The sequence below is a fragment of the Haliotis asinina genome, chromosome 14 (assembly GCF_037392515.1).
Source record: "Haliotis asinina isolate JCU_RB_2024 chromosome 14, JCU_Hal_asi_v2, whole genome shotgun sequence".
NCBI classification, from domain to species: Eukaryota; Metazoa; Mollusca; class Gastropoda; order Lepetellida; family Haliotidae; genus Haliotis; species Haliotis asinina.
Genome location: NC_090293.1, coordinates 42,659,097 through 42,803,275, shown reverse-complemented (window position 1 = coordinate 42,803,275; position 144,179 = coordinate 42,659,097). Strand labels below are relative to the sequence as shown.

The 144,179-nt window shown below is 39.7% G+C and overlaps 7 protein-coding genes and 1 pseudogene across 12 annotated transcripts; 4 read left to right on the top strand and 4 right to left on the bottom strand.

Moving 5' to 3' along the window:
* Positions 1-10,032: 10,032 nt before the first annotated feature.
* Positions 10,033-14,034, top strand: LOC137261389 (innexin unc-9-like). 2 transcript variants are annotated; one of them, XM_067799134.1, is made up of 2 exons: positions 10,033-10,160; positions 12,096-14,034. In XM_067799134.1, the coding sequence occupies exon 2, from the start codon at positions 12,102-12,104 to the stop codon at positions 13,275-13,277; it is 1,176 nt and encodes a 391-aa protein (XP_067655235.1). In that variant the 5' UTR covers positions 10,033-10,160; positions 12,096-12,101; the 3' UTR covers positions 13,278-14,034. The 2 variants fall into 2 exon arrangements, with proteins under 2 accessions (XP_067655235.1, XP_067655236.1); XM_067799135.1 differs by having other exon boundaries at positions 10,033-10,175.
* An 8,047-nt stretch (positions 14,035-22,081) lies between these two features.
* On the top strand, positions 22,082-25,793 carry LOC137261479 (innexin unc-9-like). 3 transcript variants are annotated; one of them, XM_067799233.1, is made up of 3 exons: positions 22,082-22,204; positions 23,073-23,118; positions 23,988-25,793. In XM_067799233.1, exon 3 carries the CDS (start codon positions 23,994-23,996, stop codon positions 25,173-25,175), a length of 1,182 nt encoding a protein of 393 aa, XP_067655334.1. In that variant the 5' UTR covers positions 22,082-22,204; positions 23,073-23,118; positions 23,988-23,993; the 3' UTR covers positions 25,176-25,793. The 3 variants fall into 3 exon arrangements, with proteins under 3 accessions (XP_067655334.1, XP_067655332.1, XP_067655333.1); XM_067799232.1 differs by having other exon boundaries at positions 22,085-22,204; positions 23,073-23,145; XM_067799231.1 differs by lacking the exon at positions 23,073-23,118.
* A 4,661-nt stretch (positions 25,794-30,454) lies between these two features.
* LOC137261496 (innexin unc-9-like) lies at positions 30,455-33,273 on the top strand. The gene is made up of 2 exons (XM_067799252.1): positions 30,455-30,564; positions 31,045-33,273. The coding sequence occupies exon 2, from the start codon at positions 31,051-31,053 to the stop codon at positions 32,221-32,223; it is 1,173 nt and encodes a 390-aa protein (XP_067655353.1). The 5' UTR covers positions 30,455-30,564; positions 31,045-31,050; the 3' UTR covers positions 32,224-33,273.
* Positions 33,274-38,456: 5,183 nt separating this feature from the next.
* LOC137262259 (U1 small nuclear ribonucleoprotein C-like) lies at positions 38,457-45,766 on the bottom strand. Its single transcript, XM_067800066.1, has 6 exons — positions 45,500-45,766; positions 42,266-42,308; positions 41,397-41,505; positions 40,813-40,914; positions 40,279-40,383; positions 38,457-39,594 (listed from the first exon to the last, which is right to left on the bottom strand). Exons 1-6 carry the CDS (start codon positions 45,505-45,507, stop codon positions 39,479-39,481), a joined length of 483 nt encoding a protein of 160 aa, XP_067656167.1. The 5' UTR covers positions 45,508-45,766; the 3' UTR covers positions 38,457-39,478.
* A 215-nt stretch (positions 45,767-45,981) lies between these two features.
* On the top strand, positions 45,982-82,769 carry LOC137262258 (nuclear pore complex protein Nup160-like). Of its 2 annotated transcripts, none has more exons than XM_067800065.1 (36): positions 45,982-46,095; positions 51,310-51,430; positions 52,074-52,281; positions 52,832-53,060; positions 54,498-54,576; positions 54,894-55,008; positions 55,858-55,936; positions 56,908-56,996; positions 58,153-58,227; positions 58,802-58,899; positions 59,016-59,178; positions 59,907-60,002; positions 60,103-60,207; positions 60,792-60,857; positions 61,103-61,211; positions 62,650-62,815; positions 63,214-63,347; positions 63,893-64,047; positions 64,633-64,766; positions 65,803-65,873; positions 67,013-67,169; positions 67,503-67,658; positions 68,775-68,907; positions 69,757-69,852; positions 70,747-70,841; positions 71,269-71,365; positions 71,497-71,602; positions 75,386-75,555; positions 76,722-76,797; positions 78,128-78,238; positions 79,172-79,298; positions 79,841-79,963; positions 80,525-80,666; positions 81,278-81,415; positions 82,179-82,280; positions 82,446-82,769. In XM_067800065.1, the coding sequence occupies exons 1-36, from the start codon at positions 46,005-46,007 to the stop codon at positions 82,524-82,526; spliced, it is 4,293 nt and encodes a 1,430-aa protein (XP_067656166.1). In that variant the 5' UTR covers positions 45,982-46,004; the 3' UTR covers positions 82,527-82,769. The 2 variants fall into 2 exon arrangements, with proteins under 2 accessions (XP_067656166.1, XP_067656165.1); XM_067800064.1 differs by having other exon boundaries at positions 46,002-46,095; positions 63,887-64,047.
* A 4,927-nt stretch (positions 82,770-87,696) lies between these two features.
* Positions 87,697-102,196, bottom strand: LOC137261357 (uncharacterized). Its single transcript, XM_067799099.1, has 6 exons — positions 101,841-102,196; positions 101,215-101,361; positions 100,001-100,346; positions 89,475-89,677; positions 88,578-88,719; positions 87,697-87,726 (listed from the first exon to the last, which is right to left on the bottom strand). The coding sequence occupies exons 1-6, from the start codon at positions 102,194-102,196 to the stop codon at positions 87,697-87,699; spliced, it is 1,224 nt and encodes a 407-aa protein (XP_067655200.1).
* On the bottom strand, positions 93,845-96,206 carry LOC137261960 (uncharacterized; annotated as a pseudogene).
* A 10,498-nt stretch (positions 102,197-112,694) lies between the features above and the next one.
* LOC137261836 (proline-rich transmembrane protein 1-like) lies at positions 112,695-121,694 on the bottom strand. Of its 2 annotated transcripts, none has more exons than XM_067799638.1 (4): positions 121,590-121,694; positions 115,510-115,700; positions 114,957-115,085; positions 112,695-113,711 (listed from the first exon to the last, which is right to left on the bottom strand). In XM_067799638.1, the coding sequence occupies exons 1-4, from the start codon at positions 121,603-121,605 to the stop codon at positions 113,559-113,561; spliced, it is 489 nt and encodes a 162-aa protein (XP_067655739.1). In that variant the 5' UTR covers positions 121,606-121,694; the 3' UTR covers positions 112,695-113,558. The 2 variants fall into 2 exon arrangements, with proteins under 2 accessions (XP_067655739.1, XP_067655738.1); XM_067799637.1 differs by having other exon boundaries at positions 114,957-115,088; positions 121,590-121,680.
* Between the last annotated feature and the right edge of the window lie 22,485 nt (positions 121,695-144,179).

Below are 144,179 nucleotides of genomic sequence, written 5' to 3'. Positions count from 1 at the left end.
AAAAATACCAGAGGCAACAGGAGAAGAAGAGATTAAATTTTACCTCGGACAATGGTGGAGATTATAACGAATTATTTTCGTTACATGAGCTCCAAACTGCCCTTGAGCAAGCTCATGATACAGCAACAGGAGCTGATGATATCCACTATCAGCTCCTGAAGCATTTGCCCGAATCGTGTTTGGAAACACTGCTAAATATATTTGATATGATATGGACTACAGGGAGTTTCCCACCTTCGTGGCGTAATGCCATTGTAGTCCCTATATCAAAACCTGGCCGGGGTCATACTGATCCGTCTAACTACAGACCAATCTCTTTAACGAGTTGTGTCTGTAAAACCATGGAACGTATGGTGAATAATAGATTAGTTTGGTATCTTGAAACCAATAACCTAATAACAAATATTCAATGTGGTTTCAGGAAAAATCGCAGTACCATTGATCATTTGGTACGTTTGGAATCCTTCGTTAAAAATGCTATAGTCAATAAACAACATGCTGTATCAATTTTCTTTGATCTTGAGAAAGCTTATGATACGACCTGGAAGCATGGCATTTTAAAGGATTTACATGAGTTTGGTTTGAGAGGCCGTTTGCCTCTTTTTTTATCAGAGTTTTTAAAAGACAGGCAATTTCAAGTCCGTGTGGGATCAACCCTGTCTGACCATTATAATCAGGATCAGGGTGTTCCACAAGGCAGTATTTTGTCTGTAACACTCTTTAGTATCAAGATAAACAGTTTATCCAAGGTTTTAAATGATTCAATCGATGGATCACTTTTCGTGGATGATTTTAATATTTCTTGTCGTGGAAAAAATATGCATACTATTGAACGGCAACTGAAGTTGTGTTTAAACAAAATTAACAAATGGTGTCTAGAAAACGGCTTTAAATTTTCTAAAACGAAAACCAATTGTATACATTTCTGTAGGAAATACAAACCGCATAAAGATCCAGAATTGTTTCTAAATAGTACTCCCATCAAAGTTGTTAAGGAGGCAAAGTTCTTGGGTCTGATTTTCGACTCACATTTAACGTTTCTCCCCCATATCAAGTCCCTAAAAAATAAATGCCTGAAGGCGCTGGATTTATTAAAGGTCGTTTCTAATTCAAAGTGGGGAGGTGATCAAGCTACCCTCCTTCACTTATATAGATCATTGATACGGTCTAAACTTGATTATGGCTCCATCGTTTATGGTGGAGCCTGTAAAAGCAACCTAAAACTTTTAGATTCTGTCCACCACCAAGGTCTAAGACTTTGTCTTGGATCTTTCAGAACTTCACCTGTTGACAGCCTTTATGTCGAGGCTGATGAGCCATCTCTTGAGCAGCGACGTATAAAATTATCTTTACAGTATATCACAAAACTATGTTCCCATGAGTCAAACCCTGCGTATGACTGTGTCTTCAATCCTCTCTGTGAGGATTTATACAATAAGAAACCTTCCCTTGTTCCGCCTCTTGGTTTAAGAATAAAATCACTTATTTCTGCTGCCGGCATTGAGCTGGATCATATAGCTCCTTCCCGTCTTCTTTCTTCTCCTCCTTGGCAATTGGTTAGGCCACAGGTCGACCTAACATTAACTACATTAAAAAAATCAGAAACTAATGAATTACAGTATAAACAAGAATATAATAAATTGAAACATAGATATAGCAATTATAAATCCTTATTTACAGATGGGTCCAAGGATGGTGGCGCAGTGGCCTGTGCCACTGTCATTGGATCCAGAGCAATATCTTCTAGATTACCAGATAATAGTTCTATTTTTACAGCTGAAGCTAACGCCATATTGACAGCTCTTAAATATATTCAAAGACACCCTAAACATAAACAGTATACAATCTATTCCGACTCTCTTTCTTGTCTTCAGGCTATTAAAAATATTTCTTGTCAACATCCACTTTTAATTGATATTATTGAATTGTATAATAAGCTTGCTACTGGCCAATACGACATCGTCTTTTGTTGGTTACCCAGCCACGTAGGCATTTCTGGTAACACAATGGCAGACCTAGCTGCTAAAGCAGCACTCAACAAATCTGTGACACCACTTCTTATTCCATACACTGACTATAAAGCAATCATTAGGTCTTACATCCGTGATCTGATGCAGAAGAGGTGGGACACTCAAGTAGGTATCAACAAATTACGTGAAATAAAACCCTACATTGGTTACACCTACTTGGGTTGTCAGTCCAGATTTGAGGAGGTCATCATGCGACGATGTCGTATTGGCCACACACGATATACTCATGAATATTTGCTTAAAGGTGAAGATCCTCCGTTTTGTATCCCTTGTGATGAAAGAATCACTGTCAAGCATGTCTTGCTTGACTGTGTTGAATATTCCATCACAAGGGATACCTTTTTTAAATCAAGAACTATGAAGGATCTTTTTAGTAATGTTAGTTATCGTTTAATCATTGCGTTTTTAAAGGAATTAGACCTGTTACATGACTTGTAAATAGATAAATGTTTTATGATTGGAAGTTAAATTAGCAACTAAGATTGTTAGTGGCTGTATCCTCGAAGGGGGTTGAAGTACCGTAAAATTATTGTCCTCCTGAGAGGGTACGTAAGTCCAGAAAAACAGTTGAAGTCAGATTTAATCTTCCACTTTTTTAGTCGTAGAATATGTGTAATTTTAAATTGTGGCTAATCTTGCATACAGTCGCCAGCAGCTGATGGGATGGTGTAAATCCAGCTAGGGACCATGCAGGTAGCTGAGGTATTGTAAGTCCCCATGGTCCCTAGTATGGTGATTTACCTTCGTTTGTTGGCGATCTATGGCCTGTTTTTATAATGTACTGTCCAAATAGTGATAATATTAGCTTTTAAGTTTCTACGCTAGTTTTAAATACTAACTGTGATAGTATAGTGGTTTTACTGTCCTTCGTCGACAGGTTCTTCATAATATGCCTATATATTCCTTTTGATGTCACGTATATTCTCGTCACAATATGGCTGCAATATTGCCGACGTGACGTTAAATGATAACTCACTCACTCACTCATAAATTGAGATTTATGCATAGAAATTCGGAGTAGCAAGAACGTTCTATAAAATCTGTATAACAAAGGGTATGATGCCAACTTTCCAATAGGCAACTTCCTCTTCATGCAAGTAAAATCCCAACAGCTAGTTTACTGTTAACATTTCACAAACTTAGAGGAACCATCAAGAATGTCTTTTCACCAAGATTACAAGATTATAAAGAGCGTCACGCGACTCTTGTTCCAATATTATGTCAAATGACAATGACAGGATTCTCCACTGAGCAAGTCTATTTCTTACTTCAATTGTTTTATCAAAAATTAATTCCAAGGCAGGACTCTAAAAAAGCTGGTTATTGTGCAGTCGAACAATTTGTAAGCACAGTAACCTTTGTTGTTGCTAATGAAAATAGACCTCGCATTGTTCGTGTTAAGAAATCGGAGTTCCCGGAGTAGTTTAAATGGGATTGCTGACAAATCAACATTTCAACATGATGAATGAGCAAGAATTAGCCCTGAAAGGTCACATAAAGAATGAACAAGAAGTTATCCATAAAACGTGTCAAGTATTGATGGTCGTCCAACTTCTAAATGCCTTTTCAAACACTTCAAGGAAACATTGTTGTCGCGGCATGTTGTGTATCTACTTAACGAGAATTGATTAATGTGTTTATGCCCTTAGATGTTTTGTCCTTAGGTATTGTCCATCAATAAACGTGATCAATGCTGATCAATAAACAAGGACCTCTTGTAATAATTCCACGCGGTTATTTTGGTTTAGCATGTGAAGTAAAACAGGTCGTGGATCTTTCCTCATTGGTGAAGTCAGCATTTCCCTAATGATTCTGGTTTAACGGATGAAGTGAAGCAGATCGAATCCCTTTCTTAGTGAAGCCAGCATTTCACCTGAATGAGATTGGTTTCAAGCCTGAAGAGGAGCAGATAGTGGACCTTTCACGTTTGAAGAAGCCAACATTTTATTGAATAATCCCTTTTCACGCCACCTGAAGTTAGGCAAATCGAATACGTTTCCACTTTAGTGAAGCCACCATTTACCTTTTTTTATTTTGGTGAAGAGTACACGTTGCTTTAAGTGGCAAGAAATATCCATTTTTACACAAAAATGGGTTTCTATTTAACCATTTGGCTATCCATCGTTCTCCTTTAATGAAACAAAATACCTACACCTTCATACCTTCAGACAGAATGCCGGAAAACCTTGTCACATAATCACACAACAATGTACAGTTTGTACCCATTACACCTGGTGGGAAAGACCTTGCATTCCAGTGCCATACGCACAAGATTACGAGACAGGGGGATACCGATATCCTGTAGCGATGTAGTGCTTCTACGTGACCTTCCGCACCAATACTACCTCTGGTCTCGTTAGCAGTAACCTCTTTACAACATTAGATGCATACACAACAATCCTTCCTGAATCTAGTAAAATCATTAAAGCCAGTGGAGGGCAACAAAAGATGAAAATCATAACAAAACGTAATGGACATCCATCACCAGGGCAAAGTAAAGGATGTTAGAGACAGAACAGGGGTCGTTGTAGCAGCGAGTCTGGCAACTGTTTTCGACGACAACCTAGGCACACGACAGTAGTCGTTGTTTGTTTCACGGCCGTTGCCGACAACAGCTGTGACCAGTTTCTAACTAAATAATTTTTAGCTTTTGCTAGCCAGTCGGGCTACCTATGCCTGAAAGTTACTTGCCCACAAAATAATGTACTTGCCCCATTTATGAATGGAAAACCTAAGCAAAACCCTGGCTCCATTCCCCACGTGGGCCCAGTGTTGGAAGACCATTTCTGGTGTCCCTCGCCATGACGTTGCTGGAATGCTTAAAGCAATCGCTAGTATTTTATATGTCACTTGAAACGAATTTTGATTTAATGAAATACATGCAATGATCTGCCCGTCAGGGCTGTTAGATACCACATTCTCTGTGAATAATAATGACGTGACATGAAGAGTGTACAATAGAGGAATTCATACAAGTTGATGTCCAAGTTGAAAAGTGTATCTCAGAAATCCATATAGGCAATAAACTGTGTTGCAAAATAAAAATGACGACACACGATCTATGAATAATTAACACATTTTATTGACATATACATGATTGCATTCACAACATAATTGAGCATTAATGGATCAAATATGTGATAGCAGCGATCCGTGATGGGACGAATGACACAAATGTTGTTGAATCTAGGAAACTATTTGAAGCAGAAACGTCGGTGGCTTCATAGCGATACCCCGTCCAGATTGGACAAGTAAATAAATAACAGGTCTGATCATAGAATGCCTCTCTTTGTCCCCACTTGTCATCTCGCTTTTAGTACAACAAGTGAGGACAGAGAAGATCTGGGAGTTGTCAAGCGCCAAGACGGAGCCAGCGTGAATAAAGCCCAAGTGAGGTCACTGTGGGTAGACTAGCTGCCGTAGACCACTAAGAAAGCAATCAACTTTACGAGCTTCGCAAATTTGCATCAACTTACATACATCTGGAATATCTGCCTTGTAAAACATAACGCACAGTGTCAGTGCGACATTTTACTCACCGTTCTGACAAAATACAACGTGCATGAATCATACATCTGCTATGATTGATTGACTTTATATGATGGTGAGGCCACATGCCCTTTACACAATACGAGATTATAGTGTTGTGAATGCGCAGGAAGCGCCAGTACAATCAGACATACAGATAATATTTAGCAATAGAGGCAACGACTGTCAATGGCACATTCCAACATGCGAAGTAATCCTGGTTATAAAGAGTAATTCGCAGTGCAAGTGCAAGGCCCATTACATCGAGTACAACATGTCTAAGTATTTATATACAAAGAGTCACGGAAGGCCAGTAAAATCGGAAGTACAGATGTAAATCACAATAGAGGCAATGGCTGACAATGGCAGACTTCAATGTGCGAAGTGGTTGTGATGATGAGAACAGTATTTCGCAATGTAAACGCGAGGCCCTTTACAGAATACAACATATCGAACACAGGCATCGCCTGTAAAATCAAACAGAGATGACAGTTAACAATAGATTGTCAAAAGCAAACTTTAACATGCAAACTAACCATGGTGATAGAAACTTATTTCGTAATTGTGCTATGTGCAAGGCCCTTTTTATACAAATGAACATGTTTAAAACAATATTGCTGTCCTGATAGAAAAGTCTTACCCAATACTTGATAGTGTTTATGCAATGATTTACCTTTATGGAGTATCCCCCACCCCCCCCACCCCCAAACTAAATTTGGAGTTGACTTTTTCAAATACAACATGGTTTTATAAAATCTAAGTTTTCAATATCATGGGATAAGTGGAAGTCCAAGACTTTGCTCCCGTAAGTCATTATTGGCATAACTTTCACATCAAAACTCTGGAGTTATGAAAGTATGCAGTATTACATTACATTCAGTAATACATTGCAGGGCCTTATTAGCTTGGTAAGCAAGTGTTTATTAGGTCTTGTACCATGATCCAGGACTTGATAAGGGGGCATCAGGGTATTTGTAGGAAGATACTATTTCAAGGGTTTCAGGTTTGAAATAAAATTGTTCATACTTTCTTTCACGCCCACCATTCCTAAAAACAATGATTTTACTTATTTTCACTGTTAACTAACAGTTGCAACTTTTCACGATATGTGCCTAGTTTGTCTAACCGTTTTGGGAGACATTTTACTGTGCTATCGAGAATAGAGATATCGTCTGGGAATAGTAGGATACGCAATTTCACCAAACCAATACAATTTGCCCACTGATTGTCTTCCCCATGTCTTTTATCAAAAATGAACACAAGAACGGGAAAAGCTGGCAGCCCTGACGGTCTCCGAAAGTGCAGTCGCAGAATTCAGTATAGCCCTCTTGGAGAGATACAGATGCTTTCATGTTTCTCTACATAATTCTGATAACGTTATAGACACGGCTGTACATTAACAGTCCAGAGTTTATACAAAAAACGGTGCGGGGATCAGAGTCAAAATCAGCTTTGGAATCAATAAAGGCACAATACACCTGTCCTTATCTATTGCTAGATACTTTTTATAACAGCAGATATAATAAAGATATTATCTGTGGTCAGAAAACCCTTTCTGAGACCGGCCTGCCCCATGGAGATGATATTTTCATGGATTGCCCACTCTGTCAGTCAAGAATTTTCGAGAATATCTCACCACATACATCCAAAAGTGTAATTGCCCTATATTTGCGAGGCGGGTCAACACTGCCCAATACCAATTCCTTAGGACAGCTACCTGATGATAACATCACATTAAAGGGTAGTTGCAACATTTCTTAACCCCTCCACGGAGCGTACTTGAAGAATTCTATAGGCATACCACTGTAACCACGTGCTTTGCCACAATGAATTTCTCTTACTGCTTTACATATCTCCACATAGGAAATATCTCGATCTAAGAACTGGTTGTCAACAGTGCTGACTATCAGATTTACACATATAGAATCAACATAATGACTTACAGAATCATTAAAATCAGCTTCGTGCTTCATGATTATGACATTTTTTGATAAATATTCGAGAGGAATTGATGAGTCGGTGTTTATTAAGACCTTCTATATTCCATACAAGGAACGTAGATTGATGATTGTCTTGATGATCGAAGCGATGATGATCATCACCTGGGCCCTGGCCATATCCCTAGCTGTCACTGTCAGGCGCCTCCTCAGTCCCTGGGCCACGCGTGTGACTGTCTAAACAAGGATGAGTGTTTACTCTATGAGTCAGTGTGAGCCAAACAGTCACTGTTTGGTAGAGGCTATTGGTGATAACTCACTTAATTTGTGCTGATCCGATGAAAGAATCTCTCGCCAGCTTCTGTCTCAGCCCACTTGTGTCTCTGTCTATACATGATTGTCGTCACAGAGTTGAAAGATGGAATCTCTGGCAGCAATCCGTCTGGAGATCTGTCATGGTTGCGCCGGAGAAGTGAAACCTCATCGTCGTAGATCGTTGGTATGGGGGTACACTCTTCCTTGGACCTATCAATGAGTCTCGATTTGAACTGGGCAACCTCCATTTCGAACGGTACAGCAGGATGTGTGTGTTCTCCTTCTTCCACGGCATGAAGTCTGCTGTCTCCGTATGCAAAAGGAATATTCATGAGTTGATATGCAAAAGTACATCCTCGCTTACGCGAGGGAGTACATTTAACATAGTAACCTCTCTCTCTCTATATATATATATACTTAGGTCTATCTATCTAACATCGTTTAATATTTCAATTTTTTTTAGTTTACCCCGTACTTTGCTTAGCAATAACATATCAATGTAAAACAAAATGTACTACCTTGTAGTCAAACGAGCAGGACATCCAACAACAGTGCATATCCAGTATTTCTTTACTGCCTGACTTCTGCGACACCTGATCTTGTATCCATCAAAAACTGAAAACTCCGCGCACTGTGTCAACGAACGTTACTATTACTTGTGCATTTGCCATGATGACTGAAGGTATAGCCCCATCAGATAAATATATATAATGAGAGATAGGAAAGTGACAAACATGAGTAGATATGAGTTGGAGGTGGATGTAGTTCTCATCAAAATTGTAAACATCACACACTTGGATGCTGTACTCTGTGATCCTAATAGGAAACAAATCGCATTAAAAAAAGAGAAAATCACAGGGGTCATTTTTTCCATTAATCGGTAATTGTCAGGGTTAACTGATCACAGTGTTTATTCAGTTAAGTAGCTTTGGCGGTACAATCTTGCGTTGGAGAAAGTAGCTTTCACGGAACTACGCTAATTTAAAAAGTAGCTCTCCCGGGCCGACACCGATGATTCACCCTCGGACATATAAAAGTACTGACTTCAACTGTTTTCTGTTTCTACAGATATAGGATGTTCAGTGCTTTTCCTTCACAAATAGTAGTACTATCACTACTTGCATATGCATAACTATCACAACTACTTGCATATTCATCTATATATTACATTAACATTCACTGTTTAAAAAGGTAATAAACAAATAATGAAATTTATGATGTTGTCTTGGTGCCTATGCTTCATAATTGTCAAAATCTGAAAACAGTGGGTCAACATGGCATGTTCTAATTACCTTGGCTGTGTTTATGTAACACATATTCCCTAGCACAAAGCTGGTGCAAATTGTTTTATTTCATTGTTTGATGTTACACCATTCAATATTCCAGCTGCATATGATATCTAAAAAAACCTGAGTTTGGACCAGACAATCCATTGTGTGTAGTCAGAAGAAATATTTACTGTATAGATATTGTTTACAGTGATAATACATAAAACACTGAGCAAACGTGTCCAGGGCTGCCCATATTTAGACACAATTGCCTATATTTATTCATGTGTTAGCATAATTAAACAGAATTAAACAAAAAATGCAATGCCACTTATGAATTTTATTCCGTTTCAGTTTCACGTTTCTACTTTTTGCGCTACTACAGTTACCGAGTGTGGCGAACAGGCGGGTTTTCTCTTCTATTCAGGGCTGTAGCACGGCTGCTGGGTGTTGCTCTGGTACGCGGTTTCCTGCTCCGTGCCGCCACTGGCATGATTTGAACAAATGACGGGAAGACTTAAACACGGTCAAGCACCGAAGTCAACGTTCATGTGATCCTCCAGTATAATGGGTGGTTAAATCTAGATAAGTTCTCGATAATTGAAATATCTGAGGAAAATATTCACCTGTGTAACTGGTGAAGAGTTAGAACTCTTCACCAACCCATATCATTGTCGTAATAGGCGACTAACGTAATCGGGTGATCAGGCACGCTGACTGGGTTTCCTCATGTCAACGTATCCCAGTTTCGTAGATCGATCCTTATGCTATTGATCGCTGGATTGTCGGGTTGAGACTTGATTATTTACATACCGTCGCCATACAGCTGTTATTCTAATAGACTAACGACAGCCGTAGCACCCCGATAGCTTTGTGAAACAGGGCTCCTTCGTCGCCTACACGCATCTCAGGCAGTACGTTCGTTGGTCCGTGTCCTGTTCGATGTGTGTCCGTAGATAAGCCCTCTGTTAGGCTCGGCCATCTTGTAGCTTGTTGCTCGCCACTTACATACGGAAGCGAAAGTGGAGATTCCTGTTAGGGCTGCACGCTTTTATTCAAGATTACACAGTACTACATACACGGTAAATGACATTTAGGTTAGTTTATTGTTAAAGGATGCCTACTCCATGCTGTTTTTATTCAGATGAGCTTGTTTCAAACGTGTATGCAACGAAACCCCGACATTATTATTCTGAAACTACGGAGAAGTTCCTTATGTTATACACTCTGTGGTGAAATTCACATATCTATTCATTCACATGATTCATGCTCTTAATTCTTGCTATATTTCATTCATTCATTCATTCATTCATTCATTCATTCATTCATGCATTCATTCATTGTAAAATTATGACTGATACAATGAACTGGCTGAAGTACGTACTGTTAAACACAACTGAAGTTGCGCTGTGAGCGAGCCAAGTCGCTGTTTGCGTTGGAGCATGGCGAGGCACACGTTAATCAGTACAAATGGTAAAGAAAGAAAGCGAGTGACCTATCCCTGTTGTAAAGTATCCCTAATACCATGTACTTTTAGAATGTTCTCAATATTCGTGTTTAAGATTTAAATATCAGCCTTTATATCTCTGTAGACAACTATCAAACAGAATTTTATTGCTAGTAAAACAGATGACTGCAACTACAAGGTAGCCTTATTGCTATATCAAATGGACTCTAATTGTAGATTACCCACAACATTACCCATCCATGGTATGTTATTTACATCGTATTGCATGGTGGTGCAGTCGCTGCGAGACATATCGGTCAAATCGAGATCAAACTACTCAATAATGAATCCACCCTCACCTTGAGACTAGGGAATTGTATTTTGTAAGCTACCATTTCCTCCATTAAGCGTCGTGATTAAAGCAACTGTTCAAGAAATAAGCGCCGGGTCTCAAATAAGCGCGGGATATGCCACATGTTTACGGTGGATTTTTTAAATAAAATACCAATGGAGAATCTATGTTTATTTCCGTTCAAACGTTGAGCGACGGAGTCCAATACGCGTCGGCCCCTATTATTCGCCCGGTTTGAGAGTTTTCTGAGTTAATAAGCAACCTGACGTCTGTCAGAGGAAATACGGTATGTCACTATATCACTTTGTGTAGACTTCCGAGGTTTTGGGGTCGCCTTTCTGGACCAAAATAAGCGGCCGGCTTTTGAGAATTACAATAAAAAAAAATCTTCTTTGTGGGTCGTGGGAATTCGCGGAAATAATACCCGCTGACTCGTCTTTCACTAGACCCTTCTCTTGTGGCTGGGTGTAATGCGTGAGTTGATTCACAGTTTCAGGTGTCAAACGAGTGTGCATGCGTTGTTGAGGAGCACGTAGTGCTTCACAGCGAAGAGCGCATATGTTTATTGAAAATACTTCGTATTTCAACTAAAAGCAAGAATAGTAATGAGTAAGGTTTCTGTAATACTTTATTCACACGTGACGAAGCATGGCGTGTATGGGCATGGGTTAACACCAGTTATAGCCAAATAGCCACAGGCCCGCTAGCCCATGGCTAGTAGATGTTCAGTCGGTAAATCTCCCGACTGACCCGTGAATTTTCATGGGGTCGTTTTGTAAATCTCTCTCTCTCTCTCTCTCTCTCTCTCTCTCTCTCTCTCTCTGAATTGTATCTAGGGGCGGTGGGATAATCTAGTGTTTGAAGTGTTCACTCATCACTCTGAAGCCCGGGTTCAGTTAACCACATGGGTAGAATGTGTGAGCGGTGATATTGCTGGAATATTTCTTAGAGCGGTGTAAATCATATTCACTCACTGATTGTATCTAATCGGTTTCATTGTCACGATATGGCTGAATATTGGCGATATGCCGACGAATAATCTCTCTCATTTAATCATCGCAATATGAATGCAATATTGTTGATGCGATGTAAAATATAACTCACTCACTTAAATACATAGCATACATAGAATATTGTTTCTACGCACGTCTTAAATGTATCGCACAAATGTGATGGTCCTTACTCGACTAAGCAGAGTTGTTGTGTTTTTTGTTTCAGACAACAATGGCAGGATTGAGAGCGTGGTTTGGACGTGGATTAGATCAGGATTATGTCGACTCCATCAACAGTTTCTGGACAGTCCTTCTATTGGCCCTGTGTTCTGTGGGATCATTCACCATGCGTTATATCACTACACCTATCCGTTGCTGGTGTCCTGCTCAGTTCGAAGCGTCTCAGACCTCGTACACTCATGAAGCTTGTTTTTTGAAGGAGCTGTATCATAACAGGTCAGTATTTGATGATTACACCAAAACACCTGCCTCTGTATCCTCCTACCACCTCTGGATACCACTCATACTTTTCTTCCAAGCCCTGGCTTTCAAACTACCAAACGTCATCTGGAACAGCACCAAGCACTTGCTCACTTTCAATATGGAAGAAACTGTGGAATCATTGAAAAGTGCACAAATGACCAATGTTGAGAATCGCCAGGCCACGTACAGTGAAGCAGCCCGAGTATTTGGGAGTCTGTTGAGAAGAAATCGAATCCTTCTGGCTCTTCTGTACCTGATTGTGAAGTTTCTTTACTGTGTCAATCTGATAGTCCAGCTTGTATTCCTAACAATACACTTTAGACAAAACCTGGCAATCAGGGTTGGATCTCATGCTGGTTTTGATATGGACTCCGTCATAAATCCGTTGCTTGTTAAAGATGTTCATTGTACTTTTGAAATTCACTGGATGCAGACTCACTCACATGCAGTTCAGTGCACCCTGCCGATCACTGAAATCTATGAGAAGATGTTCACATTCCTGTGGTACTGGGTCCTCCTCCTGGCTGTCATCACAACACTTAACCTTGTCCTGTGGGTAGGTTTTCTCTTCCTTCCATTTATAAGAAATGGTAGGATAGCTGCCCATGTCAACGCGGCCAAAGGATCTCGTCCTGACGAACACACTGTAACTCGATTCATCAGCAGTTTCCTGGGAATGGATGGAGTACTTGTCTTGTCCATGATCTCATGGAATTCCAGTGAGCTGGTTTCAGCGAAGCTCACTCAACATTTGTACCAAGTGTTTCGGGAAAAGGAAGAGGAACTGAATGCTCAGCGAAATCTCTACACAAGGGAAATAGGAAGAGGTGTTATCGTACCTGCAGCATCAGGGACAAATGCAGCTTTACCAATGAGTGATCTCGCCGCTGGTGACCCAAACTTGGAGAAAGTGCCTATGCTGTAAAGACAGAACTGTCACCAAGCATTGGATTAGATTAATCTAGGTGTGACTTACTGTAAATAACTGCTAACGTGTTTGATGACATTTCCACTCATATTTCACATATACTACCTTTCAAAAGTTAAGACTCACTCTTGCAAGTGTAGCGACTTACTTCACTAAACTGTTCTAAACTTGATTTTGCAAAATAATCCGCACTGTTTAACGGTACCGTTTACAGATGAATTGATGTGTTTTAAAACAACTTCGTAACGTTGTAAAGATTGTTGAATGGAGAAAAAGAAAACTTTATGAAAAATTCTTATCAGTCAAAACTTTACACCAAACCGTAGCTGCTACATACACGATATTTCACATGCTTTTCGCAAATTTGATTCCTGATCCCCGAGCAATTAATCTGCATACGGTTTCCAGTTGTTTCCTCCAAAGTAGTGTAGAAATTCATATTTGTTGTTACAATATATATATATGTGTGTGTGTGTGTGTGTGTGTGTGTGTGTGTGTGTGTGTGTGTGTGTGTGTGTGTGTGTGTGTGTGTGTGTGTGTGTGTGTGTGTGTGAAAGCATGAATATTATTGTTGCGAGAGTTTATAATCATTTTGTCATGTTTGATGTGTCTATATCATTTCGGAAACATTGTCAATAAAGACATTAGTTATACTGTCAAATTACTGTATTTTCCTGTTTCAGCATTTTTGGTTGTCTCGTGTAATTCGGGAGTCCGAACTAGAATGCGTGGTATTAAATGTGAATGGTCGACACTTCGTGGTGTTGTTATTTATTGTCCTTATTTCTACAGTATAAACGTTTTATTGACTGGGTCAGACATCAACACATTACGAAGTTGAGGTGTCGGTATCGAACCCACCTGTGACCGGGTGTAAAAACCTTGGAGTCAGCTTTGCGTGCAGACTCTTTCCGTGTTGTCGCACCCCCTAGTGTGCAGTACACAACCCTGTGCTCTTAAAAGAACCCACGAATCTGTTGGTATATGACCTGATGGTGGCCACATGAATATGTGTATACACCTAGTTGCGGGTACAGCAACGTACAGTAAACTTAGACAAGGTACTGTGACTGTGTGTCCCAGTCCACCCAGCTGTGAATTGGGTATCTCGTTGGGATGAGAGAGTCACAAAAATCTCGGTGTGCCTAGAGGCAGCAAGAGATGTATGCTCCCCAGGGATTTGAGATTGATAATACGATGTGACGCTGAGACGGACATCCAATGATCAAGGGAAATAAATACCAGTGCCTTGAGCAAGCATTAGTTGCATGGATATGTGCGCTATATAGATATCCAATAATGAATAATAAATAATAAATAGATCACCCGTATGCTCTCTGCTGCATATCTATCGTAATCTGTAAAACCTAATAAATAAAATAATAACACAAGCTCACGTATGGGCTCCTTCATGTAAATATATATATATATATATATATATATATATATATATATATATATATATATATATATATATATGAAGATGGCGGTACTTATACCTAAGTTTGTAGGTTTCCGAGGGAAGTGAGTCTACATTTACCGTAGTCAATTCAAGCCTTCTCTTCTTTGCACAAACATGAGAGAATTATATCACGTTCCCATAATTCTGTCAGTGAACATTTCACAGGAGCATCTGGTTTCTGATAACATGGTTCAATATGCGACGACTGCAATCAACTGTCGCATTTGCTCTAGAAATATTCTTGAATAAACAAAGACAACATCTGTAATGAAGTTCAAAGTTTTTAGTCCTCAATCCAAGGTGCACGTATTGTACTGAGAAAGGAGTAGATAACGGGAGTCATCAAGACATCTGATAGAATAACATTAATTTATCATTTGCATGTCTGAGTTTCCATACAGACATTGTTCTGGACATGTTGTAGATATGCTTGTTCTTTATTTGTTACATTTAAAGGTCGTTTGGCTCAAAAGCAGACCGATGAATTGCAACCTACTTAACTAATAAACACAACATAATCAATGAAACGCTGATTTGAGTCAAAATGTGCCAAAAAAAGTTATTGATTCATTAACCTGTGGGCACCCGTGGCGAGCCACCTCCTCGTGGTGGGTGCTGGGTAACGCCAAGAGCTCGCCGACACCCCCGTAGTGGACCCGGGGGGATATTTGGTCCACCAACCCGTTTGCCGTGGGATGCGGCCCTGTGTCGGTGGAGGAGGGGATCCTGGTGGTTCAGGGCAATAGGAGCAGGACCAGTGTTCCTATTGCTCAACACACCACTTTGGCCCTTACTTCACCTAGACGGGTGGTAGAACTGGCCCAGTTCTATCAATCGGCTGTTCACGCCAAGCCCTGAGCTACAACTATTTCATGCTCAAAATTTATGAAACTGGTAATTTGATTTTTCATGCTTGGCTCTTTGGAGATTGTAATTTGAAATTCATCATTTTATATATGTTTTTGCCTAGAGTCGTATGCCCAGAAGGCGGTGGCTCATGGGCCAATCCGGTGGAAATATTAATCCTTTGATTTTTCTACTGGAGTATATCATCCGGGTATCCTTGGTGCTGCAAGCTGGAGGCCCGCTTGTTTTTAGCATTGTCCTTGTGATACTCCGTGGTGGGTGGGGAGCTCGGATTATGAACCGTTTAAAACCAGCTATGGCTTACGAAACCCCCATTAAAAAGCAAAACGTCCACTAGACCCTGATGGAGATGATAATGAACACAGACCGACCCAATCAATTGACTACTGGCCACGCTTTATAGTGATCGAGACTCATGATAAGACACCACTAAAATTGAACCCGTTTGCAGTATCGAAGGCTATTCAAGGCATTGCGGGTGATGTCAAAAATGTTAGACGCTTGCGTTCAGGAGCTCTTCTCATTGAATGTAGTAAACGACAGCAAGCTACAAACCTGATGACAACTGAAATGTTGGTAGGAATTCCCGTATCAGTCTCAGCTCACAGGATGCTCAACACTAGCAAAGGCATAATTCGAGATCGTGATCAGTTGTTTGCGGACATGACGGAATTAGATATTGGGACAGAGATGAAAGATCAAGGTGTCATGCATGTCAAAAGGTTTACAACCCGGAAAAATAAAGAAACTGTTCCAACAAACACATATTTGTTTTCTTTTTCCTCGCCAACTGCTCCAAAATCTGTGAAAGCTGGATACTGTAACATCGCTGTTGATACCTATGTTCCTAACCCATTAAGGTGTTTTAAGTGCCAAAAATTTGGACATGGAGTGAATAGTTGTACATTGTCTGTCACGTGTGCTCACTGTGGTGAGCAGACACATACAACAGAAGATTGTACCAACAACTTTAAGAAATGCGTTAACTGCGCCGGAAGTCACTCGTCTTTCTCAAAAGACTGTCCAGTTTGGAAGCGGAACATGGAAATCAACAAAATCAAATATACTCAAAACATTAGCTTTGCAGATGCAAAAAAACTTGTCCAAAGATCAGACTTATCAGAAACTTATGCTTCTGTTACCAGAACATCGCCTTCGCCAACCGTGAATGTAATCAAGTCTTCTGTTTGCTGTCAAACCAACTTAACATGGATTAATGCTCACACTCCTCAGACGCTGCTACCTGAATCATCCACTCAAACGGCAGACGTACTTCCTGAGCCCATGGGTGTTCAGGATGTACCTTGTACACAGGAGAAATTATCTCAGACAAATGCAAAACGGACGTCTCAATCCAATGTGAAAGAAACTGAAAAAAAACAAGCTTAAATCTAGATGTGAATCTTCACAAAAGGGTAAAAGTGGAAGAGCCTCAAAAGGGTCTAGTAACAAAATCCAACTTTTTAATAAGTTCGGATCCTTAGAAGATATGGATGTTTCCGAAAACGTCCATTCTAGGGCACATAGCTTGTCGCCCTCCAAAAGAGTGCGGGGTAGATCCCCAATAAATCCCCCAAAAAGATAGTTTATTCCAATAATATTGTACAGTGGAACTGCAGAGGAGTGAGGACTAACTTACATGAATTACAGCTATTAGTCCAAGAGTTTACACCTTCAGCGATATGTCTCCAGGAGACATATTTAAAACAAACAGATACATTTGACCTTCGTCATTATAATGCATATCATTCTTTTTCACCTCCGGGTGATAGGGCCACTGGCCACAACATCAAACAAAACGTTATTCAAAGCCCTGTTTCACTTAATACTAACATGCAGGCTGTTGCTGTGAGAATTACTTTACATGTAGCGTTTACGCTATGCTCTCTTTACATTTCACCGTCTTCGACGTTTGCCAAAACTGATCTTCAAGCTCTATATGATCAGCTCCCGAAGCCCTGTATTATAATGGGAGACTTAAATGGGCACAACCCACTCTGGGGTAGTGTAACTACAAACACTAAAGGTAACTTGTTGGAGGACTTTTGTTCTGACAATGATTTATGTATTTATAATGATGGTTCCAACACATATTTACACCCTGGTACAGGGACTTATTCTGCTCTCGACTTGTCACTTACAAATTCAGAACTATTAAATGAATTTGAATGGTCAGTCCACGATGACCTCTGTGGAAGTGACCATTTTCCTACTGTACTAAAATCTGTAACTCCAACTGATGTTCCTCCATCATCAAGGCGGAATTTTAAAAAGGCTAACTGGGCTTTATATGAAACACTGTGTGCTGAAAAACTTAAACCTGAACGTTGTATTGACGTTCCTGATGCTATTAAATCCTTTTCTGATTAATTGAACTCTATAGCTGATGAGTGTATACCACATTCCTCTGCAGTTCCCCATATTCGAAAACCATGGTTCAACGATGAGTGCAAACAAGCTAGGAAGGCAAGGAAAAAAGCAGAACATTTCCGTCGCCATCCTATGGTGCATAATTTAAATAAATTTAAAATTTTAAATGCTAAAGCACGGCGTACTTTTAAACAGAACAAACGCCAATCTTGGCAAAATTATGTATCTAAAATAAATTCTCGGACACCTATGTCCAAGGTGTGGAACATGGTCCAGAAAATCAAAGGTAAAGGTACTAAATCTACAGTCCATCATCTTAAACATGGAGATCAATTGCTTACTGATAAATCAGATATTGCTGATAAACTGGGTGAAACCCTTGCTAAACATTCTTCCTCTTCAAATTATGTACCAAAATTCCAGCAATATCAAAAACAAGAAGAAAAGAAAACTATTAATTTCAATTCCGATAATGGGGAAGACTATAATGAAACGTTTTCTATTCATGAACTCCATACTGCACTTGATCAAGCTCATGATACTGCTACAGGAGCTGATAACATACATTTTCAACTCCTGAAACATTTACCAGAATCCTGTCAGGAAACTCTCCTAAATATTTTTGATGGTATTTGGACATCGGGTAACTTTCCTCCTTCATGGCGTGACGCCATAGTAGTACCAATACCTAAACCTGGACGTGATCATACCGATCCATCCAATTATCGTCCGATTTCATTAACAAGCTGTGTTTGCAAGACCATGGAACGCCTGATAAATAATCGACTAGTTTGGTACTTGGAAACTAATAACCTTATAACTGATATACAGCGTGGTTTCCGCAAAACCAGAAGTATTGTTGATCACTTAGTGCGTTTAGAATCATTTGTTAAAAATCCACTAATTAATAAACAACATGCTGTGTCTATCTTTTTTGATCTAGAAAAAGCATATGACACAACCTGGAAATATGGCATTTTAAGAGATTTACATGACTTTGGCTTGCGAGGTCGTTTACCTCAATTTATAGCCAACTTTTTAAATGATAGACAGTTTCAAGTTCGAGTGGGTTCTACCCTGCCTGATCATTACAATCAGGATCAGGGTGTTCCACAAGGCAGTATTCTGTCTGTCACACTTTTTAGCATAAAGATAAATAGTTTATCAAAAGTTTTAAACGATTCAATAGATGGATCGTTATTTGTGGATGATTTTAATATTTCTTGTCGTGGGAAAAACATGCATACTATTGAACGGCAACTGCAGTTGTGTTTAAACAAAATAAATAAATGGTGTCTTGAAAACGGCTTTAAATTTTCTAAATCCAAAACTAATTGTATACATTTTTGAAGAAAACATAAGCCACATAAAGACCCTGAACTATCTCTAGATAGCACTCCCATCAAAGTTGTAAAGGAGGCCAAGTTCTTGGGCCTAATCTTTGACTCCCACTTAACATTTCTGCCTCATATTAAGTCCCTTAAAACTAAATGCCTGAAGGCTCTTGACTTGTTGAAAGTTGTTTCCAGCTCAAAGTGGGGAGGGGATCAAGTAACCCTCTTACATCTATATCGATCACTCGTGCGTTCGAAACTTGATTATGGCTCCATCGTATATGGTGGAGCCTGCAAAAGCAATCTTAAACTTCTCGACTCCGTCCACCATCAAGGCTTAAGACTTTGTCTTGGGTCTTTCAGAACGTCGCCTATTGATAGTCTCTACGTTGAGGCCGATGAACCATCTCTTACTCAACGTCGTATAAAACTGTCTTTACAATATATTACTAAATTATATTCTAATGAATCTAACCCTGCCTTTAACTGTGTGTTCAATCCCCTTTATGAGGATTTGTATAACAAAAAATCTTCTCTTGTTCCACCTCTTGGACACAGAATTAAACCATTTATTTCTTCTGCCGGTATTGAGCTGGAAGGTATATCACCTTCCCGTCTTCTTTCTTCTCCTCCTTGGCAATTGGTTAGGCCACAAGTTGACCTAACATTAACTACATTTAAAAAATCAGAAACTAATGACTTACAATATAAACAAGAATATCATCAATTAAAACATAAATATAGCAATTACAAACCCTTATTTACAGATGGATCCAAGGACGGTGGCGCAGTGGCTTGTGCCACTGTCATTGGATCCAGAACAATATCTTTTAGATTACCCGATAATAGTTCTATTTTTACAGCTGAAGCTAACGCCATATTAACAGCTCTTAAATATATTCAAAGACACCCTAAACGTAAACAATATATAATCTATTCCGATTCTCTTTCTTGCCTTCAGGCTATTAAAAATATTTCTTGTAAACATCCACTTTTAATTGAAATTATTGAATTGTATAATACTCTTGCTACTGGCCAATACGACATCGTCTTCTGTTGGTTACCCAGCCACGAGGGCATTTCTGGTAACGCAATGGCCGATCTTGCTGCCAAGGCGGCACTCAACAAATCTGTGACACCACTTCCTATTCCATGCACTGATTATAAAGCTAACATTAGATCTTATATCCGTGATCTGATACAGAAGAAGTGGGACACCCAAGTGGGTATAAATAAATTACATGAGATAAAACCTTACATTGGTTATACCCACTTGGGTTGTCAGTCCAGATTTGAAGAGGTTATTTTACGACGATGTCGTATTGGCCACACTAGATATACTCATTCATACCTATTGAAAGGTGAGAATCCTCCGTTTTGCATCCCTTGTGATGAGAGAACCACGGTCAAGCATATCCTGCTTGACTGTGTTGAATTCTCCATCATAAGGGACAAATATTTCAATGTAAAAACAATTAAGGACCCTTTTAACACCGTAAGTTCTCATTTAATTCTTGGCTTTTTAAAAGAAATTGATTTCATCGCTGAATTTTGATTATTATATTCTGTACATAGCTGCATTTTAATTCATGGTAGTTTAGATTAGTAACTTGAATTGTTAGTGGCTGTACCCTCAAAGGGGGTTGAAGTACCGTAAAATTATTGTCCTCCTGAGAGGGTACGTAAGTCCCTACACATTTCCTGTAAGTTTAAATTTCCAGTGTTTTTAATCGTAGCATATGTGTATTTTTAATATTTGGCTAGATGGGACTAAATTGCTAACAGCTGAGGGGATGATGTAAATCCAGCTAGGGTCCATGCAGGTAGCAAAGGTACTGTAAGTCCCCATGGCCCCTAGTATGTTGATCTACCTTCAGTTGTTGGCAATCTATAGCCGGATTTTATGTTGTATTGTCCGAATAGTGATATTAGTTTTATCTTTCCACGCTAGTTTTAATTTAAATTGTGATATTCTAGTTGTTTTACCGTCCTTCGCCGACAGATGTTATAATATACATATAATCCTTTTCTTTGTTAAATGTTCTCGTCACAATATGGCTGAAATATTGCCGATGTGACGTTAAATATTAACTCACTCACTCATTAACCTGTGCTGTGCCGTTTCCTTCCTTTCCCGCACACCTGGCTGTCCCTTTCTCTGCACTTTTCCCTCATATGAAATAAGTGACAATCTCTATGCCCAAAGGTATCGGAAAACCAATTTATCTCACAGACATGCATTCATACATATTTATTTGAATATATTTCTACAATTTCATCAAGTTCGCATTTTGATACACACTGGCCAAGATACCTGACATTGACGGTGCACATTTCGAGATTCGTACTAGAGATCAGCAGATTACCCTAAATGTATAAACTGAATTCATTTCACATTTACTTCGACTGAAATGGGCAGCATGAAACATAACTGACCCCTTCTTACGCACCAGACAAAAGTAAGACTTATTACGTTTTAAAAGCTAAACAAAAACAAAAAGACAGCAAGCACATTTTGAGTCAGCAACAATTAGTCAACATTGTGTTGATAAAGATCACTCGATTTCATTTTCCCAACGAAAACAGTCCCGGAGAGGTCGAAGTTCTCCTGTTCTGAAATGTCAGGACTTACAATCTGCAACAGTTACCGCTCAAACGAAGAGATTAATTGGACCTGATAACGTATGCATGCCGAGGCCAAACCCCTTGACTCACATTCTACAGCCATAACTAACAACTATAACACGACAGCTAGAGCGTTTACTATCGTCACTACTGTCGGTGTCTGTACCGTGGTTGGATGTGAAGTAAGCAGTCTGTTCTGTTACCCTGGGCGAGGACTCCGATAGGCTGATTTCACAAAGTCCATTCAGGAACAGGACTTCCTCATTGTAAGTATAGGTGTACGCAGCATTATGCCGGCTTAATAATGTAGACTTGCTTCCAAAGGGGATGACACAGTAGGACGTATATTCCTCATGACAACAATTCTTGGGTGAACACAGCCTGAGGTATATATGTTCACATTTAATCCGATATGTCCTTTTCTATTTGACTATGTGTATCCAAATAATGTGACCAAAACACCACAATAACGAATTCCTTTGGTAATAGAAAATTGAAAACAACGCATTTTGTTTTTTGATGACCCAGCTTTGAAACGTGGCACTTTTAACGAGTGCAGCACTTGGTCGCTTTATATTGTGTACAAAGAAATGCCAGTTCTGTAAACTTTACCTGAAACCATTACACTTAAAAAATGCAGTGGCGCATGAGTCCATCTAAATCAGAGTATATAGCATTAACTAGTGTCTATACTCCCATATGTATGTCTTGAAGTTCCCCAGCTAACACAGAAACGTGTTGACAACGTTGCCATGTGGTTTCAAAAAATGTTCCAAAAAGCGTTTCTAAGACGTAAATGTACGTCTTTTACGTTTTTAAAATCTTTTGGCTAAACGTTGGCGAGAAACCTTAGAAACCTCCTAAAACGTATTTTCTTGTTGTTTCAGAAACGTTTCAGAAACGTTAGGGTTAAAACTTCGTGAAAAAGTCTGATATTGTAAGTTTCGATCCACTATTGCAAGGATCACTGATTCGTTTATCAACACTAAGTGTTTTGAATCCTGTCCAATAAATACATACTTGAACATGTAAATACATTCTCTAATCATGATATCTACAAAACAATGATGTATTTTAAAGAATACTTCATTTCATAAATGTATATGGAAAATAATTAGTCATCTTTCTCATCAGGCTCTTCATGCTTCTGGAAGGTGGAGTGTCCGGCATGGGTTGATCGGTAACCATCTCTGAAGTTTACTCTGAAGTAAATAGAATACACAAAACATAAGTGATAATTAAGAAACTCTCTACATTCTATACAACTTGGCAAACTGTTCAGTTTCCAAGAGCTTATAATTTCTCTCACTATTTATGTAAAAGGCAATTGCATAACCACTCTTGTCAAGTCAATATATTTACTACAATGAACTAAGACATGTTTATGAGAAAAACTGACATTACAGTGTTTCAATAACGATTACGAAAAGCTGTGATTTTGTTTCAATCAAACTTTTGGGAAACCTTTGCCAATGTTTCAGTAAGGTTCCTAAAAGGGTAATGGATTGAAGTTCGAGTTTTGCTTCTGCATTCAGTTTTAAAGAAACATTACATGATACAGGAAATGTTTTCACAACGTTTCAAAAAGCGAACAAAACAGCCGTTTAGGAACGTTACAGGTACTTTTTATGGAAGATGTCTAACAGAAATGCAGAGAAAAGGTGTAAATGCTACTTGAAATCATTCACTAATAAGACGTCCCCATAATTCCCTTTGAGGTAGTTTAACATTGATAGTGTTTTTTAGTCTAGTTCTCATTCATCCAATATATTTCTGATCAAAATGTTATTTTGAACTTGATGTATTTTCGTTTATATCTAAACTATCATAGCCATCTTGATTACAGCATGAATTTCTTTTTTGTTGACAATAACTAACTTCTTCTCATCGTGATATGGATCCAGTACTGCCTATGCAATGTAAATTGTGACTCACTCACTCATTTAGATACACAGGAGATATTTCATGGGGACAACTTTGAAACTAATTCCGCAGAAGGTGTAAACATTCCTCACCCGATTGAGCAGCGTTGCTTTGTATCTGTTGTAGACAACAATGCCAGGATTAAGAGCATGGTTTGGACGTGGATTAGATCAGGATTATGTCGACTCCATCAACAGTTTCTGGACAGTCCTTCTATTGGCCCTGTGTTCCGTTGGATCATTTGCCTTGCGTTTCATCACTACACCTATCAGTTGCTGGTGTCCTGCTCAGTTCGAAGCGTCTCAGACCTCGTACACTAAGGAATCCTGTTTCATGAAGGGTTTGTATCATGAGGCCTCAATTCGTGATGATTCTGACAACGGAAATCGGGAACCTGTTGCCTCCTACCACCTCTGGATACCACTCATACTATTCTTTCAAGCCCTGGCTTTCAAACTACCCAACATCATCTGGAACAGCACCAAGCACTTGTTCACTTTCAATATGGAAGAAACTGTGGAATCATTGAAAAGTGCACAAATGACCAATGCTGAGAACCGACAGGTTATGTTCAGTGATGCAGCCCGAGTATTTGGGAGTCTGTTGAGAAGAAATAGAATCCTTCTGGCTCTTCTGTACCTGATTGTGAAGCTTCTCTCCTGTGTCAATCTGATAGCACAGTTTATTTTCCTAACGACATACTTCAGACAAAATCTGGCAATCAGGGTTGGATCCTATGCTGGTTTCGATATGGACTCCATCATAAATCCGTTGCTTGTAAAAGATGGTCATTGCTATTTTAAAATTTATCAGTTTCAGAGAGTTCACAGCTACACAGTACAGTGCACCCTGCCAATCACCGAAATCTATGAGAAGATGTTCACATTCCTTTGGTACTGGGTCTTCTTCCTGGCTGTCATCACCATCCTTAACCTTGTCCTGTGGGCAGGCTATCTTTTCCTGCCGTTCCTTAGAGATGGTAGGATAGCTGCCCACGTCAACGCTGCCAAAGGATCTCGCCCAGACGAACTCTCCATAACTCGATTCATCAGCGGTTTCTTGGGAATGGATGGAGTACTTGTCTTGTCCATGATCTCTTGGAATTCCAGTGAGCTGGTTTCAGCGAAGCTCACCCAACATTTGTACCAGGTGTTTCGGGAAAAGGAAGAAGAACTTGATGCACACCGAGATTTGTACACAGGAGAACCGGGTACTGAAGCTCTCTTACCTGCAGCATCAGGAACGAATGCAGCTTTACCAATGACTGAACTCACTTCTGCAGACCCAAACTTGGAGAAAATGCCTATCCTGTAATGACAGAACTGTTCACCAGGCACTGGATCTGCATAATCCTGAAGTAGCATGTTTTAACTGACTTGTTTGACGGCATTGCCCTTGGTTATTGCTGAGTGCGGTGTAAAACTAAACTCACTCACTCCCTTGGTTATTTTATATACTTTGCATTCTCGCCTGCTATACATCAAAACTGACAGTAGAGCCCATTACCATGTTGGCGTCTGTGAAGCATGAATACCATTTCCGGAACACTGTAGTTTTGTATTTTCTTCTTGTAGCAATTTAGTTGCCTTATGTTTCAAGTGTCCTAACTAGAATACGATGGTATCGTGGTTGTAAATGTAAATGATCGACTCACTCACATTTTGTTGATGAACGTGATGTTTGTGTCGCTATTCATCGGTCTTTAGTTCCACAGTATGGATGCTAGTAACCATGAAAAATATTTAATGCACTTGCACTGTAATTACAACCATACATTTAGACGTCAGTAACACAGTCGTCAGTTTTATCTGTGATTTTATGAGAGCGTCTCATAAACCAAAAAATGACTGGTTGATTTTACACTTATGTTGTACATTATGATTTTATATTATATTCGTAACTTGTGACATTTTAATAAACTATTTCTGTCTCTGTGTCATTTAGTCTATAGAGATCGGAGTAGACCTTAAGCACATATGTGTGTTATAGTAATCACACAAATTCACAACTGAACTCCTTAAATTCAAACAGATATATGGTAAAGAAGGCTGAACCACGATACATAATCTCAAGTTTGTAGTTTACCACACGTTTCAGAGTCAAGTGTTTAAACTAGACTACATCACCCTTGCTTCCACCATTGTCAATGCACGCCTTGTCCTCTTTGCACGGACAGGAGAGAATTATAGTATGTTTCGAAACTTTTGCCAGTGAACATTTCACAGAAGGAACGTCCAGTTTCCGGGAAAGTGGTCCAAGATGTAAACACAACCATCACCCATCGATCAGCTTTACACTGGAAGGATGATCAGGCTTACCATGCAAACGGTGAACAAATCATCAAAACTGAACTTATATACACCAATAGGGAAAACAATTACCAAATTAGGAAACTTCCAAAAGTGCAACAATATCCTCTAAAACCGAAACAAATGCTCAGGAACGGATACCTAAACGTTTCAAATGGAAACAAAACTTGCGTATCAGCTACAACAGCGCCAGAGAACTGTCACCGAGCATACAAAACGGCAGTCATAGCATATGAAAGGGCATAAATATCGTCAAAGATGGCGGTGATTTTGGAAGAACACGGCAGACTTTGGTCAATAATTTGATATCAATATGTAGCGCATCAAACCCTTATTGTATACTCTTAAAAAAGTAGGGGAACTTCATTTTTTTTCTATTTACGATTAAAGATATGTAGGAGATTTATGTGAGTCAGTCAATGTTGAAATGATATTTTTGAATGTTTGAGAGTGCATCACCATTTGCACTTCCTTACAACCATAGTTATTAGGAGCGTAGTTGCTTTTGAAAAATGTTTGGTGTATGGCATGTAATGTTTGCGATTTTTATTTTAAAACAAACGACTCGAAACAAACACGAACAAATGTGTGATGCAAGATGAGTGATTTTCGACCTTCTTGAAAAATCGTCAAAATCAAGAATGGGACCCCATGCACGTGTATGAGGCTACTGCGCTGTGCACGTGCATATCATGCGTTCTGTTTAAGGGTGGTAATAGAGGGAAATGGTGGTGCGTTTATAAGATATCTTTCCTTGAAACGGTTGTTAACGTTTGCACTTCCTATCCAAATTGAAAGATCAGGTTCCCCTGCTTTTTTAACAGTATATTAAGCTTCAAAGCCATTGTCATACGTCTCAGTGTCAGACTTGCGATTCTGCATAATGAGGTCCCTTCTTCGACCGAATAGGGTCGTGAACCGATCTCGAGTGGTATATGGTGTTATGCACCGTGTGTGAACCTAGGTATCCCGTTCCACACTGTGTGATCCGAGGTATCAGCTGACATAAGATCTATCTCACAGATATGCATTCATACCAGCGTGTAATGTGCGTCTTCTGTTTCACTAAATTCGCCATTTTGACGCACATTAGACACGACGTTTGACTTTATGAAAGACTTTCCGGTAAACATCCGTTCCTTAGAGAAACCCTGAAGTTCTTATATCACAGACATTTTGAGATTGTTACTCGAGATTAGCAAATTATCCAATACATGTGTCGACTGAATTCATTTGATATTTATACCTTGCTTAGAACGGGCAACATACCCCCTTCTTGCGCAACGGACACTTATACTGTAATACAAAGTAAGCATGCATTCATCAAAGACAAAACAAAAGCAAAAAAAAACGTGAACTTTTATGCAGCAATTATTCAACGCGGTTCATAAAAGATCATTCGATTTCATTTGCCTACATAAACGGACTATGTAACGGGAAACATGAGAGGTCGCAGTTTTCCTGTTCTGAAATGTCAGAACTGACAATTTGCAACAATTATCGCTCCTACGCAGTGATTACTTGGACATGATAATGTTTGCATGCCCAGGTCAAACCCCTTGGAACACGTTCTGCAGCCATTCCTAAAAACTATAACACGACAGAGCGTTTACTATCGTCAGTGAAGTAAACTGTCTATACTGTTACCCTGGTAGGAGATTCAGAGGCTAGTCTCACACACACACACTTCAGGAACAGGACCTCCTTCATCTCATTACTGTAGGTACATGGTGTTGTAATGTTACATTATTCAGACTTACCATATCAGTTAACAGCTCGTTAACAGAGGCTAATCTCACACACACACACTTCAGGAACAGGACCTCCTTCATCTCATTACTGTAGGTACATGGTGTTGTAATGTTACATTATTCAGACTTACCATATCAGTTAACAGCTCGTTAACAGAGGCTAATCTCACACACACACACTTCAGGAACAGGACCTCCTTCATCTCATTACTGCAGGTACATGGTGTTGTAATGTTACATTATTCAGACTTACCATATCAGTTAACAGCTCGTTAACAGAGGCTAATCTCACACACACACACACACACACACACACTTCAGGAACAGGACCTCCTTCATCTCATTACTGTAGGTACATAGTGTTGTAATGTTACATTATTCAGACTTACCATATCAGTTAACAAATCGTTAACAGAGGCTAATCTCACACACACACACTTCAGGAACAGGACCTCCTTCATCTCATTACTGCAGGTACATGGTGTTGTAATGTTACATTATTCAGACTTACCATATCAGTTAACAGCTCGTTAACAGAGGCTAATCTCACACACACACACACACACTTCAGGAACAGGACCTACTTCATCTCATTACTGTAGGTACATGGTGTTGTAATGTTACATTATTCAGACTTACCATATCAGTTAACAGCTCGTTAACAGAGGCTAATCTCACACACCTACTTCAGAAACTGGACCCCCTTCATCTCATTACTGTAGGTACATGGTGTTGTAATGTTACATTATTCAGATTTACCATATCAGTTAACAGCTCGTTAACAGAGGCTAATCTCACACACCTACTTCAGAAACTGGACCCCCTTCATTTCATTATTGTAAGGACATTGTATTGTAATGTTACCTTATTAAGAATTAAAAGTGCATGCTAGCTTCCACAGGGGTTGACGCGAAAGGACACATTATGTCAATGAACATCTCGTGGATGAACAGCGGATGAAGTGTCTATGTGCACATTTTATCCGAAATATTATATGTTTCATTTTCCAAAACGTATCCCAATAAATTCGCCAAACAGCCAACAAAATATCGGAAATATTTCATCTGCGTGACGTTCTTGTTTGAAAAGCGCTGTCCTTAACGACTGCAACTCTTGGTCAGTATACACTATTGAGTGGGTGAGTGAGTTTAGTTTTACACCGCTTTTAGCAACATTCCAGCAATATCACGTCGGGGGACACTAGAAATGAGCTTCACACAGTTGTGCCCATGGTATACACTATTACATGACATTGATCATTTGTTTTCGTTTTTTTTTTTTTTTTTTTTTGTTCTTTTTTTTACGGAAGCGTATTAGGGCCATGGTGAAAAAGTTATTTGGTCTCATTATCTCCTACGTAGGAGATACTGTCCTGCGTAGGAGTGGCCCTAATATGCTTCCGTAGTTTTTCAATGTACACAGTCGACTCATAATTTCTTATGTGCACTTTGTTGATGCTCTCTACTCGTTGTGTCACAATTCATTAATTTCTATTGCCACATAATGAACGTTGTAGTGGTCAGGACACGCATGTTTCATAGTAATCAATGAACCTCACAAATGAAATCATGAAACTGAAATATCTATAGTTTCAATTCATAACGATAATACATCAGCCTACAGGCAAGAATTCATGATTGTCAAGTTCTATATTTGAGGAACAATTGCCTAACCTATTATTTCACATTTTTCAGGTATACATACAGGTTGACATACATTATGTGAAAGTATAAGTTCAGTGCATACATGTAAGGTCCATAATATTTCCATATAATTGTACAGAGTCAATAACATTGTTACATGTACATCGAAATAATTTACTTATTCAACAGTTCCAAAAAGCTTGTGTACACTGGACCATAGTTTCAGGAAACAGGCTTCCTGGTCACGATTAATGTATAATATTGAATGATTTGTCTCTTGATGTATGACTGTGTCACTATTCATTAATTTGTATTGCCACATAATGAACGTTGTAGTTGTCAGGCAACGTATGTTTCACGGTAATCACTAGAGCTCACAAATGAATTCCATAAACTAATATATCTATAGCTTCAATTCATAATTTGAATTATATCATAATATTTCACTTGTTGTAAGTCATGTCTCTAGCATAAACGTTTTTACAGCAAAAAGGGCTTCTAAATTATGGCAAAGAGGAGTTCAGAAAACGGACTGCATGAAAACTACATGCTCGCTCCTTAACCGATGAGACGCTGTTTGAAAAAGAACATGGCATGGTTCTCATGATTACAAAGCAGAAAATAACAGGGCAACTTTGAGTCAACAACAATTAATCGACGTGTTGTTGTTGCTGTTACAGATCACTCGTTTCATTTTTTCCAACATAAAGGTCCGTGTTGGAGAAACCAATGAGGTCGAGAGTACTCCTGTATTGAAATGTCAGCATTTATTATTTGCAACAAATTCCCCTACAGCGAGATTAACTGGACGCTATCACTAAATTAATGTCTGCATGGCGAGACCCAACTCTTGATTCACAACATTCCTAACAACCATAACGCGACAGAGCGTTTACTACCGTCAGTTGGGTGTAAAGTCAACTTTTTACACTGTTACCCTGGGAAAGGATTTAATCCGAATAATTTCACAACGTCCATTCAGGAACAGGACTTCCTCGCTGTAAGTATAGGTGTAGTAATGCTTCGCTATTTCGGCTCGATTGTGTGGACTTGTTTCCCCAAGGGATGACACAGTAAGACATAAATGACTCAACAATTCCTTTTATGATGGAAAATCTGTTTTAGCATTAGTGGACATCTACATAATGACCTAGCTGCAAAACTTGGTATATTTAACGAGTGTAGCTCTTGGTCAACTTTAATTCAGTTAAAAAGGTATTTGTTTTAATATCGATGGGCTTTTATACCTACATTAAGTTAACTACATTTACTACTGTTTGACTTTCTTTCGTCGACAATAAGTTATTCTCATAGCGATATGGAGGCCATAATGCCGATGTGTACATTGTAAACTGTAAATCGCTCACTCACTTAGATACGATTCAAAGAATATATTTTTCTGCACATCTTTGAAATCAGTATCGCATGAGGTGAATATTTCTTACTCAACTGAGGAATGTTCTTTTTGGTTTTGTTTCAGACAACAATGCCAGGATTAAGAGCATGGTTTGGACGTGGATTAGATCAGGATTATGTCGACTCCATCAACAGTTTCTGGACAGTCCTTCTATTGGCCCTGTGTTCCGTCGGATCATTTGTCTTGCGTTTTATCACCACACCCATCAGTTGCTGGTGTCCTGCTCAGTTCGAGCCGTCTCAGACCTCGTACACTAAGGAATCCTGTTTCATGAAGGGTTTGTATCATGAGACCTCAATTCGTGATGATTTTGACAAAGGAAATCGGGAACCTGTTGCCTCCTACCACCTCTGGATACCACTCATACTATTCTTCCAAGCCCTGTCTTTCAAACTACCCAACATCATCTGGAACAGCACCAAGCACTTGTTCACTTTCAATATGGCGGAAACTGTGGAATCATTGAAAAGTGCACAAATGACCAATGCTGAGAACCGACAGGTTATGTTCAGTGATGCAGCCCGAGTATTTGGGAGTCTGTTGAGAAGAAATAGATTCATCCTGGCTCTTCTGTACCTGATCGTGAAGCTTCTCTCCTGTGTCAATCTGATAGCACAGTTTATTTTCCTAACGACATACTTCAGACAAAATCTGGCAATCAGGGTTGGATCCTATGCTGGTTTCGATATGGACTCCATCATAAATCCGTTGCTTGTAAAAGATGGTCATTGCTCTTTTAAAATTTATCAGTTGCAGACAGTTCATAGCTATACAGTACAGTGCACCCTGCCAATCACCGAAATCTATGAGAAGATGTTCACATTCCTTTGGTACTGGGTCTTCCTCCTGGCTCTCATCACCATCCTTAACCTTGTCCTGTGGGCAGGGTTCCTCTTCCTCCCGTTCTTTAGAGATGGCAGGATAGCTGCCTACGTCAACGCTGCAAAAGGATCTCGCCCAGACGAACTCTCCATAACTCGATTCATCAGCGGTTTCTTGGGAATGGATGGAGTACTTGTCTTGTCCATGATCTCATGGAATTCCAGTGAGCTGGTTTCAGCGAAGCTCACCCAACATTTGTACCAAGTGTTTCGGGAAAAGGAAGAGGAATTTCAAAATGCACGTGAAATCTACAAAGGAGAACCTGGAGGTGGAGCTGGAGTCACAGGAGCTGATGCAGCGTTACCAGTGACTGATCCCGCTTCTGGTACTTCAGATATGGAGAAAGTGCCGATTATGTGATAACCAATACTCCAAATTTGTTTACTCTAGAAAATTAAATTTCTGTCAGGTGTTTATTTATCTAATGACACTTCTTTTTATGACTTTACGTTTGAAGTTCTCGCCAGCTATATGTCAAATCGTAATACTTGTGGATGATATTTTTTAACGTTGTGTCATTCCCAGGACATTAGGAACATGGTCGGTAACTATTCTATTTACTTGGGTAACACTTCGTAACAGGCTATTCTATTTACTTGAGTTTGCTTTATGCACTTTCTTCCCACAGGGGTAAATCAAGTCGTATCTTCCCACATAACCTCTGTTCTAATACGGCCATATTTCCCGGTCCTCGGAAAATCCCCTGGCGGCAAAAAAATCGCAAAACGAATTATCTCACTTCTTCCTATCCGAACACAATCCTAAACACGCGTAATGAATTTAAGACCCTATTAGAGGTTATAGGGAGATACTACAGTTCGACCCAAAACACCTCATTCGTGTACAGTAGATGAATGGTCGGCTCTAGACATTGTTGTGGGATTTGCACGAGCTGGAAGAACTGCGCCACCATACTGGCTTGATAATCACGTGACTGTCAGGATTGTCTGGTACAGACACAATTTGGTAACAAACAGCATCGTGCAGCTGAAATACTGTTGAAACAATAATGTACTCATGATATATTGTTTTTCATTTCAATTGTCAGAATGAATGAAGAAACGTTACCCAACGCCAGGTCGAGATGACAACCGAATGTGATACAGTGATGGTATCCATGAAATATTGATCTGTTATATGTCTTGGATAATATGGAGTGCATCCATACAAGCGAACTAGTGCATGCACGCACACACTCATTCAATTATATTTCTGGATGAGTCCAGTTTGTTTTACTTAACGGTAAATCCCACTGCTCGCCTCCTCACCTATTTCCTAAAATAGGAACAACGACAATTTCCATAATACATATTTTGTAGCTGGATACTGAACGTCAGCACCGGATTCCCATCATATTGCTCTCTGATAACATTAAGGTGCTGAACAATAAACTCATACATTCTGGAGCTAGTCTTGTTTTGAATCTTGTCATTGTGTATGACAGACCTACTCGTAGGTTCCACTACGCTACATCAGAACCACATATGCTCCCTGAGGAGGTACCGTATGTGCAACTGAAGAGACAGAGGCATGCGACAGCTGTGATTGGATGAAATTGTGTAAAAGATTTTTATAGTCTTTAAAAGCACTGAGTATTAACTCAGTCACTGTTGTGTGTACTCATATTTTCCAGTGGGTGACATTTGATGCAGAACTGGGGTTGATGAGTTAAGCTTCCTGTGCTCGGAAATTTGGCAGGATGAGTTAGCCGGAATTTGTGTTTCTACCATAGCTTAAAGGACAGAAGCTACCTAGGTGTACATGGAGTGGGTGTTGACAGCCTGGATGCTTTTTTAAAAATATAACATTACTATAGAAGTGTATGGGAAAACAGCTGGTGTTGTGTAAACCCAAGTGACTGGTCTGATCATGTAACAGTAACTTCGGCTTGCGACTCACAATAAACAAATAAATGATGATTGTCAGTGTACGTGGCTGCCCCAGTGGGCTGAACGTGGATGACACAGTGCTGCACGGAAGCCTATTAGGACCACGCTTTGATTTGGTACTAAGCTGAATTTTCAAGATAGGATGTTGAATTTTCAAGAAACAAGATGCCGAATAATAACGAAGCGTGGCCCTAATTGGCTTCCGTAGTACTGTACCAATTGCACCATGTGTATACAGAGTTGACGCCCAGTGACGTGACTATGCAAACCAGATAATATGTGGTATCGACGGGTCCTGTTTATACCGACCAGTAGTTTGTATGACCAAGGTCTTAAGGGATAAATCCTCTTTTAATTGTTTGAACCTGATGAAGGGGTATGAAATGACCCCGAAATGTTGTCATATCTTGGTCATATATAAATGCCGCTAAAAATATCAGTAGTTTGTAGTTTGAATGTTAAGAATCTAAGACATTTAAATATTTTTCATATTTTACAGTTTTCAAGTTTCCTTTGCAGTTGCACCAAAAGAATTCCACATTATGTCATGTCATGAACTTATGTCATGAATTCCACCTTGCCATAATCAATACACAAACAATGAAACAATAATAATTGCAATTACAATTAGGGAACAATTGGCTGTTAACAAGGGTGACAAAATACATAATGACCAATTGAAGCTAATTTGTACGCACACCACACCTCTTCTGAAGGCCTCACGTACTCACTGCAAAACTACGTAGTACTGGGTGGTCCCGTTCTTTTCATGTACCACTTGACATGTACTTAATCCTCACAATGCCTCTGATATACTGAGCAGCTAAAGAAACGTAACTCTGGAATTTGTAAGAATTCTTTAATAGAAGACTTAAACATGGACGCTTGTTTCATGAGATTTCAGTTTTTCGAGACTTGCGTTTCTTTTGCTGATCAGTATATTAGAAGACACCAGAAACATGTTTGTCCTTGTTATATACTTGAAACCTTCTTAATCCTGACATTGCCTCTTACATATGATGTGAAGGAAAGAACTCGTACATTTACCATAATATTAAACGCCATGTCATACTGAAGTATAGCTAGATAAATACACACACACACACACACACACACACACACACACACACACACACACATATATATATGGAGAGAGAAAGAGAGAAAGATACTTTTTGGATATAAAAGTATATTTATTAATTTACCAAACCAACGATTTTCTGCAAACCAAGAAACAGGTTTTCTGCTTTTCCTTGTACTGTTGATTTTCATCTTGTGAACATTGATGCTCATGTAGTAAACACAGACGCTCATTCTAACACTACGAGGGGGTAAGCGCAGACCAACCTTACTTTTTCTTGGAGTTTCATTTAATGTGCACACCCCTTTGTAATTCAAACCAAGAATAGCGATTTGAACCTATGATCGTTTGCTAATAACTTTCTCAGAATTGAATATAATTCTGATATATATTTGGCAATCATGACTCGTTTCTCGCAAATCACCTGAGAGAGAAATGTTTTCTTTTACTTTATTTTACTATAAAAATGGACATGAAGTCGTGATCTAAGTATAGTTATTGATCGAAGAGACTGCAAACTCATTAACGAAATCGTCTGTATGTTAATTAGGTGATTGTTTTACACGTAAGTTTTATATAAAGTTTTAATCACTTACATGTATTTCTGTAATTATAACACTCACAACAACGTGAACCATGTCGATTTCATCGTAACTGAAAGACGAAATCAATTATTTTATTCATTTGTATGATTGTTATCTCAAAAGTACATTTGGACGATGAGATAATAAATTGCAGCTTTCTTCCGGGTGCTAAATCGATTTAGCGTTATGCAGATAGAATTACGTGATTAAGTGGTTACCGGACCCTGATGCAATAAGACCTATGAAGAGTTCTTTGCTAAATTTTTCTACATGTAAGTAATATTATTCGGCACTAACGCATTTTTCATACGATATGACATCAACGTATCCATTTCTTTTGCTTGTTTTTTAACTTGTCAATTTATTGTCTAGAGACCCTTAAATAGCTCTGGGTTGCGAAAGAGCACTTAGCCCAGAACAGACAAGGGTGGCAAACCTCTGTTGCTGCCCAACACGCCGAGTGGCGTAACAGAGATGAGTAAGTAAGTAAGTGAATTATTGTTAATTTCATATATTATACTCGTAACGAAGTTCATATGGGTTGTCCTCTATTCGCCTACGTTCTTGAAGCAAGGCTTTATAGTCTGTCGACCACAGATCACGCACCCTCATGGTCTGAAACTGGACTCATCAATCAGACAGAAGAAAAAGAGGTAGACAGAGGTATAAAGTGGCTTTGTTTATTGATATTAAAATATATTTAATGTCTTAATGGTAAGGAATATTATAAAGACGATTTCCCATGAATTATTGGGATTATACATTTAATGCCCAATCTATGTACACTGGGTGTAAATTTGAAATATTTCGAATACAAGATTACTTTAACACTTTAACAACTAATACTTATTTACACAAGACTGGAATTAGAGAATGACCATTATGCACATTTTGTAAACAGGCACGAAAGTTTGTATGGCATTTGCTGTTTGAGTGTAGTTTTGTAAAGGGAGTGTGGACCGAATTGTCCTCCGGCTCGGGATATTCCGGCGAAGGACAAATTGAATTAACATTAGAATATATATTATTTGGTTTTATTTCAGAAAATAACATCCCTCAAAACATTGTCTGACTAATGTTAAAGAGGAATATTTACACTATGAGCAGAAAAGAGGTTAAACCAAACTTTCACCGGATCAAAAGTGACATAAAAAAATACGATAAATCATTTAAATTTATCGCCTTTGCACACGGCGACCAAGATAACATGTATCTAGGTAGTTCATATGAATAAACTCGAATCCCGCCAAGGCCTACATCGAGCACACCTTGGTATAGTGCGAAGTCGTCTCGTTATATGCTGGACTAGTATCTAGGCCGTTTCTAAGAATAATCACTAATAAAAGAAGAACGTTCATTCGCCAATGCTTTACATCTAAATGAATAATGGAATTAATTTTGAACAAACCTTTCTTCCTACTATACTAAACATTTTTATAACAATCAATCAAGATCACTGTTGCCCTGGTCAGACGGTTTCGTTATAAGAGTAGGGGTGCATTTTTTTCATCCTAACTAGTCAGCTTTGGTTTTGTTGGCCATTGGAGGTGTAGGTGAACAGAGATGTAGGCGATTAGAGACTAGGATTCTACTGTTATTTGTTTGATGGTAATAACAATTTGCTCAAGGTCATTTATTACTGACATTGTATTCGTTACATTTTTGTACAAGGATCGCCAGTCGTTATAGCATGCACCCCGAGAAGAGAAGGGTTAAGCTCCAAATCGTCCCGGATAGAATGCCAAGTCCTATTTATTGTTTCATCACCTGTCAGAACTGTTGACGATCAAGTCGAATGTACCTTTGTGACTATTGTAGATACATAGTTATTCTAATAAAAAATCAAGAGCGTGATTCTTTTGGAACAGCAGTGACCGAGCAAAGAGAGTTTGTTTGGTCTTTCAGTCCGGGGCAATAACGATGACACCGGCCTGAGTATTCCCCATAAAGACTTTTTATTTGATAGAAAGATATATAAAATGTGTGGTTGGAATATGTTTCCGAGTTGTTCTTTTGTTCCCTAATCCATCCACTGGATCTTCATGAGAGTTTACCACAGTTCACTGAAACGTTTTATACCATTCGCGGAAGGAGGTGCAACGATAAAGTGTATTATTTTCAATCTGCAGCAGTCTACCAAATGTTTGTAAAATACCATAATCAAATATACATCTTTCACATTATTGGCTAACGTAACAACACCTTGACCCCAATGTACTCGATATATAGGCTATGCTGGCATCCAGAACACTCTCCTATTGGGGTGTAGGGGATGGAGTGTGTGTGTGTGGTGTAAGGGTGGGGGGGAGCGGAGGTTGTTTTGTCCTAGTACACTTTTATTATCCCATGTTTGTGTGTGTGTGTGTGTGTGTGTGTGTGTGTGTGTGTGTGTGTTGTGTAACAGTTACAGTAAAAGCTCAGTTCAACCAATCTGTGAGCATTATCTTAAAGCGTGGCGCCAGATCCTACAGATCTTCTGAGCAGGAATGACACAATACCATAGAATATGCAGACTGAAACCCAAACATGGCTCTTAAACTAAAGAGAGTTAAGCACAAACGAACTGTGATGAAGCAGACGTAAACATACAACTTGAGACTGCATACAACGGGAGACTGCATACAACGGGAGTCTGCATGCACATTTTACGTCATATCTTTGCTTTATAATAAATATAATACACCTATCTGAAAAAAAGTCAGTACTTTGGCATTCCTATGCACTGAGAAAGAGCATATTCATATTATACACAAATCCTTACTATGTATTACTGGAAAACCTTTTAGCTGGATGATACCTGAATCAAGTATATAAAGCTTGCTTTAACCGAAAAACATCAGTGGCTGAGGTGACAATCCTTATTCAAATGACTTATTCCTTCAGTGAAACTTATTGTTCCCTGTCATGCTCACTCTAAAGTATGTGTCTCTAGCACACATTAGGCAATATTGTGTGGTGTTAAATCAACCAAAGTAAACAAACCAAACTTGGTTTGCATGTATGAACAAAGGTTCAAATCCATCAATAATAAACTAACAGTCATGATAAATGTTATTTTTATTCTGATGTGAAGTTGAAACATGTCATGATGCAACATACAATGAAGAAACCTGGATATACCTCATTATAAAATCCCTGGATACTTGTCGAAAACATAACTTCCAATCATGAGGCAGGTGGCCTGTGGTTAATTAAAATTATGATAATGATCTCTAAAATACACACTAAATACAGACAGATTTTTATCCTGTCTTACCCCTAAAACCCATACCAGAAACATATACTCACTTCTGATTCTTTGATTGGAATATGTCAATGTTAACATTGATATTCACTGTTGTTTGTGTGGCAATGTTTGTGCTTCCAAAGCAGGGTATGACAAATTACAGAACACAATATTTCAGTTCTATCAGGACATGTCTGTTAACTGCTGGAAGACTGCCCAATCCACTTCAAATCACACATGCATACAGGCCAAACACAACTGGAGAGAATCTCAAATCAAATCCCAAATCAGAGACTCCTTCCATAAACTTATTATACAGCATACATGAATGGAGTTGGAAAAGGCTTTGAGTTCCATTTTGGTATGTTTACAGATATCAAAGTTCTAATTTCCCCTTACATGCATACAGGCCAAACACAAAGATCATGATTGCAGAGACACTCAAATGAAATCCTATATCAGAGACTCCTTCCATAAAATTATTACAGCATATATGAACAGAGTTGGAAAACGGGCTGTTAGTTTTATCTTGGTGTGTTTACAGATACCGAAGTTTTAATTTCCCCATACAAACCTTAACATTTTTTCCCATGATATTCATTCACCAAACACATTACCTCACTCACATGCAGCCATATTGAACATCAAACTGTTCAGTTTCTATCTTAACAAATTTGTCGTACTTTGTGGAATAAAGGGATGCAGTTTTCACAAACTCTAGCCATGATGGCTAGAGTGAGAAAGGCACCATCACTGTCAACAAAGTGTCCAGTACAACAATGATCTCGTCCTCTGTGAATGACAAGTGTTCATCTATTTTATCTTTGCCATGGCCTCACTTCCTTGGCATCTTGTTGGGTGGAGGTCCTGCCACCAAAGGTGGCCTCATGCCTACTGACATCATTGGATGCATTGGGGGGCCCATCGGAGGTCCCATCGGGGGTCGCATTCCTACAACCAAGGCAAATCTGTGACTTATAAACATGCAAAAAAGAAATCTACAAAGGGAAGAATGTCTACTGGTTAAAAAAATGACTTTCCATCACCTTGACAAGTTCTAAATCATTTTTTCATTCAAGGAGTATTTCTTGAATTGATCTTCATTTGTGAGAGTAACATGTGAGTGCTTGTTGTTCTGATTTAAGCCTAAATTATCTGTCTTTACAGTAGCTGTGTACAGCCAGTTCCTATACCTCAGATGGAGTTTTGTGTGCTTTGCTTAGAAAGGGACATAACTCTGCAAAACAAGATACACTGTCTTGAATGGTCAATTTGTGGCGTCCACCCTGCATGTAGACACATCCACTCATAAGTCTGGACTAAAGACATTTTTTTCTGCGACAGCCCTGAGATACTAAGCTATAGTCAAACATAGAAAACACACTCCAATATAGCACACTGTCAACTTAACCAGTACGTGTTAAATACACTTAATCAAGAAGAGCCATGGTAACCTGAGGTAACGTGTCGTTGATAGGTTGTCTATGATTATAGCTTTCCTTACAAATAGCATGCACTGTTAGGGTTGCGCTGTCAGAAATTTTAGGTGCCATGCGAAAGATTATTGTGTGATTCCCACTAGCCCATGTTCATGGTACAACACTGTACCATACTTAATATCCAAAAACTGCTTACCTGGCATCATTGGTGGCATGGGTCCTCCATGGGGGTGTCCCATCAGCGGCATACCTGGGGGTACTCCTCCCATAGGTCCACCTGGACCAGGGGGGCCTCCCTTACCTGCAATATAATACAGTGAAATATTTACCATCATTGAAACAATCAGGTGGAACACAAGGGAGATGTATCCTTTAGTACATCATCTCCTTGTCATAATTCTCCACACATTTTATCTTATAGTTTAATAAAGAATCTCACTCAAAAAAGCAACTCATCGAGAAGACAATACAATGATGGGTGACCATTTATCACACATTATGAATAGATATGTGCAATACAAAGAAAGGAAAGAAAATCCCATGGAACAAAAACAGAAAGAAAAATCAAAACTTCAAAATGAGAAAATACAGATACTTTCTTCCTAAAACCACCGAGCAAGTTGCAAACATTGTAATTCTTTATATGGCAAAGGTACTATCTGCACGGGAAATTCATGAAATCATCACAAAGGGATTGATAACAAAAACTTGTGTTTCAATGACAACGTACCTCCAAGGTTGGCTGGCGGGGGAACCATGGCACCTTGCCCTCCTGGGCCTCCCCCACTGCCGAAGGGATTGTTGGAGATCTTCCCTGCCTTGTATGCCGCAGCTGAACAGATAGATGTTTAGCACACAGTGATTCTGCTTTAACAAAGTCTGGACCATTATTCTTATTATTTCATGTTCTGTCATATCCATGTGGGAGGAAAGCCTGAGAGCATACTCTGAGACATCTACCACTTTCTGGCAAAACCACAAGAAAGACAAACCTAGAAATCAAGATGAATCCTCATTTGCCTGCCCTGCTACTGACCTATTAACTAATAACATGGCACAGCATACTCAAAAGCATAAAATTGGAGACATTTCCCTGCCATTTATCAAAAAGCCTTTTCAATAAGTGATAACGGCTGATCTTCCTAGACAATCTCCACTAGCACCCTGTATGCAACTGGGTGTGAAAATTTTATTACCTCCCTTTGCTGGTCCAATTTTCAAAGTTCTCTGAGCATTAAGATAGTCGTAACTTAGTTGCAAGTTATTAGATCCTGGCATGACAAACTTGCTGAATCACGACAAGACTTAACTCACTTGTGTCATCCACCAACTTCTGCACCTGCTCTTCCAGCCACTTCTGATAAAATAACCTCACATTTTCTTTGTGTTTTCGACCATTGCAATGCGTCTTTCTCACTGAGGGCTGAAACAGAGGTAATTGCTAACTCCCTCAGACATTAGAGCATAAATGTTGATGAAATCTGTATACATGAATTTTAATTTAACAATGTTATAACATAGAAATGTGACAGATATTTTATTAAATTATTGACACAAATGACAAACAGGGAACTTAATTGAAAACTAGCCTTTAAGGTCATTAAGGTGACATAATCCACCACCGCATATTATCAAACCAAACTTGAAAAAAACTTGACCAGTGTACGAAACTTAGAAAAAACACAGTTGCTGTGACCTTGAAAATTAACTGAAGGTCGCCCAAATCGACCGAGACCTTTTTTAAATGTGATACACCTAGATACCAAATATGAAAAGAATCTAGTAAACGGTTCCTAAGATATTCCAATCTGCATGTAGATTCTATGGACGAATGGAGCCTAATACTATACCATCCACTTCACGCTAAACACACGGCGGGGGATAAAAAGAAAGGAATGTGACAGCACCTTCGAAACAACAAGCAGTTCAACACATCAAAGTTTGACACTCAGCAATATTCCAGCTATATGGCATTGTCTGTAAATAATCGAGTGTGGACTGGACAATGCAGTGATAAACAGCATGATTATTGCTCTAAGCAACTGTAACCGATCTGATGACGTGTCTACCAAGTCAGTGAACCTGACCACCCGATCCTGCTAGTCGCCAAGCAGTCTCCTTTTGTGGGTTTATCTACTAAAAGAGACAGTTTGTAGCATGTTGAGATAAAAGTGGAAACTCACCGAGTCATGGGTCAGGTAAGTGTCACAGTAATCACAATAATACCTAAAATACAAAAAAAAACAACAATAAGAATCATGTTGGCATATACATGTATACTTGGCATAATGCCGTTATGATGAACTTTAAAGGGGCACTGATGCGGAGCGAATAATGTTTCTCGCCAACGGTCTAATTACGAAACCAAACCGCAAATTGGTCAGCGCCCGCTCCTTCGACCGTGATAGACAAAGGAACTGGGCTCCTGTCCATATTAGCAGAATTTCTTCACCTAAACAGTCAGGAGGCCGGATGCCCATCATATGAGATTTGTTTAAAAGTATCCATGGTATTCCTTGTCTGATCGTAACCAAATATCCCAGCAGTGTAGTACTTTTCGGATGCTTGGATGGTATAGTTACTGATCCAATTTGATCCTATTTCTGCGTTTTTAACCTCGTTATTTCATCATGTTACATGAAAATATGATCTCTACAGACACATAGCAAGCCATTTGTTTTAGTACGGAAGATTGCAAAGCTTTATATATAGGTAGTTTTGAGTGTTGGTTGAGCTGTGATAGCAAATATCATACGTAAATTTTGGTAGCTATGGTAGCTACAATGGTTTCTTATTTATGATAATAAAAACACACAGTTGATTTATTTGAATTTGTAAACAAAAAAACGATGACACTGCCTTTGGTAGAGAAATCCGAAAATTTTCTTACGTAAAAAAAAACTTATTTCACCTATTTACCAAAGTACACAGCAAATGCCATTGTGTTTTCCTTATGTAACGAAATTCCGTTGGTATCCTCGAAACAAGTTTCGTCCCATAAGTGTTTTCAGGCTGCATGCGACACAGAGATTACATCTTCCTTACTGTAACTCGCGCTTGATGGTGTAAACCTACACGTGTTATTTGTCATCATTCCCTGGATGGTCAATTAATGATTTTTTAACAGGTATAATTAGTAGTAACACCACTTCGGTTACTCAACAAAGGTTCCCATTTGGAATTTCTCCTGTCTGGAGTAAATACTCAACATTATAAATTAAGGTCTGTAATGGCAAATGTATTGTATGTTATGTAATATGTGCATGTAAGTGATGCAAGAGGGTTTATCAGCTGAGTTACAAAAACAAACATCGATCAAAGGATTAACCGATAACACACTGACTGATTAACTACTTTTATCCTCTAGCGGATTTGTCAAAGGCAGTGTGTGTAGATGACAACACCCTGTCGTAAAGTGTGAGTGCAAAAACAACATCCTCCCTTCAAAGAATTAACCACCCTTGCGTTGATTGATTGATTGCTCATTATTGGTTAACTAAATTACTTAGAATAGTGGACATCATACAGTTAGTTGCCAGGTGTGCTATCTTGGGAGACCAATGAGAGGTTTATCTGGTTTTCACCAACGAAAGACGTGAAACGATGTGTTACTTTTTCGCAAATGAGACAGTTGTAAGACACGCGACACAGAGCGGGATTATTTACCAGCTGCAGATGAATGGAATACGATTTCTTTTACGTGGATATTGATGGATACACTCCTGAACTAGGTAGTAGCCTGACATTGTTGCTATAAAATTAGTCTGTTTTACATTCATTATTTGCATTTTGTTTTAATTTGTTTGTTGTAGCATTCAGCAGAATCTGTATGACAGAAAACAGACACTAGATCGCATATGTGTGTGAAATAGGATCCACATTGGCAATCTATACAATGTATAAATGTTGCTGTTATGTTAGAAATTTACTATGAGTATAATCAGATCGTGTGTTCTTTTATTAATTTTCAGAATCATACAAATATGACAATAAACTAATTAGGGTTATGAGGCAAAATATAGAGACGTACATTGGCTTCGTTATTTTTCCATCCTAATAGTTTTTTACCATTTCTACCACTGGCAGATGATTAACCTTCAAAGTGTTTCATTTGTTTTCACAATACATTTGTAATGAAGTTAAAAAATGACTTCACCTCAGTTGATCTGTCTATAATTAAACTATCAACTGCGCCTACAGACTGCGCAGCATAGGTCACGAACCAGTCACGAATTCTGGGATATCATCCGGGTACTCACGGGAGAAAAACAATAACAAAAGTTTACACCAGTCCACAGAACTTGCTCCGCATTAGTGCCCCTTTAACTAATTATGAGTGAACTGAGTACTTGTTATATAGTTAAAAAGCATGACATTGAAATATGGAGTCATGATGACGCAGAGTAAATGTTTATGGAAGTCATTATCTAATTTGCAAGTCATTAAAATAGTATTTTTAGCACTTAACTTAAAGCATGTGTCTGTTAAAGTGTGTTGTTTATAATGGAACATTCAGCAATAGTTCAACCACAAGAATGCAGATCCATTTCATAAATAATTGAGTCTGAATCAGTCAATACTGACTGACAGCATAAATAATCATCCACAACAACAGTGTACCCAGTCAAAGAGTCTGACTACCTTTTCAACTCATTCCCACTTGACATGCTTGAGTTGCTTCTTGTGACAATTAATAATTATATTATAGATCAATAAAATTAGAAACAAACTACTAATTTCTAATTTTATTGATCCATACTAAAATCATTATTTATTAATTGTTCTTGTCATAATACGGCTGAAATATTGCAGATGTGACAATAAACATTAGTTCACTCACTCCTATGACAAGCATTATTGTGCAAGGAACAACATCTTACACCATGTTTACTACAGGTCCAAACTGACTCATTACGATGCTTTAATGACCATTTTGACAGAGTAAACAAATTATGTCATTCCACACCCTAACTGAAACAAACTCCTTCTTATGAAAGCAATGCAGTGATATTGGGCCTGTTTTAAACCACGAATACCAAGTCTAGATGTAAACAGCCAAGTGTCACATCAAAAAAACATTCTATTGTTTTCGTTTCCATATAGATACTAGAAGTATTGCATTTTCAATCACGGATAGGTGAAGATATAGTTTTATTCTGCACTTAGGAATAAACAGATAAAACTAACTGAACTAAACATATAATCGTGATAACATGCATTCTCCGTTGTTGTGCTTAGCCATTTCATACTGCTCAAACAGACAAGAAAGCAAGCCTACGCTGCCTTACACTAGCAGTCTAACATCGGTGAAAACTGTTGCTGGTGTACAAAATTGCACAAACATAGCGACTTCAAAACTAAAAATCATTAAAAGGTCTCCCGACATAGGTGATAATGAATGTGGTAAAAAATCATACTTAGGCATATTTGCTGACTTAAAACACCGTTGTTAACTTTCGTCCTGCATGCGTCGATTTCTTCTGTCTATTCGCCGCACGGGAAGTTAAAGCAGATTACCAAATGTGCATTTAAAACGAATTATGAAAGTGGCATCTTGTCAATTCTAACCAGCTGATCTTAAGTTTTAATAAATTTCATAATAACATGAACAGTGACAAGACTGTTACTCACAAATATCAATTTGTGTGATTTTAATCATTTATTTCCTATAAAATATATATCTTGATTCGTTCCAGTTTTTGATGTGTATTTTGAATAATACACTCTCCAAACAGATATACACAATAACAATAGCGATTATTTAACAAATGTACGGATAGGTTTCTAAGGCAAAATAGTCAGTTTGTATGTATTGTATAATTAAATAGCTATTTCCTGAAATGTGAGCTAAATAATGCTTGGGTTATTGAATAAGCCATTGACGAGCATATTTCAGCCTGGTTCTGAAGTATTTAACTAAAAATGGCGGAAAGCTTGAGCACGATTCTGCACCGAGAAGTTGTTGTTACAGCCTCAACGGGAGTACGATGGAAGGAAATAACAGTGTATACCGGTACGGACCTAGCATGTATTTGTATCTGCTTTGCATCTGAACACATGGTACATGTTGGTAAAGCTTAGAAACAAGCCGGCAGGTGCCCCTGTGCATTTTTCGATCAACTTTAGATCCGCCAAACATGAGTGAAGAATGGTATTATCTAGTCTCTTGATATGTGCTATACAGTGGTTTTTTTTGTCGAACACTGCTGAATAAATCGGAAATACGAGAGCCTGAAGGCAGTTTTGCCGGGTATCGCTCCCTTGTGATCAGTCCAGCATATAATTAGACGACTTCGCACTGTACCAAGGTGTGCTCGACGTCTAGCCGGCGAGTGAATTTTCTTTGACGCACTGTACAGAGATGTACAGCGGTTTAAGGAAAAAATCCAACCTATCGACTAAAACAGGTGCGCGGATTGCTAGAACAAGCACTCATTTTCAAAACGGCATACGTACATCCACTAACATCCATTCACTTTATTATCTATCAGCCCTGAAAAAGAACCACCCCCGTTTTTCACCACTTGACGGACATTTTGATTGGTTAACTAAAAAGTGGAAGCGCACTAAAACGGTTCAGTTGACTGTGGTTGCGGGGAAACGAACTTAAGGCATTTTTTCATCGTTTGTAGACATTTCTGGATCCCATATATCATCGCACCATTCACTGAACTCTTAAAATTACATTGATTACTCTAAAACGAAATGATTCACTGTAAGTATTTATAATTCTACACCATTAACATAATGGCAGTGTGAATGTAGTATACATAATGGGTCTTACTAGATGACAGTTTTCACTTTCATGCACTTAGTAAAGTTGACTTATTTCCAAATTAGGATTTCTTCACTGATTCATGCAATGTTTAATTTCCTCTATGTTCTACATTTCTACACCATACGATTCCTATCCTTCAGTAATAAAGTGGCACCATCACGCAAGTTAGATGGCGCTTAAAGGAGACATATTCAACAAATCCGTGAATGTATTTCCAAGATAAGAAAAACTATATAACACACGCTCTTGGGATTGTATTTTGTCAAGAATAATTTGATAGTGTTTCATATGCGGGTACATTTACTTAAAATCCCTCTCTCTGAAGGTTAACAGGGGAGTCCCAACACATTGACTTAGCAAAACTAACACAACGAAAAACGTTTTTAATTACAGTTCAGTAAATACAAGTTGGAGATGGTTAAGCGGGGACATGGTACATGCAATATGTCTCCTAAAGACTACGCCTACAGTTTCACGAAATGACGTAAACTTCATACATACACATCCATACATATCGCTCTATAAACATAATATCAAGTACCGAGAATCAATTGAGCATAACTCTACATTCTTAGATTCATGTCCATACATGTAACTATATAAACATAATAACTAATTATATGCATCACTGTTTGATGGAGGAAGGGTCATATATTTACACTTAACTTGGGGCTAGCTTATCGCTAGAGGGGAGGGACACTATAGACGTTAGAGCAGGACGTCCACCAAATATTTAATAAAGTCAGCTGAAATAATAGGGCTCTTCCCCGTACAAGTGACAGAAGTCTTCCTAAAATGTCGCATATTAGAAACCTTGGCAGTTTTTGAATAACTTTCTGTAAATATGTGTCAAACATGTGTAAATGGCACACATTCTAATAGGTCACCAATAACACGTGTGTGCACCTTACGTATTAGAAGTGGGTGAGTGAGTGATAGAGTTCAGCTTTACTCCTCGGTGTTCAGTGATATTCCAGGACTATCGAAACAGGTGGCCCCAGAAATGGACTTCACAAATTGGAATTCGAACCCTGACTTTCAACACTGACTAAATCCCTAGGCTTCAAATGTTACAGGAACTTCAGTCTCTATCAAGGTAGTAGCATGAGACATGTGACACCATGATAATGTTGTGTCTGAAAAAAAAAAAAAAATTTCCCATTTGGATAATAAGAGCACTAATGCACACCTATCCAACACCAAAACATCTAGAAATGACATTGTAGGTCTCATGACATCTCGGAACCTGAAATGTACCGTCCACAAACAATGATATACACTATTAATGGTTCGTTTCCTCTCCCGCCTACTGCAGAGCATCACAGTCCATTTTCATGGATTCCGTAGCAACATCTCATTTTCATATCCATAATCACCTGCAGTCAACGGAGGGGTATATATGTTTCAAGACCTGTCAGAAATAAAATGAGTATATTTTGTTGGAGGTAAGGGTCCCGCTTTTACAATGAATGTTTGTTTTAGCAAAACCTGCAAAAATATCAGTCGATAGGTTGAGTTTTCAGTCTTGATTTTGCCTTAAACCATTCCGCTCAAATTTCTTGCAGAAAGGTGCGTCAAAGAAAATGCACTCGCCATATAAACTCGATGTAGGACTTGACTGGAATACGAGTTTATTCATATGAACTACCTTGTGATGAGACAGTCATGGTCAAGCACATCCTGCTTGTGTTGAATTCTCCACAAGGGATAAATATTTTACTGTCGAAACAGTTAAGGATCTTTTTAACACTGTTAATTTTCATTTAAATATTTTTTTTAAAAGAAATTTATTTCATTGATGAATTCTGATTAACATGTTCTGTAGATAGATGTACTAGTATTTTAGTGATTGGTAGTTTAGATCATGTTAAAGTAGCAACTGATATGTGACAGTCCCGGGGTAGAATAGGCTTTCAGCACCCCATGCTTGCCATAAAAGGCGACTGCCGGGATCGGGTGGTCAGGCTTACTGACTTGGTTGACCACATGTCATCGGTTCCAATTGCGCAGATCGATGCTCATGTTGTTGGTCCCTGGATTGGCCTGTCCAGACTTGACTGGAATATTGCTGAGTGCGGCATAAAACTAAACTGACTGACTCACTCTCTAGATTAGGAACTTGTTAGTCTAATTGTACCCTTGAAGTCGAAGGGGGTTGAACTTGAGGGGTAAGAGTTCCGCCCATACCCCCCACCTCAATCAAAAGCCAAAATTACAAACTGACATGCATACCTCACCCTAAATATTCAGTAAACTAGAACAGGTGTAAAAAAAAAGACAACCATTAGGTTATTTCAGTGTTGGAATATTACACTGGGGAGGGTGGAAATATTCTATGTAAATTTGGGGGGGTTACTTGTGGAACTCTTTCTGGGTTGAAATATTGCAAAATCTTTGTCTTCCCAAGAGGGTACATAACGTCATAAGTTCCAAAACATTCAAAGTCAGTGTAAACATAACAGGATTTTTGAAGGTAGTATTCTTGTTATTTTAATTTTGGCTAACATTTCTTATAATTGCCAGCGGCTGAAGTGATGATGTATATCCAACTAGTGTCCATGCAGGTAGCAAAGCTACAGTAAGTCCCCATAATCCCTAGTATAGGGATCTGCCTTCAGTTGTGGGCGATCTATAACCTGTTTTATATTGCATTGTCCCCTATAGCTAAAATGTTTTAGATTTAATTACTAGTTTTACATGTATATCTGTGATATTCTGGTTATTTTACTGTTCTTTGTTGGCAGGATTAAATACTCTTTTATTCAGTTATTATTAATCTGTGTATTGTTTTAGTCATGGTGTGGCTGAAATATTGCCAAAGGGACTTTAAATTCTAACTCACTCACTACCTGGGGGTTAAAAAATCCTGACGCCCAAATAAGTCAGTTTTGGACAATCAGATGATGGTATCTTCCTTGTCCATAGATAATTTCCGGGTAATGGTTTCAAACTGCAAATATACTTGGATTTAATTTCATATCTTCTCAAAATGGTAGCTGATAGATGTCGCAAAGATAACAGAGTAGAGTTGTTTTTCTTTGCTATTAATATCTTTTCAATAAATAGTCCAGTAAATAATAACATGATCAAAATCAAATACCATGTTGAGTCATCTTTCATGATATCATCATCATGATTTTCATAAAAACCAGGGCTACTCACTAAACTTGGCTATCACTTTTCTATTATTGTCAGGACAGCAATTTTTTACCGGCACATAGCTCAGCATGGATATGGCAGCAGGTTAACAATTGTAGCTCACGCATCACGTGTAACGTAAAACACAAATTGCAGATTCTGATACCTTTGGGTATGTGCACTTACTAAAACAAATCATCAGAAATGTCAATTCACCCTATAAATAAAGTTGAAAAAAACGCGATGGAAAACAGTGAGTTAGTGAGTTTAGTTTTACGTCGCACTCAGCAATGTTCCATCTATGTGGCGCGGTCTGTCAATAATCAAGTCTGGATCAGACAATCCAGTGATCAACAGCATGAGCATTGATCTGCACAAGTGGGAACCAATGACCTGTGTCAACCAAGTCAGCGAGCCTGACCACCCGATCGCGTTGGTCGCCTCTTACGACAAGCATAGTCACCTTTTATGGCAAGCATTGGTTGCTGAAGCCTATTCTACCCCGGGACCTTCACGGGTCTCCAGCATCAGAGACATTAAAGATGATGTGTATCTGTGTGAAAAGTGTGGACAGACATGTAGTGATCTGTGTGTTCATGCTTACAAGCCATAAACAAAGATCCAGCTAGGTGTATCGGCAAATGAACTAGTGGCCAATGAGAAAGCCTTGTTACACTTGACTGCACACCCAGTTTCATTGACTGGGTTCGGTGTCACGGCTGCTTCGTTTCAAGGAGATAAACCCAAGTACAAAGTATTGCACTTTTGATTTGCGATTATACGCTTATAATTCTGTTTATTTGTTTTTTTCACTATCACCAAAGCATTTTATATATCATGAATAAGTGATAACTGTATTTTACTTGTTTGATGTTTTGGTGATGTTTGATGTGACCTTTAAAATAGTATTATTGATATTGTTACTGTTTTGTTGATCAATGATAAAACATCAGTTGTTACAGCAATGAAATAGCAAATCACACGATAACCCAGCCAGTGGCAAACTCAAAGATGTACCTTGATTGGTATCTTTACAACCGTATTTTGACTTGGGGATGGTGTGTCCATGGAGATACGCCAAAAATGAATAAATAAATAAATAAATTTCATCGTCAATTTTCATGCATTGAACACAGGAATTTGCATCTTATATAATCAGATTATAATAGATTATTTTCAGATGTGCACTGAGCAGTGAAATAAAGTGACATTCTCAAATCATAATCCCTGATCAGTGGCCATGAAGAAAAAACATTGAGCTCATGTAGTATTCTGAAAACTATGAATATGATGAATGTGTATGTGTTTCAGGTGCGTCTGCCAGCACCCTGCAGGACATCAAGGTACCGGAGAGCTGTGGCGGATACTGCTACAGAGGTGCTGAGGGTACAGGGCTCGAGAACTCACCTGTCAGAAACAGGTTCATATACTGGTCAGTAACTGAATACTCCCAAGCATGGGATACTTTATCCTGATTCAGTTGATATGATTCTATGATCAGTGATGGATATGTAAATTTGGGAAAACTTCTGGAAAAGCTTTCTGTGTGTTTCAGTTGTATCTATGAAACCGCAGCATATAACATGCATAATGTCTTAGGTACAAGCTGTTTTAGGTTCAGCCATGTATGTATACATACATCGCAAGACAGATGCAAGTGTTAAAGTTAAACCCAATTTCAACTCCCTTTCCTAGTAAGCTAACCTTTTGATTGGATAAAAAGTCAGCCTAGGGAGATGATATAATTGTCAGGCTGAGTGGCAGATGCATCCAGGTGGATGTAACAATTACCCAGGAGATTATTGAGGATGTCATGGCTCAAGAATCCTGCTGTTTGCAAATATCATGAATATGTTCAGACCAAAGTGTTGTGGCTCATGCTTAGATATGGTAAAGCACAGTTTGCCTGTTTGATATTCTCAGTTGAATGAAGTTGACTGAAACTGTATTTACTCTTTTTGGAACAAACATAGCACTACTGATTATATTCTTTATTTGCTGTTTCATGAGACAGGACATCATTACTTCATTCAAATATCTGACCATGACTGTCTGAAATGTTGCTTTGTTTGTAGGAGGGCCAACGATGACACACTGGAACTAGTGGAACAGTCACTGGACGTGAACCTGTCTGGCAACCATGTGCGCTATAGGTTCCAGGACACACCAATACTCAATGGCATCTCTGTCCATGAAGCCCGCAACAGCCTCGTCATCCTCGTCCCTACTGTGGCCAGTGTGCACAGACTCGTCTTTCCCCATCCCCTCAAACTTGACAAAAGGGTGAGTCACATTTTCTGTCATAGAGTCAATCCATTATCGTGTGTAATTTTACTTGTGGCACATTCATTTTATGCTATCCTGTCACTTGTTGCATGTATGTTGGTTACAAGTGTAGCAAAATGGAGAATCATTTGTATTGTTCACCAAAAACCTGCTGCTGTATGACAGTGATTCTTCAGTAATCGAGCCTGACCAGACAATCCAGTGACTGATATCTTGATAACTACTCAAGCAATTTGGATATGATGACATACATGAACAAAGTCAAAGACTGAGACTCCCATTTGTCGTCTCTTATGACAAGATCCAATTCTAATATGCATGTTCATGGAACTCACTGTATCGTACCATACAAGAGGGTACATGTATCTGTATTGCAATACATTGGATGCTGCTATGTTTGACAGCAGTGAACAAGGTTGACAGAGATTGTACATGTAGGTTCTATTTTTGAAACAGTAGAGGAAGTATTAGTGTGTTGAAGAAACTGCTTCAGTTACATTTGAACCAAACCATGATACAGCTTTTGACATGGCTTTTGACTTTCTAGGAAGCTAGATTTGCCACGGACACATCCCCACTGTCCATCTTCTACGATGCTACAGTCGCCACAGCAACAGATGCCAAGAACATGCACATGTTGAACCCTAGTGGCAGCATCACAGCCCATCTGCTCACTGCTGCCACTCATGTTACCAGCGATGGAGAGGCTCTCTTCATCCTCGCCACAGATGCAGGGGGGATAATTCAGGTCAAAATGCCAGCCTTAGGTGTTCAAGGTAAAGTAATCCAACTTATATAATGAGACACATTCTTGTCATCAATGCGTTTTAGATACTTTTGCAATGTTGTCAGCAGCCTGTGTCTGACAGGACACTAGGATGTACTTCCGAGTGTCCAATTTTGGACTGAGATCCAGAATTATCTGGTTTGTTTTAGCCAGTCTCAATCAAGACTGAGAGTGAATTGAGGTTGGTATGTGTGTGTGTGCTTCTTATTCACGGTATGATGACAGTAGTGAGTGACTGAGTTTAGTTTTACACCGCACTCCGCAATATTCCAGTTATATAATCGAGTCTGGACCAGACAGTCCATTGATCAACAGCATGAGCATCGATCTGTGCAATAGGGAACCAATGACGCGTGGCAACCAAGTCAGCGAGCCTAACCTCCTGATCCTGTTACTCGCCTCATACAACAAGCATAGTCGCCTTTTATGGGAAGCATGGGTTGCTGAAGGCCTATTCTACCTCGGACCGTCACAGGTCATGATGACAGTAAAACAAACTTTCATATTTCACATGAAAGGTAGTTTTGTCAAGTGAAACTGGATACCTTTAGCGGTGCAAGTAAAAATCAACAACATAAACATTCTGTTGGCTTAAGCAGTACAATGAAAGTGATATTCTCTCAAGGGTACAGTGGGTACAATACTATATCTGATCGGCTAAATGTGCACAATGACAAGGTAAGGCTTTTTACATACAGACTGTTTCAAAGATATAAAATACATTTGTCACATGAAATCTGCTGCTGCTTACTTATCTCTGTGTTAATGAATTCTTGAACACTGTCATGGAGGTAAACACTTTTTAAACGTTTCCATGTCAAGTGTGTCCACTAGCTTATATAGAAACAAGTTTGTGTTCTCGCCGTGTTTTATGAACGTGAAGGATACATTTGTCACTGAAATCCTGATACCACATCATTCTTCTTTTGATCTGTTAAATGAGCGAAAGGTGACAAGAAAATGATGTTCGTTTGTGAAACGACTTTTTTATTCGGGTGTCCCAAATTATGAGACACATCATCAGAGTTAGTCTGTCGATTTCATGTGGCTGTGTAAAATTTGGTTTTGTTGCAATTATTAGATTTTGTGTTAGTGAGCAATTCACGGTCTCAGATGGAATCAAACGGACTGTAGTGATGTGTAGTTCATTGCGATGCCTACAAACAGTGAATGGAGCTTGCATTAAATGGAAATGGCAATCATACTATCATAAGACCACACAAAGTTACGGAAATTGGTCATGCTTCCTGCAGTAAAATATTCATAAAGCTGATTTTTAATATTGTTGTTGAAAACCGGAAAGGGATGTTTGTATCCAGACTTTAATTTCTTTAAGTTACCAGTATGGTTTGGGAGTTTTAAACACTGCCTCATACCCATCCTATTAAGTGTTTTTTGATTGGCTGTGACATTGTTTGTTGTTCAGGTGTTGTTCAGCAGCATGAGCTGTCCCAGTCCTCTATGATGCAGAAGTTGTGGAACGGCCTAGTTCCTGTCCTCATCAGGTAATACAACAATCTCCTTCAAACTTCCTGAGTTCTATAAGCAGTGCTACATCCACTGTCCACAATATGCCAGTAGACTCCGCACCACATCAATGTTAACTGTTAGTCCTGCTTTGATTGACAAAATAATAGAGTCAGCTGAATCCTACACAGATTTCAGCAATGTTATAACAACCACATGTTGGGGACAACAGATGTGGGCTTCATATATTGTGCTTATGTGGGGAATCAAACCTAGGTCTTCAGTGTCACAAGCAGACACTTTAAACACCGAGCTATCAAATGTCAATTTTATCATGAAAATTACACTTTTGTAGAGGGGTGCAACAAGATGCTGGAACAGCCACTGGCATCGTCATCCATTCCATTCATGGCGAAGATTTCATCTTCTGCGTGTGTCGGGACCACAAACTGAGGATGTGGTCTGCTAAGGTAATGTTTGTGTATTGTTTCTTTCACCTCAGAGCATACCAAGTTCCCTGTGCTTTAATGAGTTTAAGTCCTAGATTTTCGAAGCTCTGTCAGCGCTAAGATAGTCGTGAGTGCTGTATGTTAACATTAACTTAGGACTATCTTAGCTCTAAGTGAGCTTTGAAAATCTATGCCCAGATAGCTAAAAATTTGCTTTGAAGAGTCACTCCCCTTACCAGTCAGGATGTGCTGACCATTCCCAAAATAAATAAGGATTGCGATTCTTGGTTTGTCACAGTACCTGTACTTGTGGTTTCACATTCAGTATTCAAAGATGTTCTCCATTAAGCTGACTCTCCCGATTTCTTAACCAGACAGCTGTATCAAAATTTCGTGTTTCAGCGAGACTACTGACATGTGTTTCGTGATTTAAGGACCCCCACAATGGTGTAGTGGTTAGGATGGCACCCCAGAGACTGGAAGGATGTGTGTACAATCCCCAAACACATCTTATAAAAAAATGTTCAACTATGGTACTTGTTAGTCCCCTGCATGACGCTAGGCATTAATGGGTACAACAAGGACTGGTTGGCTCAGAGTCAGTTTGGTGTGTGCAAGTGAGATATTCATGCTTAACTGCGGCAGCATGGTACCTCAATGAGCTCTCACTATAAAACCAGCTTAAGTCTTGGCTGTTATAGACAGACACACATATACCCACATGCACATAATGAGCCAGATATTCTTCAGAAATACACTAAACCCCATATCATTTCACTTCATGAGTTTAATTGAAACTTGAAACTGTAGTTTTAAAGAACATATTGATATTATATTTTATGTATTGATAGAGACAGTTGTATTTTGCAGACAAGAGAGTGCATACTTGCCTACAACCTGCTGGACTTCCTTTCGTCAAGGGACCAGTCCCTGCCACCAGTCACCAGCAGTAAGATAGTTATCTCCCCTTGATTAACAGACTCGGTCATGTTACTCGTCTTTTCACTAGTAGTAACCCTACATTGCTGTGTTCTCCCATTACTTACATATTACCAGCTTACAAATGTTTATAATGGCAATAGACAGCCTGAGTGTGACTTCATCCACTGATTTGAAAGCTGGGTCTTGTTTTCTTCCTCTTGAGCAAGTAAACAGTCCATATGTATTTACTGGTAGTTACAAAACATTTGGTGATATATGTCCCACGCTTTACATTTATTGACATAATAATTTTTACTGCAATTATGAGTGAGGAATTACACAGAGCCATCTCATGAAAGAGCATATGCCAAAAATGTTGTATAAAATGTCATACCTCAAGAAGAATCATGAAAGTTAACCCTTTCTCATGACATAAAGTTGTCTTATTGTGATGTCCTAAACAGAATGAACCCTGTCTGACATTGTAACACTACACAAGTATGAACATCCTTGATATCTATATCCTTGATTATCCTCTACCCAGGATGCATCTACCTCTTTTGCTGAATCCTCATTCTCACAGTAGTCAATCACCTAAGCTGCAGTTACTACTGCAGCTTTGTAGTGACAAAGATAGTGGTCACAGCTGTGAACGTTTGTTTACAGTGTGACTCAGATTTTGAGAAAGTCATACCGACAGATTGTCGGGTCCGAGAAATATTTGCAAGAACTGCTATCTCTTTTAGATGTCTTATGCATGATTTGTGTTTCCAAGTTTAATCAGTTAGATAATTTAGAGCGCGAAAGTGAGTTGTGATTGGTACTCTCAAGTTCCCAGCATAAGATACTTGATTTGATAAAAAGCCAGCCAAGGGAGGTAATAAAATTATCAAGCAGAGCCGTAGATGCATCAAGGGTATAGTTGAGATTTATCGGAAAGTGTACCCTGGGGATATCGAGGATTAGGCATGAACAATTTCAACTTACTTGCCATTGCAGCCTCCGGTCATGTGATAAAGAAGGTGATCAACCCCCAAAACAACTCCTTCCAGCTGTGTGTCCATCTTACTTTCCCTGACCAGAATCAGGTGTGTATGTTTATGTGGATCGGACGATCAGGTTAGAAATGGTTTTCAGCAACCATGCTTGTCGATGGGGGAGACTAACAGGGTCAGGTGGTCTGGCTTGCTGATTTGGTTGATGCTTGTCATTGTATCCCAGTTGCGTAGATCGATACTCTCGCTGTTGATCACTGGATTGTCTGATGCAAAGTTGATTATTTACAGATCACTGCCATATTGCAATATTGCTGAATGCAGTGTAAAACATGCCACTAAGGAATTGGCGTAATCTTCGACATGATGTTTAACCTCATTCCATCTTTCCCATTCCTTCTACATGTTACCACCTCCGTGGTGTAGTGGTTAGAGTGTCCATCAGAGAATTGAAGATCATGGGTTTGATCCCCGTATGTATCATATAGAAAGACGTGAAAATATGGACTTTGTTAGAACCTGCCTGCACTCAGCAATAATGCGTTCAACAATACTGGTTGGCTTGTAGTCAGTATAATGTATCTTATTGGGTTTCATGTTTAACTGTACCCATGAAGGTCTGGGGTAGAACAGGCCTTCAGCAACCCATGCTTGTTATATAAGGCAACTGTGCTTGTTATATAAGGCAACTATGCTTGTGATAAGAGGCAACTAACACAATTGGGTGGCCAGGCTAGCTGACTTGGTTTACAGATGTCATTGGTTTCCAGTTCCTATAATGTGGCTGGAATATTGCCATGTGCGTAAAACTAATCTCACTGTCACTCACTCATGCGTATCTGAGCTAGCACTATAAATCAACCTGTAGCTACTGCATGCAGCAACACATACGTATACATGCCATCATCAGTGTCCTTGTTAACGCAGAAACCTGCATTTTTTACACAAAGAAAGTAATAGAACTATGCAAAAAATATTTTGTATGCATGTTTTGCATGCATAGATTCTGATCTACGTAATTTTACAAAGTACCTTAAAACTGCAACATACAGACAAGCAATACACTTTAGCATGATTCAGGATTTTATTGAAAATTTCACGTGCATAAGATTTAGACTGCATATTCATAATTTTATTTCTACACACATTCGTGCAAAACCTGACGCGAACACTGCGTCATAAGGGCGAAATAATCTTCAGTGCAGTGTTAAACCCCATTTCACCTTAGCTCACCTGCTGTCTGTTACAGTTCTGCCTTGTGAAGCCAGTGTACAATGACAGCAGGTTTAACATCCAGCACCAGGCCACAGTGTTTGGACCCTTGGTAAGTCTGTAGTGTCGTGAAGATAGTGTCCAACTCTAGATGGCATGCCACCTTGACAATTCTGGAGAAGTCTTGTCATTTTTGATATTGTTATTATCATTTTTACATAAATTTGGAAAACAGTAAATTCAGAGAGAGCTCTTAATTCAAATGACTATAAAACAATTCATTAGTCGTCATGGTCATTTTATGTAATTGCAGTCAACATTGTTGAAACTGATTTCTACCCGGGGTCTCCTTTTTGCCCAGGGTACATTTTTTTGTAGTTGCAGTCAATATTGTTGATATTGATTTCTGCCAGGGGTGTCTTTGTAGTGAGACAAAATTGACCATTTTCCCATGGCGCACATTGTGAGAATGTTTTGTTCTGTATTATGAAGTTACCGTATATACCTGTGTATAATGCAACTCCACCTCTACACCCCTTCAGAATCCAGTATCAATCATATACCCTGTGTATATGAAGTTAGGTAACATATTCTTCTTCTCATTTTTGAATGGAAAAATAAAAACATTTACAGCTACTGGAAATGATTTTTTTAATCCTCTAAAATAATATGAATGTTTGCTGCAGGAAGATCTTGTAGACTATTGCGTGACGTCTGACAAACTCTACACTCTGTGGACCAGCCAATCAGGGGAGACAATTTCTCGGGTAGCAATCATTGCAGGGTAGGTGTTATGTTTTAAGATTTTTATAACTCCGCTAAACTGCTATTATGGTGAAAGCATTTCACTGGAACCTCAGACTTTGGTGGTTGTTGAAACTAATGATATAAATTGTTCAGGGCCGACAGTGACGACACAGAGTCGTGGGTGGAGGTGTTGCTGCAGCCCCAGGAGGTGGCCGATATCCTCATCCCTTCCTTCCGAGATCCCCGTGATGTTTACCTGGAGAGGATCTTCCACCCAGGCAGGTTCTCCAGTCAAGACCTGCTTAAGGCTCTCAATGTGAGTGTGGATGGGCAGCAATGTAATATTAAGGGTTCTGCTAAAAGATATTGGTCTGAGCTGTTCAAATTTCCATGTTTACTTTTTGTTTTGTTCAATACTTAGTTCACTGTACATTTTGTTAGCAAAGAACTTGAAAACATTGAGTCATGCAAGTCAGTTCCAGGGTGCCATTCCACTAACCAATCTTACCTAACATCTTATCTAACCAATCTTAGGCTGATTGTAGCCAGTCCTGATCTGACGATCTGATTCTAGCTAAGATTGAGAATGTTTCATGCAAGCAATAGAAAAATGCAAGAGTTCTCCCTTTGCATTGTCAAATAGACAATCAAAGTAGTTTTGGAACCATGTTTAAACGTAAAAATCCACCCTTCCTGAGAAAATCTGAGTCAGCACGGTTTCAGGGGCAGGTGTGTGTGTGTGTGTGTGTGTGTGTGTGTGTGTGTGTGTGTGTGTGTGTGTGTGTGTGTGTGTGTGTGTGTGTGTGTGTGTGTGTGTGTGTGTGTGTGTGTGTGTGTGTGTGTGTGTGTGTGTGTGTGTGTGTGTGTGTGTGTGTGTGTGTGTGTGTGTGTGTGTGTGAACACTGGTTATCATAAAATGTTCTTGTTGGTACTCTTAATTTCAAAGGGGCATACCATAACATGTTTGTGATTGATCTGTGGCATGTGGAAATACATTGCTGTACCTGCTACAACTACTCCTACAACAAACACTGGACATTACAGGTATACAGACGTTCCTTGGACACAGGATTGCAGGCTGAGAGTATTGTCAGCATGTCTAACCTGCGGGAGGAGGTTGTAAGTGCTGTGGAGTCGGAGGTAGGTGTTGATATTATGAATCCAAGAAAGCAATTTGTCTGCATTAAGAATGTTGGAGATTAATGGAACAATGTATGATGGTTGTGTTTTCTTTTCCCAGATCCGGAACTGTGCCCTGGATGTGGAGATGCAAGAGGAGGATTACTACCAGCTGCAGCTGGAACAGTGGAGCAAGTTCTACTCCTGCTGTATACAGTACCAGGAGGTGGGTGATGTGACAGATAGCATGCTTGTTAGTGGGCGGTATAACAGATAACATGCCTGGTGATGGGTGGTACAGCAGATAACATGCCAGGTGGTGGGTGGTACCACAGGTAACATGCCTGATGGTAGGTGTATAACAGATAACATAGCTTGTGGTGGTTGGTGTAACAGATAACACAACTGGAGATAGGTATTACGACAGATAACATGCCTGGTGGTTGGTGGTATAACATAACATGCCTGATGGTGATTAGTACAACAAATAACATATCAGGAGGTGGGTGGTGTGACAGATAACATGCCTTATGGTGAGCAATATAACAGATGGTATACCAGGAGGTGGGTGTTGTGACAGATAACATGCCTGATGGTGAGCAGTATAACAGATAACATTCCAACGTGTATATGTAATGTTCTTTTTTTATTGTCACAGGAGAATTATATATACTATGGTGGATTTCCAAAGATACTGACACAACTGTAAAGGCCTTGGAAGGGACAGTTGAAAAGCCTGGAAAAGGTTTTGTATTTTGGTGTTCCATATGATAATGGTGATATCAGTGATGTATGGCCATGTTTTTCCAGGTTGGTGCCAAAGTGAAGGGCTTGTTCTCGGACAGTGTCACCGGGCTTGTTTGCCTCATCAGGAAGGTAAGCAATGCAATGTTTTCTCCAGACTTGTTCTCTTGTCACCCGTAGTCTTTGCAAGAGGGAACTTACTGAATGGTCAGACTTAATGAATTTGTTGATGGCGTAGCATCAATATACCAAGAGTCCTTGGGTTATTTTGTCCAGAAAAGCTTGTTTACAGGCTTTCATCCAAATGACTGATGCGGCAGTAAACAACATGCATGCTTATATGTCTGCATTGTACTCCTCCCCATGTTATATTTCAGGGGTCAGTCAGTTACGTCCGGCCATGTGATAAACTAGAGGAACTCTACTACCTGCCACAGTCCCAGTTGTCGAATGCTGACCTGGAGGAGCTTCAGCTGCCCACAGATGGTAAGTCTCATACCAATTCCCTCATAATGTCCCTATGGTGTACAGAGATGCCAACCTCTACGATTTTATCGTTGTCACTATGAATTTTAACGTCAAACTACGCTAATACGATTCCACTAGAAATCCTACGAAATTTGAATAAAATGCATTAAAATTCAGATATATAGACAAAAACATATATTTTCAACGATGAAATATATTTTCGGACGTCATGTGCCTTCCATTTTTCATATTTAATGACATATTTGAACTGGAATGATTGCAAGTAACAAACGTAATTTTAGCAAAGCTGATTTCAATACCTTTGAGATTTGACACATTTAGTTCCTGCAGAAATAATTTAACCACGTGACTGTAAAATCATTCATTTTTTTCTCAGAATCCATCATGATTTTGTTTATTTAGTTGACTACGAATTTTATGGTCAAACTACTAATGTTGAACATTGAAACTACCATTTGCAACACTTTGGGGTTGGCATCTCTGTGTGTAGTTAAGTGGGAGTCTTGTCAGTTCATACCTAGTCATTTCAGTTTCTTATTCACATTTCTAGCAGTTTCTTCATAAGGATGGGAAGAGTAGGGTAGCTGTTAAAGCGTTTGCTTCTTATGTCAAAGTCCTGGGGTCAATTCCCCACGTGGGCACAATGTGTGAAGCCCATTTCTGGTGTCCCCTATTGTGATATTGCAGGAATATTGCTAAAAGCAGTGCAAAACTAAACACTCGCTCACTCTTCATAAGGATTAAGGTGATCAAAGTTTCTTCGGAGGACTAGTGTGTTTGATAAATGAACGAAATATTATCAATTTCTTTCAATGTTCTTGGGTGTTCAGGTTGAAACATTGTCAAGTTTAAATGTAGTCTTTAAGCAGAAGATTTTGAAGCTCGTGACCTACAATTACTGTGTTGAGAGCCTAAAAAATCTTAAAAACACTATTTCCAAACACGATGTAACATGATATATAAACCTGAAGTTTCTCACTATATATTAGGTCATCTCTTGTTTTCCCAGAATAACCGCATTTGAGTTTTTTGTTTCGGAGGGACAGGTTTTACTTTTTGCTAGAAAGACCTCTTCCCAGGTTTAACTTTTGGTTAGTAAGACCGCTTCCCAGGTTTAACCTTTCCAAAATTTATATGAACGTCAGCATTCAATTGATACATGAGTGTTTGAAATCAGTTGAAAAATATTGTTCACAATTAAACTCACAATAGAAATGCTTTCTAAAGCAGGATTGGAACCACGATTCTCACATCTGTTGGTAGATGCTCTACCGCACGGTCGCAAGGCAGACGATAGTTACTGTCATTAAATTGATTTTACGTGCACTTCTGTTATTGTCATATAGCTTCATTAAATGATGATCTACATTGTAATTACCCATCATTGACGGTACATGTGTTAGAGAAAACAACCTTAGAGTAAATGTGTGTGCAGACTGGAGTCTGGGGCAGGATGTGATGAAGCTGTGTGAGTGTGTGCGGGACATCAGCAGTGAGATGACAGAAGAGCTATCTACACAGTTCCACACTGAGGCCGGCATGTTTGAATCACCAGAAGATGTGGTGTCACCCATGGTTGATGCTCTCTTCTTCCCTCCAGGGTCAGTACCTCATGTGTTTAGTTCAGCATTTCTTCTGAATCATTGATGCTGCTTAGAGAAATAGCATAATACTGATAACATGATGAAAATATGTGTATGTAAGATACAGAGCACATTATTAGCTTCCTTAGTTTGTTGAAAAAGTATCCTTTCTTCTTAGATGCTGAAAGTTAGTTAGCTGACTGCTCCATTGCTTAATATATATGTCACACAGAACAATAAATCTGGATAGTGAAGGTTTTATTTGGGGCATGTGTCTTGTAGGGAACTTCCAGAATAAAGAATGAAATCTTGGAAATACTGTTGCCCAAATAATTTGACTTCATTGACCAGGTTTGCGTCCATCTTTCACAACCATATTCAGTTGTACATGTCCTCACTGACTTCACTCTGTCTAGAGGTGACTCCTTGCTGGCCACGGATGTGGGTGACCGTTTGGAGGAGATCCACAACCTGGTCTCGGCCCTGCGTGTCCTGCTCAAAATCCTTGACCTCAGCAACCAAGAGGAGGACTTCATGTTGGATGACTCTGGTGGGTGTCTGATGGATGCTGCAGTGTCTGATGGATGGTAGCAGTGTCTGATTGATGGTAACAGTGTCTGATGGATGGTTGTGATGTCAGATGGATGACTATGATGGTTGTGATGTCTGATGAAAGATTGCAGTGTCTGATTGATGACTGGAGTGTCTGATGGGAGGTTGTAGTGTCTGATTGATGACAAGAGAGTCTGATGGGAGGTTGTAGTGTCTGATTGATGACAAGAGAGTCTGATGGGAGGTTGTAGTGTCTGATTGATGACTGGAGTGTCTGATGGGAGGTTGCAGTGTCTGATTGATGACTGGAGTGTCTGATCGGAGGTTGTAGTGTCTGATTGATGACCGGAGTGTTGTTTGGATGATTGTCATGTCTCATGGAAGGTGGCAGTCTTACGTATATTTGCAGTTTCTGATGGTAAGGCACAACTAGTCTCTCAATCTGTAGTTTTCCAGATGGATAATTATGATTATAGTGCCAAACTGTCACAGAGCACTGCAATATAGATCACATGTGAATCCGTCTTTCTCTTGCACCTGTAGATGCATCCCGCCAGCTGAGCTGCAGCCAGCTGTTCACTAGCTCCTCATCCTCCACTATCCTTGCTGTGTGCCTGGAGCAAATGTGTACAACCCGGCTGTCATTCTGCCGAGACCTCCTGGTGCTGCAGGTGGCCGCCATCAAACTTGGAGACCAGGTAAAACACACCAATGTTGCTCATGTCCTGGTCAGTGACCTGTGGTACCCGTGAAGATCTGGGTTAAAATTGCTCTTCATTAACCCATGATTGTTGCAAGAGGCCACTAACAGGATTGTATTGTCAGGCTCACTGACTTGGTTGGCACATGTCATCAGTTTCCGGTTGCACAGAATAATGCTCATGCTGTTGATCACAGGATTGTCTGATTATTAGACTTGATTATTTAGTGACTGCTACCCCACAGCTGGAATGTTGCTGGGTGCAGCGTAAAAGTGAACCCACACACTCGCTCACTGACCCGGGGGAGGCGTCACCCAGATACTTCATCAGGATATCGGTGACCAAGTTCTATTCTCACAGAACATGTCACTGCTTGTTTGTCTGTTTGTTTGTTCGCCAAACATTTTGGTTACCGCAGTCTTTCATAAGTGTTTAGAAGTTGGCCTGTTGAGTTTGCTAGCCTGTACTGAGATGATTTTTTTTTCATCAGAATTTACTTTGTCTCATTATCAGTTGCTTTGATAATAGTTTTGATGTGAGCCCTATTTAAAACACTCAAAGTTTTGGATATCGTTTCTTCAGCACGGACTGCGACCAGAGGTGGCCTCTGTCGTACGTGAAGACCTCATCCCACTCACAGCATCACTCATACAGAGTTATCTCCTCCTTGTATGGGCTTCACAGTCAGTTGTCATTGGCAACCAAAATACTGCCCTGTGAGTGTTTGATTTTTTGGTATCATTTGTTGATTCACACCCCTGAATGTGAAACAGGGTCCCAGTTTGCTATTTCGTGATATATTTTGGTTCTGGTGCCCATACTTTGGAACTTGGTATATTGCTTGTTACTTTCGTCAGACATCAAGGGGCATTGCTCATAATATCAATCACATGATTATATGTCCTCTTGATTATTTATACAAGGCCTTTATGTAAAACACTCACACTCTCACAGAGCAGAGTAAAGTCAAATGTTTTCATGCCAGTAAAGTTTCACATTCCAGTAAAGTTAGACATGCCAGTAAAGTTTAAAATTTACATAACCTATCTGATGTCAATTATCATGTTTTGTTCTCACTGTGCTTCTGAATGATATGATGTCCTATATGAATGATATGACTGTACCAATGCAAAAATGAAGTGGGAAAAAAAAAGTTTTACAAACCAGTAACATTAAGGTTTCACATGCCAGTAGACCCATGAAGGTTTCGGGTAGAATAGGCCCATGCTTGCCATAAAAGGTGACCAAAATAAAGGTGTCTCACGAGGCAACTTATGGGATCGGAACTCGCTGGCTTGGTTGGGTCATTTCATCGGTTCCCAATTGCACAGATCGATGCTCATGCTGTTGACCACTGGATTGTCTGGTCCAGACTTGATTAGTTACAGACTGCCACCATATAGCTGGAATATTTCTGAGTGTGGCCTGAAACTATACTCACACACATAACTTTACACATGCCAGTAAGGTTTTACATGCCAGCAAGGTTTCACACGTAGATTGGGTTTCACATGCCAGTTAGGTTTTACATGCAGTAACATTTCACCTGCCAGTTGGGTTTTACGTGCCAGTGAGGTTTAACCTACCAGTATGGTTATATGTACCGATACAGTTTTACATGTTAGTAAGGTCTTACATGCCAGTAAAGTTTCACATGCCAATAAGGTTTTACGTACCAGTTTGGTTTTACATGCTGATTTGACTTCTTCATTGAAATGACATCTCAGTGACTGACCATCTTGTTTGTTCCAGGGAGTTCAATGTCAGACAGTTAGCAGCACTGGAAATCTCTGATACAACAAATGTAACATCGTCAAAATCAAGTAAGAGTCAGAAAAGTAGCATCATCAAAGTCAATTTAGTGTCGAAACATAACATCGTCAAAGTCAAGTAAGTGATGGAAATGTAACTCTGTCAAAGTCAAGTAGATGTCAAAACATAACATCAAGTAAGTGGTGGAAACATAACATCGCCATAGTCAAGTAAGTGAGGGAAACGTAATATCATCAGGTTCTAGTAAGTGTCAAAAACACAACACTGTCAGTGTCAAGTAAGTGACGGAAACATAACATTATCAAATTCAAATAAATGTTGGCAACACACTATTATGAAAACCAAGTATCAGAAGCAGTTAACTGCTAGAAGCTGAGATAGGTACTAGTTTATCCAAAAGCTGTATAATTTGAGATATAATTTGTTGGCCAATACATGATATGCTGCTACAACGAACTAACACTGCAAATATTGGGAAGTCAGCAGGATAATTAAAACCGACACTCTGACTCTTGTTCAGTACGCCTTTCTCTTGTGATGTTCCTGTTGTGACAGTACTGAAGGATACTGTCTCAAAGAACATTCGGCAGGATTGCCAGGCATTTTGTTAGCCTCCTCTGTTAGCAAGGTACATGGGGATTAATGAAGCAACAGCATGCCATGCTACAGTTCAGTACGTATCGTGGTATACAGTTCTCAGTTGTTACGATTTAGTTTAGATCATTAACATTATTATTTGTTGGGATAAGTGTTATTATGGAAATGCACTGTTGGTTCAGTTAAAGTTCTGAGAAGAAATCTGTGAATTGGGACTCAAACGAAAGTGCCTGTACACAATCTCATTCATCCAATCGAATTACCACAAGTTGTTGACAATAGAGGCACAGAAATGTTTAGTTGTACATTTTTTGTAAATTACTGTTCTTTAAATATTGAATACACCTGATGTACGTTGTAGGTTTATCATACAATGAAGTCTCCTTTTCAGCCCCAACACATATTGGAGTTTTCTGGGAACAAACATTTCAGTGGTATAAAAAAACCAAAAAGATCAGCTTTCACTTTCCTCTAAAAAAAATTACACTACAATCTCAGTGTTGCACTGGAACAATAAAGTCAGAAGCCAAACATGGAACGTATTCTGTAAATTTGTTTTCCACAGTTTGCAAAGTATGTTACCGTGTTTCAGACTTGCCGAGTGTCACCCTTGCTGAGCTGTTCATCCAAGGCATGGGCGGGGCCCAGGGACGCTCCATGCTGGCTCAAATTCCCAGTATCGACTATCGGAGCAAAGCTGTCTGGGCTCAGCACCTTGTCCCTCTTGTCAGAACACTTGCAAAGATCATGTATCCTTTACTTAACCATTTCTTATAAACTTTGATTCTTTTCTGGCAAAATTGATTAAATTTCTTTCTAGTTTGTTCAGTTTGCCAGTGGGAAGACATTTACCAGGGCCAAGGAAGTGGGGGGCACCCTGTCAAGATATTCTGATCGATAATCAAGATCTGTAATGTAGCCCTTGAATAACTCTCATTAAATCAAGATTTGTATAGTAATGAAACAAGGCTTAACTTGCAAAGTGCTTCAAATCCCTATTGTGCAAGCTCCTTAAAACAAAAAAATATCTAAAAGTACAACTAGTCACAATTTACTGATACATTTCCTTAGCTGAATACAAGATGGCCTATGTGTGACAACTTCCTGTTCCCAGAATTCCTTGTAGGATCATGTCAGTATCTTCACCTACAGGAATATGTCCGTCTGCTGAGCAGCTGGTGTGAGTGGAATGTGGCATCCAGACGCTTCCTGCTTGGTCTCTGTTACCTGCATTTTGAGTAAGTTTACTCAACTTCATGAGCTATCTTGTGCTGGATCGGAAAGGATGGATTTCATTCAAGATCTATCTGCTTCAGAAAAGTGAATCAGGATCGTGTCCTGGTTGGCCTTGTAATCATGTGCCGCCATTTTCTGAGTTGCATCCCGTAAGCCATAATCCTCTGATGATGTGTTCGTGTCTAGGTTATGATGCTCGTGCTGTTGATCACTGGATTGTCTGGTCCAGACTTGATTTTTTTATAAACAGCAGGCACATAAAGCGCGAATGTTACTGAGGGTGGCATACAACTACTCACTCTTTACTCACTCACTCACTCACTCACTCACTCACTCACTCACTCACTCACTCACTCACTCACTCAGGAAGATGGGGTAGCCTAGTGGTTAATGCGTTCACTTGTCATGCTGAGGATCTGGGTTCAATTCCCCACATGGGCACAATGTGTGAAACCCATTTCTGGAGCATCATACTGTGACATTGCTGGAATATTTTTAAAATGGGCAGAAGACTCACTCACTCACTCCTTTACTCACACACCTACTTACTCACTCACTCTCCCCACTTCTTGCTTGCCATCTTATACCGCTGTATTGCACTGTCCTATCCAGAGTTCCATGCAACCAGCAAAGTACCTCTGCCACATCCTCAGATCTTACACAGTCCATTCAATATTATGTACATACATTTTGACACTTTTATTTTTTTTTAACTCTTTTATTGTAGTCATCTAATGTAATATCATTGATAAAATTGTTTAGTTTCACTGCAAAAAACAATAAAACATGTAACACTATTTCGATCTGCATAGCAATCCTTTGTTTACATGGGTTTGTACAGCTTCATGTGCCGTCAACGAAGCTGAAGGAAGGCAAATGATGCAGCCCATTTGTACTTAAATAGGTATTTCATAAACCTTACTATTGCATTTGTAGAAAAATATTTATGTTACAATGTAAAATATTAAGAAGAGCGCCAAAAAGTTTGCATTAAGCCAGTCTCTGCTTATATTACGAACTTGCATGTTTGTTTATAATCAAGAGAACAGTCTGGTCACATGATATACAAATTAGACTGTGGCAGTGATCTTATGCACTGAGCTTACTCCTCCTTCCAGTGAGCCCCAGAAAGCAGCCCAGTGTTTCACGCAGGCTGGCAGCGGGGTGGGTAATGAGACGTTCCTTAGTCAGAAACTACTGCAGACAGACGAGGATGAATTTCACAAGATGGAGGTCCTATACTATCTCAAGGTCAGTGAGGAATGGACACTAATGGTCTTATTCCTGAAACTTTTAAACTTGGAACCATTACAAAACCTTTGAAACAGCTGAAGTTGAAGTGAAATGATCTCTAAATCATCAAATGCTAAAAATCTTTTGAAAGCATATACCGTCCTTCTTCATTCTGATTTAACACTAATATACTCATTGAAATGAATAAGGGAAGTCAGGAAAGGCAAGTGTTCCCTTATTCTGTACCAGGTTTCTTCACAAGGTATGTATTCCATGGTGGTGGAAATTCTAGGAATGAATAAAGAAACGTGTAATTTCATATGTTCCTTTGTTTGTTTCCACGAGTATATGTCATCAATTCTAAATTAAATAGAAAGTTATTCTGAAATATATTATGAATAAATACATGATCACAGTTACATTTTCCTAAATGCTAGGATCTTGTGCTATTTGGTTTGAGTCCTTGATTATCTTAATTTAGTAGCATATCCATGCTTGTTAATTTTGCAAATGTCCACGAATCAGCTCTTCTTTCACTTTGAAGTAAGACTGTGGTATAACCACTTTTTCAAAGAGGCATACATCTGTTTCAGTTAATGCCTTCTTATTAGCGTATTACTACCATTATCGATATGTGATAATTATTTAGTGCACATATCCAGGCAGTACATTCTGAAGGCACTGGTATATTTTCCCCTGATCACTGGATATATCAATCTCAATGGCACAACCTTAGTTCCCAGGGAGCATACCCCTCTGGCAGTCACTAGGCACACCAAGTTATTGTAAATGCCTTGAAATGAAATTGTTTTGAAAATGTGTTTGATGTGATGTATATTTACAAGACCAGCTATTTGTTGGGTGCAGGTGATCCGTCAGTTTGAGGAGTTCAACCTCCCCGAAATGGTAATCCATCTTGCAAAGACAGCGATCGGAGCAGCCAGTGAGGATGATGAAAATCTGGTAAGTTATGAACACAGGTTGCTAGGGGAGACTGTTGAGGGGGAAACAACTAATGAGATAATGACAGTCTGTTGCTATATACTATCTCAATAGCAATGTTTTATTGTGACCAACTTATGCAATTCTTTTCTCCTTGAAGTGTCGCGTTTGAAGTCATTTCACACATGGATGTGTTGTTTATATGGAATAGAAACAAGCTGAAGTAGTTTCAGTCTCCTTCAATAACTGACACGACACTTGAAACATAGATCAAGTTTGTTTAAGATACTGGGTGGATAACTGTAAATAAAAGTGAACAAATCTGGTTCTTCGTTTATTTTACGCTGCACATTTATCAGTGGAAGACAGTCACTAAGCTATCAATAGTAACACGTACTATTGATGGATCGATAGCTTTTTACCTCAGACTCAGCATTTGCAATCCATCAGTAGGTTGAAGCATCATTACTGCACTATGGGCTGTACACACAAGTTGATTCTAAACTTGCCGTTGTAAATAGGAAGCATTTCAACCTGGCAGCTTCCATCTTCTCACCCTCCGTAACCCCATCCCTTACAATATTCCTACCATCAGTACTTGATTAGAGCTTCTAACATTTTATTCCAAAGCTGCACTGTTATTGTTGGATCATTGTGCTGATAACAAGCAAGAGTAGAACATACATTTGTTATTGTGTCATGCTGTCCACAGAAGGTTCAGTATCAACTTTCCCAGCTCTAGGAGTAGCCTAGTGGTAAAAGTGTTTTCTCATGCCCACATGGATTAAGTGTTTGAAGCCAACTTCTGGTGTTCCTTGTTGTGGCACAATTCCTTAATTGTGAAGTTAAGCATTGACTTTGTATACTATAGGTTTAAGTTCAGGTAACCATTGTAACTGGACATTTTATCTCCAGGCAACTTTATGGTCCAAAGTGTTCAAGTATCACCTGGAACTAGGTCACAACGAGGATGCCTATGAGGCCATGATAGCCAACCCGGAACCATCCAGGTGAGAGATGGACTGCTAGCTTGGTGACAGTCATGACAGGCCGAGTACATGCAGGAACCATTGTGGTGAACTACCAGTTCACTTGCCACGATACAAGTACTTGAAATTCAGTAGCTTCAGTAACCATAAGCGGCAGTGGGATAGTCTGGTGGTTACAGCATTCGCTCGTCATGCTGAAGACCCGGGTTCCATTCCCCACATGGGTACAGTGTGCAAATCCCTTTTGTGTGATATTGCTGGAATATTGCTACAAGTCATGTAAAACTAAACTACTCACTCACATCTGAAACTATAGGTCAGTTCTAACTCAGATCTTCATGGGTCCAGTGGTGGTGGGTGTGGTGGTGGGTGTGGTGATGATGATGATGATGATGATGATGATGATGATCTCAGGCCATCAGTCAACAATATTTGGTACATTTGACAGACGAAAGGACTGTTTGCGGCAGCTGTTGGTTGTCCTGTGTGAGAGAGGGGATCTACAGGCCCTCGTTGAGTTCCCCTACATCGACCTACAGGATGAGGTAGGTCAGGGCGGGTACTAAGATGCTAATTGCTCCGAAGCTCAGGCTCATTCAGCTCAGTGGATCATAAGATCCACTAACATGTGCAAGAAATGCAGAGAATGTATCTCCTGATTTATGTGTGTTCACAGGTGGTGAATATCCTTGAGAGCAGAGCTAGGTCCGTTGACCTCGCCACTCACAACTACTACAACCTGCTCTACTCTTTCCACATCTACAGGAACAATTTCAGGAAAGGTATTGCACTATTGCAGAAGCTCTGACATGCTCCTTTGGTCAGAACTGGTTTGACTTGGTGGATAACCTGCTATTTGTGTATGTGTCTGTGGCTATGTGATTTTGTTATTGAATGAATTTTTCCTTATTCAGATTCATGTTGTTATGCTTATCTCCTCCCTCTATGCGAAGATAGTGGAACATTTGAAATCCGTGGAAGTTCCCTTCTAATTGAAGCAGACGTACAGTACACTCTCTCAGTGGAAGACTCTTTCCTTCCAATGCGGTCACATGCCGAGCCATGCTTGTCACTCTTTCCTTCATCACTTGACGAGGACGGTTGGAGGCACTTTGGGGCCCAATACAGTGATAAGTTTTTGCTTATTTTTCATACCTTTAAACGAAATTGTGTCATATTCGACTTGGTCTCAGTTGGTGAAATCATACTCCCAATGTAAGTTATGGCTATCGGCACCTGATCCGCATATATTGTGTCCTTCATTCAAACCTATTTGTTCTTCCACTGCTCGCTGTGAGCTTTATGAGAATTTATCTGATTCAGAATTTGCATAATATTGGTATACTGTTTAAAGGCATGCTGAGGACAAACAACATAGACTCTCACAAGTTATGTCTTATACATCGGTTGATTCTGCATCTAGTAACCATATGTTGAACACAGCGGACATTCATAATTTTATTGATCAGCCAGACCTAAACCGGGAGCATGGTTGAGATGCCAGTGAAACTACGTCTAGCTTACAGAAGAGGATGTCATCAGAATCAGGATAATCTCAGAAGTTGTGGTCATTGTCTAAGACTAAGTCTTCAACTACTAGACCAGTGCTGAAACTACACTCGACATCTCCTTTGAAGTCCTTTAGCGATGAGACCATCCCTCCTGACGAACCTCCACTATTGTTTCCTGATGCACAGATCATCAGCACTCCTGGTCAACATTCTTCATCTGGTAGACTACATCAACAACAAGGCTGCAACCTTCAGAGAGTCTACTTTGTGTGTAGACATGTACAACCTCTACACTCAAGACGTCAGATGCTTCTGAGAATCATTTCGCCACTGCATGCACCACAGTCACTGGACCCTGACCTTTTCTTGCAACCATTCAGCACTCACATTATGAATCTGATTTTGAAGAGGAATGGAAACCTCAGTCATCAGCTACAACTACAGTTGCCCTACGTGACGGTTCATCGGCTGCACAAGGTCTGTCGGATGAAGAGGAAACATCATTTGCACACTCCCATTCACGGAAATCATTGTCGTCGGCTGTATCATCTTGTCGCAGTGTGGAAAAAGCTCCCTCCATCGACTCGCAAAGTGCTCGCACTCATGGATCCTGCTACAGCTGCAAGTGTTCACAGTCTGCATCCCTTTGTCAGAGACATGGTCATAGTTCTTACTCTTCATCAGATGCGGATTGGACCTCGTCTGACAGTCAAAGGACTGCAACAGAGCTCTCATCTCTAAAATGACTAACGAGGACATCAACATGATGTTGTTTCCTCCAATTGTGCTGATATCTAGGATCCCGAAAACTTTGTCAGCAGCCTTTCAGACAGAAACCAAGTACCAGCTACAACACATTCCAGCCTTCAGCCCTTGTCGATTCTACTACATCACAGGGAACACTTCATGAAATCATCCTGCATAGATGAGGACCACAAGCATATCAATGAGACGCGCAACAGGTCCTACAAAGTATAGGATCAGTGACAGGTTCAACTGGATACAACCACTCGGTATACCTTCTTCAGACTCGCCTGTTCCAGGGCTATCAACGAGGCTCTCATCTCCAAGTTCAACCACTCTGTAACTGAAAAAGATAGGATGATCCTCACTGCGCTCACCAGCTCACCACTCAGAAGAAGGACCAGCAATTTATTTCGGTACATCTAGCCTCTACGTCTGCAGGATTGAATCTGCTACCCCGGCAAGGATTAGCATCAGTGTCATATTGGGGCGACATCATATTAATTAATAAAACCTTGTATTGTGCTGACCGTCACCCAGGACTCCAGGGAAGTAATGATGACAAAGCTGGACGACACTTTACCTACTGTCCTCAAGAATACAATGCTTGTGGCAGCAAGAATTCTTTTCATCGCTCATCTGGAGGAAGCAAGTGCTCCCATGGAACAGGACATCCTGCAAAGGAAGAAAGCGGTGAAGATCAGGTCTTCCACCACCAGCTATTCCCATACAACCTTCACAAGTGGGTGGATGTCTACAATGCTACTGGAAGAATTGGGGGACTTCTCAACGATGTTTACATCATAAACCTCCTACGAGACCCCGCTACAAGGCAGCAGCACTCTTGCGTACACCAGGGATCAACAAGACTAGCATTGAAAGTGTATCTCTAACGAACTAAAACATGGAGACAACATTTCAAGTGCCTATTCATTCCATTATCTACTGCAACACCTACAGAAGTATATTCTTCAACACTATCTCAGTATGGATGAAAACCGTTATACAGAGGGCCTACAAAGCAGCAGGACTTGAACTTCCACGAGCTTCCAATCCACACTACATGGGAACCATGGTGTTGACTCTTGCTCTATATAGAAATTGCTCGCCAACAACTATAATGAAGGGCTGCTTTTGGAAATCAAATTCAGTGTTTGCCAGTCACTATAGATGGAACATTGCCACAGAGGATGTCACTGGCATTCACCAGTTTGGGCCACTTGTTGTTGCACAACAACTAACAGTTCCTCGAAGGTGCTGAGTTTCATATCATGTGACTAGTAGAGACCGAGAAGCTATGTGGAATATAATGGTTGGGAGTTCATGCACATGTTTTGAACAGGCTAGCATGAGTGATTATGACTCTGTACTCGTAATGAAGATACTTGTACATAAAGAAGGGTTGCAACTGGTCTTGATAGACATCTTGACTTGCAGTTGCATTGGACACTAGCAGGACACTGGCTGATCTATATATCATCACGTTCCAGTCAACGTGTGTTTCACGAGAAGACATTTTCGACTAGATGTGATTCCTCCCCCCTATCTCACAGATTAAAATTGGAAGAACAGGACCAAAGGACTGCCATTATAGTTCCGGAAAGTGGGGGGAAGTACTGGATATACTTATATGGCAGTCAAAAATCTAGCGTGGCCTGACCCACCACCATTTCCATCAGATTCTTTAAGTATAATAAGCATGAGTCAGGACAAGGAAAAATATGTAATTTTCTGAGTAAAATTGATATTTTATACTTATCCTGACTCATGGCGTCAAGCCTTCCCAGCTGTCCCTCTCAGGCACGCTGAATTCAGAGTAATTCTCGTGTTGGGCTTATGAGATTTCGGAGAGAGTGCAGAAGCATTGCTGGTCATGTGACCGTATTGGTGGGAAATTGAGGCTTCCTGTGGTTGGGGGTATTTTACATTCTCTTCAATTAGAAGGGAACTTCAAGGGATTTCAAATATTCGCTATCTTCGCATCGAGGGAGGAGATAAGCATAATAAGCATGAGTCCGGCTACGTATAAAATATCAATTTTATTCCGAAAATTACATTTTGTACTCAAGAAAACATCCTTTCACCAATGTGAAAAAATAGTGTAGAGAGTTAAAGATAAAAGAAGAGACCTCTAGAAGGCATGGATAGTGTTAGTGAGGAGAAAGTTACAAATGAGACCTTCAGTAGGCATGGATAGTGTTTGTTAGGAGTTGAATATTGGGTTCACTTGAAAACTCATGATACCATGAATAGTGATTGAAATAAATAACCAAGTCCCATCTGCCAGTAAACCTTCTAGTCTTGTTACAGCTGGACACGTAATGTATGAACACGGGATGAGGCTGGGACGAGAACTGCCAGGTGTGAAGGGGTTACAGAGGCAGGCTCAGTGCTACCTTGCTTCGCTCAACGCTCTCCGTCTAGTCCGACCAGAGTACGCCTGGATTGTCAAGCCTGTGTCCATGTCCAAATACTCTGAGGTGAGAAGTGCTCCTTATTGATAGCAGAACACTTACAGGCGGTGAGGTAGCTTAGTGGTTAAAATACTGGCTCATACCAAAGATCCAGGTTCGATTTCCCTCATGCATACAATCTGTGAAGCCCATTTCTGGTGTCCCCTGCCATGATATTGCTTAAAGTGGCATTAAAACACTCTCTCTCACACTTTCTGTCACTCACTCGTTCACTCACTCCCTCGCTCACTCACTCACTCACTTTCAAGGTTCTGATCAGTGCCTACTCCTACTCTGCTTGTATAATATATTTGAGAAATGCAAGAACTCTGCTTGTGGTTGGGCAGTTCATTGATGCTTTGTACAAGCATTGATCAAAATCACACACTAAGTAAGAAATAGCAATTCTTAATGTAAATGTTTGCTGTAATAGCAGTCAGGCCAAATGAACTCAGATTTAGAAGTTTAGAAGTAAATATTTCGAATCAATCATTCAATGCGCTGTATCTGACCATGGAACTAATTACAGTATATCAAACATCAGTGCAACAGATTAAGAGTTATCTCCCTTAAGTGCTTTAGCTAAGCTGAGGAGCGGTGTGGCAGCCTAGTAGGTGTTCTTTTGTCATGCTGAAGACCATGGTTCAATTCTCCATAACGGTACACTGTGGGAAGCCTATTTCTTGTGACCCTTATTGTGATATTGCTGGAATATTATTGAATAAGAGGAGTGCAAAACCAAACTCACTCCCTCAGATAAGCTGGGCAATTTGATTGGTAGAGTCACTTTGCAGATCCAGGCATGACACTTTTCAAGATGTAAGCCTACAATATAAAGGATGACACAGCATGATGACCAGGCTTATAGGTCCTTCTGACTGTTAATCTTCACTTTTGAAGATAAATGATGATAAATGATGTTAATAACGTACCCCAACTCAACAAAGATGATTGAACCCAACTCAGGGATCCTGAATAGAGAATCTGTCACAAACAGTTCAAATACATAACTAGCAATGAACTTTCAACATGCCCATTAAAGTATCCTGATATTATTGGTTGGCACAGTTGGTGTTTAGTCTTAATATTTTGTTCCTCAGTTGACATGGTTGGTCTTCTTGAGCAAACGTCATATTTCCACAGTATGAGTGTTTGATGTCAGTGTTTGAGACAACTCCATCTTCTGTATGCAGGTATCGGATGACGAGGAGGAGCCAGGCATCTCTCCTAAACATGGCCTGGACGGAGCAGAGAAGGAGGCACATGGTCGTAAGTACCTACTAGATCCCAGGATCACTTCCAAAATGGCCACTTGGTCTTCAGTTCTGCTTTATGTCATTCAAGAACAAAACGTATCATTCTTAAACAACTTTTTTTTTTCAGTGAAGCAGAACTCAGTACTGACTAGTACTGTTTCCAACTTGATTTTGACCCATGAAGATTTGTTTTTGAATCGATTTTCAGTAACGCATGCTTGTTGTAAGAGGCACCGAACGGGATCTGGGTGGTCAGACTTGATGACTGAGTTGACTTGTCTTCACATCCCAGTTGTGTAGGCTGATGGTCATGCTTTTGATGACTGGGTTTTCTGGTCCGGAATTATTTTCAGTCCACCGTCATATAGCTGGAGTATTGCTGTGTATGGCCTAAAACTAAACTTATTCACTCATTTGATTTTAAAAGTAGATGTTTTTCCTGCATTGAAAGCATTCCTGTAATTATGATAAAGAATTACAATAAAGATGAGAGTGTTTGGTTGTGTCTCAGTATTGGTTGCATGTTGCACCAGTGACAAGGAAGATGGGAGTGTTTGGTTGAGTCTCAGTATTTGTTGCATGTTGTGACAGTGACTAGGAAGATGGGAGTGTTTGGTTGTGTCTCATTATTGGTTGCATGTTGCACCAGTGACAAGGAAGATGGGAGTGTTTGGTTGTGTCTCAGTATTTGTTGCATGTTGTGACAGTGACTAGGAAGATGGGAGTGTTTGGTTGTGTCTCATTATTGGTTGCATGTTGCACCAGTGACAAGGAAGATGGAGTGTTTGGTTGAGTCTCAGTATTTGTTGCATGTTGCACCAGTGACAAGGAAGATGGGAGTGTTTGGTTGAGTCTCAGTATTTGTTGCATGTTGTGACAGTGACTAGGAAGATGAGAGTGTTTGGTTGTGTCTCAGTATTGGTTGCATGTTGCACCAGTGACAAGGAAGATGGGAGTGTTTGGTTGAGTCTCAGTATTTGTTGCATGTTGTGACAGTGACTAGGAAGATGGGAGTGTTTGGTTGTGTCTCATTATTGGTTGCATGTTGCACCAGTGACAAGGAAGATGGGAGTGTTTGGTTGTGTCTCAGTATTTGTTGCATGTTGTGACAGTGACTAGGAAGATGGGAGTGTTTGGTTGTGTCTCATTATTGGTTGCATGTTGCACCAGTGACAAGGAAGATGGAGTGTTTGGTTGAGTCTCAGTATTTGTTGCATGTTGCACCAGTGACAAGGAAGATGGGAGTGTTTGGTTGAGTCTCAGTATTTGTTGCATGTTGCGACAGTGACAAGGAAGATGGGAGTGTTTGGTTGAGTCTCAGTATTTGTTGTATGTTGTGACAGTGACTCGAAAGATGGAGATTTTGGAGCTGCTGGACATTGAGAAAGAATACATCTTGGTTGACGCTCGCCTCCGCCTGATACGCAGAAACCCAGACCCCTCTCTTGCTTCAGGTTGGTACAAACAGATCAGTTTGATTTCCATGTCAGTAATAGTCAAAGCCCTATTTCACACAACAGTTGTTTTTACCCTTATTGAAAGAAGTGACAGTTCTAAGTTGATATCAACTCACAGCTTTCAGCAGAAACTGAAGGACTTATCTAATTAATTTGAGCCATTCAGTGATGGTTTGTTGACAGCAGGTTTGACCAAATAATCAGTGATTGATATTATGGGACAACATTCACTGAATTTAATGAAGATGTTTTAGTAATTAACCTTACCCTGACCAGGTCATTTGAGAAACCCATCATTTTGGAAAAATTTGGAAAAATGTCCCCAGTGTCCAATATCTACAAGAAATGATTGGGTGGTCAGGCTAAGTAACTGGACTGGTTCCTTGTCGGACATCAGCTGATTCTGTCCAGTCTGTTAAATAGCTTCCAAATTATGCCCGAAATGTGCTAGACCACAAAATAATTCACTACCCCAAAATCTGAATGAAGACACGGGTTTCATCATAAGGCTACAAATATGATGAACATTGTGATGATGAACAAGTCAGTGAAAGTGATACATTTACAACATGCCCCATGAAAATTCATTAGCCAGTTGGCCCACTGAATATGGCCCGACTGGATTTTATGGCCAGTGGTTATTGTGAACACCGATTCTTTCACTGATTCTAGTAAAGGCTTGTAAGATTCTATAGAGCTGAAAAATAGCTAAGATGAACACTCTCTCATTCACTCACTGCTGTACCAGGGCAGTGACGTAACCTTGACACAGGTTTGATTCCCAACATGAGAGCTATGTGTGAAGTCCATTTCTGGTGTCCATGCCATGATATTGCAGGAATATTGCTAAAAGTGGCATAAAACTAAACTCACTCACAGCTGTACCAATGAAGAGGTGAGGATAAGCTAACCAGTTCCACTCTAACACAGGTCCAACTCCAGGACCAGATGAGATGGTGGGTCTCCTTGTAAACTCAGGCCTGTTTGACCGAGCAATTATTGTGGCCAAGTACTTCAACCTCACACTCAACACTGTCTTCGAGAATCTGGCACTCAGGTAGGACTTTTTTTCTAATTCTGTAACTCTATCATATGATGTAACAGAAACAGGCTGAAAAGTGTAATAGTGAATGGTCATTTGCATTTCATGTACATCCAGAGGGGGTAAGGGTCATTTCATCCCCCTTCTTCCAGATTATATCTGTAACATTTTCATCATTGCCACTTGCACTTGTAGGGCAGTGGGGCAGCCTAATGGCTAAAGTGTCCACTTGTCACACTGGAAACCTGGGTTCATTTCCCCTCTTGGGTGTGTGAAGCCCATATTGCAGAACTGTGGCTAACACTCAGTCAGTCCAGTGTATGCACCTTAGGTTCTGACAACAAAATGCATCCCTGTTTTACTGGACAGCTGTAGTTTGTATGTAATTGTGATTTTAGGGTAGATCTGAATAGCATTGATGTCTGTCATATTTGAAATGACAGTACAGAGCACAATCATCAAAATTGCAACTGATTGAGTTATCTCATACCAAAGTAAATAAATGAAGAAAGTTTGTGGTGTGCTTGATTGAATAATGTGTTGTGTTGTCCTGGAAGATGTGTGCACCTGGCCAAGGGAAGCAACTACTTCATGATCGGAGACAATGACCAGACATCAGAGGCGTGGGACTGGCTACAGGAGAACCACTTCAATGCTGGGACTGTTCAGAGGGACAAAAGGTTGGACCTAATGCCATGTTCACAGCCATTATGTCGCTTTACACTCAGCTATTATAGTCGAGCCAATTTGTTTGCAATGTAAATTAAAGTCATCTATCTTCTGGTTTGAATTTGGATTTCTGCTGGAAATACAGCTCCTTCCTGTTCACTACCATTGTATGGTACGTTGTATCCATATTATCATCTTGCTGAGCTTGTCTGATGCAGCATTAGTTATTCCACTTGGGGCCCCAGCATAAAACCATGTACTGCTCTGCCCATTCACTCATTCCAGCACTATATCCCACTCTTCACATCTGGGGGTGGTTTGGTGAGGTAGCCTTGTGGTTAATGCGTTCACTTGTCATGTTGAAGGCGGGGGTTTGATTCCCCACGTGGGTACATTGTGTGACGCCTATTTCTGATGTCTGTTGACCGTTGGATGCACTCCATTGCCAGTCTGTTGCCTTGCATGGTCTCCTCCCTCACCTGAGCCTGCAAGCCCTTTTGATCTACTTGCACACCCCATTCTGTTGCCCCAGCCATCTATGGCCAAGTATGCTACTCTAACGTGTGTTACAGTGCAGCTGACCAGGCATGGACCCTGCTCCAGAGTTACCTTAGCAGCTACGAGGACAAAACCACCCGCTACCACAGATGTGTATCTGAGAAGCTGTTGTCTCATGGCTTTGCCCTGCCCACTTGGTTCATCAACACATACAAGGTAGGAAACACGCCTCACATGTAACAGGTCATGCCGCAATCACCATGTCTCACAGCAGGAGGCAATTTCTGAGTATTTTTGTCACTGTTGAATGTGGATTTCTGTATGTCAAAAACAAATATAGCTGCCTGGCATACAGGACACTGCAAGGGGATGGGGAGCCAGGAACTGTGGTGCCTATGCTGATATGATGAATAGGGGTTTATCGAGGGATGAACTCACCATCAAGTAGCATTCAAGCAACTGTTGTACAGTTGAATCCTTTCTATATACTGGCATCCTGACTTGAGGCATTTGTAGTTCCTACTTTCGTGGCCTCATCCAAATATCTGCTATTTGTTATCAATTTCCTCCATTTGTTATAGTCTGCCATTTGTCACTACATACTTTGCATGTATACTTCTCATAGTCACTTCCATTGATAATGATCTATGAATTACATTTCTTTCAGGGAAGCCTAAAAGATAAGTACATAAGTCAACATTGATCTGGAATGTTAATATAGGAAGGACACCTTAAACATGGTGTAAGATAGAGTTGGTTTGAAGTTGATTCGGGTCACTGACAAAACAGTGAAACGTTTTTAACATCATGGTTATTTGTTGCTGTAGGAGCTGAACTGTGCAGAGCTGCTGCGAGTGTATATCGACTATGACCTCCTGGAAGAAGCTGCTGCACTAGCCACGGAGTACATCCACGCAGTGACAGACACACTAGCTGGAGTAGATAGGATCATGTTTGATCTCAAGGTGGGGACAGATGTGTTAATCAACTTTTGTGTGTGTGTTTGTGTGTGTTATGAAAATCATTGTCATGATCTCCCCAGAAGTGGTCGAAGTAGGTGACATGTAGAACTTGGTGTTTTCTTCTGCCATCAAAATTTGATGATGCAAAAGACAGACATGAGAACAAAGCACAAGAAAGAAACACAAAGAATACATCTAAGGGTCTTTTATTGCAGATTTACATCAATCTAAAAAAATTCAAAATGAAACCAAAATCAGAAATCTGTGATCCACAGAATATTCTCATGTCTGAAAAGAGGAAGCTCACTACATGCTATCATTACTCAGGATATGTTCTTAGATATGGCATCTCACAGTACATTTAGTGAGTGAGTTTAGTTTTACGCCGCACTCAGCAATATTCCAGATATATGGCGGCAGTCTGTAAATAATCCAGGCTGGAACAGACAATCCAGTGATCGACAACATGAGCATCGATCTGTGCAATTGGGAACCGATGACGTGTCAACCAATTCAGCGAGCCTGACCACCCGATCCCGTTTATCGCCTCTTACAACAAGCATAGTCGCCTTTTATGGCAAGCATGGGTTGCTGAAGGCCTATTCTACCCCAGACCTTCACGGGTCCAGTACATTTAGTGCCCAACAGACCATGAAACTGAAAACTTCTGGAATCAAGGGTCTGTTCATTAATAGTGGTAAATGATATACAGATTTTCAAATGATTTGTCAGTCTCTTTAATGAGGCTGATCAATTTGTGATTCAGGGTTGCCGACTGAATGCTCAGTGTGTGTGGTTGCCTTATGTCTGCATCGACCAGCTCCTTGCTGCACTGCACGATCACCAGGAACAAATAACATACAAGAAGGTGAGTACACCTGCAAATATGCATCTGTTTCCCAATGTACCAGGAATACTGAAGTACTTGAAACAGAGAATCAGTGTTATCATGGTCTCCTGGAGACATATGAGAATAATATTGGTTTATAGAGTAATGAATAGTAAGAAAGTAAATATTTACTATTTTTTCCAGATTTATGAGGATTTAAAGCAAACTGTTACCAGATATCAAGATCGTGTTGAAAGAGACAGTCAGAATCTTTCCAGAACGTGATAAAGGTTTCCTCCATTGTGTAATTTGTGTCTGTGCACCAGAGTGTAAAGTGAATTCCTGTGTCATCATCCAATCAAAGGCATATGAGAACAGCTGTGACGAAGGATAATGCCAAGACCTCATAGTCTGAATCATCAGAATCATGACATCAACATCTTTTACATCCCGGCTGAATCAAAGTATCATTTAATTAAACTACAATGTAATTATCATCTGTAAAATAAATATTCATATTTGTCAAAATTTGTGTTATGTGATTTTTGTTGTCAGCAGTTTGGCATAGATCAAGGTATTTTGTTGTTGTTGTTGTTACACAACACCATTCCTGCTATACAATGGTGTCCTGTAAGTACTAGTAGTCTGGATCAGACAATCCAATGATCGACATTATGATCATCAGTCCAAGGGTACGAGGATATGCATCAGTGCATCAGTGTCTGCGGACCAATTCAGACACAGAATCTTCCACAGGGAATCTTTTATTTTTCATACAGCGAAACCTGTAATTAAGTTTTGGAAAAGTCATGAGTTCAGATCCTGATCTGCCATGATTATCACATAACTGCCAGCATCATTTAAGAACACAGAAAACCTGAATTTTGTGGCTGTCCACTAACAAATGACTACTACAAAACAATTTTCAGCAAACAACCTAGAACCTTCTCCTTTCTAGAACATTCTGTGTATAACATATTCCTTTCAGCTGGACGCATACAAACTCACCCCTATAGTTGCTTTGCATCCAGTTCAAGTAATACAGTGCTAAAAATGTAGATATAATCAAATTACTGTGTTAATTCATACCTAAAACCAAACAGCAGTAATGGTCTTTTGCATTCCACCTACAATACAAGAATGCCCTTTGACCTCCCATCCTATTACTCTGCAAATTTGTTTTCCAGACAAAATATAACAAGAAGACAAAGTCATTGAATTCCCCTGCAATGACCACATACTTTTCATGAAAATGTCTGAGTTATGATTATTATCTCTAGTGCCAAGTTTGATGAGGAAACATTGACCGGTTTTAGAGTTCTGCTCCAGAAAAGAGCACAACCACCAAATTCAGTCCAAGTCAAACTTGTTGTCATGGAAGTGCCAAATATATTTTATTCAGAATTCCCAAACTATCATAAGGCACCAGTACACCACCAGAGCTATTTCTGTGCCATGTTTGGTGAAGAAACATTAGAAGGTGTTCCAGTTCTGCTCTGGAAAAGAGGGCTATCACCTATCTCTGTGCACCGCAACACTAACTGTTCCAGTTCTCTGTATCATTGCAAACCTTATCACAGCGTGTTGAGTGTGGGCAACCACTGCATTTTTACTGTTTTACCATACCCAAACCATTGCTATTGGTGTATTGCTGCTGAAAACTGGGGGGTACACGATTACCTAAAAGCTTGAAGTACATCTTGATGCATGTTACAAAGAAATGTCAATGTTGGAGTTTAATGAATAAGCCCTTACAAAACTGACAAGTTGTCAAAGGTGATGGAATGCAAAAGTTCTTTTACTGGTAAAACTAGGCAATTATAACATTTTATATGTTCTGTTCTCTGTTAAGAACTTGTGATACACATACAATATGAATAGTAGTGTGGAACTTTTAGTCAAGTGGTCTATGTAGAAGGTTCTGTTACTCTGTCAGAGTGCTTTTACATGAATGGGGCACTTATAATAATTTTGTAATGTACCAGGGTTTCTTAAAATGCTTGTCAATATTCCTCAAATAGGCAGTGTATGTTAATGTGGACCAGGCAATCAAGGGGATGATATGAGTAACACTTCAAGCTATGTAGGTTATATGATACACATTGAACCAAGTAAAGCAACAGTTCAGACAAATTCTTCAAACATCTCTCGGTACATCTTGTGACAATGTTCAGTTACCATCATCAGGCTTAACACATACAAGACAGGAGAAAGGTTAACAGAAATGGCAAGTTCATTTGAATTATTTAATTCTGTATCACAGCTTTTTCAAATCATAATCACAAATTCAACTTCAACAATCAGGCATTATCTCTTTCATACAAAGACAACATCCACCATTAATTACCATGCAACATAAAGATTTGGAGAACAAGAGAGATCCTGAAAAGTTAAAACAATGTACCAATACCATTCTTACGGGGCCAAATTATACTGAACAACAAGAGAAACACAATTTTCGATAAAATGGAATTTAAAAAAAATCTGACAAAAAGCCAGCTATGGGTTTCTTTTGCTGGTCATGTATCAACATTACAGCAATAATTACCAGTTCCTACAAGTCAGAAAAATCCTATTTCCTTAGTTGAAATTAAAGATAACGTTCAATTGTACATTTTCTTATCATGGCACACAATCGTGAACAGATGATTCTCATACAGTGGCATGTGTAGGCTGAGGATGAGGGGTGAGGGTGAATTCAATTTTACGCCATACTCCGCAATATTCCAGTCATGTGGCAGCTGTCTGTAAATTATGGAGTCTGGACAGGACAATCCAGTGACCAACAGCATGAGCATCGATATGCACAATTGGAAACTGATGACGTGTCAACCAAGCCAGCGAGTCTGACCACCGATTCCGTTAGTCGCCTCTTACGACAAGCATAGTCGCCTTTTATGGCAAGCACGGGTTGTTGAAGGCCTTTTCTACCCCAGCAAGTGTAGGGACTTTGCAAAATTGTTTACTGACATGGTTTTGTACATATCAGACAAGACTGTTCATATCCTTTTTCCCCCGGTAACTTATTTCATGTTGGCACAAATTATAAGACACCTGCTTATTATTGAGTAAAGACAACTAACATATATATCTCATATATTTTTCAGGGTCAGCTGATTTACCCTGTGCTGATATCCCCCTCCTTTGTTTTTTTCCAAAATCAAATATGTTTCTATTATCCTCAAATATAAATTTGCTAAACACAATATGTCTGTATGATGAACTGGTCGATCGTAGTTTAATATCTTTTGTGTTTTAGGGGGATATTATGAGCAAAACACTTCATGAATAACATACCTTATATTATTTTACATATATTATATAATTGAGTAACTTTCAAAGTCATAACAACAGCCAAATGTTCACTACTGCGTAACAGGTTAATGTCAAGTCATTATGACTTCCTAATGTTTTCTTTTTCGTAATTGTCACAAGGCGACTCCATCCCTCCAGTCCACATCCCCAAGTCCCTTGCTACAAGCTACTACTTGATACCTCTGGACCCTTGTCCAGATGTTCGTTTACTAGTTTTAGCTGTACTCACTACCATGTAATTGGATTAAATGCTACTATTAATTAACTAGAGGTATTAAATAGTGGCTTGTAACAACAGTGGACTAGAGGAATGATGTCCACAAGGCCACACTACGCACAGGTATGAATAGCTGTTCAGTTCATGAAAAGGACCCAAATACACCACTATTGACAAAAGAGGCAATAATATCGACTAAATGCCTTGGAAAGTTTGGCATTTGACAGATATATCAGGATAAAAATTATATCGGGTACTCATCAGTATCAGCATTTTTGAGAAAAAAAACGTTTACATGAATGAAGATCTTTTATATGCCTAGCCAAGACTTCAATATTATCACAAGAAAGAAAACAAATTATACAATTATCATGCATGCAGGACCACTACTGCTACTAAACCTTCATCATATGATTAATGTTTCATACAGCATTGTCAACTATTAAGCAAATGTAACGGAAAACATGTATGGAAACAAAAATAAATTTGATACACTGATCATAGTCACAACAGCAGCATTAACATCAACACTAAAGAATCATTTGGTTTCAGCATAAAAATGGACTTGTTCCTACAGGAGCCGTTTTTCATGCTTCGATTTAAATGGTATCTTTAGTCATCATTTCCAGGAGTTAATCTTGAAGATAACTATTGCTGATATCCAATATTCAGGGATGGCAAAAGAAAAATCTATTTTCAAACAAAACTTAATATCGTATCATTGAATACGAGGTTCAGGAAATGAAACGATGGACAGAACTGTTAAACGATACTTGGATCTGCAGTAAATTGGCATAACTGAATATTTTGATGAGCTCAGTGGTCCAAAGACATTATATTAGATTCTGAAGCATGTATCTGAAACAATCTGAAGTTGCAGACAATAAGTAGCTGCAAATTACATTGTGTAGCCAAGGAATAGTATCTCGGTTTCCAGTAGACAAACAGAGCGATCCTTTCCCTTGCCATTCTGGATGACCTTATCACACCTTCCTGGAAACTCAAAAAGTAAATGCCATTTGTCCCTGTAAACATCCCCCGCTGTTTGTATAAAGAGCATGGTAGCAAAGTCACTTTTCATTCTACCAATAATTAAATGAATCATAGAAAATAACTGCAAAAGTAAATTAAAAAAACACAGCTCATTTAGAGAGTAAAATATAGTCTTCAAATATAAAATTACTAATTAGATCAAACACAGTGTTCAGGAATAGTGTCTGACCCACTGACAAATCCGGCAGATTTGCGAATGGTCATACAGAAGTCCCCAACCTGCTGGCCTTAGTGTCTGACTGAATATATCACAATAACATTGTCTGAAGTTGTTATTTGTAGCATGTGACACTTTTTCACTTTTTACAAATTGATGTTTATAATGTTTGTCATTATATAATGTTAATAATTTCAAAGCAAAAATATGAGAAATATTACAGCTGTAATGTGTGTTTAATTTTATTCTATGAGTCCTGTGAATTTTCAGTGGGTCAGACAGACATCTGAAACTTACAGGACCCAATGTCCTGTAACTTTGAAACAGCATTCATGAACACTGCAAACAAAACAAAACCACACAGTTCCATTTTAACATAAGGACACTGTAGTGTCAGTTTTACAGGTTAAATGTTACACACATACTAAAAAAATTGAAATGTATTAAAAATATTTCCAGCATTATATCCCTTTCATGCAAAACACAAATATTTAAACTGATCAGCTGGTGCATTTAATTTAAGTTGTTCTTATAGACACAATGACTGGGACCAACTTGTTTATGACAAAAGTAATGGCTGGTCTCATAAATTCAAAACAACCAAATCTTCCGGACTTATTTGCCTCTTCATGTCCTGCTGAATATGAATGAAGCACATATTTCTGTTAATTGTTTCTTTCTGTCTACCTATCAACTATTTGTCTTCAAGACCTTCAATATGGACTGTACTTAATCAGGAAATCCTGCAAAAGGAAATCAAGGATAATGTTAATACATTTAAGACAACACTGTAGAAATATCACTTCCCAAAAGTATAGCCAGCAAGGCAATGTGGTCATATGAAATATTCTTCTCTTTACCTATTGACTACCAGATGTGAACAGCCAAGAGGACTTAGTAAACTGCTACGAAGACGATGGAAAGCTAAATCCACTCTCTCAGAGGGTTTTCTTTATGTTTAAAAAATATCGGAGGGCTACAGTTTAAAACAATAAATAACTAATAACATTCACAAGTCAGTCAACAGTAGAAGTGGAGAGTCAGTGAGTGAGTTTAGTTTTATCATATCACACTTTTATAAGGCAGCAGACCTGTTAATGCTTACTTTCTTTGTACAACTTAGATATTTTTACACCCGTGACAAGTACTAAATAGATACGTTTGGTTTAAATCAATGCCACCTGCAGAGATTACATAATTCACTTAGCCAATGATCCTTCTTTCACCTTAGAAAGAAGTATATATCCCATACATGCCCACATGATGAAGCAAACAATTTTTTTCATTCTGTTTTGCAATTAAGTTTGAGTGCAAGCAGCAGCTTACCAAGTTTAGTTGAAAATCTATGTTAATTCCCACTGATTTATTCCACAGAGGGTGGTAAATAACTACCTAAAAAACTTCTTTCAATTGCATGTTTTTCAAATGCCTTTGGATTTAGACTCCAAAGCCCCCCTCCATGCTCCAGAAAAATATTCTTTAGATATTTTGCCAACAGATGAAATAATTTGAATCAGAAACCTGATTTACATAATCACCATCTTTCTATTCCATAAAATGCTGCTTTGAATACAAAGAAACCTGGACATTTTACCTTGTCATGAGCACTGCCTACAAAGTTCTTGAGGAAGTAGATGTATCTGGCTGCAAACTCAAACACAGTTGCTTTGTCCGTTTTCTCGGACATTCCTGGCACCAGCTGTCTCATTAAGTCACAAGCTTCTTTGATCCTAGCCCTGTCATGATAAATATTTTCATTTCTAGATAACAGCAACAGCCAAAATTCCTCCATTCTGCAGCTACTACAACATACAGTAACGTCACAATATGGAACAGAAACATCACAATATTGAACAATACATGGGAAGGTGTATGCAGGAGTGCTGTTTGCAAATATACATGTCTTCAAATTAACATGTCATGATTTGTTTTCTTAACATGTAGTGAATGAGTGAGTGATTTTAGTTTTAGGCCACCTTTAGCAATATTTGAGCAATATCACGGCATGGACAGTGTTTGCCATAGGCATAAAAATTTAGGAGTCATCAGAGACATGTTTTGGGAGTCAACTTCAGTTTGGAACTTTTATCATGACATCTACTGGGATTGTTTAATAATAACAAAAAACAAGGTAAGGCAGGTCATTTAACTGGCAAACATTAAACTACCCTGATAAGTAGTTTTAAACAACAGCAAAGTACAAGTTCAGATTACCTGAACTAAGGGCCCAGTAGCATTGTGTCAACAATTACGCATGCTTCTAGTCATTCAATGCGCATTTGAGATAATTTGTACAGTAAATATGCAGGTTTTCAGTGTCATGGCAAAGACTGGATGGGGCCCACCAGAAATGGGCTTTACACACTGAACACTGGAACCACTTGGCTACCCCACTGCCCCTCTTAACATATAAGTATGTGCCATTATCAAGGAAGGTTCAGTTTCATAATGTATGCTGAAATGTGCTCTACTGTCAACTTTGAACATATACCTCCTCTTTCTTTCCTTCATGTTGTGTGACTCTCGTTCTTCATCCATGGCTTGTGGAGAATTCAACAGAGGGAAGTTGGATGAGTCCTGAACTTTGGGATCAATGGGGGAGTCATGACAACTGTATGTTGTGACAGGTGTGTCTTCTGTTGGGCTAGTGTTCTCTTCACCACTACTATTCAGCACCAAGCTCTGAGAACAAATCTGTAAAATACAATTGATTTTCGCCTACACTTCAGTGATAGTGCAGCTATGTCAACATCAAACAAGTTTTCAAGACACTGCATCCAACTCACTGTCTTCTGAAGTGGAAATATTTGTCATGTCTAAACCACCACATGTTTTACTGGAATCAGTTTCAGTGTTAACTGATGGAATGAAACATTACTGTGGTTCTCTGTAAATTTAAGCCAAATCATTAGACTGAATGTGCATATATGTCATGTAGTGGTTTAATTCATTTTGTTTTAAAAAGGAAAATACTATCTGATCACTTGATTTGCAAACTGTGACAGTGGTGTTCTGTATTCATTATCACCATACCAAAATCTAAGTTTAACAGCATGACATTTTTTGCAATACAGTATATAGAATATTCATTAGATGCTTCAAGATATGACAAATCATCAGCATCTGACCTGTATTCTGTCTCTCGGACTCAAAATGACTGGGCATGTCTAAATTGCCTAAGGTCCAGGTCAATATTAAAGAAGTGTTCTGGGCTTAGTTTGGGTTCTTCTTCAGATATTTATCTTCAAGAAGACAACTTCAGTTAGGGGACAAAATGTCAGTCTAATGGTAGAGGTACTTGGTTGACTGCAAAAGACAATGTTCACTCTAAAATCCATTGCATACCTTCATATAAAATGAGAAATAGCTAATAGGCCAGTAGAAATATTGAAAGACCTAGACATTTTCGATAACAGACAAATTTCCCATTAAAATCAATTGTGAGCATATTTCCTTGCATCATGCTAAACCCAAACAAAATCAACCTCTGGCAACTATGTTTTTTACCATCATATTTATGGGGACAAAGTTGACTGAAAAAGGAATGTATAATTTCTGGGGGAAAGCTCTCATCATGATACCTTCAAAGAGATGATGGTAATTATTTGTCTGTTTTGGTAACACATTACATTCAGTAAAAAGAAATTCGAATTGTCGAGGATATTAGGTCAACGTCATCTGTGACAGGGTCATATGAGTTATTTCCCGTTGAACATACTTTCATACCTTTCAACATCTCTTCGCTGCTTCTTATATGTTAGCAGTCACACAAAGACTGAAGAAATATAGGAGCAGCATAATTCAATCAAGTCAAGAAGTCACATCCAAGAAGTCAGGTCAACATGCTGCCATAATCTTGGTCAGTTTCAAATTTTATAGAACGTTATGGTTGCTTTAAGCTTGATGCCTCTTTAAACTGTTCCTATCAGTCTGTGCTTGTTCAAAGTGATGTGATAATTGTTACAGTAGATGGCACTATGAATCATTTACAGATTGTCATCAAATACAATCCCATTTTCACAGACATTTTCACATTTGTAGTGGATGCTACACGGAATCCTCATCCTAGTGACAGCAACTGCAAGAAGTACATAGTCTTGTGGAGCTCTTGCATGAACATCTGATCTCCTTCAGTAAGTCTTTATCAGTTATCACTGGACGCAGATTTCCTTGTGAGTTTCTAAAGCCAAAAGTTTCCTTGTTAAGTAATGTTTGAAGATGACGCCATGTGTGGACCTGCAGATGAGCCCACAAGGAATGGAAATTGCAGGTTCTTGACGTCGGTGGCATGCGCTCAACAGGAATGTATCTAGTTGATATGATGTTCAGGTATCACATGATCTAAGGTTCTTACATACTTTCCACCAGTGCAAAGACCAGCAATATATCTCTCTCCTGCTTTCTCCAGATCATCCAATGACACATCATCTTCACCAAATACTTGTACTACTGCTTGAAGGTCAGGTAATGAAAAAAGGTGCTTCATATGCTTATTTACTTTACCAAAGCCAAACACAAAAGATGTAGTATCACATCCTGAAACAGCATGCAAGAAGGGCAACAACTGGCACTGATGATAACCAATGGAAAGCTGCGCTTCTTGTATTGATATTGTACATGTTCTCGTCTTCATATAGACATCACACTGGGGTTCGACTCATCCTCGATAAGTCTCCACTATACCCTGAACGCATCTACGGCTCTGCCCGATAAATTTATTACCTCCCTTTGCTGGCTCCGCCTTCTCACAGTAGCCAAACAGCTAGGCCGCCGTTATAACCGAGCTTGCCAGTGTCAACAAAGGTAGCGGTCGCAACTGTGAAGGTTTGCTTGCAGTGCGTCTAAGATTTTAGGGAAATCATACAAACAAATTGACAGGTCCGAAACTTTAAAACAACATATGCAAGAACGCCTTCTACCTCTTCCAGAGAACCTCTGCATGGTTTCTGTTGCCAAGTACAATCGGTTAGATAATTCAAAAAATGAAAGTGAGTTGTGATTGGTTCGCTCAACTTCCCAGCGTAGACAAAAAGACAGTCAATGGAGGTAATAAATTTATCTGGCAGGGCCGTAGATGCGTCCAGGGTATAGTGGAGACTTATCGGAACGTATACCCTGGAGATATCGAGGATGGGTTCAACTTTGTGCATCAACAAAACATGGACATCTGTATCACTTGAACAACATGAACTGTGTTGTTTGTATCAGAGAACCTGAGTGCCTCTCTAACAATTACAACATCTGCATCGCTTTCTCTTCCTGCATGTTGTACACAGATATTTGTATCCTTGAGGTATTCAGATAATAGGTTGATAATAGTCTGTTTGTTCCTCTTGTTGGCGAGAAAACTGCTTTAGTCAGATGGTACAGGTGTGTTTGATGTGGCTTTGTGTTCCAATGTGTTGGTATAAGCCATACACAGATCATGAATTGTGCCTATTTTGGGCCTATTCATTTGTTGATGCACAGCACAGCCATTAACAACAGTCATTCCAGAGACGATGTTACCAGAGACCACAATGTTAGGATTTATCTTTATGACGTATCGTGAAAGTTGCGACTTCTGGGACTTTCACATTGTGCCATCTTCATGGAAAAGAGCTGGTGAGACAGATGCAAGTTCAAAGCTAACTACTGATGAAGGAAGAGGTCCAGAAACATAGACAACTGACAACAGATGTTGGTACATCTCAGTAGAAGACACCGTCTTTTAAATTCACTGCCTTTTTCATCACAGCAAACATAATAGCTTGGTTGCTTTTTCTTCAGTGTCACATCTTCCAACATTACTGTCATGAATGGCATTACCAATGCCAATCACTCTGTCAACAATGACTCTATCATCAGCAATCAGCCCTGTGGCAATGTTTCTAAGCTCTTAATTGTCTCCACCTTGAAATGGGTTGAGGGTCCTGAAATAGCGAAGGATGGTCCGCATATCATTAAAGTCTTGATGGATTCGTCCCACTTTCATTTCATGATTCTGTTCTGACCTTGAGCTGGTGGTATTTTTCATCAAGGCTTTCAAGGAATCAGTATACTGAGTGGTCACATGTGCTGACAACAGCCACTTGGTCCCTGCACCTTCCCTATGAGTGATATTGATGAGCCCGCCTTGTGTCTTTCCAGCCCTCATCAGAGACTGTTCTATGGCAATATCACTCCAAGTACCCCTCCAGAACAGCTTGCTGTTACGACGGACTGTGAAAAGGCCATTTTTCACAGGATGTTCAAGGCATAGACATGGATTTTTTAAATCCTGTAAATATAGCCGGCAATACTTGGCACAGTTGTTATGTCCTGTAGCCACAAACCAGGGTAGCACATCTTGTGATTCTTTCAGATGAAGTGTCCACTTCCCTGTGCACTCTGCTCTGATGAACAAACAGACAACTGACACAAAGTCCAGAAAATTTAACCACAAACTTGCAATCCTTGATTCTTGCAGTTTATGCTTTGAACTTTTTAATCTAGATAATACCTCTGTCATGTTGCTGTTTACAACATCAGCGATTGTTTGCTCATGTTGCATTAGCTGCTCGTTCATGACTTCAAGATCTGTGAACATCTGGTCCATCTCTGGGCTTCTTTGAATACCATTCTGCAGGGTTTCATTCTGATTGTTTGAACAATCATAGTTGTCTTCAAATTCAGCTCCATGCTCTTCTTCAGCAATATCTCCTTAAGGCATCAATGGAAGTACATGCCAAGCATTACATGTGAGAAGACATACTCTAAGGGTCTTTGTATAAGTCTTTCCTTCCACCATTTTTGGTATGGAATTTCGAACATATACAGTTGCCCTAGCTTCATGTAGTCCAGAACCTTCACTAGCCTTACAACCAGCCCCTAGGAAGGACATCAGTTGAAGAAATAAGGTTGTATTTTATCATCAAAATGACCAGAAGATGCAGCTTCTGCAGAAGATTTCTTCTTGCACTTGACAATTATTGTTTGTTTTGAAGCAGGGGTTTGGAAAGCAGTTATATCCATGACATGAGTTGAATTATGTCCAGTGACAGTGTCTTCATTGTAATCAAACTTGTCAGCCACCCATTGACAAAATCCACCACCTTGCGTTGCTGCCTCGATTTCAGGTGGAAGATCCTCAACAGATTCAGTCACTACAGCTGATTTCTCGAAATCCATTTCCTGGTCATAAGACAGAAAATCCAAGACCTGACAAGACATTTAGCAGTACTCTGGACCTTGTTGTTTGGTGGATGAAAATGCCTGTGGAGAGCATCAGAGGTGAAAGATATGGATTTGGAGCTGAAGCTTGAATTAATGCATGACAAGGAAAAATAACTTTGTTGTTGTTTTTCCAAGGCAGTTTCTGTGGTGACCTTTCGCATCATACTTCTGACAAATACAAGAACATCAGGTATGGCAAGTTTATCAATGTCAGTATCTTTTTCTGGTCCAGACTCGATTATTTACAGACAGCCGCCATATAACTGGAATATTGCAGAGTGTGGCATAAAATTAAACTAATTCATTCACTCACTCAGATGTTTGATGCTGTAAGGCTCCACATCTTCTGCAAGATATAATGTTACAATGATCTGCAAATCCTGTATGGTGAACTAAATGTTCTGTTGAAAGAATAACCATCTGCATAAGGAGGAAAAAGCTATACTGTTGGCTGTGTCCTCATTTCTTGTATTAGTGTCACTTCTACAACTTCCTGACAAGAACTTCGGCATACATGGTCTGTGGTACTTGGCCTCAACAGCTCGAATGTCCCCAGCTTTCGCAATCCTAGCTTTGACTTCTGTTGCTTTCTCATCAGATCTCTGATTACAAACTTGTAACAGTGTACCAGTGTACTGCAGAGGCCTGTTAAGGATAACGACGACCTTTAACAAAATCAATTTCTTCAGCACAAATTAAACAGTGAGTATCAAACTTAAAATTTGTGCCCAGTGTTAACACATCCCTTTTGGTTGTTTTTTAACATGCAGAATCAGATTGGGTGTTGGTAGCTTCAGCTTTGGAAATGTCCTTGTTTGCTGTACAAGTCTTCCTGCAACTCTCATGTACGAAGTAGTCAGTATTCATATGTATGAATAATTATGGTTAGTATTCATATGAGTGTGGATGTTATCTTCACGTTTCATGGATACTGCAATCAAAGATGATAGTCCCTTTGAAGACAGTTTGACATTAGCTCCATCAACACCACACAGGGCACAGCTATGCTCAGCATCATCTGGAATTAAAAAAATATAGGTGGTTGGTCTTGAACATATTTAACATGTCAGTGGCAAAGTAAGTTAACTACTAATTAAGTAATAATTATTTTCTCAACAAATATTTGTTGCAAAATAAGTATGCAATTTTAATTATCATGATACATTGCACTTAGATTTCAAAACATGATAAATATTGAAGTTCTTTCAAAAGCAATCAAAAAAAGAATTTGGCATAGCTTCCATGTGCCGGGCTACCTGCCCAGACTAGGGAACATATGTTCAAATAAGTGAACCCCTCCTACCCCTAGGCTAAAGGACAACTGTCCATTGTGCAGTGCTTTTCCCTTAGCCAATCACATCAGTAAAGGTTTACATATTAATTGTTTGATAATTAATTAAATGTGGTTAGTACTTACCTTATAACATGTCAGTTGAAGCCATCAAAATTTCTTTACTAAATCATTCATGCAATTAATTATGCATTATTATCAACCTGAGACTTCATGCACCATTATTTTTAATTTGTTCATGTATTGTCATTTCATAAACTGAATATAAAGTTATAAAAGTATTCATGGTGGTATTTTTATATTAGATACAGACATATATAGATCAACAATAAACAATATTGTACACTTTTTCCCTATCAAATAACCTTACATTGTCATATATGAAATTAGTTGTGACGGTAATAGCACACCATCAATAGCTGTCTGCTAAAATACAAGTGTGGTGTATCTGGGTCTACAGTCCCTCAAAACATATTTACCAATATTATAAATTATGTGTAGGGCATGAAAAAGATTGGGAAAACAGATTTAACTTTTGTTTCCCTCACAAATTTATTTTCTCTGAAACATATGTAAATATCATTGCAGTGCTATCTGCACTGTCAAAACTGTGATTACTATACTCGAAGAATATATCAAATAGTGATGTCTTCAATAAAAAGTTGTTATACTGGTCAGTGCTTTTGAGTTATATGTACAATACTTACCAGAGCTGCTGTGCGTTGCTGATGGCATCATCTTGGAACAATGTTTTCGCAGAAAAATGACCATGAGCTGGAGAGACCACCAGTGGGTGGCATGTTGTTTTGGTGACGGACACTACAGATACTATTCTTACTCCTAGGCCAAATGTAGAGATATCATGAAAATCAGGTAATATGATACACCCAGCCTTATCACCCATACTGCATATCTTGACCATGTGGAACACCAGTGCTTGTCACCACACATTAGACAATGTGATCAATTCTCAAGCAGTTTGTATATGAACATGTGGACACTGTTTCAACAGTGGACTGAACCCAGTTAGTTTTTAGTAACCTGATACCTCCTGTAGCTAGTTCCACATCAAAAAGAATTTGTGGAGGGTGGGAGGTGTCATATTAATTACTGAATAACATGTTTACTGCTGCTGAGAGATCCTAAAAGATAGGGGCTTTTCTAGCATTTGGCCTAGGACTATTCTGTTGACAACTACTTAACATGCAAAGAACGGCATTCAACAAATGTGACTGGAAAGCAAACTCAAATGTAACAACTTTGCCAGAGGTTGATTTTGGTTAGGTTTTGACGGGAAAGAATTTACGAACAAGAGAATGCATTTGGCACACGTATTTGTCGGTTATCAAAAATGTCTAGATCTGATTTAATTATGGGATTTATCTACTGGCCTGAAATATCCCCTTAGCCATTTCTTATTTTATTTCTGATATAAACAGCCACATTTCTTGTGTATAATATGGCAGACACACTCTATAATCTGCCATGTTACCCCCACACAATGCTAGAAACCCTCAAACGCCCCTGGTGATGAACACATCATCAATCTTATGTTATGTTGTGAGTTCCACACGTCCAACATGTAAAGCATAAAGTACACTACATTCTCTGGGAAGGACGCTTTCACCAGGCATGTTAACAACAAACACAGAAACTCTGGTCATGTTTGTAGAATATGTGCCAAAAACGACAGCTGCATGACACATATTGGCCCATGGCTCCAATCTTAAGGCAGGGATAAACCTGGCTCAGAAAACATGTGAGATAAAATCTCACATGGGATCAAAAGCATGAGATTTTTTCAAATCTTATGAGATTTAACTGTTCATGATCGTTCAGAAGAAAAAGAAAACGAGACAAATAAGACATTGTCATAATCAATTTCAAGTGAAGCAATCCTCAGTTGCAATGAATTACAAGTCTGTAGATCTACGAGCATCACCATTGGTGTCTGCATTCCGGTTGTCATCAAGGTCAACGACTTAACTCTTTCAACACCAGTCAACCAGAGGCATTATACTTCCATGACACCGAGTTCCTAGCAACTCTGAGGTCATAGTTTATGGTTATCAAGAGAAAATATCAACTTATAAATCATTATTGCTACTGCATATCATACACCAGTTGAAAGGACTAATCTTACTGTTTATAAATATGAAAGTTACTTTTATCATATGTTTTACGTAATATGACTACAACTTAAATAAGTTAATTTGTAATGAAAATGCAGGCATAGACATTTATATGTCTAGATGAACCACGGAGGAAGAAAAACCTGGAGCGTTTTTTTCTATTTGTAACAAGTCATGACATCCCCTTCACTTTTTCTTTCATATGTTCATTTATACACGATCAGAAAATTATTCTAGAAAGATTTCTGAAGTAATATGTATGGTCGTGTATTTCCCGATATCAGTGGCAATTCCCTTGGTAACGTGATACAACAGCGTGAAAAACCACCATTTTAAAATCTTTGTCCGATAATGAATAACATGTGAGGCGATTCGTTTGATGGCGGGTATCATTCGAAAGCTCTGAACATCAACAAAATGACGGATGTCGTGTATATAGCCACAGCCGTATCCTTGCCAAGAGTATTTTCATAGTTGTAAGAAGCGGTTTTATTGGATAAACATTGGTTTCTAATGACGCTTTTTAGACTCAGTCTGCAGTAAGGATCGTGATTGGTCAATATCAGACAAGTGACCTAAGTCAGCCAATCAGATAACAGCAATGGATACTGTTCCCCCCCACCCCCCACAAACGAGAAAGAATGACATGACACGATCGCGCAATAAAGTTTGAAATAGTAAGTTATAATGTTTGTTAGACAATTTTTATGAATATTGTTATTGATTTTATTCTTCAGTTTATGTGATTTGTTTAATTATGTCCTCTACGCATTGTTGATTTGCTCACTGAGAACTCGGATGTGGAACCGTTGCCGAAGCATGTGTGTGAGAATAGTTTTTTTTCAATAACATTGCGAAAAATAGTTTACAATTCTAACCTTGTCGATAAAATATCTGAAATGTAATAAGTGTTGAAAGGCATTATGAAGAGTGAAAGATTTGATAAATGAATCATATATTAGTTAGGTTCCGAAAAGTATAAATCATTTTGATGCAACTACTGACTGGTCGTTTTTTCGAGCTACAGCTCCTGGGGACTGGCGATGTCTTGGCTAATTTTTCGGCCTACGGTGTTGAAAGGGTCAAACTGTTTCTTCGTTTTCATTCGTCGTCTTTAAGAATTTAAAGATTTTTATATCGAATAAGATGGTTTCGTTAGTAGCCACCCTTTGTGTGACGTTGCAGAACACAACTTCCGAATGCGAACTCTGTACACCGTCGCACAGTGCATAAACAACACAGTAGTGCGAGGTTCAGAGTTTGCCATACTCCTTGCAGTGCAGCTCATTTTGTGCAGCACTGTGTAACGATGTTCGATGTTCCATACCAGAAGTTATGTTTCGAAGAGTAAAAATACGTAAAAAGCAACGGGAATATCTTTGACAGGACCAAATAACGACAAATCCTTTCTCAGTAAAACAGATTTAAAAACTTCCTATCATAAAGGTGAGCAGGATGCGATTTTAAATCGCTGCAGGTAGATTTGAGTGCGATTTTAAAGCAACTGGTGCGAGAAAATCGCGATATCGCGGCCCAAGTCAATCCCTGTAATAAGGCATCGGAATACTGGGAAAGGGTAGGTCCACTAACAAAGATGCCAAACTGACATCCCCTACTAAAGCGATTGCCCATACACCGGACCACCTCTGGAAGCACCTAGCCGCTGAGGAAGAAATGAACAAGGGATTCACCCCAGTCCCACCGCTTATTAATTGGTCACACACTATCAACAAGACGTCTATTTCATTGCTATACATATACAATAAACTGACCTGGACAAGCTTGCTGATGACAAATACCAGTTAGTTAACCCTGAATAATCATGTTTAACGTTTCAAAATCATACATGTAAGTCTAAGATCATTGTTAGGGGTGAAACAACATACCTCGGCATAAGCAGAACCAAAATATTTTGCCTTCAGTTCAATATACCGTAATGCAATCCAAAAATTAAGCATCTTCAACTTTTGTACTATCGTTTTTATCTAGTCATAAAAGACAGATTTGTCCATTCAAAATGACAGAGATTATGGTTGTTTGTTACCATGTTATTAAACAATGTCAGGTTTGGCTCTTGTCGACTATTTTTTGCATTATGATCATGTATTAAATACCGAACAAAAATGGGCCAAATTGCCCTTGTATCACAAAACGTATCGCACAATGGTAAGAGTATGCTGTTTCCCCCATTCATTGTCAGAGAATTTTCAGTATAAAGGTCATAGACCCTTAATACATTCATAATATGTACATATAACATGCACATAATTCTGAACAGGAATGTTCAGTTGATGAAATTTTCTTACTACAGAAAGAGAGTGCCTAAATTCACATACAAACTCTCACTTCATTTTGAACACAACCAGCTGTTTTTCTCAGTTTTGGAATTACCAATCATACCTGCGATACTGGGGTGAAGTTTGGTTTGTTTACCAGCATAGGTGTGACAGCTTGGACATTAGCTTGGAGAGACTCAGGGGTCATGGAGTTAGGCTCTGCAATGTACAGGATCTGACCGCTTCGTGGATGAGGGGTGTAAACATAGGTGCTGTTGCTAGTGGACTTGGTGCAGGGTTGATGGTTGACGGGCATGGTAGTCATGCTCTGATGGTCTGATACCATAGGTTGCACTGTTGTCTTTGGTATAGACAACACACTGACTGTCTGCAGTTGATTCTGTATATGTTGATGCTGCTTCCTGGACACAGGTGTTGACACAATGTTATCTCCTGGTAGGATCTCATACCTTTTAAGAACAAATTCACACAAATAACATTCAAAGAGAGGAATGTCTTGAAAATTGGTTCTTCTTACGAAATACATTATCTTCACAACCAGTGGAGTCGCCAATCACAGTGATGGCAACAGGTGAAAGTGATTTCAGTTGAAAATCAGCTGGGGTATGGGGGTCACAAGCCCCCAACACCTTCCAGTATCAATTGCTTTGCATTTAAATCCGCAGATTACCACAGATTTGCAGAAAGTTGCCATCCCTGCAATCAACAAATCACAAATGAAACCCTAATATAAACTGTGACACTGTGATTCATTGTGATTCACCAACAAATATTATAACTGACTGGGAGTGGGACGGGTGCAGGGACTTTTTCAGTCTCCATGTTTGAATCCTAGGATCCCCTGAAGTTGTTTCTTTGAGGACAAAGGGAATGAATTTCATGCTTTGGCTCAATGCTGACCTGGAAACATCATTAGTTCAAAATATACCTTGACAGAAAAAGTGGTGGTCCTTCATTAAATTTTATGGGTCTTTGCTGGTAATATTTCAGATAGTTACTTCAGAGCCTCAAACAACTGTATAGACAGTTGCCATGACTGATTGGTATGCTCTTATTCTTGTGTGCCTTCCGCAGGCTGTATTTTGTATTTTCAGTGTCCATTCTCTACACTTGTGCATGCTGTACACATTTGTCTGTCACATTAAACCCTGCTAGTCTACAGATTGGTATTTACTAATTAATATATGTATTCTAATATATCTTTTAGAAAAACACATGAAATCTAAGATATGAAGTCAGCAAAATGTGTTGCACACTACTTCAAACACTACTTTTGAGGTCACAACAATAAAAAAATAAAAATTAAGATATTCTCACCATCCTGTATCTCCCATGGCTGACATCATTTGCAGCTGGGTTGGATTCATCTGATGTGTGCTGTCACGACTGTTTTTGCTGGGAGACTTAACAGTGAACACTGGAGACTCACTTTCAAGTTCCAAGTCTGTTGTCACCGTATTTATACTATGACAGAGAAACTTTATGAAAGCATTTTTAAATAAACCATTGCAATGACACAATTAACCATATCATGTCACATATTTGTTGCTATGAACACCTCATTAATCGCTTATAAATGCCTGACCAAACAATCCCCACGGGCCTTTCACTATGACTGATATTAAAAAAACAAAGGAAGAAGGACACAGAAAAGAAAGTTTGAACATCCTGGCCAGAGTGAGAATGAATATATCCTGTAGACTTTTATTGATGATGAGTTTGTTCAATTTAACTTATGTATGTGAACAATTAACAAACATCACAAGTTTGACACAAAGCACTTTAAAAGATATATCTGTCAACAGTATCATATAAACATCATCACATAGTATTCATGTTGAAACATGTTTCACTGTGTACACAATATAAGTAGTTGCATAATAATGCAGTACACAAATGTAATATCATTGGCACTGTAATACGGTAAAAATCTGAATACATACCCATTTATTATCTCCATTTTCATCCTTTTGGGTGTGTCCTGCCCACTTAAAGCCCTCCTAATATCACAATCTGAAGTTCCCTCAACATTTGATTCATATGGTATTTTAATCAAATTTTCATTGTCTTCCAGTAACTTTTCATGAAAATGAATATTTCTCTGATGATCTGAATCTGATGTGAATTCCGAAAAATCATCGAATCTCCCGTCCTCTGATTTTGTTGGTGAGTTTTCTTCCAGTTCAAGATCAATGATGTTTCGTTGCATTCGTCTTGGTGACATATGTTTCCTTTTCCTGTCTGGTGACAACTGCCCGCCACTTACGTTATTGAACATTTCAGACGAAAAATCTGCCATTTCTGATAATAATTCCTCGGATGGCTTGTCAACCTTGTCAACTTTGCCTGGGTTAAAAAAACATGAAATAATGTAAAACCCTTCTCTCAATCATTTACACTATCAATACCATTGGCAGCAATAAAATCAAGATTTTACGGTTTTCGACCAATCGGATACAGATTAAATTTAGTTCATCAATTACATTCAAAAGGTAGCGAATCCTTCCTGGGTGAGTTTCACAATTTACTTGGCCAAGGCAGGTTTCGAAAGACCATTACTCCTTCTTAACTTAGTCATGCCTCTTTTCAAAGAAAATATTCCAAATGATACGTACATAGTCAGTCGCACCAGTAAGAAATCTGGATTTGATATAATGGAGGGTAACTTGACGATTTTCGATGGCGGGACTTGCTGTTACATTGCGTGCACCTCACGACTTTCGAACGCGCTGAGCTCGTCTGCTGCTTGGCACTATGACGTCATTGTCACATGATCGGACGAGCACTTGTCACATGACATTGGTAACGTGAGCCATTATTGTATGTTGATTAACAGTCAAGAATAACTCGAAAAGATCTGGGTTATAATACTGGTTTCTCTCAACCCATGCTTATCGTAAGGTCAGGATCACTGACTGACTAAACTGGTTAACGCACATCTCACTTGTGTAGATCCATATGCTCATGATGTTGATCACTGTCAAGATTGTCGCGTCCAGATTCAGTTATCTAAACTGCCCTCATAAAGCAATAACAAGCAAACAGACAACAATGTCAACAAGCGCTTGCTAGGTGATGTGAATACTGAAGACTCTGTCGTACATATGCATGTAGACATCCCGAAATACATTAATACATAATTGCATAATTAAATAAAAGGTATAGTTATAAAGGGTCCATAGTTACAAATATCTATTTTTTTTCTAGAATAGGTATGATGCATGAACATACCAGAGGTGAGTGTGCGCGCGTGCGCGCGTATATGTGTAAAGTCTTGTAAGGTAAGACTCTAGTGCTTGCATTCAAAAGGTGCCTAGAAGTTTATTCAGTGTACTCATCACGAGAAAGATGACCTTTATTGAATGCATAGGTCTTAGTAACCCATCCGTACCACAAAAGGCGACTATGCTTGTCGTAAGAGGCGACTAACGGGATCGGGTGGTCAGGCTTGCTGACTTGGTTGACACCTATCATCGGTTTCCAATGCGCAGATCAAAGCTTATGCTGTTGATCACTGGATTGTCTGACCCAGTCTCTATTATTACAGACCGCCGCCATTTATCTGGAATATTGTTGAGTGCGGCGCAAATTTAAACTTATTTTTCCCAACACTCAACCTCCATTGATGTTGTCCAGGTAGAGAACGTCATTCCAACTGCCATTGGCAAGTTACAGACATAATTGTGTTCTCAAAGTTTCCCAGGTTTCCACACTTCCCATCTATGAAGATCCGGGTTAGGAATGGACTCCAACAGGACATGCTTGTCATGAGGCGACTGATCGAGCCGATCGGGCTGTCAGGCTCGCTGACCTCGTTGACACATGCTCTTGACATGGACCAATGGATTGTCTGGTCCAGATCTGATTGTTCACCTATTGTCGAGTTTTTCTGATATTGTCGAGTGAGGCGTTAACCAACAAACAAACATCCCACTTCCGGCTCCAGATTGACGGGAGCGTCACTAATATGTTTCCGTGATCCCTGGAGAGTGGAGACCTTTGCGCGGCCGTCAGAGATGTCCAGATATAAAATCTGTATTGTATAAAATTTCAAGATTAGTCTTGTCAACTGAATCCCAGAATGTATCTACATCAATCTTAAGTGTATCCTTAATTGCACCGGGATGGATGTTGTGCTCCCAGAACCAGTTGCGTTCGAGTTTGCCACTCATTGGTCTCAATTGGAGTTGTCCAAACATTAATTTGGCAGTTAGCGTCGATTCCGTAGAAGCGCCAACCGAACAGGATTAGTGGACGTGATGTCACACGTGGAAGAATGAAAGGCAGTGGTAAGTCATCACTGCCATCCTTAGCGATACCATTATGTGCATAGTATTTGTCTCTTCCATTTACATCCATTAAAGAATATGAGGTAACTTGGCTACACGGTATTGGCCGATAAAGTCAGCTGGTGACTAGTGTTTTACAGGCGTTTAAAACGCCTTGAGACTCGGGGATTATCATCGAGAGGATTATGATAGTCTGTTTGCAGTGAAAACGTACCGATGAATTTCACTTTAAACAAAAATATAAATCGAATAATGTTAAATTTCGATGGCGAATCCTCATAATTTTACTGAACAATTAAATGTCAGAATTTTAACAAACTACCATAGTTTCAAATCGCTATTATTGGTTTGTATTACGGGGTATGCAAACGTCACGTACCGCACGTGCATTTGTTTTCACTGCTCCTACAACTGAGCTTACCCCCTTGTAATACAAAGCAATGATAACGCCTGTGCGTCCTTCCATCAACGTGTTTGCATTCCTTCGTCTTTTCCGGAGCAGACCTTTAAAACCTTTCAATACTTCTTCACCAAACTTCTTGTCACATGGATAGGTCCTAGTGGTGAACAGGCTCCTTTCGGCAGTCTTGGATTTGTGAACAGAGGATTTCTGAATAAAATAGGTTTTACTGTAGGATTATCGCCCTACAAACGTTAGCAAACTTCAGAGATATGGGGCCCCTGTCGCTAACCCGTGTTTTTCACAAACACCAACCGTGGGTCCACTTGCTATCTTTCTATTTTCCCGTTCCCACCTTTCACGTCATACACACAAAATCATGACGTCACCTTTTTTTGATGTAATGTTAACTTCGGAGTCATTTCGAATATATATAACATGGGGGCCACAGAAAGAAAATTGGCAACAATTTAATTTTGACCGACTCCAAAGTTTGTTGCAAACTGATGATTTGTCCTTAACACTGTTCATGGCTGGGACAATGTAGAAATATGATGAAACGTTGAATTTAGAATGCAACAAACAGGAAATCTGAAACTATTAAACTGACTCAGGATTCAACACAAATTCATAATTTTAATACGAAACTAGTAAATTGGTTGAGAGACCAACACACGTATTCATGTCCTTTAAGACAAAGTCAGGCTGGTCAAACACTGATACAAGGGAGACTACTCCTCTGAGACAAATTGACAACGCAGTCTCACACAAGGGAGACAACTCATTAGGATCCATATCTTGGACTGAGACTACTCAGCAACATCCTTGTAATGGAGACACTAATTTTGCTGAACAAATTATGAAATAACTCTAACAAGTATGGCATCTGTTGATCAGATACTGATAAGTACTGTACATTCCGTCAAGGGAAAACATTTAAAATGGACAATCAAAATCCAAAAGTAGGCCAATGCCTGAGTGTAACAGCACATAGTTACAATGTAACATTACTTCCTGAAAGTAATAAGAGCTGATCTGGTATATTATTTGCTGATGGTAATACAACACTCAGCTTGTCATATATGTGCAGTAAAGACACTGCATGGTTCTTAAAAATACGGCAAACTTGACAACTCCAATAACTCAAATTGATAAGTGTGGTATATGTACATTATGTCAGTCTTATCAGGCATGATATGGCACTAATATACTTCTGACAAGTGTCCTGACGACATACTGTACTACAACTACGTTATAGGATTGTCCCATATACTGCCACAAGCAATATATATTTATGGTCGCAGTGTAACCCTACACTTGTTGACTTTGTTCCTAAACTGATTTTGTCAGTCAGATAAGGATATAAGCCACCTAGACATATCCTCTCTGTAAAACCCAATCACACAGTGGAACTATATAGCTAAGATAGGACCTGCTGGCACACTCCATACATACACACTTGCACAAACAGAATAGGATGTTCCAAACAGAAGGATATATCACTGTGCTACTTCATCATAGAACTGGGTTACATTTCTATCATGTACAAAGGACACCTTTAGAGTTACTAAGATCAAGTAAGTTAAGGACTGTCAGTACAAGTAAGCAAACCATCAACATGGTGGTGTGACACTAACATGAGTGATAGAGGGAAAGGAAAACCCACAAAAAAACCCACAAAAAAACCCAAAACACATGAGTAACAGTTATAAAGTTAACCTGAAGTGTGTAAAGGAACACCATCCTGGCAGACATTGAACAACTTCCCATTTTACTTAACTGCAATACTGATTATGTTTAACTGTCGGTCAAAACGAACACCTTAACACATGGTACAGAATATAGCAATAAGCTAACGTATTTAACTGAATATATCAGCAATATCTGGCTTCATTTGTTGGTTGTATTATATCACATCACAGGGGGTGGTCTCTCTATGATGGACTTTAATGCTTTAGCATTCAGGTTTGTTCCAAGAACCCAAATGGGCTGGCTGGCTCTCCAACTAAATGCACTAAATACTGCCTCTGATTGTTTACTAATCTCTGACCCAATACTTTTTTGACTTTATGGTAGCCTTTACTGTAAATAGCTGGGGCACACACAAAAGTCTAACAACTTCACTAGTTACTCTGGATATGAACTCACTTCCTTGGTCAGAGACCAGAGTATTACACACACCATATCTAGCAAACAACTGAAACAGCGCACTTGCTACAGTCAGGGCATCCTTGTTGGTCAGTAACTACAAACTTACTGAAGATGTCTATGGCTGTGAACACATAAGTATTCCCCTGTGTTGTAAGGGGAAGTGGTCCACATAATTCAACCTCCCAAACCTGGAAAGGAGCACTTGGAGTAGGAAGCGGGACAACACCAGCGTGTGTGTTTTACGAGCTTGACAAGCATGGCAGGATTTAACATAATCTGCAACAATCTGACCAAGTCTCTTGAAATAGTACTTGTCTTTCAATTGGTCCACTGTATCAACAATACCTCCATAGCCAGCTAATGGGGAGTCATGGTGTAATTCAATAACAGGTTTCTGTGGAATTCTTGGCATAACAAGCTGGTAGTGCTGGAGATTTCTTCGTCTCTGACTTTCTGCTGTCTGAGATTGGAATAGTAGATTAGAGAACATGCTGTAGTCTGCTACGTCTAGCAGCAGCTTATGGGCTTGTTTCTGGGAGTCAGGCAACCATCCCTCTGTTAGATTTTTGATGATTGGCTTCAAATCTAGGTCATTAGCTTGTAGCTTAGATACTGTAGTTTCAGTGATTAGCCCATGATCAAACAGTTCAATGCTTTTCGTCAGGAGTTCATCAATATTGCTGACACAAGAAGATGGTTCTTCAATCTCAGTCTGGGTAGAGATTTCAGATGACATAAAGCATGTTGATACATTGAAACACTCAGGGTTGCTGTCCTTATTTAAAGCTATATCACTGTCTATTTGTCTTTGATTGTCAAGGTTGGACTGGTCACTCTCAATGGGGCTGCAATGTTTGTTAATTAGTTCACAGGAATGATTAAAGCCATTTTTACACTCAACAACTGCAGCACTGCTGTCTACAGATTTTGTTAAATTTTCCTTACCGTTTCCATCACTTTCAGCAGACTGGGGTAAAGTACACTTCCCCAGTCTCTTGTACCTAGATTTCTTGTATCTGGTGCGTGTTGTGGGAATGGCTACATCGTCAAGGTCCTCTGTATCTGCATCATACTCACCCTGAACCTGAACCAGTGGCTGAAGACTTCTGTTGGAAGGTGCAGCTACTTGATTCACTTTTGGCCCTGCAGTAAATCTCTTAAATCCTGCCCATCTGGAAAAGTGATTTTTCCAGTATTATCTGGTACATATGGAAAATAAGGATCAGATTCTTCTGGGCTAGAGCGAAATGTACTGTGAGCATCATTTTGAAAGCATCTTGAGAGAGCATCAGCTACCACCATCTGCTGAGCTGGTTATACTCATTGTCAAATGTGAACTGTTGAAGAGTGGCAAGCCATCGTTCATATATGGCTCCCTTTATCTGTTTATGAAACAATGGCTTCAGGGCCTGGTGATCACATTCAACCTTAAATCTTCTACCTCTGAGATATGAGGCACAATCGAGAATGCTGGTGACAAGTCCAAGAATTTCTAGCCCGGTGGACCCATATGCACTCTGCCATGGGGATAAAGCTTTAGAGCCAAAACGCACTACTTTAACTCGTTCTTTTGCTGAAGTGTCACTTGGAAATACATAAGCTGGATGAATTTGATACAACATATATCCTATACCCTTGCTAGAGGTATCCACAGCAAGTTGAAATGGTAAGTCAAACCTTGGAAGGGCAAGGGCTGGTGATTTCAAGAGTGGTTGCTTCATGTCATCAAAGGGTCTTTGATGCAGAACAGTCCATTCAAACCTAATATTCTTCTTCATGAGTTTGGTAAGTGGAGCAGCCAGGATACTGTATTTAGGAATGAATTTCCTGAACCAAGTGAAAAGGCCAAGAGCACGCCTTACTTCACTAGCATTTCTGGGAACAGGATAGTTTTCTACAGCTTTCAGTCTTTCTGGGGTTGGACGGATTCCATCCTTGGATATCCCATGGCCTAGGTATATACAATTGTACTGAGCAAAAGCACACTTTGTAGGTCCAAGTTTAAGTCCTGCTGACCGGAAACGGCTGAAGACTTGTTTTAGATCAGATATATGACTATCAAAAGTATCAGAGTAGATAACAGTATCATCAAGATAACACAGAAAAAACTTAAAAGTTAAGCCTTTCAAAACTTTGTCCATAAGTAACTGGAAACTGTTTGGAGTGGTAGAAAGTCTCACTGGTAACCTTTGAAACTGAAGGTACCATAAAAAAAGTACTGAAAGCTGTGTATTTCTCAGAGTCAGGAGAAATCTTCATCTGAGTGAGTGAGTGAGTGAGTTTGGTTATACGCCGCTTTTAGCAATATTCCAGCGATATCACGGCGGGGGACACCAGAAAATGGGCCTCACACGTTGTACCCATGTGGGGAATCGAACCCGGGTCTTCAGCATGACGAGCGAACGCTTTAACCACTAGGCTACCCCACCGCCCCAATCTTCATCTGAAAGAATCCAGATGACATATCTAGGGTAGCTATGAAATTTGGTTTTCGTTCCGTAAATGATTCCGTCAGTTCTTGAAGATCTGGAATTGAATACCTGAAATCTCGTGTCTCAGAATTCAAGTAGAGGAAGTCACAGTAAAATCTATAAAGAGCTAAACTTGCTTCCTTTGTACCTGGTACAAGTCATTTCTTAGATTTGTTCCTCTTAGTTACTAATACTAATGGACTGGTAAAAGGAAGATCTTGTGTTTCATCCACAACTCTACTGATACCTTGCTGAAATATATCATCTAGCTGATATCTCAGCACCTCTCTCTTGTCTGGCGATAACCGGTAAGGCCGCTGATGCTTTGGAACATAATCAGGTTTTAAGTGAATTTTATGTTCACCTAGGTGAGTCAATTCCAAAGCAGGATTCCTAGGTGTCACAAAGAAGCCCTTGAAATCATATAGGAATTCTGCAAGCTGTTTTGTCTGTCCATCAGAAACGTCCCTTGGCAGCCCAAAATTTGAGATAAAGTCATCAAACTCAGATAAGGCACTTCCCTTTGACTGTATTTGTTCGTTGATGGCAGTATCTATCTGCTCTCGTGGACTGCATAAAGTAGCATGGGCACTAGAAGGGTTTTCCTCTTCAGAAGATTTGATTTCAAATGTACCGTCAAAAGCAGTAAATATTATTAGAATCTGTCCTTTGCTAACAGAAATAGCACTATCTGTGACATTAATCAACTTCAAAGGCACCTTGCGGTTCCGTGGACAACAAACAACTACCTTTGCAGCTGTAAGGTCCTTTCCTAAAATTGTTTTTGTTGGTGTACATATGCCTTGTACACCATATCCAATAGTTGCAGGTAATTTACCATAGGTCACAATTTCGGAGTTTGCTGGAACTGTAAGTGACTTCTTACATCTGATCTTGGCACTTAATTTCCTCACTTTGCATTGGCTGAAGTCAAGTACAATGCCCTTTGATATGAGATAGCCTGTTCCCAATATAACTGGATGAGAAGTCTGTAATAACACATGAATGTCAATATAGATGTCCCCAAAACTTGAACTATCTGGTTGCTTGCAAGAACTACTGATTCAAACCCAGCTGGGATTATTGGTTTATTGTCACACTCAGGGATGAGATCATAACACTCCTTTGACACAATGTTAATGTCACTTCCGGGGTCAAGCAAGGCTGAGACTTCGAAGGAGGAAACACTAACAGACATAAACATGAGAGAGGAGAGGTCTTTTGGAGAGCTTCATTATCTTCTGCATCATTTTCATATGGCTCTGGCGGAGAATAGCAATTGTCTTTTTCTGAGCTGTTGGCTGATTCTTGGACAATACAATTATCTGAATTCTGATTGTTGATACTTGTAAACAAATTAGAGTCTGATTGAATATGATCAAAACTGGCGCTTTCGCAGATTCCAAGGGTGTGAGCCTGAGTTGCAGATTCTGAGGTCACAAACCTGCACTTCCTTGCTGAGTGACCATTTCGATGTCAAACCTGGCAAGAGAGATCCAAGCGTCCCCTGAGATTGTCTGGTGAATTACAATGTGATTTAGTGTGACCAGTTCCTTGACACTTGAAACAAGTATCAGCACTGGGTGGTTGATTTGTTGACCCCCTTCTTGATCCTTGATATCTATGACTTGCCTGATAGTGATGAGCTGAGTTTGGTTGCGATTGTGTACTAACTTGGAGTTCATGCACAGTCTCTCCCCTTAGTGTATCCATTTCTGATCTTCCAACTGAAGCAACATATGGTAGGGATGGCTGAAAAGCAATAGCCTGAGAACTATCACGTGCATTAGCCAGATGTTTATTCAGGCTAGATGGAAACTGTGAAAAGATGGTTGAATCACAACGATAACCACAAACCTCACCCATTTTGGCTGAATTGAGAGCTGCCTTTTGACTAATAGGGTGTCCAGCTCGTACATAAAAAGCTAATCTTTCTGGTAGGTCCCCTACAAGCTTGGCCAAGATGTCCCTGTTAGATTTGTTTAATCTCCTTCCCTTTTCCAGAATTTCTGAGTGGAAAACTTCTATAGGCTGACCTTCTTTCATTTTCATGTTTGCAAAACGTTCGGCTTCAGCAATGATGGCTGGGTTGTCATGCATGTCAAAGTCAATATACTTGTGTGTGAAAAGCAGAGCAAACACTGTACCAGTTGCCCCTACGTGTGTGCGATAGGGACATAAACAATGTGGCAGCAGGACCGTCTAAATGGAGCTGAAATGCTGCAACTTTCCGAGCATCATTCGCTGGGCCCTGCAGTTGTGCTAAAGTAGCGTAAGCCTCAAAGTCATTTAGATACTTTTCGCCATCCTCAGAAGATAGACCAGTGAACTTCCTCAACTGATAATGTTTATACTCAGCTGCCATTGTGTCGGATATCTTCAGAAGACTATGATGAATAGTTGTTTCTCAGAATTGTTATAATAATGATAATAACTCACTTATACAGCGCCTAGTATCCATCTGACTAGTTGCTCATTGAACGCTCTAATCAGAATCTGATTATCATTACCCCGGATAACCCAAGCTGCCTCTTAGGCGCTAGAAGGTTATAGTCACAGGACTCTATCTCACCGGGTACCCATTTTCTGCTGGGTGAACAGAGGCAAATTTGAACAAACTCACTTGCCTAAGGTGAGACCACATGTTTCCCATGTGCTTTGTTGTGGGGCAGGACCGATGCATGCGGTATATGGTGAGCTTTGGGTTGTGGAGACCATGGGATGTTATATCGCTGTTACAGAAATTCCAAGAAAATTAAATTCACAGGTGCATTTTGTCGCGAGTAATGCAACCAATCTAGGGCCCAGGTATTAGTTTAGCTTTTTCACATTTGGAACGACTTTTCTGACTGTAAGATTTACCTTTGCATCTCCACTGTATAGGATTATCGCCCTACAAACGGGCTCTGTCGCTAACCCGTTTTTCACAAACAAAAACGAAGCGCTGGTCCACTTGCCATCTTTGTATTTTCCCGCTCCCACCTTTCAAGTCAGACACACAAAATGGTGACGTCACACTTTTTTGACGTCAGCCACACAAGTGATGTAAATATTGGAGTCATTTCGAATATGTATAACATTGCGTATCCATAGCAACAAGTCTGTCTCCGAATGAAATTGGTGTTGGTGCTCTTTTCAGGAGCAACCGTTCACTATTTCTCCCCCAAACATCGCACATAGATAGGTCTGGTGGTGAACTGGTGCCTTTTGGTAGTGCTGCATTTCTGGATAAAATATTTGCATGTTTCTTCACCAAACATGGCACATAGATAGTTCTGGTGGTGTACGGTGCCTTTAGTTGTTTGGTAATTCTGAATAAAATATATTTGGCACTTCCATGGCCACAAGGTTAACATAGACTGAAAATGGCGATAGTGTTCCTTTCAGGAGCAGATCTTTAAACCTTTCCATACCCTCCTTCCACTTTGCTATATACTTGCCAACTATTTGAAATAATCCACACTAGTAGACTATTCGAGAAAAGTATTTTGAAAGTAAATACCTTTTTATTCATCAACAAAATGTATAATACAAACGAAAACAACTGTTACCGTCGTCTGCACGACTACAAAACATTAGCAAGTCTTGTATAAAATACATTTGTACCTAGACTCTTGCCAGCTAGAGTGAGGAAGTGAGTGAGTACGCTTTGTAGCCGCTTTCAAGCAGCTTTCACACTGCAAATTAAAATTTGACAACACATGTTGTTACTTTTTTAAAGTTGTCAAACTCGCGTTTTCTCTCACGTCAAACACATGTTGTCAGATGTTCGTGTCATTTGACGGCCATGTAGCTAGTGGTGCGGTCATGCGACTATTTCGTTGACTGCGATTGATGTTTTCTTAACAACATGATATTTACAACACTTCACCCTAAGTCAAAGTCGAGTTTGACAACGCATAATGTTTGAATGAAAAGAAGGGAGAATAGAGACCGATCCTATTTCTCGACAACAGCTTGTATACTCTGAAATTGGTTCTGGTGGCGAGTTGTTGGAATATTCTCACTCTCAAACACGAGTTTGACAACATATATTGACACATATTGGCAAACTTTAGTTTCACGTGTGAAGGCCGCATTAGAAATGTAACAGCAGTGGGCACAAGATATGGTCATGACGTCAGAGATAGTAGCTGACGTCAATGATGACGTAACTGATTATACGTGAAGACGATGATGACGTAACCGATTATAAGTGAAGACGATGATGGTGTAACTGTTTGAAGCTGACGACGACAGCTGAAGAGGATGAAGAAGTGCCTGTTTATTGCTGACGATGATAATGACACAGCAGATTGTAGCTGAGGCCGATATAGACGTTAGGAATGGTAGCTGCGGTCGATGGTGACGCTAGAGATGGTAGCTGAGGATGATGATGACAGCCATGGCGATGAGGACGAACACGATTGTTCCGACTGCCATTGCCCATTGGGCGTACTTCTTAGCATCCATCGATGCATAGTGAGCAAGTTCAAGGTCCCCTCTGTCGTAGTGTAGTTTAGCCTGTTGGAGTGATTAAAAATATCAGGTCAGGGATTATAACATTTATTTAATTCTGGTTCTCAAGAATTTATCCTCCAAAAGATACACATCCCTTCCCCGGCTCACTGCTGTTACGTGTACTCACGTCCTGGGATTTGGAGACATATAGTCACATATCCCTTCCCCACCCACTGATGCCACGTGTACTCACGTCCTGGGATTTGGAGACATATAGTCGCATATCCCTTCCCCACCCACTGATGCCACGTGTACTCACGTCCTGGGATTTGGAGACATATAGTCACATATCCCTTCCCCACCCACTGATGCCACGTGTACTCACGTCCTGGGATTTGGAGACATATAGTCACATATCCCTTCCCCACCCACTGATGCCACGTGTACTCACGTCCTGGGATTTGGAGACATATAGTCACATATCCCTTCCCCACCCACTGATGCCACGTGTACTCACGTCCTGGGATTTGGAGACATATAGTCACATATCCCTTCCCCACCCACTGATGCCACGTGTACTCACGTCCTGGGATTTGGAGACATTATAAGTTGTTCACTGGTCGCGAGGTTACCATGGGCTCATGTACCCTCGAGGTTTGTTTATGAACATAAACAAACCTCGAGTGTGCATGAGCCCGTGGATCGAGGGACCAGTGAACAAAGTGTCTATCTTACCGAACACCTGACTTTTAATTTTGAACTGTTTGAAGCACTTCTATTGATGCATTGAATGCGAGGCGAATGGCCGTTTTGCAGACGACACAAAGTAAACAGACTTAGAGTTACCTCCCTTCCATCAATGTTCAATCGCGAAACAGCTGTAATTTCCGTGCTTGATGCGTGATTCAATGTAAAAGTACTACCATGAAGCACCAGAAGAGTTCGGAATTCCCAGCGGTATACATTGAAAATAATACATCGCCTGTAAGCGTGGTACACTGAAAATAACAGAATAGCGCTTATCCAATCAGAAAGCGGCATTCATCTGCGAGGTAAGATAAATAATCACATATCCCTTCCCCACTCCCTGCTGTCACGTGTACTGGCGTTCATGGACTTGGAGACATATAGTTACATATCCCTTTGTTTTACTCATGTTTTATTCGAAAATGAAATGGATATCCCTTCCCCAACCTCTGCTGCCAGATCCCTTCCCCACCCCCCAGCTGCGACGTGTACTAACATATGGGCCCATGGAGACAATAGTCACATATGCCTTCCCCACCCCTTGCGTTCACATATACTCACGTCCTGAGACTTGGAGACGGCGAGGACACCGATAGGGAGACAACAGCACACAGTGGAGAACACGGAAAGGGCAAGATGAGAGTTGAAATTGTCATCCTCCATCAGATCAGCGATGTCCATGGAGGGACGCTGCTGAAACACAATCACAAATATAACCCTTAAGACACATCTCTATCAACTGATTGAAACACATTCTTTAATTAAAACGGAAGCAGTCCAATGATCCATCACCTCTCCCTATATTATCATCCCTGGTTTGTGAGTAAAGGGACCGAATGATTTCATGACGTTGGCACACAATGCTTTAACTTAACACCACTTAGTAAACATTATACTCAGAGAAAGTAAATTTATTATATCGTCTAGTCACTCTAAAGCTCGGGGTTAGACTGGTCATTTTCCCATGTGGTGCGCAACCTTATTTGCGCCACATTTTGCCTTGCTCCCATATAATATATATTATTAGTATCAAGCAATATTTAAACATTGTTGTCAGTTATAAACAGTTCACGCACGTTGCATGTCGTAAAAAAACATAAGTGTCCAAGCTTACAGATGTTGTGGCGATGTATTGTTGACGGTAGCTGGGTGGAGGTGGCACATATCCACCCGTTGAACCAGAGTCAATGCTGTATTTGTCGTGTCCCGGATGTTCCTGGTGACCTGGATGTCCTTGGTGTCCTGGATGTCCTCGGACTCCATGTCCGGGCTGATGACTTGTGGAGTATCCTTGCGGGGGCGGTTCTAAGATAGAACACCAACACGTTAGAGGGATATTATTTTAATTTAGCTAAATTAGCTTGTCCTGGTGTCGATTCTCAGATTTAGTCCTTTATGGATTGTCAGCGCCAGTAATATGGTGAATGCCAACACTGTCACGTGGTCCCTTGGTCCATTTAGTGTACCATGCTGTTTCTTTCTTTTTGTTAGGAGTGTGTGTGTGTGTGTGTGTGTGTGTGTGTGTGTGTGTGTGTGTGTGTGTGTGTGTGTGTGTGTGTGTGTGTGTGTGTGTGTGTGTGTGTGTGTGTGTGTGTGTGTGTGTGTGTGTGTGTGTATGTGTGTGTGTGTGTTTGTTTTTGGTTTTCTTTTGTGGGTTTTTTTGGGGGGAAGGGGGTAGGGGTGGTTTTATTTCAGGTTTTGTTTCTTGTTTGTTTCTTTGTAATTACAACTGGTTAATTTAGACAAAGCATATATTTAAACGGCCACAACATGGCAACATGGGAGACAACATAATCTGAATGTGTGTATGAATATAGTATAAAGAAGCAAAATTGGAGATTTTGCAGGGAAAGTGAGGAGAGGGGAAGAAAGATCAAACATTCTTTTACAGCCACCAATATTCGGATACATGGGAGACAACGTAAGTTAGATGGCGGTAGTAACAGAGTAGAAAGGAAAAGAATAAAGAATTAAGGAAACCAAGAGAGGAGAGGGGAAGGTATGATCAAACATTGCCTTGCGTCCATCTATATTCATAAGGGGCCCATTTTTCTGTAAATTTGGTCTCATCTCCAGAAATGAATGTTTCTATGTTGTGGTTACACTTTGTGGTTAGCGGTAATAATTGAGTAAATATGGGAATAGTCTTATTGTAATGACAATTTTGAATATAATGCTTGGTAATTATAAAAAGGTGGTTTTCAAAACTATTCAACTTTCGATCGCCAAGAAGGAAATTGCTCATATTTAACTCTAATTTTAAGTAGGCTCTACTTCCATACAAAACTTTGAACTCATTTATCATAGTTTTCGACGGGAAAAAATAAATGTTCTAGTGTATCAATTTCTGACTAACAAAATGTACATAGGTTATCCTCTATCAATCCTATTTTGTAAAGAAATGATTTTGATGGTGTAATACAATGGATGAGTATATATTGGAAATTCCTTGTCTTGCAGTCCTCCACACAATTTCATATTGTATTGGGATAAGAACTTTTGTGACATGTGCCTCCAACTTTGAGTTCCATTTAACGGTACAAACTTGAATTTACAATCTACTGATGAATTTTAGTCCATGCTTTTGGTATGAAACTTATCAGTTTGAAGGAAGAAATGAAACTGTCATTTAATCTGAACTCGGACTTCAAAACACTGAATTCTTTTAAGTGTCCTGAATCAGTCATTAGGTCCCGAATATATCCAATTCCACACTGATACCATTTGATATATAAACTACTCAAAAAAAAAAGAAACGCATAGGTAGTATTTTTCCATGTAACTTTTCGAATTTGAATCATTGGTGTCTATGTAATCGGTATCTCTATGGTGAACGCTGTCTGCAAACATTTCGGAGTTTGAATCCATTGTCATTGGGTACAGACGCACCAAGATCTGTTTTTCTCAATAAATGCAATAAATTGTGAACGGGGAGAAATTCATGCGTTTCCATTTCCACGCACATTCCAGGCATCATTTCTGATAAAAGTCGGAGGTTTCAATGTTCTTGCGTCTAAATATGATTCCTTTTATTTTATTTTTTATTCGAATAGCTTCCAATCTTTCCCCTTTTTACCTAATTCATTTGAGGTGTCATTTGAGAGGATATCATCAATTTTACTCTAGCTTATTAATATCATTTTCAAGTGACTTTTCTTCGTTGGCAATGGACGTTTTTGCTTTGTTGTATATGCCATTGTTTCTCTTCCTATTCTCATTTTTTTACATTGAAAATACAACAGGTCATTCATCTTGAAAGTCATATTGGCAATGTCATCAGTATTACCCAGTACTTTGACTTTATTTAAAGTATTTTATGTAGTATCCTTTAGCAGTTTTACATAATCTTTATCAGACAGTAGGTAAGAGTTGGAAAATTCTCTCGAATTCGCTGTAACATTCATCTCGTTTATTGCATACCAGTTATTTACAGACCTACGTCAGTAAGTCGACAACTCCTGTGTAAACAGCAAAAGGGAACAAACACTTCTCAGCAGTACAACAAATCGTTACGTTACAGCGCGTCCTTTGAGTAGTCTTGAAAACAGGCATATATAAGGACATAATACAACGGGCTTGTGTTGTGTGTGTAATTTTGACACGTGGTAGATCGAGCGCAGATGTGATGATGTATAACGAGAGACCGAGACATTAATTACAACACGTCTAGAATATCAACCTATTTGTCAAAAACGCTCTAGTAATTACTCGTTGTACATGTTAATGCCAGTGAAGAAATGTTGCTGGTCTGGGGTTTTTTTAAATATAAAATAGATTATACATTATTTTGGAACATATGAACAGACCTAAGTAAGGACGAGACCCCAAGGTCCTTGAGTGACGACACTACTATCGCGAGATCCCAAACCTCTACAAGTTCGCGTTACATGTAGTTTGCCAGTAGCAAATAGAGACCAACGGAGCGTTTGCGTATATCCTCGTTTGCGAGTGCGTGCGTGCATGAGTCTCCGCGTGTGTCTATGTAGGTACAGGCGGATGTGTTGGGATGTGCGTATGTATATGTATGTATTGGTGTGTCTGTGTTTTTGGTGCTTGTGTGCGTAAGTGTGTGAGTGTGGAGGTTGCAGTAGTGTGTGTGTCTCTGTGTGTATGCGTGTATGTTTTGGTGTGCATACGTAGATAGTATGCATGCTGAGTATGTGATTGTGTGTGCGTGTATGTGCATTCTCTGTTTCCCTCTCACCTCTCTCAGTGCTCATTTTGAAAATTTCAATCAATTTGTTTTGCTTGCAAAACCACCACTAATATTTAATTCACATTTCACGGATCCCACCTTTGACAACTAAACACCAATTATGGCAGTTTAAACCACTGTCACCAGATAATACGCATTTGCTGTTGCTGTCACTGTGTTTCTATCCTGTTTCCTGTGAACAACCAATGCATGTGTGTGAGAATAATGGTGGACAGATGTATCGGATAGCTTAATTGCACAGGAGTCCACACGTCCAGGAGTTATTAGATTTTTGTGTAGGGAGACGTTAACATGAGGTGTACATTTCAGATGGTGTATACTGATTACACGGATGGTGGACCTGACGGGAATGTGCACTCGTGCCAGTCAGACAGACAGGTTTATTAAAGTCTCACTCTCACTTTGCAAAATACAGACACACCAGTTACTCGTAGGGCGTGTCTCCTGTCTGTCCTATCCTAGGGTGATTCCCTCTCACTCCTGATCTAGGACGTGTCTCCTGACTGTGCTATCCTAGAGCGATTCTCTTTCTCCCCTGATCTAGAATGTGTCTCCTGTCTGTTCTATCCTAGGGTGAGTCCCTCTCTTCCCTCACCTAGGATGTGTCACCTGTGTGTCTTGTCTTAGGCGGTTTCCCTTTCTCACCTGATCTACAGCGTGCGTCATCACTATCCTAACTAAGGCGGTTTCCCTTTCTCACCTGATCTACAGCGTGCGTCATGTCTAGCCTAACTAAGGTGGTTTCCCTTTCTCACCTGATCTACAGCGTGCGTCATGTCTAGCCTAACAAGGCGGTTTCCCTTTCTCACCTGATCTACAGCGTGCGTCATCTCTAGCCGAACTAAGGCGGTTTCCCTTTCTCACCTGATCTACAGCGTGCGTCATGTCTAGCCTAACTAAGGTGGTTTCCCTTTCTCACCTGATCTACAGCGTGCGTCATCTCTAGCCGAACTAAGGTGGTTTCCCTTTCTCACCTGATCTACAGCGTGCGTCATGTCTAGCGTAACTAAGGCGGTTTCCCTTTCTCACCTGATCTACAGCGTGCGTCATCACTATCCTAACTAAGGTGGTTTCCCTTCCTCACCCGATTTACAGCGTGCGTCATCTCTAGCCGAACTAAGGTGGTTTCCCTTTCTCACCTGATCTACAGCGTGCGTCATGTCTAGCCTAACTAAGGCTGTTTCCCTTTCTCACCTGATCTACAGCGTGCGTCATCACTATCCTAACTAAGGTGGTTTCCCTTCCTCACCCGATCTACAGCGTGCGTCATCTCTAGCCGAACTAAGGTGGTTTCCCTTTCTCACCTGATCTACAGCGTGCGTCATGTCTAGCCTAACTAAGGCGGTTTCCCTTTCTCACCTGATCTACAGCGTGCGTCATCTCTAGCCGAACTAAGGCGGTTTCCCTTTCTCACCTGATCTACAGCGTGCGTCATCACTATCCTAACTAAGGTGGTTTCCCTTCCTCACCCGATCTACAGCGTGCGTCATCTCTAGCCGAACTAAGGCGGTTTCCCTTTCTCACCTGATCTACAGCGTGCGTCATGTCTAGCCTAACAAGGCGGTTTCCCTTCCTCACCTGATTTACAGCGTGCGTCATCTCTAGCCGAACTAAGGTGGTTTCCCTTTCTCACCTGATCTACAGCGTGCGTCATGTCTAGCCTAACTAATGCGGTTTCCCTTTCTCACCTGATCTACAGCGTGCGTCATCTCTAGCCTAACTAAGGTGATTCCCTTTCTCACCCGATCTACAGCATGCGTCATCTCTAGTCTAAGGCGGTTTCCATTTCTCTTCTGACTTAGGGAGACTCTGACATATACACTTACCTGGATTATTTATTTTGCCTCATTTTACCAAAGGCGTCGATTTCGCCTTTCGTGCCTGGCCAAGTACGGTTTCCTTTTTTCCTTCTGCCGTATAATCCGTTTGCTCCTGCGTCTCTAATGACCTCGTGTATATATTTCCGTCTGTCGTAGCCTGAAGCTTTACCTGTTTTACCTGGCCAGGGGTAATTCCCCTTTCATGTTCCATGGGATCGGTGTTAACACAAGGAGTAATGACTGTTTACCAATCCAAATTCACTTTCATGAATATTAATACATGTCTATTTAAACATTCCCCTTATAGCAATGACATGCAGCTTGTCTCCAGACATTCTGTCTCCTACATGTATAGCGTCTCCGTCCCTCGTGGTCTTAAAGCCCGATTCTTTGCTTTCCCCAATCTAATAAAATGACGTTTCACAACTCCTCTTTGCATAAGCACTACCTGGCTCAAGGAGACAAACACCTGACTCTATCTCAAGGCGTTAAATAAATATATTTTCCTGGCTATACAAACAGACTGCTGTGCAGCCCTCTTATTCCCTTTGACAGTCTGCGATCAGTCACATTTTATACTACGGGAAGATATATTCTAACGACAGTCTAATTATGTATTTAAGCATACATTTGACGTTTAGGTTTGTAAAATGCTGGAGTTAATATCCCCTTGTTAAAACACAACTGTGAAAATGTAAAACAATGAAAATTGCCTTTCGAAATAGAATTAAAATACCAGTTCTTTCCGGTATACGTTGACAGATGACATTTTAATGGCTTGTTGGTGGAGACGCGTCTTTCTCAACACTTGTGGCCATTTTGACATTGAAACGGCTTCGTTATGAAAGGAATTTTATCATCATATTTCGTACGCAAAATATTGCATGACTTAACGCGCAAAATCAAGTCATCTTGCATGAATGTCATATAACATTTATTTCATACATTTCTCAATACCAGTTTAAAAGATGTTATTATTTTGTTAACACTATTTCACTTTACCTTCGTGGATTTGGGCAGGTAATTACAGGCATGACCCCGTTAAACCCGGTAGCCTATCTTACCTCATATTTTGAGAGTTATGATGATCTTAGTAAAATAAGTGACCTTAATTGGTACCTGCTCGTGCTTGTGTTGAATGTACGAAGTCGCACTCACCTTGTGGATGTGTCATTCTATCCAGGTATGATGTGACTGCGGTCGGCGTCTCCTCTCGCCAGGCGTTTGTTGGTCACGTGACCGACCTGACAGCCAGTTTATCATGAGTTGCTGTCTCAAGTTCCGCTTTATAAACAGACAGAAACACATGTGACGTCAAAGGAGTGGCCATTGCGGAGAAAATTACGAATAGTTCATTTCTCAGAATCCCCCGGGTTATGACGCACTAAATAAATAATATATATATTACTCTCCAAAACATACGCACCATTGAGTTTCTCATATATCAACACTGTATGTCCACATGGTTTATGATACCTGAGTTTTGTTGTTGTTACATGAACACGTACTTATTGTTGTTTTTGTTGTGTTTGTTGTTGTTATTTGTGCAGAAAACAAACATTATAAATATCCGAAGGATACAATAAAACATAAATGTGAGAAAATAGAAAATTCGCTGAAATATCATTTGAAAAGTTAATAATTACCTATTTACAATTGAAACGAGGCGAAATGGGGTTTAACGTCGCACTTGAGACTATTTCGATCACATGAGGATGTTCATATGTATCGCTGCTTGTACTAGCTTGTACTAATACTGAGCTGGCTTTATAGTGCCTGGTCACTGAAATACCAAGCCACAGTGACGGCACAATATACTGACTCCGAGCCGCCCAGTCCTTGTTGTACCCATTCATGCGGAACGCCGGGCAGGGACCGGCAAGTACCATATTTTAACGTCTTTTGGTATGACGCGACCGGGGATCGAACCCGCGATCTTCCAACCACCGGCGGTCGCTCTGACCATTTCATCACGTAATATATATTCACAATATTTATATAAAGATGCATCTCATAAAAGACAATACTACGTATTTAATGTAATTCAAGCGCATGATCTGACAATAGACTAGTACATTAAAATGTCACAAAAATCGCTAAACACTGTTTGTCTTTAGTCATATCCTCTTGGTTGTATTTTCCATTACATAACTGGTTGGAGTTAGATTTTAAAGCAAATGTTGTTTTAGCAATTAGGTCTGTTGTCTGGACGATAATAGTCGTGATTAAGTCGTCTGTTCTAGAACGCTATAACTGACAGGGATGCGCCGGTTGTTTACTTTACACATTAAACAGACAAAGGGGATGGCTTTTCGGTGCGCTTTCGATTTAAACAATTGATGTGGTTTGCAATACAGTAAACCTGTGTGGATTCTTTGTTTTCCAGCGCTGCAGGCAAACGGAATCGCCGTAGGCAGTGATTATGGCTCGGGTGATATACAACTATTGACAAGTAAGTAAAAGAGTAGTACAAACGTCAACAATTACGTTAACGAGATGAACAGAGGGTACGACTCTTACATATAAACCACTTGAAGGTTCCACCGAGCGGCACGTCATAACCATGTCATCTCGACAGCGGTGGAGTAGCTTAGAGGTCAAAGCGTTATCTCGTCACGCCGAAAACCCGGGTTCGAATCTCGACATGGGTGCTGTGTGTAAAGTCCATATCTGGTGTCCCCCTCCTTGATATTGCGGGAATATTGCTAAAACTGCCCAAAACCATCATACATAATGCCATTTAGAAAGTGGTCAGATGTAACATATGTCACATTTGGGATTGCACTTTCTTTGTAACGTACAAATTCTAGTACTTTTTCGGTTGGGTCCCATCCTGGATTCGAGGTTCTTTCGAGCACCGACGTCCATGCTGTCGGAGAATTAAAATCCAGAGGGCATCAGTAAAACCCAAATTACGTTACGGCAGGTGACATTGCTTAAGTAAATAAACATGACCAATTAAAGGACGACAAAAGTGCACCATGCTTTGTCGTTTGCACATGTGTACATGAATGTAATAGTTTCATTATACTAGTAAAAGGCTTAAAGGAGAACGTCGAGGGTTATGTTGTGGTCTAGACTATTCTGAGCTCCGGGATGTGCTTTTTCGCCTGTCAGCGCCTTATAGCGAAACATCTTACAATGAAGAGCAAAATAAGAAGAAAATGGATCATTTAATTTAGTATTTATACTAACGCTCAACAACATGACCGTTTTTCATTAAGATCTGTAACATATGCTGTGTTTAGTTTGAAATTATTGAATTATGAAAACGTTTGCGCATTTTCTGAATTTCTACAATGTATTCCTATACTCATTCGTTATAAGACCAGGTTTAGGAGTAGCAGTTATATAGGCTGATGCAGCCATTTTGCCGATCCTTTCTCTTTTTTGTGCTTATTATTCTTTATTGTATATTGCATGTCTTTCGGGAGATATAGTGCTGCTTAAATCTTCCCTTGATCAATCAATCCTTATTCGGTTTTTAAGAGACCACAGGCTTGTTGTACATTTATATACACAACATTTGCAACTGTGAAGCAGAAAAGCATATCTGAATTATACTAAGCCGCAAAAAACGCAAATCTGTTTTGCAGGGTCAAGTTTTTAAAGAGAAGACATAAACATGAATGCTTACATTTGTGAGATTTTAGTTTTTGGAAACTTGCGTTTCTCTTGTTGTTCATACAAGCTCATTCCCTTCTTAAGCCACGAGTCACGATGATGTTTCCACATGTGCCCCAACCAGTGCAGATGACATCGCTGACAAACCCTGTTTCCATGTTGATTCACGATGGGGAGCCAGACACCGAGCCTCTTCCACAACCGCCATCTACCACAGAAAATGCAAAACAGAGCTGTACCACTCTAGTCCAGTATCTTGAGACATTGCCCAAAGTCCAGTCTGAACAGTTTGTCAAAACTGACAGACTTTATTCGCAAAGCGAGTTATCAGGCAACTCCAAGAAACAGTATCATTGACTTTTTCCGCACATGAATTATTCCACCTTTTGTATGACACTCACTGTTACGTTATTAATATGGCTGCTGAGCGATCGACGCTGAGGTTACACAACACCAAATGTTTTCCCATAGGCTTCTATAGTAACCTTATATATATTTTTATAAAAATATCCAGGCTACCACCAGCCAATCCATGTAGATAAGGGTACAGTCCCATGTAGATAGGGGTACAGACTGGCCTTTAAACTACAATAAAACACAAATTCTGTCCAACTTGTCCACCTAATTTTCCCAGCACAGGAAGTGGAACACATCAACCCTCCATTCCGCACCAAATGTCACCTACGTGAAAATATCGGTGCACACATAAGCATAAGTCATGGTGATAGAAAATGACAGCACTGAATACTTAAAATTGTGGTCAGTTTTAATTGCTGGATGGATGTGATTTTGAAACACATTTACCTTACACTATTTCATCCAATCACAGTTGTCACAGGCCTCTGTCCGTTTGAGTTGTTTCATACGGTCCTCGCTTGATTTAGTATAGTAAAACCCTGATGTGCTTTTTATTCCAGGTATAGGCATATGTACATGTGACAATTTTTTAGAATACAGTCTATATTTGCACATATATAATTTACGTTTTAATTACATGTATCTTGTGTAATATGATTATGATTACTGTGAAACGAATAAGCGAATGAAACGATAGATTTTTTGTATTTTGGTTTACTTTGTTGTGTACAGGTTCAGCATGTATGCAGTTTGTATACAGTATGCATATATACAATGTATTCCAATCTGGAATCACCCGATATCTCGAACCTTGCTTACCCGTTCCATGTCAGACCTGATTTAACAGGCTAGTATGATAAAAAGGTACAAAATGTGAAAAGAAGTTATAACTAGTATTTCAACTGGTCACGTGACTATTTATTTTGTTTCACGTTCGTGTGTAGCTGATCAAGAGTTCGTCACCCAAGACGCCTGACAACTATTTGCCTAATATCCATATTCTGGTATTTTGTGTATGTTAGTAAATCTACATGCATAAGCACTAACTTCTGACAAGTCCGCTGAGCAAGATAAACATAACTGATCGATTTATTTATCAGTTAATCCCGACTTTGATCGATGTTTGTTTTGTTAACACAGATGATGATTTCTCTTGTTGGACTTACATGAGCACATCACATGGCATTTAAAGCATTTATTCCAGGCTTGCAACAGCTCGAAGCTTTTATCGCTCTTCCAAAAATGGCGGAGCGATTACGGTTTGCTCGTCTGGCGCTAATAAAAAACGTGTTAGGAGAGTCTCGATGACGATTGTTGATGACTATATTGAACCTGTGGAACAAACTGAGGATGCTGGGATGATTTTTGCCAATCTGGCATCCGAACAATTTTTGTTCAGCCGTCGAAGTCAAGCCGCCATATTGGTTTGAGAACGAAGTGACCTCATCCAGCGATTGATGCGATTGTAAGTGGCTGAAAGTTAGCACTCTGTTGTGAGGCAAATCGCTGTGCATCGCTTGCAAGCGATTGGTTGTTTGTAACGCACCGTTAGTGTAGGTTTATACCACCAAACATGAGTCACAAGGAATTAGTAATCGCATGTTTCAAAGCACCCTCTGGAACCACTGTCCTGCAGATTGCAGTGATGGGGTGACTGTCCGCCTGCGTTTGCAGTATGTTGTGCCTATAATCGATGATTGCTTTCTTCATGTTCAACCAAGCAACTTGAAACTCTCTGTATATCACCACTAAAACCTGTGCATTTGTGAAATGTTAATATTTAAACGATATATTTGCAAATGGTGACTAGAGTTTTAACACCGACCTTACATTCTCCACTAAAACACGCAAATGCAGGTGGACAATCAACCCATCACTGCACTTCTGCAGGACAGTAGTTCTAGGGGGTAAATGTGTCATGCAATATGAGCGACGCTGTTTTGAAGATGCGAACGGAACTTCATTGTTGCGTAAGAAATACATATAATCATTTGCCGATAGTAAAGTTACAAAGTAAATAAACCTCTTAACCTGATTAAATTTTCAGAATTTTTAGCAATGGCAATGTGGGGTTGCTGTAGTTTACAGATTCAAATTTATCAGATGTATGTTTGTATAATCTTATGTCACGAGACATCACATGTTATATGGCATGATTAAATATCGGGGAAAAACACAGGAATAGGATCAATCCTTTGTCGGTCATTATGCCATCCACGATTACAAAATCCAAAGAGACCAACCTTGCTGGGTGTCGTAACGGGATGGCTAAAATCTGTTTTTTTTTATATCCCTCGAATGATGTGATGTATACTCCGGTTTTCCCGGGAGAGCTAACCACAGGAGTACCTCCAAAACAAAAGATACAGTGCCGGGAAGCATAATCCATCTCGGCAATAGAGAGATTTATTTTCAAAACATTAATGTAATCTTATACGTTTCTTTAGAACTTTACATAAGTGGCGGTTCTATTTCAGATGTATCTAATTAGAAAAGCAAAGCAAAACAAACAAACTAAGAACCCCAACAAATACACACATTTCATGCCAAATATACTGGCTCGCGCCAGTTGCCCTGCAGCCGCTATAACGTCACTCCTGTCAGTGACTGTTCCCGCCTCAGAAGACGGCCGACTTCCTAGATGTTTGGGTGTTTCTTCAGTGCCACCTTGTTGATCTTGTGGTGGTACTCTTCCAGAAGGTTGTTCGCCAGTCCATCGTTGCCGACGTGCTTCCACATGGAAGGTGTCCATTATCCCTCGATCCAGGTTATGGTCACGTGGTCCATGAACTTTGTTGCCTTCTCCCCTGGATGACTGTCACCAACAGTCTCGGTACACACATCCTCCACCTTGTCAAGTGGCAGAAGTGGAAGTGCTGCAGCTCTCTGGACCATCTTCTTCACCTCAGAATCAGAGGAATACTCATCGACTAGGCCGATCTTCTGTGTGTTTCTCCTAACACAAAGTGCGTAGTCAAGGATCAGCTGCTGATGTTCTGGACAGCATTGTGAGCAACTCTTTCCAAGTCCAGCCGAACTGTGGTCGGCGACAGGTACAGACCATCAGCGTGTGCCAGCTCCTGAAGAAACTCCTGGGTCCTGGTGTATGTTTCCTCCGTTCTGTTCAGCAGTAAACTGTATACTAGAGGAAACATGTCACTGGGATTCGCCATGAAATGTGCATATTTGTTTTCATTGTGTTCACTGAGCCATAATATTGCAGTGGAAGTACCGCGAGGACTTGGCTCATTGAACAGGGAAGAGTCACTATTTTAGCTTTCCCATGAACCCGTCACGTAATTGACGTGAAACACGCCTCGTTCCAGTTCAGAGCCCCTTTGATAATATCACTTATGCAAGAAGTAAACAGGCTCAAATCAGTGAGTGAGTGAGTGAGTGAGTTAATATTTATCGTCACATCGGCAATCTTGCAGCCATATCGTGACGAGAACAAGTAATACTGACATTGTAGAATGAATGAATATAAGAAAATAAAACCCTGTTGACAACGAACCGTAAACACACTAGTAAATATCACAGATATCCATTGAAGACTAGTAATTAGATCTAAAACAGTTTGACTATAGGGAACAATACAATATAAATGGGCTATGGATTGATAACAACTGAAGGTAGATCACCATACAAGGGACCATGGGGACTTACATTCCTTTTGCTACCTGCATGGACCCCAGCTGGATTTACACCATCCCATCAGTCGCTAGCAATTTAGGCACATATAGCCATACATTTAAAAGAACACATATACTACGATTAAAAGAGCGGAGTGTTTGAATTTACTTTGAACGTTTGTGGACTTACGTACCCTCTCAGGAGGACAATAATTTTACAGTACTTTAACCCCCCTCGAGGATACAGCCACGAACAATCTTAGTTACTAATTCAAAATTCCAATAAAATATTTATCTATTTACAATTCATTTAACAAATCTAATTCTTTTAAAAATCCAATAATTAAATGACCACTGTTATTGTTAAAAAGATCCTTCATAGTTCGGAATTTAAAATAGTTATCCCTTGTGATGGAATATTCAACACAGTCAAGCAAAACATGCTCGACCGTGATTATTTCATCGCAAGGGATGCAGAACGGAGGATCCTCACCTTTCAATAAGTATTCATGAGTATATCTCGTATGGCCAATACGACATCGTCGCAAGATGACCCCTTCAAACCTGGACTGACGACCCAAGTAGGTATAACCAATATAAGGTTTTATTGCATGTAATTTATTGATACCCACTTGGGTGTCCCACTATCTCTGCATCAGATCACAGATATACGCTCTAATTGCAGCTTTATAATCAGAGTATGGAATAAGAAGTGATGTTACAGATTTGTTGAGTGCCGCCTTGGCAGCAAGATCGGCCATTGTGTTCCCAGAAATGCCTACGTGGTTGGGTAACCAACAAAAGACGATATCGTATTGGCCAGTAGCAAGATCATTATACAATTCAATAATTTCAATTAAAAGTGGATGTTTACAAGAAATATTTTTAATCGCCTGAAGACAAGAAAGGGGGTCTGAATAGATTATATATTGTTTACGTTTAGGGTGTCTTTGAATGTATTTAAGGGCTGTTAATATGGCGTTAGCTTCAGCTGTAAAAATAGAACTATTATCTGGTAGTCTAGAAGATATTGTTCTGGATCCAATAACAGTGGCACAAGCCACTGCGCCACCGTCCTTGGACTCATCTGTAAATAAGGATGTATAATTGCTATATTTATGCTTCATTTGATTGTATTCCTGTTTATATTGTAATTCATTAGTTTCTGATTTTTTAAATGTAGTTAATGTTAAGTCCACTTGTAGCCTAACCATCTGCCAAGGAGGAGAAGAAAGAAGACGGGAGGGGGCTATGTTCTCCAGCTGAATGTCGGCTGAAGAAAGAAAGGATTTAATTCTATGCCCTAGAGGTGGAACCAGAGAAGATTTCTTGTTGTATAAATCTTCATAAAGGGGATTGAAGACACAATTAAATGCAGGGTTAGACTCATTAGAGTATAATTTGGTAATGTACTGTAAAGCTAATTTTATACGGCGCTGCTCAAGAGATGGTTCATCAGCCTCAACGTAGAGACTGTCGATAGGTGATGTTCTAAAAGACCCAAGACAAAGTCTTAGACCTTGGTGATGGACAGAATCAGGTTCAGGTTGCTTTTGCAAGCTCCGCCATATACAATGGAGCCATAATCGAGTTTTGAACGGACAAGTGATCGGTATAAATGTAGGAGAGTTGCTTGATCCCCTCCCCACTTTGAGTTGGATACCACTTTTAATACATCGAGCGCCTTCAAGCATTTTGTTTTTAGTGATTTGATATGCAGTAAAAAGTTAAGCGGGAATCGAAAATTAGACCCAAGAACTTGGCCTCCTTTACAACTTTGATGGGAGAACCATTCAAAAATAGTTCTGGGTCCTTATGCGGCTTATATTTTCTACAAAAGTGTATACAATTAGTTTTTGATTTAGAAAATTTAAAGCCATTTTCTAGACACCATTTATGTATTTTGTTTAAACACAATTGCAATTGCCGTTCGATAGTATGCATATTTTTACCTCGACAAGAAATATTAAAATCATCCACAAATAATGATCCATCAACTGAATCATTTAAAACCTTAGATAAACTGTTTATCCTGATGCTAAAAAGTGTTACAGACAAAATGCTGCCTTGTGGAACACCCTGATCCTGATTATAATGGTCAGACAGGGTAGAACCCACTCGGACTTGAAACTGCCTGTCTTTTAAAAATTGTGAGATAAAAAGAGACAAACGACCCCTTAAACCGAAGTCATGTAAATCCTTTAAAATGCCATGCTTCCAAGTGGTATCGTATGCTTTCTCCAAATCAAAGAATATCGATACTGCATGTTGTTTATTTACTAAAGCGTTTTTGACAAAGGATTCCAGACGTACCAAATGGTCAATGGTACTGCGATTTTTCCTGAAACCACATTGAATATTTGTTATAAAATTATTGGTTTTAAGATACCAAGTCAATCTATTGTTTACCATTCGTTCCATGGTTTTACAGACACAACTCGTTAAAGAGATTGGCCTGTAATTCGAAGGATCAGCATGATCCCGGCCAGGCTTTGGTATGGGAACTACCATGGCATTACGCCATGAATCTGGGAAGGTCCCTGTAGTCCATATCGTGTCAAATATATTTAGCAGTGTTTCCTGGCATGATTCAGGTAAATGTTTCAGAAGTTGATAATGAATACCATCAGACCCTGTTGCTGTATCATGAGCTTGCTCAAGGGCTGTATACAGCTCATGTAATGAAAATAGTTCATTATAGTCTTCACCATTGTCTGAGTTACAATTGATTTTTTTCCTGCTGGTATTTCTGAAACTCAGAGACGTAATTTGATGAAGACGAATGTTTGGTGAGAGTTACCCCAATCTTATTGGCAATATCACCCTTATCTGTCAATACATCGTCACCATCCTTCAGATGGTGGACAGTTGATTTGCAACCTTTACCCTTTATTCGTTGAATCATATTCCACACTTTTGAAACTGGTGTGCGGGAATTTATCTTGGAAACATAATTTCTAAATTATGGACTGTACGATGTCGCCGAAAATACTTCTCGGCCTTCTTCCTGTTCTTTCTGGCCTGTTTGCATTCATCATTAAACCATGGTTTACGAACGTGTGGGGTTGCAGAGGACTTAGGTATAGTTTCATTAGCTATATTCTTCAGTTTATCAGAGAATACCTGAATCGGATCCAGACTATTGACAAAAAGATCATTATTCAAGTTTTCAGTGCAGCGTGTCCGAAATAATGGCCAGTTGGCCTTTTTAAAATTCCACCTAGTTGCAGGTGGGTTATCAGTAGGATTTATAGCTGTGAGAATTGTTGGAAAATGGTCACTTCCACAAAGGTCATCATGGACAGACTATTCAAACTCATTGTATATATCTGGATCTGAGAGTGACAAATCAAGTGCAGAATACGTTCCTGTACCAGGATGTAAATAAGTGGCTGATCCATCATTAAATATGCATATGTTATTAGATATGAAGTCTTCAAGTATTTTCCCTTTATTGTTAGTATCAGTACTTCCCCATAAAGGGTTATGTCCATTAAGATCACCCATGATAATACAGGGTTTGGGAAGTTGGTGGTACAGCTCCTGAAGATCAATAAAAGGCGACTCAGCTTGTCGTAAGAGGCGACTAACGGGATCGGGTGGTCAGGCTCACTGACTTGGTTGACGCATGTCATCGGTTCCCAATTGCGCAGATCGATGCTCATGTTGTTGATCACTGGATTGTCTGGTCCAGATTCGATTATTTACAGACCGCCGCCATATAGCTGTAATATTGCTGAGTGCGGCGTAAAACTCAACTCACTCACTCACTCACTCACTCCTGAAGATCAGACGTCTGAACAGTTGAAGATGGTGAAATGTACAGGGAACAAAGCGTGAACGTTATTTATAAAGAAATCCGTATAGCAACAGCCTGAAGATTGCTTTTAAGTGGAACAGGGCTATGAAGAACACCTTGCCTCACCAGAATAGAAGCACCACCAGTGGCTTTATCACCTGGAGGTGAAAACGAATGAAATGAGTTACACTGGCGCAAGTCAAATCTATCTGTATTTTTCAGGTACGTCTCTTGTAAACTAAAAGCTGATGGTTTAAAATCTTGTGATAATAGTTGAAGATCATTAAAATTGTTTCTAAGGCCTCTGCAATTCCACTGGATAACATTATGAGAGCAACTCATGGGGGTTCAATAGGAGAGCGTGAACGAGACGAAGTCCCTTTATGCTGGGATGACTGTGAAGGGCTTGTCTCCATATCTAGTGGTTCACAGGTGTTATGAACCTCTACAGGCACTTGTAATGGTAAAGGCACCTCAATATGTTTAAGGGCCCTGGCTTTCTTTCGTCTGAGTTGTTTCTGTTCTTTTCTGGACATTGTTGTTTTCCTTTCAGGTTCATGGTGATTTTTTGGTTCAGGTATCATGTCTGTCTGGGTGGATGTTCCTGTATCCTCATCAGAAATTGTATACAGAATGTTCTGTTTTTCTGAGACCCAGGAAATGGAGGTCTGGCACTCGTGATCAACTGTTGGACGGGAGGTAGATACAACAGCAGAGTAAGTTTTTTGTGTGGAGATTCTATCAGTGACTGGTAACAGTTTCTTTGCCTCAGCAAAAGATATATTATTGGTATGTTTAAGTTTGAGAATTTGAGCTTGTTGTTCAAAGACTGGACAGGATCGTGATGAGGACATGTGATCTCCATGACAGTTTGCACATTTGATGACATTAGTGCAGTCGGCATTCTCATGTTTCTCACCACAACGAGAACATTTTGGGGAGTTTTTGCACGTGTTAGCACCGTGTCCGAACAGCTGACATTTAAAGCACCGGAGTGGATTAAGGATGTAGACTTCTACCTCAATATTAAAATACCCAGCTTTAATTGATTTTGGTACTGTAGCAAGACAAAACGTCAACAGATACGTGTTTGTTTTGACAGTGTTATCGCCATCTTTTCTTGTTAATCTTTTCACAGAGGTGACACCTTGAGACTTAAGTTCTGCTGCGATATCAACTTCCGACATGTCAGAGAGACATTTTGCCCGATCACGAACAATGCCTCTACACGAATTCAACGTTCTGTGTGGTAACACAGCAATTCTTGTATTTGCAAACTGACGAGCTTTAAGCAAATGAACAGCCTGTTGTTTTCTGGCACATTCCACCAGCAAGGAACCTGTTCTAAGCCGAGTAACGATTTTCACTTCTCCGCATATTCCTGCAATTGCTTTTGATATTGCAAAAGGGTTCAGTTTTAATGGTTGTCCTTCAATTCCCTGGACAACCAGGAAACGGGGCCAAGAATCTAAATTTGTTGTTTCTGATTCATCATCAGAAGACGAGACAGTTTCTAAGTCTACATGCTTTCTCTTGGATTTAGATCGAGAACCAGAGAGTTGTTTGGAAGCCATAATGAATGGATGTAGATTTGACATCCCTGCTCCCCACCCACCATGGAGTGTCAACAAGGAAAGTGGAAACCAACAATGAAACACCAGGGTTACAGGGATGTTATACTCAAGCAATACAGACACAGGTAGCCAATACTGTCAAAGAGAATAAATGTCAAGTTGGTTCCATCCATGACAATTTCTAAAGACAATTAGAACCTGGAGGTCAGTAATGCCAGATTGGCCCATGAGCCACCGCCTTCTGGCATAGTGCTCTAGGCAAAACAATATCATGAATAATTTGAATTTAGAATAGCCAAGACCAGAAAAATAGATATGTGCAATAATACTAACTATGCACAGGGCCTGGCGTGACCAGCCGATTGATTGAACCGGGCCCATTCAACCACCTGTCCAGGTGAAGTCAGGGCCAAAGTGGTGTGTTGAGCAACAGGAACACGGTTGCAGGCCCCTATTGCCCTCAACCACCAGGATCCCCTCCTCCACGGACACAGGGCCGCAACCCACTGCCAACAGGTTGGTGGACCAAACATGCCCCCGGGTCCACAACGGGGGGTTGGCGAGCACGGGTGCCAGGCTGAAATCAAATATCAAAATCCTTAGAGTAACTATGCTCACTGCTGCATTTTGTGTCTGACTATCTTCTGTCACATGAAAGGGGCGGTGGGGTAGCCAAGTGGTTAATGCGTTCGCTCGTCACGCCGAAGACTCGGGCTCGATTCCCCACATAGGTACAATAAGTGAAGCCCCCGCTGGAAAATTGCTAAAAGCCTCGTAAAACTAAACTCACTCACACAGTAATCAACGTCTTTCTGGAGTGAGTTGGTTTAATGAACGGAATTCATGTGATATTACTGTATGTCTTGAATTCCGAGCTCCCTGGGAAACCTGCACTCTGAACTGGCAACAGGAACGACTTTCATACCCGATATTACCGGGTACCCATTCGTTACCCGGGAGGGTGGGTCAGCGTTCCAACAAAAGTACCGTTTGTGGAGATGCGGCTGTAAAATCACAGCTCCGATCAGTGAAGAAACGAGCTCATTTGACCGACAGTGTATAATTGACTGATGCCGCTAAATGGTCAGCCAGGCCCACAGACTACTGGTCAGTCTCCAACTTACGATACTCCGAAAATTCTCTCTGCGCGTGTAAATGCGGGATCTCGTTTATTAACACGGCTTGATTACATGAAGACAAGTAATGCAATAACAATGGTTCTAAGAGAAGCAAGATTTATGGATGTCAACTGCGTTATTGTGAAAAGCACGACGTTATCGAGCGTATGCTTGCTACTTCATCAGGTGAATGGTAGGGAATATGATGCCCTTCAAAATTTAATAATTGTTATGTTTTCACAATGCGTGATGTTTTTAAATAGTCAGTGTCAGTTGGATTTTATGCCGTTTTTTTTTCACCAATACCATAAGAGATGGAAAGCAAACAAAACCTCACCCTTCGTAGCTACGTGGAATGGAAATGGGGCCTTCATCGACACGACCAGGTCACTCCGACCTGGTTAAAGTGGTTCACCCTAAATAGTGTTATTATCGAAAAGCATCGTTTGGTTGCACACCAATCTTCTGCAAAGATACCTGTTAAGATTTACGTTTCAATTTCGTCTTTTTAGACAACCACATCAAACTAAAATATCGTGAACTAGCCAGAGAATGAGGTAAGGTGATAATCTCTTGAATCAAAGAGAGAGCGCGTTAGTGAGTACATGAGTGAGTGAGTGAGGTGTTGTCTATTACGCTATGTTTTTGTGTCCATGTTGTTTTGAAAGGAATTATCCACTTTAAGTATTGTAGGGAGTCGTCGTAACATGGTGCCATGTTGATTCAAATTACAGTTTTCTTAGACCCTTCAGTCTGGACAATGGATGTAATGGATGTATCAGATTTACTAATTCGAAACTTTCTTCCTTTTCGTGGTAATAATGTTCAACTCACTCACTACCTCATATAAGTTATTATACCTTGCTACTCCACTGTTGATATTGATCATATTTCCTGGTCTAAATTGGTTCGGGCAGCCAGATTTCATCGCGGTGAGTTATTCCCCTTTACCGCGCCTGGTTCGATTTCTCACATCCCAAGTTCGCTAAACCAGGATAGCATTAGTCAACGTGGACAAGGTTAACAGTTAATGTCGTTTTAAGTTTTCACCGCTCATCAGTAAGTAAATGAAATCTATTTAAGACTCATCCATCCATGTCTTCCTCAGCTCTCAGACAACTCCCACGCTTCAGATATAAAACAATTATTCATTAGATGGGTTGTTGGGAGTTTTTTTGCTGTTTGTTGAGTGTGTATCAGGATGCATTTAAAATTTGAACGTGAAAATATTTCGTTTTAGTTCTAAACATATTTTCATTTTTCATCGAATGTGGTCGACAATAAACGTAAGAGGGACTTGGGCCTAAATTTTCGAAGCTCTTTTAGAGCTAAGACAGGCAAACAGACAGACAGACAAACAGAAAGACAGAAAGACAGAAAGTTTATTTGCGTAATATCGACCTTGTGGACTATAATACAGTTATACAGCTATTTAACAGATGTACAGTTGTCAACTGGGTGCAGATATTGTTTGGAATATATTATGCAAAAATAAGGCAGTGAAATATATTACCTGACTTTTTCTTGATTTGAGGATTGAATCTAAGGTTAATGGACTTCTATACGCTTTTCGAAGTTGTAAGAAATACTTTTCACGCCAACATTCGAAAGTTTACATTTGAAACAGACATGAGTCTCATCTTCAACTTCCAGGGCATTACATATTGTACACAAATAATCTGTTATGGGTACCTCTTTCTTACATCTAAATTTGTTTATCTTCAGATTGTTGTGGGAAATTCGGAATTTGCAGTATGCACGCATTAGGTTTTTGTTTTTCAATTCAGTGATCTACGGTTCCACGTGAAGGTCATATTTGAATTGTGAATAGTGTTTCAGAAATGCAAACATCATTATGCCATGTCTGGCAGGCTGTAAGATAAGGGTGAATAACTGTACATCGTCAGCACCTTGGTTTAGCTATACATGTGAAAATAACCCGTTTCTGAATAATATAGATCTCACACTTGACATCCACTTAATTTTGTCAAAAACCGTCAAACACTTTGAGCATCTTATAACACTGTATGGGATAACGCTGTGGATTCATGTGTGAACAGAATAAAGAGTACGGTACGTAAGATGCATCCTTGTCTTACTCCACGGCGGTATCAAACGCTACCGTTCTTGAATCGCCAACTTTAACACAGGCCTTCACTGATGCGTACATACTTTTGAGTAAGATAAATGACTTTCCATGACATCCACGTTGCACGAGCACATGTCATAATTTATCTCTGTCTACAAAGGCAAATGCTTTTTAAAGTCCATCCACAGTAGGAACGACCTTTTGTTTTACCCAAATATTTGGAACGCAATGCCTGTAGTGTAAATAATGATCCAAATGATGTGGGCGGAATCCGATTTGACATTCAGATATTAATTCGTTAAGTTCAATCCATTTTCAAAGTCTCGACCCGTGATATTTAGTTGGGAAATTCCTCTGTAAAGTGATGGCCCAGGCTTATCTCCGAACTTAAATACAGGCAAGATCATTCCAGTGTTCCAGTGTGATGGGAATATACCCTCTTCTAGGATCATATTAAATAACAGCTTCAGATATGGGATTATCAGCTCCGATGATAGTTTGTAAAGTTTCAGAGGTACCCCACCTGTACCAGATGCTTTCCACTTCAGAAATTTCCACATCGAGATAGATGTCCTGATTAGCTAATCCACCACAGTCATGACACGAATGGTGTTCAAAAAAGTATTTAACATGTTCATCACAGACAGAGGTCGTTTCAGATAATGTAGGATTCAATAACGTCTTAAAGTAACACTGCCAGTCCTGGGCTTGACTCCATGAGTCATAACTTGTGCGAAATGCTTGTTTTATCCTTTTTCCAAAATTCTTCGCAATTTCCATGTTTTGCTGCATGGGCGATCTCGTCTGCTTCTTTCTTATCAAATTCAGTTTTCTTGAAAGAGCACAACTTTTTAAAGACTCCTAGTCCTACGTCACTGTTATTGAATGGCACTTACGACAATCTTAGCGCTAAGAGTGTATCCCAAATTTATACCCTTGTCAATATGGTGGGGGGTCGCCATGACATGATCCGCTTTTCGCTATTGATATCCATTACAATCTTTACAACAGCCAGAATAAGGAGGCGACGAATTTAAATAAGTTTCAACAACTACTGGTGTCCTTTACTACTGAAAGAGTAATATGTATTAAGAAATATTTTCATAAGCTCTTACAAATATTGACATGATTCTACCATCTGTCTTCTAGCAAACAAAACACACTTATTGTACACTCTGCGACTTGTTGTTATTCAACAAAGTAAACAACGCTGTGTTACTTAAGAACACCAACGAAAACAAACGTGGACATTCGCAAGCTGGAGGTTAATCCAGTGTATTTTCTCGGTTTATTTGTAATGCACTATGCTGTTCCAAGTCTGTCGTACAATGGCTGTAACGTATAACATGTATTATCTCCATCATAGCATTCGTTCTTGGCTGTTGTCTGACGTTATGTCAGTTTGTGCCTGTCCTGTTTTGTAGGGTGTGACGTTATATCGTGTGTGTCTGTGCTGATTTGTAGGTGTTGTATGTGATGGTATATTAGTTGCATGTCAGTGATGTTTTTGCAGGGTATTGTCTGTGACGTTATATCGGTTTTGTGTCTGTCCTGTTTTGTGAGGTGTTGTCTATGACGTCAAATCGATTGAGTGTGTTGGTTTGTAGGTTTTTGTCTGTGACGTCATGTCGAATGTCTGTCGGTGTTGTTTTTTAGGATGTTGACTGTGATATTATATGAACTTTTGTATGTGACGTTATATCGATTGTGTGTCTGTGTTGTTTTGTAGGTTGTATGTGACGTCATATCGATTGTGCCTCTGTCGTTTTGTAAGGTGTTTTCTGTCTTTGTCTCTATCCAGATTTGTAGGTCCTGTCCGTGATGGTACATTGGTAGCGTGTCTGTGCTGTTGTGTCGAGTGTTGTCTGTGACGTTAAGTTGGTTTTGTGTCTGTGCTGTTTTGTGGGGTGTTGTTTGTGACGTTATATTGGTTGTGTGTCTTTGTTGTTTTGCAGTTTGTTGTCTGTGATGTTGTGTGTGATGTGTTGTTATATGGGGTGTTGTCTGTGACGTTATATCGATTGTGAGTCCTTGTTTTGTTGGCTGTTGTCTATGATGTGATATCGATTTTGTGTCTGTGCCATTTTGTAGGATGTTGTCTTTGACGCACTATTATCCTGTTGTGTCAAGGGTTATGGGGTATTCCGGACCGCCAGCAAAGATCTAGATTATGCATTACTCGTTATATTAGACGAACTGCAAAACAAATGTTTCAAGGTTTGAAATGCGAGAAGCATGCTATGCTACATGTACAATATTATCTTTAAGGCGAAATCGACAACAGTTTACCAGAAAACATGACCACAAATTAGCAATGCGTTCTTTTACGAAGTCATCGCCTTTACATGTTCCTGTCAGTAAAAAAATACATACTCTGAACTTAAATTAAAGCACAGCATTGACCAGATATGTAGGACAATGAGGCAACTATTGACCTCATGAACTTGTGACGCAGTGAAATATTGACCATCTGAGCCAGACGAGAGGAGTTACTTCCGTCCTCTTGTGGACATTTACATCACAATGGCAGCCACTTCCAGACAGTCTTCATCATGGTCAAATCTCCATATTGTTCCATGAGAGTGTAATGTGTGTGAATTTAAACCACCCAAGCTGTTCACAAACATATTTCCTTCATCAAATCCCACTCAGTTGGTATGGAGTGGGGCGATTGATTTCTCGCTAGGAGTTGGTGGAATAAATCTATGCGTTAGCGTCAATACTGATCGATCCAACAGAAGGTTAATGTGGACTCCTGACTTCGACAAAAGAGAAGGTGTTTTACATATATGTATTCTTCAACGCGTCTCACAAAGATCAAAGAAATTTCGAAAAGAATCACCCTGTGCTATAAATTCCGTTGCTGTCCTGATACCATTTGTACCCTAAGTTCAAAATGCTCCCAGGTACCAAAGGTTGTGTACCAAATCGTATGTTAAATCAGTTTTGGCTTGAACATTATCGTAGGTGTGTAATAGCGTGCAGTTTTAGCAGACCCTGACCATTCTTAAACACGTAACTTTCCACGTTGTTCTGACTGACTGAGTTTATTTTTGCGCCACTTTTAGCAATACTCCAGCAGCATCATGGCGGAGAACGCCAGAAATGGGCTTCACACATTGTATCCTGTAGGGATTCGAACCCGGGTCTCGGGCGTGACGATCAACGCTAGGCTACCTCACCATGTGGCATGAACACAGCATATGATAGGTCGCCTTACGCTTATGATTTTGTCACGTTTATGATTTTGACCAGTCCCGATTCTAATCGGAGACAGTGGCTGAAAAGCGTCATTGGACCAAACGTTATCCAATAAAATTGCGTCTTACAACTGCCGAAATATTCCTGGCAGTACCGATGTTTAGAGCTTTCAAATGATACCCGCCTCAAATGTATGTTATCGCGTGTTATTAATACGAAACTTCCAAAAAAGGACGTATTTAAAAATATCAGCCAGACAATTCTTCAGGCAACCAGACACAAAATTTGCCAGGCTAGGACAGACCCAATCGTTATTTCGATCACTGGGGGCAAATCGCACCACCAAACATCGGATCTCTGTGTAGGAGGGCTGAATTTGTTGACTTCTGAAAGGGCAGCTGTCGCGCTGATGCGTTATTGAAGGTGATTAAATTAACCAAATATGTTTTAATGTCAGTTGTACACAGTTTAGGTGGAACAGCACTTGGTCCCTACATATGTAATGTTAGTAATGTCATCTTGTCGCATCGCTTTATTGGTTAATAAAATTATATGATATTTTATGAATGAGACTTTGCCACAACGTCATTAAAACAGTGCAGGGTCGGTTTGGTCTGTAAAGTATGTTGCTTCACTTGGGTTTGTAATTTATTTATTTATTTATTTATTTTTTTGTATTCCAAAGATCGAAGTAATGGAAATCAGCTTGGGCTGCTGGAATGCTGATAACCTGCGGATCAGGTCTGAGATCCTGATATCTCGACATCGAGATTTCCAACGTAAGCCGACACATCGAACACGCTTACAACGAACTGTTAGATATAACAAAATGGGTTTTCCCTTCCCTTGCAGTGTATCAAACCCAGATACATACAATGTACTATACCGTCCAAACTGAGCTCATCCTTAGACTGTCAATTCATGTATCATTGGTGTCAATACTCATGCAAGAAACATATCGTGTATTTGGGCTTCGAACTAACTGATCTAACTACCAGGATCCTGCTATGTCTAAGGGATGCAGTTTCAAACTGCATCGCCTACAGCGCCTGTAGCATTTGGACCAACTTTCCATGTTTGTCAATTTGTAAGAAGTAGGGTTCTGTATTTGGGAAGGGGTAGCCTAGAAGGTGAAGCGTTCGGTCGTCACGTCGGAGACATTGGTTCGATTCCCCATACGACAGAGCCTGAAGACGACGTGGCCGGCCTTTCTCATCGCTCTCAACAGTCACGACAGAGCCTGAAAACGACGTGGTCGGCCTTCCTGATCGGTCTCAACAGTCACGACAGAGCCTGAAAACGACGTGGTGGGCCTTTCTCATCGGTCTCAACAGTCACGACAGAGCCTGAAAACGACATGGTCGGCCTTCCAGATTGATCCCGACAGTCCCGATTGTAGACGACTTGGATAGCAGTCTTGGATAGCAATTTTCCTTCGCGAAAAGTTTTTACCTTCTCAACAACTAGTCTTTCTTCTCTCTGGTGTATATTTGTGCACATATACTACTGTTAACAATTTCGGTGTACTTCAGTTCAAACTAAAATAAACCATCTGTCTCTTTGTATGCTAATAGAGCAGCCAAATAAGGAATATAAGCATTACCCACGAGGTAGATAATCAATTCATTGCCACATCTAATCAACGAATGTAATTTGTTAATGTGTATTTTCATACCCCAACATCTTGACTGTTTCGCCTGTACAGGACAAAGAAGAGACGCAAATTCATTACTGATTCAATTTGTAAATGTCTTTCCATGGCGAAACCCATAAAGCTTGAATGAACCCAAGTAACTGGTAACATGTGAGTGCCATCAGCTTCCACATTATTATTTATAAGAGTAAATTACAGCAGCAAACTATCCGATTAACAATACGGTATTTTTGCTGCTTGTAACTCTCTCCTCAAAAGGAAGAGGAAAAGATATGAAGAAACTAGCTCTTCTTCATCATCACAATGACAAATTGAATTGAAGATTAATGAATGCATATTTTTTAGAAGAAAATCCATTCTTCATGGAACGTTTTCTCACAAAGAATTCCCGTTACACTGTACATAAATGTTTCATGTTGCATACTGTTTATGCTTAACAGACCATTACAGAATATATAGTATCATTAACTTGCCAAGGTCACCAGGGCTTCCAACAGACGTAATTAATTCCAAAGACAGTCAGGTGCAGATATAGTTTGGGGGAAAGTATGTGTGCGTGTGTGTGCGTGCGTGTGTGTGCGTGCGTGCGTGGGTGCGTGCGTTTTCAATCGTCATTTAATAAACTCAGAACAAAGGTGGGGTTGGACACTCACTGGTTCCCCCAATGACATCCTGTTTAAATTTACATGGCATAATACGCATTTCGTATTTGCTCCAAGAAAAATGGTCCCTGGCATGGAATGTGTATATTAATCAAACCATTTGCTCACAGTCCATCATATATGTAGCTTCAATACTGTAATCTAATCCAAATACAACGACACGTCGAGGATTAAATACATGTTATCCATAACCAGGGGCGGGGAGGTAGTGATTAAAGCGCTGGCTCGGCACGCTCGGCTTCGATTGTCCATAAGGGTACTATAAGTGAATCCCATTTTTGGTGTCCACCGCCGTGATATTGCTCAATGTTTGGAAAAAGCGGCGTTAAACCATACCACTCACTATCCATAAACAGTACATAGTATTTGTCATCTGTCACCATGGACTATAACATATTTTAGCATACCTACTGTCCGAATCCGTTTCCAATGAATGTGCGTGGGAATGGGGAGGGGGTGGAGGGGTGTTTTGTCGGGAGAGGCAACATTCCTTAAGTTTTAAGTCAGTTACAAACACTTCCGTTATTATAACATCACTTCCGGTCAGTCAAGACACGCGTCTATAAAAGAAAGTCTAAACATTGTGTATTTGAATGTGAGGTATACTCATTCTGGCAGGAAAAAGTAACTGTGATATATATAGTGTAGTGTAAATCTTATGTTACTTACAATAACACAATTAGATTCCGTCATTCATAAACATTGTTCATCTGAGTGTGATATATACGGACGGAAAAAAGTACCTGATACATATAAAGTAGTGTAATGTTATTTACAATAAACAATTAGATTTAGTCATTTATGTGATCAATGTTTAATCATAATACATTCAGTGACAAAACCCATACATGACAATGCAAAACGCTGGGACACACACTCGAACAGAAGTGAAAAAACTGCTTCAACAAGCCATAGGGCGTGACAGGAGAGACTTCGTTAGTATGTGACAGCGTGACACTGACACTGAACGTGACATCAATCACTGATGCGGGTATGAGTAAATTTTCTCATCGATATATTGCTGAAATATTACTGATGCTTGTATGAGTAAACTTTCTCATCGTTATATTGCTGAAATATTACTGATGCTTGTATGAGGAAACCTTCTCATCGATATATTGCTGAAATATTACTGATGCGTGTATGAGTAAACTTTCTCATCGATATATTGCTGAAATATTACTGATGCGTGTATGAGTAAACTTTCTCATCGATATATTGCTGAAATATTACTGATGCGTGTATGAGTAAACTTTCTCATCGTTATATTGCTGAAATATTACTGATGCGTGTATGAGTAAACCTTCTCATCGTTATATTGCTGAAATATTACTGATGCGTGTATGAGTAAATTTTCTCATCGTTATATTGCTGAAATATTACTGATGCTTGTATGAGTAAACTTTCTCATCGATATATTGCTGAAATATTACTGATGCTTGTATGAGGAAACCTTCTCATCGATATATTGCTGAAATATTACTGATGCGTGTATGAGTAAACTTTCTCATCGATATATTGCTGAAATATTACTGATGCGTGTATGAGTAAACTTTCTCATCGTTATATTGCTGAAATATTACTGATGCGTGTATGAGTAAACCTTCTCATCGTTATATTGCTGAAATATTACTGATGCGTGTATGAGTAAACCTTCTCATCGTTATATTGCTGAAATATTACTGATGCGTGTATGAGTAAACTTTCTCATCGATATATTGCTGAAATATTACTGATGCTTGTATGAGGAAACCTTCTCATCGATATATTGCTGAAATATTACTGATGCGTGTATGAGTAAACTTTCTCATCGATATATTGCTGAAATATTACTGATGCGTGTATGAGTAAACTTTCTCATCGTTATATTGCTGAAATATTACTGATGCGTGTATGAGTAAACCTTCTCATCGTTATATTGCTGAAATATTACTGATGCGTGTATGAGTAAACCTTCTCATCGTTATATTGCTGAAATATTACTGATGCGTGTATGAGTAAACTTTCTCATCGTTATATTGCTGAAATATTACTGATG

Excerpts from the sequence above, each read along its gene's own strand:
- LOC137261389 (XM_067799134.1), top strand. The coding sequence starts at position 12,102 with ATGGCAGGATTGAGAGCGTGGTTTGGACGTGGATTAGATCAGGATTAT.
- LOC137261479 (XM_067799231.1), top strand. The coding sequence starts at position 23,994 with ATGCCAGGATTAAGAGCATGGTTTGGACGTGGATTAGATCAGGATTAT.
- LOC137261496 (XM_067799252.1), top strand. The coding sequence starts at position 31,051 with ATGCCAGGATTAAGAGCATGGTTTGGACGTGGATTAGATCAGGATTAT.
- LOC137262259 (XM_067800066.1), bottom strand. Across the intron at positions 41,506-42,265 it reads CTTACCTGACCCATGACTCG|CCCTCAGTGAGAAAGACGCA; the intron begins GTGAGTTTCCAC and ends CCTCTGTTTCAG. Across the intron at positions 40,915-41,396 it reads GAAGTTGGTGGATGACACAA|CTGCGGCATACAAGGCAGGG; the intron begins GTGAGTTAAGTC and ends CTATCTGTTCAG.
- LOC137262258 (XM_067800064.1), top strand. The coding sequence starts at position 46,005 with ATGGCGGAAAGCTTGAGCACGATTCTGCACCGAGAAGTTGTTGTTACA. Across the intron at positions 79,299-79,840 it reads TTCGAGAATCTGGCACTCAG|ATGTGTGCACCTGGCCAAGG; the intron begins GTAGGACTTTTT and ends TTGTCCTGGAAG. Across the intron at positions 81,416-82,178 it reads GGATCATGTTTGATCTCAAG|GGTTGCCGACTGAATGCTCA; the intron begins GTGGGGACAGAT and ends TTTGTGATTCAG.
- LOC137261357 (XM_067799099.1), bottom strand. The coding sequence starts at position 102,196 with ATGGCAGATTTTTCGTCTGAAATGTTCAATAACGTAAGTGGCGGGCAG. Across the intron at positions 89,678-100,000 it reads ACTTCACCCCAGTATCGCAG|ATTTGTTCTCAGAGCTTGGT; the intron begins GTATGATTGGTA and ends TGTATTTTACAG. Across the intron at positions 87,727-88,577 it reads TAGGCAGTGCTCATGACAAG|GATTTCCTGATTAAGTACAG; the intron begins GTAAAATGTCCA and ends TTCCTTTTGCAG.
- LOC137261836 (XM_067799637.1), bottom strand. Across the intron at positions 115,089-115,509 it reads AATACATCGCCACAACATCT|CAGCGTCCCTCCATGGACAT; the intron begins GTAAGCTTGGAC and ends ATTGTGTTTCAG. Across the intron at positions 113,712-114,956 it reads CCGTCTCCAAGTCTCAGGAC|GCTAAACTACACTACGACAG; the intron begins GTGAGTATATGT and ends TCACTCCAACAG.